Here is a 144,179-nt window from a genome sequence, read left to right as displayed (position 1 = left end):
AGGTTCTGAAAATTGAAAAGAGACTCTTCCATTTTCTAGTCATGTTTCAAATAGTTCTTTTTGAGAGGCGCATGTATTCTATTTTAGAGAATGTATAGGACATTGTGTTTGCCAAATTTACACAAATTCTGTTTTTTACAGTATCATTGAATAAACACAAAGATTTCTAAGGGCTAAAGAACAGGATAGGTATATTACCTGTTCTTACTCTATATATTAAATTTGGTTTCTATTTTTAAAATATTCACTTTATATCTGGGCCTTCTTTTGCAAACAGAGTACTAACATTGTGAATAAGCCCCCATCTTGAATGCTTAACAGTGAGAAAAATGTCTGACTCGCCTACTTGCATTCCACTGAGTGGTAACATTTCACCAAAATTGCTTCGAAAGATTTTTGCACAAAGTACTCAAAGAGGATTTTTAGATAGTTATAGTAGGTCAAGACTGAGGATTAAACTGCACAGCTTCAAAGAATCTATTAAAACCATGCAAAACTTTATGAATAATATGATTAATTCATAAAACCAATATTACCTGTGGAATGGCCAATGAATATAGCTGAGTAGGCACAACCTAAGAAAAAACTTAAATTAAAAAAATTACAATAAAAAGTGTGAGCATCTGTTGATGAAAAGCTAGGCATGTAGGATATCTTTAAGCTGAGTTCACCCATATGGAAAATACATATATTGAATTTAAACAGTGTATAGTATCCCTGGAGTACAGGAGGCAAATGGAGTATGATGAGTTCGTTTATTCAGCTAAGTGCCAGGTGCTGTTCTAGGCACAGGGAATATCGCTGTGAAATTTTCTCTCTTTTACTTCATGGATCTCTAGTGATTCTTTCATATGTGGTTTATTGATGCTATTGCTAGTCATGCGTTCCAGCATGAAGAGAGATAAATGCATAACACTGCAAAGAAATGAAATATGAGATACATCTGAAAAGAAAAAAGGACTTAATTTTCAAACAGTAATGTGGTATTCAAGAAACTTTCTATAAACAATACAGTGTTCCTGGACAAGTATAATTGGGCTGTGATTAAAAGTGTTCATTTGTACTTTTCTTTATTCCCTTGAGTCATGAAGTCTCTTTATGCTCAGATACCCAAGTAATAGATCATTAATTGTAACCACCCATGTTTGTTCCTTTTCAATGCAATTCTATTTTAAGCATGAAAGAGAATCAAATGGCACATTACCAAAGGGTAAAAATTAGTGCAGATGAAGGATTTTAGGACAGTGTGAAAAGCTACTTTGCATCATCAAGATTTCTGCTAAATATTTAGAGAGAGAGATGGGGGTGGAAACATTTCACCATTTTTCTCTAATGAATATAGCGTCACCTCTACATTATGTTAGGGACATGCTTTTAATCAGAAAGAACTCTTTACAAGGTGGAAAGAATATTTACTTAGGTTATTGAGTAGATTTGTGTTTGTATAAACATCAAGAAACATGGCAATCCAGCTCTCAACTTTTGTCAATTGGTGGGAATCTGATAAAATACCGCTGGGAAGTGTCTCTAGTGAACATGGCTTAGAGACCACATAAACAGCATCTTAGGAGTTTCAGCATCTTCAAATATCTCCATTTGACACAGCTCCCCTCTGCATAAGGAATTCAGATTTAGTCCCAGACCAGCAAGTTTAGAACCTAAATTAGACATAACACAATCAGGGCTATATATATACTCTGTAGAAAGGTGAATAATGGGATAGAGGATGAACTCTTGAGATTCAGTGAAGCACTGAATCAATATCAGTAGACTACCAGGAAAAAGAAAATCTTTAGGATGTTTTCTCCTTAATTACATGGGGAAATCTGACTGTTTTATAGATCTGTGACTTGTAAATGGCAGTAACCTCACATTCTGTTTCTTTTTATTCTCACACTTAGTGAAGTACTCTAATTCCTCTGCATACAAATACATGTTGTTGACCAATTATTAGGGAAAAGCATAAAATCAGAAGACATGCGTTTTTTTGCTATAGATCTAGAATATTAAAAGCTGAAATAGACATGAGGTTGAGAGAGACATTATGGTTATAACCAGTAAAATCAGCCTGAATTAAAAAAAATTTGCCATTCAACAGCCTGGGGACCAGATTCTCAAAATATTTCTCCTAAATATTTATAAAACCAAGGCTTCATTGCATAATATATCTATGTTCACTTGGAGTTAAACACATGCACAGTAGGACAAATGGCACAGCCATCCCCGTCTCTACCAGTAGTACCAAGTAACGTGGTTGTGGAAGATGTGATAGTTACTTTTTAAGACAAAAATTTCAAAGAAATTTGGGAACGTATTTCAAATTTCCATACATTTTTCTTGCTAATCTGATAGTGAATAAAAATATCTAAATTAATCTGATTCATTTTTGTTTTAAAACCATATAGCTCTGTGAAATAATTATTCATATATTCAAAATAGAAAAAATACATAATGCTTGGAAAAATACTTTTTGAGAATATACTTAGGATTTTTTAAAAAAAGGAATATGGGACTTCCTGGTGGCACAGTTGTTAAGAGTCCGCCTACCAGTTCAGGGGACATGGGTTTGATCCCTGGTCCGGGAAGATCCCACATGCTGGGGAGCAACTAAGCCCGTGCGCCATAACTAGTGAGCCTGTGCTCCAGAGGCGGCGAGCCACAACTACTGAACCCCGCATGCCCTAGAGCCCGCATGCTGCAACTACTGAGCCCATGCACTGCAATTACTGAAGCCCATGCTCCGTAGTAAGAGAAGCCACCGCAATGAGAAGCCTGCGCACTGCAACTAAGAGTAGCCCCCGCTTGCCACAACTAGAGAAAGCCCATGTGCAGCAACGAAGACCCAACGCAGCCAAAAATTTAAAAAATAAAAAAAATTAAGGAAAGGAATACATGTATACCTTATTGGGAACATATTATTCTCCACTAAGGATTTAACTAAAGACTTTTTATACGAAGTTTTCTGTATTTTAAAATAGCTTTCAAATTTTTTCTTTCAAATATACAAACCAGCCAGCAGTAAACTTAAATCTTAATCTAAGAAAATTGAATCCAGCCAAAAAACCACAAATAGCAATTATTTCAAAACAATGTTAGGTATTTAAAAAGCAGTTGCGCTTTCAAAGTATCTTTGCATATGTAATCTCATTTCATATTCCAGAAACCATATGAGACATTTTAATTTCTGCAAATGAGAAATCTAAGCCCCCTAGAAATCTAAGGCTCACCTTTTTTACATAGTCACTAAGAACTAGAGCCAGAATTTGGATTAAAGTCACCTGATTGGTTATCCAGTGCACTTTGGATGATACCGTATTGCTTTGAATTAGTCATGCAAATATTCAGAAATGAGTAATTTTTATAATTTGGTTAGTCGAGTAATTTTCATTATTTTTATATAAAACTATATATGAATTATAGACTTTTAACAATAGAGAAGCAAAATGAATTTCGTAAAATTCTCCAGTTACATCACACCTCTTAGCAATAAATAACATGTTAACACCTAGGTGAATTTTCTTACAGACTTGGTAACACACTTATACATATATTAAAAAAAACAAGATCAGAATTCACACACCGCTTTATAATCTCCTTATTTTTTCCACTTAGTAATATATCAGGACCTCTTTTCCATATTATCACATATCCCACAGAATCATTTATAGAATCTTTCCTGTATGGTTTTTTTCTCATTGTGTTTAGTAATGTCATATTAAAAAGGGATCTTCTCCATCCTGTGGTGAGAAGTAGTCTATATGAATAACCCTCTCCATTGCCTAAATAAAAATTAGAAGCACAAAAGCCCTTGAATTTTCACTTCTTGCTGAGTTTTCTGGGAGCTTTAAAATGAACATACTGTTTCGTTGTTTCTCACAGGAGGTAGGAAGAGGTGATCAAGATGGAACATTTCAGAAGGCAAAGTCAGTAACGTTTAATGAAGCTCATTCCTCAATCAGATGTGATAAATGGCAGATACATTTGTCTGAATGCTAGCTATTCCACTGATAACTTGTATGGATATTTTCAGGGCAGTGTACGTGCACAGAGATTTTGTGAAGAAAAATTTAAATTTCCTAGGTTACCAAGTGAGGGATTCACTAAATATTTGAGTATTTATATAATTAGATGTTGCAATACACCAAATTACAAAAGGAGATCTCAAAAAAGTAAATAATTTGACTTGAAAAGCATTAGAACAGGTAAGATTGATGAGCACTATTTCATATTCATTACACCTTAAAATATTAGTTATTAATATTTATAGATCTATTTAACGTGTTTTTCCATAGCAGAAACCATAGTTTCTAAAAATACATATCATCCTACTTCAAGGATGATCAGAGCCCCAGTTTTTGTGGGACTGAGGGTTTTGCAAGAGGTGGGACTATGAGGGTTACATCAGGGAGTGTTTGGAACAAACCAGATAGTTGGTCACCTTACCTGCTTTGGTCTCACAGTCCTGCCTGTCCACAGGGAAATAACTGTAATATTGTTGGAAGTGAAAACATAAAGGTCTGTAGGAAAATTAAAACTCTAAACTAACAGAAACTATCAAGATAATAAGACCCACAGGCAAAGGCTGGCTGCTGATCAGTCTAGGAAATAATTTCCTCGAAAGTTTTGTTACCTAGAGTTTCGTGGGGGATCTTAATTGGCCAAGAGATGATAGTCTACTTGGGTCTTAAAGGCACAGTCCTTTATACTTAGCATATGATATTCGTGGCAAATTGAAAACTGTTCAGGGAATCCATTTAATATACATTTTCTGATTTTTGGCATAAAATGCTTCATAATACCCTTTCATTGGTTGGTTTGTTTAATATCTGAAAAACCTGTAGCAATGTTTGCTTTGTCTCTTCTGACTTTGGTCATTTAAACCTTCTCTCACATTCTTACTGTTCACTCCTACCAGAATTATGTCATTTTAATTAGATATTTCAAAATATGAATTTTGTTTATCCTTACCATTGTTTCTTTTTTATTTTATAAGTAAGTGTCATGTCTATGATTTTCTCCCCTCAACATTCTCCAGGTGTATCTGCTATTTTTGTGAATTCTGGCAGCTAAGTTCTTTAATTTCCAAATTTTTTACTTTTTCTAATATGTATATTTTTAATTAATTCCACAATTTTATTGTATATTATTTTTATTAACATTCCATTTAAATTAATTAACTTAAAAATTTGTTACTTTTTTCTTTGCTTTCAGATTGATTGTATATTTTTTACCATTATACCCCACTTCTCCACATATTAATTTAGAAGTATATACTGTTTTTATTCTTTTTTTTTTTTTTTTTTGCGGTACGCAGGCCTCTCACTGTGTGGCCTCTCCCGTTGCGGAGCACAGGCTCCGGACGCACAGGCTCAGCGGCCATGGCTCACAGGCCCAGCCGCTCTGCGGCATGTGGGATCTTCCCGGACCGGGGCATGAACCCGTGTCCTCTGCATCGGCAGGCGGACTCTCAACCACTGTACCACCAGGGAAGCCCTGTTTTTATTCTTTTAAAGTTTACCCCAGTACTTAGAACATGCATAACTTCCTATACACTCCTGCTCATTCTGATCACATCATTAATATGTTTACACACTCTCAGTTGTGCCTAATATGAATCTAGAACCATTTGCTTGATTTTAAACTTCTGATCTGGCTGACTTTTTCAGTCTTATCTACCACAAATTTCTTTAAATTCTCCATCATTCTAGATTGAACTCTTCACTGTTACTCCCTCTTTGCTCTGTTTTCCACTCTTGGTTCCACCTGTAATATTCTTCTTTAATATTAAAAAAATGTAGTAATCTTATAATCTTCAGTCCCCAGTTAACATAATGTCAATTTCTGATAGGTTCCCCTGGCCTCTTCAATCAAAAACTTAGTTTCCCTTCCTTTCAACTTCTTGGCACTACATATGTAACTCAGTTTCAATCTTAAATTACCTTTATTTCAGTACATATACTGGGTGTGCCAAAAGGTTCGTTCAGTTTTTTTCCGTAAGATGGCTCTAGTAGCACTTCGTTGTCTTTAACTTCATATGAAACAATTTTGTTAGATTGTATGTGACAGCTGTCATATCAGCGTGCATTTTAAAAAGACATCAAAATTGGTGAATTTTTGTGTAGTCATTTTAATACTGAAGATGGAAGAAAACAACATTTTTGGCATATTATGCTTCATTATTTCAAGAAAGGTAAAAACGCAACTGAAACACACAAAAAGATTTGTGCGCTGTATGGAGAAGGTGCTGTAACTGATTGAACGTGTCAAAAGTGGTTTGCGAAGTTTTGTTCTGGAGATTTCTTGCTGGACGATGCTCCATGGTCGGGTAGACCAGTTGAAGTTGATAGCAATCAAATCGAAACAATAATTGCAAACAATCAACGTTATACCACGCAGGAGATAGCTGACATACGCAAAGTATCCAAATCAAGCATTGAAAATCATGTGCACCAGCTTGGTTATGTGAATCGCTTTGACATTTGGGTTCCACATAAGTTAAGCGAGAAGAACCTTCTTGAGCACATTTCGGCATGCGATTCTCTACTGAAATGTAATGAAAACATTCTGTTTTTAAAACAAATTGTGATGGGTGATGAAAAGTGGATACTCTACAACAATGTGGAATGGAAGAGATCATGGGGCAAGTGAAATGAACCACCACCAACCACACCAAAGGCTGGTCTTCATCCAAAAAAGGTGATGTGTATATGGTTGGATTGGAGGGGAGACCTCTATTAGGAGCTCCTTCCAGAAAACCAAATGATTAATTCCAACAAGTACTGCTCCCAATTAGACCAACTGAAAGTGGCACTCAATGAAAAGCGTCCAGAATTAGTCAACAGAAAATGCATAATCTTCCATCAGGATAATGCAAGACCGCATGTTTCTTTGATGACCAGGCAAAACCTTACAGCTTGGCTGGGATGTTCTGATTCATCCGCCGTATTCACCAGACATTTCACCTTTGGATTTCCATTAACTTTGGTCTTTCCAAAATTCTCTTAATGGAAAAAATTTCAATTCCCTGGAAGACTGTAAAAGGCACCTGGAATAGTTCTTTGCTCAAAAAAGATAAAAAGTTTTGGGAAGTTGCCTGAAAAATGGCAGAAGGTAGTGGAACAAAAGGGTGAATATGTTGTTCAATAAAGTTCTTGGCGAAAATGAAACATGTGTCTTTTATTTTTACTTACAAAACCAAAGGCACTTTTTGGCCCACCCAATATTTCAACTCTCCTAGAGAATACACATGAGTTTAAATGACAACGCTTTTATCATCTTTGCATTTCCTATCATGCTTGGCCAATTGCTTTGTCTGTAAATGGGTGCAGTAGAAATGTAGAAGGTTGATTGAACAAATGAATAAATGAATGAATGAACCAGTTGGCGTAGGATAATGCCACATTGTCCTAGGCTGATTGGAAATTGGCATCCATTCAGTGAGACTCTCTAAATTGTTTCCACAACATAGTTGCATGCTTCATAGAGTAGATAGTCAGTGATTGATCCTATTAAATTGGAACAGCACCTGTTTCTCTTTTTAATGTATTTTCGGTGCATATCAAGCATGCTTGATAATGCGGGCTTTAATTGTTCTAAATTGGATTGAGTCTACTGAAATAATAAATGAGGCAATTTTGTCTTCAAAGACAATGGACTTTAATGAGAATATTTCTGTATCTGGCAGTTAGCAGTCATAATTTATTTATATCAGGGCTCATGATTCATCATTACAATTTCTTTCAAATTTTATAAGAAAAATCATCTCTATGAGTACAAGTGTCTTATTCTGGCAGCTGTTCTTCACTAGCTGATATTTTCTGCAAGCTCTAAACTTAACATTAGCAGCTTTCAGCATAATTTTTCTTTGTTTACATTTGGAATATGTTCACCATATAAAAACAGTCTCATCATAAGAATGCAAGGAAGATATAACCGTAGTTGTAACAGGGCTTGCTAGCAAACTCTAGTCTTCCTTCATCCCAGGTGAGCATGATGGTAGCAGAAATCATCCCTTCCCCATGGTGAGAATCCATAAAAAGAAACTGGATCAAATTATTTTTTCCAAAAGTCTCATTGTACCCAAAGGTTTCTCTAGAAACATTTGCTTTGTGAAGATTTAGCTACTTCCCAAAGGTTCTAAAGCATGATATTTATTTTTTATTGTTTTTTCAAGCAACTGTAATCTCTGGTTGCTGGGGAAGGAATGGGTTGACACTATTACAGCATTATAGTAGTATTTTTAACCAATTTTAATCTCTATTTATTAATTTCATTCTATTTGTGTTCATTTTGTGACAGATCCATCCAGAATCTGTAAAGCAATTCAGAGGCTGGGGAATACCTAGGTAAAGGCTGACTACCTGAAACTTTATAGCTGCTTTCAAAATCACCAGGGGGATAATAAAAGGTCCTGGAATAAAAGCAGGAGGTGGAAGAAGAGGGTGGCTGCTTAATTTGCTGCTGCTTCTTGCAAAAATATTTGGCTAAACTGATGTCCAGTATATGCAGGTCATATTAATTCCTTTATCAGTTTGTTTTGACATTACTGTAATTATTTACACACACACACACACACACACACTCATTTTTCTCATTTGTATTGAAATTAATTTCTATAAATGTTAAACAGAAAAGTCAGGAACTGATGCTGAGAAGAGGCATTCCAAACCAAAGATTTAGAGGTTGGAGCTTTAACCTCAGATTAAAACAGTCAAACACACAAACATGCAAACATGAGACATGAGGCAATGATGCTTTGCGCGAACGTATGTCTATCTGACCACAAACAAGAAATAAATATACCTTATTCCTTGAGATAACTCCCTCATAGATAGACAAACTAGAGTAGTGGGAATAAAACATACTTTGGAGTTGGACAAAATCACCTGTTGCAGATACGTCACTTACTAGTGTTGACAAATCACTTAACCTCTCTGAACTTCAGCTTCTTATTTTGTTAAATGGAGTTAATATAATCTATATCATAAGCCAATGAGAGAGTTAGTGGAAATGACATGTAGAAAGTGCTTGGCATATAGAAGGCATTCAGGTAATATTAGTTCCATCTCCTGGTTATAATTGTTTAGTTTCCCATTAGAAAATATAGAACTCAATTGCATTGAGAAATGCTTGAATATAGGCTGGTTTCAGCCCTCAATATGGACTGTCTTGAACTAAATTTTAAGACCCACCACCACTGTACTATAGTCCATCCATACAAGAAGCAATCTGAGCTGTTTCTTGTCTACATCCTTGGTTTTAATGATTCACTGCCTCATCAAAACCTGGCTCCATTATTAACTTTCAACTTCCTGGCCCTGTGTTTAAAGTACAAATTTAGACTGGGTTCTACATTTCAATCTGACAATGGTGTGTTCACTTTTTCACTGGCTCCTTGTTGAGATACACCTATTTCTACTTTCCTCACTGCCAGCCCTTAAGGATCCCTGGATTTCTCCAGGTTAAGATATATTTTTATAATCAGATATGGCAAATTTCAGTACCCTTGGTGGTAGACAGTGACCTCAGCTTCAATTTGAAGAGTATAATTCTCCCATATCTTTAAATTCATCATTAGGGTAAACATAATTGAAAGTCAAGGAATTGATGGACGTTGTGAGGGAAATGTCCAGGTAGAACTTTTGAAGACATATGAAATAAAGTGAATGTTCCTGAACATTAATGCATTTTGAGGCCAGTCATTGAGAAAGTAGAGCCTGAGTGGGTCCTAGAAGAAAGGCAAGCATCACCGGTTGTGAATAAGAAGATGAAGGAAGATAGAGTAATTGTGAGCAGATGAAACATCATGATCCTTAGCTTCAAAGTGGAAATGACTATTGCATGTGCTAGGGAGAAGACAACTTGTCTTTGGGTGGCTATCCTACTGAGAGTAGTTCACACAGGTCCTTGATTCTTTAAGATAATAGCCCCCCTTTTTTTTAACGTCTTTATTGGGGTATAATTGCTTTACAATGGTGTGTTAGATTCTGCTATATAGCAAAGTGAATCAGCTATATGTATACATATATCCCCATATCCCCTCCCTCTTGCGTCTCCCTCCCACCCTCCCCATCCCATCCTTCTAGGTGGTCACAAAGCACTGAGTTGATCTCCCTGTGCTCTGCGGCTGCTTCCCACTAGATATCTATTTTATATTTGGTAGTATATATAAGTCCATGCCACACTCTCAGTTCGTCCCAGCTTACCCTTCTCCCTCCGCAGGTCCACAAGTCCATTCTCTATGTCTGCGTCTTTATTCCTGTCCTGCCCCTAGGTTCCTCAGAACAATTTTTTTTCTTTTTTTTTTAGTTTCCATATACATGTGTTACCATATGGTATTTGTTTTTTTTCTTTCTGACTTCACTCTGTATGACGGATGCTAAGTCCATCCACCTCACTACAAATGACTCAATTTCGTTTCTTTTTATGGCTGACTAATATTCCATTGGATATATGTGCCACATCTTCTTTATCCATTCATCTATTGTTGGACACTTAGGTTGCTTCAATATCCTGGCTATGGTAAATAGTGCTGCAATGAATATTGTGGTACATGACTCTTTGAATTATGGTTTTTCTCAGGGTATATGCCCAGTAGTGGGATTGCTGGGTCATATGGTAGTTCTATTTTTAGTTTTTTAAGGAACCTCCATACTGTTCTCCATAGTGGCTGTATCAATTTACATTCCACCAACAGTGCAAGAGGGTTCCCTTTTCTCCATACCCTCTCCAGCATTTATTGTTTGTAGATTTTTTGATGATGACCATTCTGACTGGTGTGAGGTGATACCTCATTGTAGTTTTGATTTGCATTTCGCTAATGTTTAGTGATGTTGATCATTCTTTCATGTGTTTGTTGGCAATCTGTATATCTTCTTTGGAGAAATGTCTGTTTAGGTCTTCTGCCCATTTTTGGATTGGGTTGTTTGTTTTTTGGATATTGAGCTCCATGAGGTGCTTGTATATTTTGGAGATTAATCCTTTGTCAGCTGCTTCCTTTGCAAATACTTTCTTCCATTCTGAGGGTTGTCTTTTCATCTTGTTTATGGTTTCCTTTGCTGTGCAAAAGCTTTAAATTTTCATTCAGTCCCATTTGTTTATTTTTGTGTTTATTTCTCTTTCTCTAGGAGTTGGGTCAAAAAGGATCTTGCTGTGATTTATGTCATAGAGTGTTCTGCCTATGTTTTCCTCTAAGAGTTTGATAATGTCTGGCCTTACATTTAGTTCTTTAATCCATTTTGAGTTAATTTTTGTGTATGGTGTTAGGGAGTGTTCTAATTTCATTCTTTTACATGTAGCTGTCCAGTTTTCCCAGCACCACTTACTGAAGAGGCTGTCTTTTGTCCATTTTATATTCTTGCCTCCATTATCAAAAATAAGGTGACCATATGTGCGTGGGTTTATCTCTGGGCTTTCTATCCTGTTCCATTGATCTATATTTCTGTTTTTGTGCCAGTACCATATTGTCTTGATTACTGTAGCTTTTTAGTATAGTCTGAAGTCTGGGAACATGATTATCCCAGCTCCGTTTTGCTTTCTCAAGATTGCTTTGGCTATTCGGGGTCTTTTGTGTTTCTATACAAATTGTAACATTTTCTGTTGTAGTTCTGTGAAAAATGCCATGGGTATTTTGATAGGGATTGCATTGAATCTATAGATTGCTTTGGGTAGTATAGTCATTTTCACAATATTGAGTCTTCCAATCCAAGAACATGGTATATCTCTCCATCTGTTTGTATCATCTTTAATTTCTTTCATCACTGTCTTATAGTTTTCTGCATACAGGTCTTTTGTCTCCTTAGGTAGGTTTATTACTAGGTACTTTATTCTTTTTGTTGCAATGATAAATGGGAGTGTTCCCTTAATTTCTCTTTCAGATTTTTCATCGTTAGTGTATAGGAATGCAAGAGATTTCTGTGCATTAATTTTGTATCCTGCTACTTTACCAGATTCATTGATTAGCTCTAGTAGTTTTCTGGTAGCATCTTCAGGATTCTCTATGTATAGTACCATGTCATCTGCAAACAGAGGTAAAGACAGCTTTAATTATTCTTTTCTGATTTGGATTCCTTTTATTTCTTTTTCTTCTCTGATTGCTGTAGCTAAAACTTCCAAAACTATGTTGAATAATAGTGATGAGAATGGACAACCTTGTCTTGTTCCTGATCTTAGTGGAAAAGGTTTCAGCTTTTCACCATTGAGAAAGATATTGGCTGTGGGTTTATCATATATGGCATTTATTATGTTATGGTATGTTCCCTCTATGCATACTTTCTGGAGGATTGTATCATAAATCGGTGTTGAATTTTGACAAAAGCTTTTTCTGCATCTTTTGAGATGATCATATGGTTTTTCACCTTCAGTTTGTTAACGTGATTTATCACATTGATTGATTTGCATATATTGAAGAATCCTTGCCTTCCTGGGATAAACCCCACTTGATCATGGTGCATGATTCTTTTAATGTATTGTTGTATTCTGTTTGCTAGTGTTTTGTTGAGGATTTTTGCATCTATGTTCATCGGTGATATTGGCCTATAGTTTTCATTTTTTGTGACATCTTTTTCTGGTTTTGGTATCAGGGTGCTGGTGGCCTCGTAGAATGAGTTTGCAAGTGTTCCTCTCTCTGCTATATTTTGGAAGAGTTTGAGAAGGATAGGTGTTAGTTCTTCTCTAAATATTTGATAGAATTCGCATGTGAAGCCATCTGGACCTGGGCTTTTGTTTGTTGGAAGACTTTTAATCACAGTTTCAATTTCAGTGCTTGTGATTGGTCTGCTTGTATTTTCTGTTTCTTCGTTATTCAGTCTCAGAAAGTTGTCCTTTTCTATGAAATTGTGTATTTCTTCAAGGTTGTCCATTTTATTGTCATATAGTTGCTTGTAGTAATCTCTCTTGATCGTTTGCATTTCTGCAGTGTCAGTTGTTGCTTCTCCTTTTTTATTTCTAATTATATTGATTTGAGTCTTCCCCCTTTTTGTCTTGATGAGTCTGGCTAATGGTTTATCAATTTTGTTTATCTTCTCAAAGAACCAGCTTTTAGTTTTATTGATCTTTGCTATTGTTTTCTTCATTTCTTTTTTATTTATTTCTGATCTGATCTTTATGATATCTTTCCTTCTGCTCTCGTTGGGGTTTTTTTTTTGTTCTTCTTTGTCTAATTGCTTTAGATGTAAGGTTAGGTTGTTTATTTGAGATGTTTCTTATTTCTTGAGGTAGGATGGTATTGGTATAAACTTCCTTCTTAGAACTGCTTTTGCTGAAGCTGATAGGTTTTGGGTTGTCGTGTTTTCATTGTCATTTGTTTCTACATATTTTTTGATTTCCTCTTTGATTTCTTTAGTGATCTCTTGGTTATTATGTAGTGTAGTGTTTAGCCTCCATGTGTTTGAATTTTTTACAGATTTTTTCTTGTAATTGATATCTAGTCTCATAGTGTTGTGGTTTGAAAAGATACTTGATATGATTTCAGTTTTCTTAAATTTACCAAGGCTTGCTTTGTGACCCTAGATATGATCTATCCTGGAGAATGTTCCATGAGCACTTGAGGAGAAAGTGTATTCTGTTATTTTTGGATGGAATGTCCCATAAATATCAATTAACTCCATCTTGTTTAATGTATCATTTAAAACTTGTGTTTCCTTATTTTTTTTATTTTTGATGATCTGTCCATTGTGAAAATGAGGTGTTAAGGTCCCCTACTATGAGTGTGTTACTGTCGATTTCCCCTTTTATGGCTCTTAGCATTTGCCTTATGTATTGAGGTGCTCCTATGTTGGGTGCATAAATATTTACAATTGTTATATCTTCTTCGTAGATTGATCCCTTGATGATTATGTTGTGTCCTTCTTTGTCTCTTGTAATAGTCTTTATTTCAAAGTCTATTTTGTCTGATACGAGAATTCCTACTCCAGCTTTCTTTTGATTTCCATTTACATGGAATTTCTTTTTCCATCCCCTCACATTCAGTCTGTATGTGTTCCTAGGACTGACGTGGGTCTCTTGTAGGCAGCATATATATGGGTCTTGTTTTTGTATCCATTCAGCCAGTCTATGTCTTTCGGTTGAAGCATTTAATCCATTTACATTTAAGGTGATTATCGATATGTGTGTTACTATTACCATTTTCTTAATTGTTTTGGGTTTGTTATTGTAGATCTTTCCCTTCTCTTGTGTTTCCTGCCTAGAGAAGTTCCTTTAGCTTTTTTTTATAAAGCTGGTTTAGTGATGCTGAATTGTTTTAGCTTTTGCTTGTCTGTAAAGGCTTTAATTTCTCCGTCAAATCTGAATGCCATCTTTGCTGATTAGAGCAATTTTTATTGTAGATTCTTCCCTTTCATCACTTTAAATATGTCCTGCCATTCCCTTCTGGCTTGCAGGGTTTCTGCTGAAAGATCAGCTGTTAACCTTATGGGGATTCTCTTGTATGTTATTTGTTGCTTTTTCCTAGCTGCTTTTAATATTTTTTCTTTGTATTTAATTTTTGATAGTTTGATTAATATGTGTCTTGGCATGTTTCTCCTTGGATTTATCCTGTATGGGACTCTCTGTGCTTCCTGGACCTCATTGACTGTTTCCTTTCCCATATTAGGGAATTTTTCAACTATAATCTCTTCAAATATTTTCTCAGACCCTTTCTCTTCTCTTCTCCTTCTGGGACCCCTATAATTCGAATGTTGTTGCGTTTAGTGTTGTCCCAGAGGTCTCTGAGACTGTCCTCAATTCTTTTCATTCTTTTTTCTTTATTCTACTCTGTGGTAGTTAGTTCCACTCTTTTATCTTCCAAGTCACTTATCCGTTCTTCTGCCTCAGTTATTCTGCTATTGATTCCTTCTAGAGAAATTTTAATTTCATTTATTGTGTTGTTCATCATTGTTTGTTTGCTCTTTAGTTCTTCTAGGTCCTTGTTAAACATTTCTTGTATTTTCTCTATTCTACTTACAAGATTTTGTATTATCTTTACTATCAGTACTGCAAAATCCTTTTCAGGTAGACTGCCTATTTCCTCTTCATTTGTTTGGTCTGGTGGGTTTTTGCCTTGCTCCTTCATCTGCTGTGTATTTCTCTGTCTTCTCATTTTGCTTAATTTACCATGTTTGGGGTCTACTTTTTGCAGGCTGTTTTCGATGTCTGCTCCAACTGGCTAAGCTTGGTTCAGTGGGCTGTGTAGGCTTCCAGGTGGAGGGGACTAGTGCCTGTGTTCTAGTGGATGAGGCTGGATCTTGTCTTTCTGGTGGGCAGGTGCACATCCGGTGGTGTGGTTTGGGGTGTCTGTGACCTTTTTATAATTTTAGGCAGCCTCTCTGCTAATGGGTAGGGTTGTGTTCCTGTCTTGCTAGTTGTTTGGGATTGGGTGTCCAGCACTGTTGCTTGCTTGTCGTTGAGTGGAGCTGGGTCTTAGCATTGAGATGCAGATGTCTGCGAGACCTTTTGTCGTTTGATATTACATTTTGCCTGGAGGTCTCTGTTGGACCAATGCCCTGAACTTGGCTCTCCCACCTCAGAGGCACAGGCTTGACACCCGACCAGAGCACCAAGACCCTGTCAGCCACACAGCTCAGAAGAAAAGGGAGAAAAAAATTTAAAAAAATAAATAAAATAAAATATTTAAAATAAAAAAAATTATTAAAAATAAAAAAATTGAAAGTAATAAAAAAAACAAAAAAAGAAAGAACAAAAGAAGAGAGCAACCATACCAAAAAACAAATCGACCAATGATAAGAAGCGCTAAAAACTGTAGTAAAACAACAACAACAACAAATACGGACTCTCAGAATGCTAGGACAAATGGTAAAATCAAAGCTATACAGACAAAGTCACACAAAGAAGCCGACACATACACACTCACAAAAATAGAAAAAGGAAAAAACAAAATATATATCTATAGATAAAAAAAAGGAGCAACCATATCAATAAAGAAATCTACTAATGATAATAAACTCTAAATACTAAACCAAGATAAACATAGAACCAAAAGAAATTAGATGCAGAAAGCAAACCCCAAGTCTACAGTTGCTCCCAAAGTCTACCGCCTCAATTTTGGGATGATTCGTTGTCTATTCAGGTATTCCACAGATGCAGGGTACATCAAGTTGATTGTGGAGATTTAATCTGCTGCTCTTGAGGCTGATGGGAGAAGTTTCCCTTTCTCTTCTTTGTTTGCACATCTCCTGGGGTTCAACTTTGGATTTGGCCCTGCCTCTGCTTGTAGGTTGCCTGAGGACCTCTGTTCCCACCCAGACAGGAGGGAGCAGCTGATTAAGGGAACAGCTGGTTAGGGGGCTCTGGCTCACTCAGGCTGGGGGGAGGGAGGGGTACGGAATGCGGGGCGAGCCTGCATTGGCACAGGCCGGCATGACGTTGCAACAGCCTGAGGTGCGCCATGTGTTCTCCTGGGGAAGTTGTTCCTGGATCATGGGACCCCGGCAGTGGTCCTGGGAGCTGCACAGGCTCCCAGGAGGGGAGGTGTGGATAGTGACCTGTGCTGGCACACAGGCTTCTTGGTGGTTGCAGCAGCAGCCTTAGCGTTTCATGCCCGTATCTGGTGTCTGCGCTGATAGCTGTGACTTGTGCCCATCTCTGGAGCTTGTTTAGGTGGTGCTCTGAATCTCCTCTCCTCGCAAACCCCGAAACAATGGTCTCTTGCTTCTTAGGGAGGTGCATACTTTTCCCTGGACTCCCTCCCAGCTAACTGTGGCACACTAGCCCCCTTCAGGCTGTGTTCACACAGCAAACCCCAGTCCTCTTCCTGAGATCTGAACTCCGAAGCCAGAGCCTTAGCTCCCAGCCCCCAGCCATCCAGACAAGCCTCTCAGGCTGGTGAGTGATGATCAGCACTGATCCTCTGTATGGGAATCTCTCCACTTTGCCCTCTGCACCCCTGTTGCTGCTTTCTCCTCCGTGGTTCCGAAGCTTCTCCCCACCATCCCCGTCTCCGCCAGTGAAGGGCCTTCCTAGTGTGTGGAAATTTTTCCTCCTTCACAGCTCCCTCCCAGTAGTGCATGTCCCATCCTTATTCTTTTTTCTCTGTTTTTCCTTTTTTCTTTTGCCCTACCCAGGTAGTGGGGAGTTTCTTGCCTTTTGGAAAGTCTGAGGAAAGTCTTCTGCCAGCGTTCAGCAGGTGTTTTGTAGGATTTGTTCCTCATGTAGATGTATTTCTGATGTATTTGTGAGGAGGAAGGTGATCTCCACATCTTACTCCTCGGCCATCTGGAATGTCTCCTCTAAGATAGCCCCTTTAACATGTACATTTTCCTGGAATGTTTTGCAATGGATTGACACTCCAAATTATTAAATTTTCAGCTTATGCAAAGCAGACACTGTCATACCACTGTTACTGGGATGGAAATTAAGATGGTATAAAGACAATTTAAGAGGTAAACGTCATTGATGTCTATGCAAATTAAAGGACGTGTACTTTTTGAAATGACCAATGATGCAGCAGGGAACTGGTCGTATTTAAATAATTTTACATGCGGATATCCAGTTTTCTAACATCATTTGTTGAAGAGACTCTCATTTCCCTATTGTGTATTTTTCATACGCTTGCCAAAGATCAGTTGACAGTGTAACCATGGGTTTATTTCTGGGTTCTCTATTCTGTTCCATTGGTGTAGACGTCTGTTTTTCTGCCAGTACAATACTGTTGTAATTACTGTAGGTTTGTAATATATTTTGAAATCAGAAAATATGTCTCCAGCTTTGTTCTTTCTCAATATTGCTTAAGCTATTTCAGGTCTTTTGTGCTTCCACCTAAAGTTTAGGATTTTTAAAAATTTTTGTAAATAATACCATTAGGATTTTGATAGGGATTATATTGAATCTATAAAAAGCTTTGGGTAGAGTGGACATTTTCACAATATTAAGTCTTCTAACCTATGAACACAGATGTCTTTTGAATTATCTGTGTCTTCTTTAATTTCTTTCATCAGTGTTTTGTAGTTTTCAATGTACAAGTTTTTCACCACCTTGGTTAAGTTTATTTTTCAGTATTTTATTCTTTTTGATACAATTGTAAATGGGATTATTTCTTAACTTTTCTTTTTGGATAGTTCACTCTTCGTGTATAGAAACATAACTAATTTTTGTATATTGATTTTGTATGCTGCAACTTTACCAAATTTATTAGTTCTAATAGTTTTTTGGGGGAGTCTTTAGAGTTTTCTATATATAAGAACATGCCATCTGCAGAGATAAGTTTACTTCTTCCTTTCCAATTTGGATGCCTTTTATTTCTTTTTCTTGCCTAATTGCTCTGACTGAGGCTTCCAGTACTATGTTAAATAGAAATGGCAAGAGTGGGCATCCTTGCTTTGTTCCTGATCTTAGAGGAAAGCTTTCAGCTCTTCCAATTGATTATTATGTTAACTGTGGGGGTTTGGTCTTATATGGTCTTTATCATGTCGAGGTAAGTTTTTTCTATTGCTAGCTTTTTAAGGCTCTTTATCATCAAAGAGTTTGTATTTTGTCAGATTCTTTTACTGTATCTATTGAGATGATCATGTGATTTTTATCCTTCATTCTGTTAATATAGTATATCACATTAATTGATTTTCACATGAGTCATCCTTGCATCCCAGGGATATATCTCACAGTCATGATGTAAGATCCTCTCTTCAATAAATGGTGTTGGAAAAACTGGATAGCCACATGAAAAGGGATAAAATTGAAACTTTATCTTATGCCATACACAAAAATCAACTCAAAATTGATTAAATATTTAAATGTAAGACCAGAAACTGTAAAACTCCTTGAAGAAAACGTAGAAGAAAAGCATCCTGACATTCGTTTGGGTGATGATTTCTTGTGTGTAACATCAAAAGCACAAGCAACAAAAGCAAAAATAGAAAAGTGGGAGTACATTGTACTAAAAAGCTTCTCTACAGCAAAGAAAATAATTAACAGAGTTTAAAGGCAACCTGTAGAATGGGAGGAAATAATTTCAAACCCTATATCTGATTAATGGTTTAATATCCAAAATACATAAGGAACTACTACAATTCAACATTTTAAAAATCACATAATTAGATGAAAATAGGCAAAGGACTGAAATAGATATTTTCCAGAGAAAATACATAAATGACCAACAGGTGTTTGATAAGATGCTCAACATTACTAATCATGAGGGAAATGCAAATTAAAAATAGTGAGATATCCCCTCACACCAATTAGGATGTATAAAAAAAAAAAACCCCAGGGCTTCCCTGGTGGCTCAGTGGTTGAGAGTCCGCCTGCGGATGCAGGGGACACGGGTTCATGCCCCGGTCCGGGAGGATCCCACATGCCGCGGAGCGGCTGGGCCCGTGAGCCATGGCTGCTGAGCCTGCGCGTCCGGAGCCTGTGCCCCGCAACGGGAGAGGTCATAGCAGTAAGAGGCCCGCGTACTGCAAAAAAAAAAAAAAAAACCCAAAGATAACAAGAATGCAGAGAAATTGGAATCTGTACACTGTTGGTAGGAATGTAAATTGGTGCAGCCACTGTGGAAAGCAGTATGGAGGTTCCTTAAAAAATTAAAAATAGAACAACTACATGATTCATTAATTCCACTTTGGGGTATTTACCCAAATGAATTGTTATCACTGTAAATATCTCTTTGAGATCCTGACAAGTATAATCAGAACATTTCAGGTTTTAATAATTTTTTCTTTATTAGCACAATTCTCAGAGGCAGGTAATTCCAGTAGTTTTATGGTATTCATTGTCTTTATTGCCAAGTTTACTGTGTTTAGGGGTGGTGGTGGTGAGGATCATATTAAAATACATAATTTGAATCATGGTCCATATGAAGCATCTATGATGTTCAATGACCAACTACTGCTATTGTCACAACTTTATATGAGACACAGATTAAAAAAACATGAATGAACAAAAATGTTAAGATCATCTTGTCATAATAATCGAACTCAAGCTCTCAACACTTCAGTAAATTATTAATTTTGGTCTTCTCTTTTTCATATCTCCCCCCTCCCACCCATTTCTCAGTAGCATTTCTAACAAGGTGAATGGCAAAATACAGATGAGAAGAAGAAATCCCAGTCATTTTTTCAAATAAGATTTTTGGTTAAAACAGTTAAGATGCAGATCTGTAAATTACATGTCATTTAATGTCTTTATCAGCTCTTCTCTATCATATCTGATAACTGAGAGTCGTCAATAAAAAGAGGACTAGAGTTCAGAGGTATAAAGTAGTTGGAATGATTACATGACTTATCAGAAAGGCAATACCCCATGGAAATACACGGGGCTGGGATGAAAGAAAGATGACATTGGGGATTGAATATTACTGAGGTGGACATGAAAAATGAAATGAGAATGACTTGGAAATGAAAAAGGAGAAGAAAGTAATCTTTCCTTTCACCCAGAGAAACAAGGATTTCTTTGGAAAATTTAAGCCTTAGACGAGAACAGGCTAAACATGCATTAATTCATTTGTTATATACTTAGTTCCTGCTGTGTGCTAGACTACAGTATGATAAGGGCTGAGGATGCAGTGATGAACAATACAGGCATGGACCTTCATGGAGCCTTGTAGTTTGAGAACAGATAGTGTTCACTCGGTGTCCACACTAGATCTCTGAAACAGATTCCCTCATCATTCACTTTGTGGTGAGAGTATTTGCACCATACTTCAGGCCATAATAGTAATAGCAAAAAAGGACACTATTTTCTATAATTAATGACATAGAGAGTTCCTTGGGAAAAACCAAACTTATTTAGGTGTCACATCTGTAATATTTTGAAGGGGCTTTTGAAATTTGCTTACAATCATTCATTTTATAAAAGATTTATTAAAAGGAATTTAAAGGAGGATTTCAGAAAAATCTGTAAAATATTATATTTTATTTATATATAAGCTATCGAATTGGTGACCATGTGTATTTATATTTTGTCGAATGAATTCCTCAACCCTGTTTTAGCACAACAATAATGATAAACATTGGTAGAGGAGTTAATGTGGATAATTGCCCACTTCAGCTGCTACTGCTGACAGATAAATCCCTAGTAAGGAAATGATTGCAGTCAAGAGCATAATCACCACACCCCAGGGACCTCCAAAGTCTTAATCAAACTTGCTTTTGTTAAGTCATTTTTAACTATTACCTTTACTATTTGAAAGTAGTGATCATGATCTATTGAAGATATATTTTATTTTTAATCTTTGAGGCTTATTACACCATCTGTATGCCAGCTGCCCTTTCATTCTTTTTCAAGTATTAGCTCCTTGATTCACACAAAATTCCCTCTGATGGGTGGTATTATTTATTTCCCCACTTTGCAGAAGAGTAACCAGTGTGGTTAAGTAATCTGTCCAAAATAATGCAGCTAAATCGCAGATCTGGATTTGCACTAGGGCATTCTGGCTCCTTAGTCTGTATCCCCAAATGCTCTCTGCCTCTAATCCAAGTTAAATTGCATTCTTTGTTTGTTTGTATATTTTTTATTGTTATTATGTTTTAAGAAAACCATTAATTTTGGACATTTTAATGACACAATTTTTGATAATTGGAGGGGTCATGCAATTAGTCTGCTTTAGTATTAGGACAGATGAAATCATTAGCTACAATTTTCGAGCTACTCAGTGATAAAGTGTGTTCCTCCATACTGTGTTCCGCCTTCTAATTCTAAGGCTATAGTAAATTTTACTATGCTTATAGGAAGTTTGTCTTTCTTTAAAAATATAAAGCACGGGTAGACGGTTAAAGATTTTGTGATGATAAAAACCACTGTTTCTTTGTGTCTCTGCTCTTGCTCATAACCCCAGAAGTCCTGTAGCTAAGTCATGGAGTTATGGGGAAATAATTGATACCATGGAATTCTAGAACCATATGCAAGTTGGTGTTAGTAGATATAAAAACTTAAAACTTTCCAGAACAAGCAGATATGCAAAAAGGAAATAGTTACATTTACAAGGAAAACCCTCATCTCTGAGAAAGAGGGAGACTCCTCTCTCCACTGAAATGAGTCAAATACAATCTAGATTTATTTCCTAAATTCTAAGATTAGGTAAATGTGTGATATTTGGCTTCATTCCAAAGCACTAGCATCTACTGATTTATAAATGACCTGGAAATATTTATGCATAAATGAGCATTCGGAGGTGAAGGAGAGAAATCAGCAAAGGGTTATGTCCCAAGAGCCAAAGGAAGAGAACGTTTCAAGCAGGGATAGTCAATAACACACAAACTTCTTCAGGGATAAAGAAAAGACTTAAAGTTGTTTCATACAAGTTTGTTGTGAATTTTTTATTTCTAATACTTTTATTTTTAATATTTTTCTTTCATTAACAACCTTTTTCTGCAACAGTAATAGGTTTTATAATTGGTGCAAATGTAAAAATTCCTACTTATAGGGAAATTGTCTAACATGATTATACTTTAATTTGAATGTTTGCTTGTGAGAATAAGCAGGGGTATTATGACTGCTAGTGGCACTTAGTCTCTACAAAGACTTTGGGGGTAGTGTGGGGAAATAATTTGTGATTATTGCCAATTCCCCTGGGAGGCTGAGTTTGGATTTTGTCAGTTTTGAGCAATAAGTTCTAGAGTAACCATCTAGGAATGCCTCCTAAGGAGCAGGAGAGCTCACCATGAGCCAGGGGAGAGTGAGCAGGAAAGAACTAATAACACCTAATATGGTTTTACTGTAGAGCACTTTGTGCACATGCTGGAAGGAATGTATTGTGCTGCAACATCTTCTAAAGAGCTCAGCATGGACACTATTATGAACACGCACCATAATGTATGTGTCATGCCCTAGTACATTTGTATAGCTGTTTTCTCTGATATGCTGTCTCTTCTCCACCTTTTATGTGTCAAAAATTAACTTAATTGCCTCCACTGGGAAGCTTTTTCTGATCTCATAGACTGGATTAGGAATCTTTATTTTCCCACAGTAGCCTGTGCATGATAAAATCAGACCCATTGGTTTCCAAAATAGATTATGAACTTTTCTAAGACAGGCATTATATTCTTCTTCATTTTATTCTAGTCTACTTCCTGACACGTATTATGCACCTTAGTAACCGTTGTTTAACTGAACTAACTTCCTAAAGTTGTGTTAAGAGAATATCACTGTTGTAGGCATCTTCTGAAATCCTTCCCAGTGACTCCTGCCTTCTCAGACCCATACCCTTGTGTGGACTGGACCAAGTGACTTGCCTCTACAAAATAGCATATGGCAAAATAAGTAGAATGTCACTTCTGATATTAGTTTTAAAAGGACCTTGAATTCTATATTGCTCTTACTTTCTCTCTTGCCTTCTTGTTTGCAAGTTCTGATGAAATAAACTCTGAGCTGCCCTATTGCTCTATGGAAAGGGCCACATGGAGAGGTATTAAGGGTGGTTTCTGGTCACCAGACAGTAAGGAACTGAGACCCGCAGTCTGCTTGCCCATGAGAATATGAATCCTGTCAACAACGTGAAAATAATCTTGGAAAAGTATCCACCCCCACTCACACCTTAAGATGACTGCAGCACAGGCTGACATCTTCATTACAGCCTTGTGAAAAACCCAAAGCCAGAGGACCTATGGAGAATAAATTCTGTCATTTTAAGCCATTAGGTTTTGGAGTATCTGTTATTTAGAAATATATAAGTTACACAATCATAAAGCCAAAAGCCTAAGATAGACCCCCAAATTACTTATGTGAGTAGATAGGAGATATCAATCACCTTAACATGTTATAGGCAAGACCTGGAAAGTGAAACTTTCCAAGAGAGGAGACACCACAGGCATCCAGATACAAAAGTCAACTATTGCAAAAGAGGGCCCATGATCCTGTAGAAACAAAATGTATCCTAGCATTTGCATTTTATGTTCTTGAAAATTGGTCAGAGGATGTGCCACAAGTGTAAAAATCAATAATTTCTTACCAGATATGATCAATATTTTGAATATTTTTTCAATAATATGTTAAGTGAGGTACAGAGTCTGAGCTTTTCTTCTGAGGTTATATGATAAAAGAGTTGAAATTTAACATACCTCTGTATGATTATCAACTAGGTCCTTTCCACTGAACTATGCCATCCAATCCCACATCAATTACCAGTCCTCCAAGAGAGAAAAGAGTAATATATGCTTATAGCCTGAATTTATCTATAAATGATTCAACTAGAATTCCCCGAAGCTAACGAGATTCTATTCATTCTAGAACTGAGCAAGGAAAAACACTGAACAATAAGACTTGATTGTAGAGATGGAAACAAGATTACATGCAGAGGAAATTGCTGTGTGAGTTATGATATAGCAGGAGAGCAACTTTGAGTTTCAGCTGATGGCCTTTTGTATCATACTTCCTTGGTACAGTGTAGAGAAATAAGAGGAACAAAGCTCAAAATAGAACAAATAGACCACTTAAAGATAGGGAACACAAAACGGGGCATGGAAAATGATGGTGACACATTATTGAACACTTTCCATGAAAAACATACCGAAAACACAGCAAATATTCAATGGTCTACATTATATTTGCTGAAGCAGGACATATACTCAAAAGCATAAATGATGATACAAGGTTAATATTATGATAAAAATAACATTGGCATAAAACTTACTATATTTATACACCTATACAAGCTTTTTCCATTTTCACAAGAACCCTCTAAAGTAAGTCTTATTATTTCCATTTTACAGATGAGAAAACTAAAGCTTAGCGAGTCCTCATAAATTAAAAAATAATCTACACAAAACCCAATTAAATGACATAACTGAAAGAAGTATAGTATTTTAAGGCTGGAGTGATAGATACAAATTTATTAGAGGACTTGGGGCATGGCCTGGAAAAGGAAATGCAGGATTTAAAGGAACAAGGATAGGCTCCAGAACTCAGAAAATAAATATCTGTGTCTAATCCACTCCCCCCAAAGTAAAAAATAATAAATAAATAAATAAATAAATAAATAAATAAATAAATGAACAAGGAGGTGTTTGGTTTAGAGAGAAAGCACACCAGTGATTTCTCAGCAGCCAGAACGTATATGGATCATTTAAGGAGCAATGGAGAGCCTGTGTCAAATGAGAAAATGTGTGTGGAATAGCAGATGTAGACATTAGTAGCAGATGTCTACAATAGTAGACATTGATTTTGTTCATTTTGAATTAATAGAAGAGATGAAAATTGGGTGATGAAAGGATTACACAAAATATTGCTTTCCTCATCGAATTCATCCCCTTTCACTTACTATTAATTATAATGCTTTGTATTCTATTTTGTACTTATCATTTTTTCAAAATTATTGTCTGGATTTTTTTCATCTCTTTTTTTCCAAAACAAACAATTTTTATTGAAGCATAGTTGATTTACAATGTTGTATTAGTTTCAGATATACAGCAAAGTGATTCAGTTATATATATACATATATAAATATATATATATGTATGTATATATATATTCTTTTTCAGATTCTTTTCCATTATAGGTTATTACAAGATATTGAATATAGTTCCCTGTGCCATACGATAGGTCCTTGTTGTTTATCTATCTTATATACAGTAGTGTGTATCTGTTAATACCAAACTCCTAATTTATCCCTCCCCCCACTTCCCCTTTGGTAACTGTAAGTTTGATTGCTATGTCTGTGAGTTTATTTCTGTTTTGTAAATAAGTTCATTAGTATCACTTTTTAAAATTCCACATATAAGTGATATCATATGATATTTGTCTTCCTCTGACTTACTTCACTTAGTATGATAATCGCTAGGTCCATCCATGTTGCTGCAAATGGCATTATTTCATTCTTTTTTATGGCTGAGTAATATTCTATATTCTATTGTATATATATACCACATCTTCTTTATCCATTCATCTGTCAATGGACACTTAAGTTGTTTCCATGTCTTGGCTATTGTAAATAATGCTGCTATGAACATTGGGGTTCATGTTATCTTTTGGAATTAGAGTTTTTATCTTCTCTGGATGTATGCCCAGTAGTGAGATTGCTGGGTCGTATGGTAGCTTTAATTTTAGTTTTCTAAGAAACCTCCATACTGTTCTCCATAGTGGCTGCAACAATTGACATTTCCACCAACAGTGTAGGAGAGCTCCCTTTTCTCCACACCTTCTCCAGCATTTATTATTTACAGACTTTTGGGTGAGGACCATTCTGACCAGTGTGAGGTGACAACTTATTGCACTTTTGATTTGCATTTCTCTAATAATTAGCGATGTTGAGCATCTTTTCATGTTTCTGTTGGCCATCTGTATGTTTTCTTTGGAGAAATGTCTATTTAAGTCTTCTGCCTATTCTTTGATTTGGCTGTTCATCTTTCTTATTTTATCAGTACACTTTGCATCACTTGATCCTTCCTACCAAAATTATTTTGAGTTTTTAATACCATCACCTCCAAGTTCTAATTTCTTATAAGCCCATAAACCCTAATTCAGTCTTTAAATGTTTTCATTACAGAGAAGCAGTTTAAAGATAAATGTAATACAGAGGGAAAAAATAAAGGAAAGTTAACGTTCATCTTTTAAAATGATTATTCTTTCTGTAAAATTCCCTAACTGCTTTCATTTCATCAGTTTGTCCCTCCTAAATTATAGTTGGCAATGAATTCATTGTAAGATTAACTAAGCAAAGCCAAGACCATTAATTTATGAGTAACATCTATTCATTCTTCATTTATACTGCTGAGTAAAAGGTCATGTTTTTATGCCAAATTAAATGCAACTGTAAAAAGCAGGAAGACATTTTTAGCAAAACATTCACAAAACTCTTTGACCTGTGTGGTCAGAGACAGTATAATACTAGGAGCAAAGCCACAAATAAACTAAATCTTAAATTATTAAAAATTTCACAAATCAGGATGTTGAAGGAACTGGCAAAGAGTCAAAGTCATTCCTAATTTTTAATTGATATTTTTACCTTGTTACACCCAAGCCTAGAGTAAGTAATATATTTGAAGTTTTCTGCTGAGTTTATTTTCTGTTGCTACCTTTGAAAATATATTAAAGGAAAAGGAAAACAAAGGCTTTTTACAACTAAAAAAATTATATATCCACTCTTTTTATTTTTCAACTTAAAGAACATTCTTTTGTAATGAATGTGGTTTTTTTTTTTTTGCGGTATGCGGGCCTCTCACTGTTGTGGCCTCTCCCGTTGTGGAGCAATAGGCGCTGGACGCGCAGGCTCAGCGGCCCTGGCTCACAGGCCCAGCCGCTCCACAGCATGTGGGATCCTCCCGGACCAGGGCACGAACCCGCGTCCGCCACATCGGCAGGCGGACTCCCAACCACTGCGCCACCAGGGAAGCCCTACACAAAGTATTTTTATTTCACTGACTGTAACATTGGCTGTTTTCACCCTTATTTTTAATTTTGCTTTTAATATAGTGATCAAGGTAAACTGAACTACATTTCATAAAAATGTAGTTAATAAAAATAAACATTATTGCAATTTTATAGCCTAAAACTGTCTATTTCCCAATTTTCAGTATGGAAATGGGATGACATAGTCTTAATATTCTAATATTATGTTTCTATAAAACACTTTAGAAATAAAAAATATTAAAATAATATTATTTTGTTTAAATAATATTTCCTTTTATAGTCACACTTAAATGTAAAATACAGAGAGAAATCCTATAATTTGTACATCCATATTCATATGTATATTTAAAATGAAACTGTGTGATTCTTTTCACTATTAATGCTTAGAAATGATATATATCACATTTCCAGATGTGAGAAAATACAGAAAAACCTATTTTTCATTTTATAAAATGTCCAGAATAATTTATGAACATAGAAATCACAATTATAATGATGATTAAAAACCTATGGGATGCAGCAAAAGCAGTTCTAAGAGGGAAGTTTATAGCAATACAATCCTACCTCAAGAAACAAGAAACATCTCAAATAAACATCCTAACCTTACACCTAAAGCAGTTAGAGAAAGAAGAACAAAAATTCCCTAAAGTTAGCAGAAGGAAAGAAATCATAAAGATCAGGTCAGAAATAAATGAAAAGGAAATGAAGGAAACTATAGCAAAGATCAGTAAAACTAAAAGCTGGTTCTTTGAGAAGATAAACAAAATTGATAAACCATTAGCCAGACTCATCAAGAAAAAAAGAAGACTCAAATCAACAGAATTAGAAATGAAAAAAGAGAAGTAACAACTGACACTGCAGAAATACAAAGAATCATGAGGGATTACTACAAGCAACTATATGACAATAAAATGGACAACCTTGAAGAAATACACAATTTCATAGAAAAGGACAACCTTCTGAGACTGAGTCAGGAAGAAACAGAAAATATAAGCAGACCAATCACAAGCACTGAAATTGAAACTGTGATTAAAAATCTTCCAACAAACAAAAACCCAGGATCAGATGGCTGCACATGCGAATTCTATCAAACATTTAGAGAAGAGCTAACACCTATCCTTCCCAAACTCTTACAAAATATAGCAGAGGGAGTAACACTCCTAAACTCATTCTACAAGGCCACCTTCACCCTGATACTAAAACCAAAGATGTTACAAAAAAAGAAAGCTACAGGCCAATATCACTGATGAACATAGAAGCAAAAATCCTCAACAAAATGCTAGCAAACAGAATCCAGCAGCACATTAAAAGGATCATACACCATGATCAAGTCGGGTTTATCCCAGGAATGCAAGGATTCTTCGGTATATGCAAATCAATCAATGTGATACACCATATTAACAAATTGAAGGAGAAAACCCATATGATTATCTCAATAGATGCAGAAAAAGCTTTCAACAAAATTCAACACCCATTTATAATAAAAACTCTCCAGAAAGGAGGCATAGAGGGAACTTACCTCAACATAATAAAGGCCATATATGACAAACCCACAGCCAACATCGTTCTCAATGGTGAAAAATTGAAACCATTTCCACTAAGATCAGGAGCAAGACTAGGTTGCCCACTCTCACCACTATTATTCAACATGGTTTTAGCTCCCCAAGTTTTAGCTACAGCACTCAGAGAAGGAAAAGAAATAAAAGGAATCCAAACAGGAAAATAAGAAGTAAAGCTGTCACTGTTTGCAGATGACATGATACTATACCTAGAGAATCCTAAAGATACTACCAGAAAACTGCTAGAGCTGATCAATGAATTTGGCAGAGTAGCAGGATGCAAAATTAATGCACAGAAATCTCTTGCATCCCTATATGCTAACGATGAAAAATCTGAAAGAGAAATCAAGGAAACACTCCCATTTATCATTGCAACAAAAAGAATAAAATACCTAGGAATAAACCTACCTAAGGAGAGAAAAACCTGTATGCAGAAAACTGTAAGACACTAATAAAAGAAATTAAAGGTGATACAAACAGATGGAGAGATATACCATGCTCTTGGATTGGAAGAATCAATATTGTGAAAATGACTATACTACCCAAAGCAATCTACAGATTCAATGCAATCCCTATCAAACTACCAATGGCATTTTTCACAGAAGTAGAACAAAAAATTTCACAGTTTGTATGGAAACACAAAAGACCCCGAATAGCCAAATCAGTCTTGAGAAAGAAAAACGGAGCTGGAGGAATCAGGCTCCCTGACCTCAAACTATATTACAAAACTGCAGTAATCAAGACAATATGGTACTGGCACAAAAACAGAAATATAGATCAATGGAACAGGATAGAAAGCCCAGAGATAAACCCATGCACATATGGTGACCTTATCTTTGATAAAGGAGCCAAGAATATACAATGGAGAAAAGACAGTCTCTTCAAAAAGTGGTGCTGGGAAAACTGGACAGGTACATGTGAAAGAATGAAATTAGAACACTCCCTATCACCATACATAAAAATAAACTCTAAATGGATTAAAGACCTAAATATAAGGCCAGACACTATCAAACTCTTAGAGGAAAACATAGAACACTCTATGACATAAATCACAGCAGGATCCTTTTTGACCCACCTCCTAGGGAAATGGAAATAAAAACAAAAATAAACAAATGGGACCTAATGAAACTTCAAAGCTTTTGCACAGCAAAGGAAACTATAAACAAGACGAAAAGACAACCCTATGAATGGGAGAAAATATTTGCAAACGAAGCAACTGACAAAGGATTAATCTCCAAAATATACAAGCAGCTCATGCAGCTCAATATCAAAAAAACAAACCACCCAATCCAAAAATGGGCAGAAGACCTAAATCGACATTTCTCCAGTACAGATTGCCAACACACACATGAAAAGATGCTCAACATCACTAATCACTAGAGAAATGCAAATCAAAACTACAATGAGGTATCACCTCACAGCGGTTTGAATGGCCATTATCAAAAAACCTACAAACAACAAATGCTGGAGAGGGTGTAGAGAAAAGGGAACCCTCTTGCACTGTTAGTGGGAATGTAAATTGATACAGCCACTATGGAGAAGAGTATGGAGGTTCCTTAAAAAACTAAAAATAGAACTACCATATGACCCAGCAATCCCACTACTGGGCATATACCCTGAGAAATCCATAATTCAAAAAGAGTCATGTACCACAATGTTCATTGCAGCACTATTTACCATAGCCAGGATATGGAAGCAACCTAAGTGTCCATCAACAGATGAATGGAAAAAGAAGATGTGGCACATATATACGATGGAATATTACTCAGCCCAAAAAGAAACAAAATTGTGTTATTTGTAGTGAGGTGGATGGACCTAGAGTCTGTCATACAGAGTGAAGTAAGTCAGAAAGAGAAAAACAAATGCCATACGCTAACACATATATATGGAATCTAAAATAAAAAATGGTTCCAGTGATCCTAGGGGCAGGAAAGGAATAAAGACAGACGTAGATAATGGACTTGAGGACACAGGGAGGGGGAAAGGGTAAGCTGGGACGAAGTGAGAGAGTAACATTGACTTATATACACTGCCAAATGTAAAATACATAGCTAGTGGGAAGCAGCCGCATAGTACAGGGAGATCAGCTCGGTGTTTTGTGACCACCTAGAGGGGTGGGATAGGGAGGGTGGGAGGGAGACGCAAGAGGGAGTGGATATGGGGATATAGGTATACGTATAGCTGATTCACTTTGTTATACAGCGGAAACTAACATAACATTGTAAAGCAATTACACTCCAAAAAAGATGTTAAAAAAAAAAGAAATCACAGTTATAACAACCAGTTGATTAAAGTGTGAAACAGTTATCCATGTTGTTTATTTCCTTTCATATATGTAAAAGTAGTTGCTCTTTACTTTTACAGGGTATATAAGCTTATGATACAAAAGAAGATGCTCTCTGCAAGAAGGCAAGAATACTTGCTTTATAATGAAGGAGATTTACATTTTATGGAGAACAGTAGAGGAAAAAGTGTATATCAATAAATAATATCAAATGAAGCAGAAAAATGAAGAGAATTAAGCACATATTTAATGCACCGTCAAAAGAGCTACATATTTCTCTTATTTATTAATTTGCCTCTCATATCACATTAGGAAACTCAATGCCTTTTGTGGATTCAACTCTAAATTTCAAGAAGGACTTTTTCCCATCACTTTGTCGAGGGAAAAATGATGAGCTCAATTGAAAGTCGGTAATAATATGAAATTGTATTTCTGAATGGGAAATAAGCATATGACACACATTTGCATCCTGGTTTCTTTTGTTATAAAATATGAAAACATTAAAATGAGATATAAGATAAATTAGAAACTGGTTTGAAGGAACTAATCCTTCCAGTTTCACTGTGTTGCCCTATAATTAAGCATATCCAATAGTTGTCAGAAACATGTAAAGTAAAATAATTCAAAATATTAAATTTCATTTCATGGGAACTCTCTCTTCAAATTGAAGGGATTATCAGGCTTTCTTCTTGTACACTAACAGAAAAATACTTTTCTCTACTGAACTCAATCTGTGAACTAAATGAGCACAAAGTAAATAAGGAAGGCTTGAATGCTTGAATCGTGGAAATCATCAACTTTTAAAGCTATCCATTCTAACAAGTACGAAGTAATATCTCATTTTGGTTTTGAATTTCTCTATTGATTAGTGATGTTAAGTGTCTTTTTATATACCATTTGGCCATTTGTATGTCTTCTTTGGAGAAATATCTATGCAAGTCCTTACTCATTTTTTAATTGGGGTTTAAAACATTATTGAGTTGTAGGAATTTCTTGTATATTTTGCACATTAACTCTTTATCAGATATAGAGTTTGCAAGTATTTTCTCCCATTCAATAGATTATGTTTTCACTTTGTTGATTGTTTCATCACTATCATGTATTCCACACCCAACCTTTATTTCTCTGTATTAGAGAGTGACTCTGCCTCCCATAATGTCAAGAAAATAGGCATTGTCAGGAAAGATTTCATTCAATCATTTTCTTTTCCAACTGCAGATTCATTTGAATAATAATAATAATAGCCATTTTCTGAAAATTTGTCTTGTGCCATGCACTCTACTAATTCTGAATTTCTTAACCCATGCTTCAGTTTCCTCATCTGTAAAATGGAAATACAGTAGAACCTTGCTCATGGGTTTTTGTGAGTTAAGTAATTTAAAAGCATAAATATTAGTGCATGGCATGTAATAAATATTGAATACATTTAGCTGTTTATTACAAACATCATTATTATCATCAGTCTCCGTGCATTTGCTCTAACCATAAAATTGGGCATCATACTTAATGCTTCCCTTCCTCTCTACGTGCATTCAATTTATTACTGTTTTCTCTTGATTCTAGCTACTAAATTTATCTTGTTATCCCCACTGTGACTTTCCAAGTTTACAATCATCTCTCAGATACTTGTATAATTTAGAATATTATAATTGCCTCTTAATATGTCTCCCTACCTGCAGACCTTTCACTTTCTAATCCAGTCTTCATAAGGCATGAGAAGGACCTTATGAAAAAAAAATCAAAGATTAATTTGATAAGTTACTTTCCTATTTAAACTTATTAATGAGTCTTCATGGGAATAGATGTAAGATTCAAACCCCTGAACTTGATTTAAATCCTTGATGCTCAACGTGGGCCAGCAAATGGACCAGCAGTGTTAGCATTACTTGTAAACTTATTAGATATTAGGGCCCCACTCCAAAACTACTGACTCAGAATTTAGGTTTTAACAAGATCCCAGATGATTTCTATGCACATCAATTTTTAAGTACTGACTTACATAGTCTTTTAATCTAGCTTCTGCCTACCATTCCAACTTCGTCTTTTCCAATTCTATGCTTTGACACACTGTGATGCAGCCCTAATGATTTTTTAAATTATTGTATTTAATATGTATTTAACCAACTCTGTCTTCTTCTAGGCCTCTGCATATACTGTTTGGTTTGTCTGCAGCACTATACTTACCTTCATAACAATGCATCTTTTCCAAAGTCAAACTCTTTTATTCAAGTCTCTTTTTCTCTTGCTGGTCTTTCAAGAGTGCTGTTCTGACCGCTATATGTTATATACCCCACCCTTTTGCTTCCATAACACATTGTACTTCTCCCATCCTAGCTCTAAACATAATCTCATTGTAATTCTTTTGTCCCAATTACAGTAAGATTATAAAATAAATCAGTGCAAATATCCTTACTACTTTCCCCCCATGTTATTTTCAGTGCCTAGCAGAGTGACAATACATGACAGATGATCAATAAATATTTGTTGAACAAATGACAAATGACAATATTGAGACTTAAAGTGTTTGAATAATTTATCCTATTACATAGTTTACAACTAGGGAATATTAAAGTCTAACCACATTCTCAACACATAATTTTCCTCCCTCATGTCTCTAGATGTTTCCTTCTTGAAATAGTAAACTCTTTAGCTTTTTCTTGATTTTAAGCCTATCAAATTTCTCTGGACATGTGTGTAACCAATTATTTGGTCTCTCTTACACTTTTTTTTTTTTTGCGGTACGCGGGCCTCTCACTGCTGTGGCCTCTCCCGTTGCGGAGCACAGGCTCCGGACGCACAGGCTCAGCGGCCATGGCTCACGGGCCCAGCCGCTCCGCGGCATGTGGGATCCTCCTGGACCGGGGCAGGAACCCGTGTCCCCTGCATCGGCAGGCGGACTCTCAACCACTGCGCCACCAGGGAAGCCCTCTTATACTTTTAATGTTTTCAAATCCAGCTGATCCTTCTCCTCGTGCTATAAATACACATATATTTCTCCCATTTAAAAATAAAACAATAAGAACAACAATAATTTTTTTCTTGGATAAAGGTTTCTCAAAGATGTTCAGTGTATGATTGTGGCCAGATGATGTCAAAATTTGGTCTAGAAAACAAATAAGGAAGTTCTACCACCATATACATTACAGATCATTACAACATATATAGCTCTTATGGAGAGTCACAATTATTATTTTTTAAATATCTGGTAGAAGATCTGAGGCCACAGTTGGAAGCAGAAAGAAACCTTTCTAGTATCCTGGAAAAAGATGATTGTGACATTGTTTAGTGCTATCACAATGGAACTAGAAAAGTGGTCAAGTTGTAGACATTTTTGATAATAGAGCTGAGAGAGCTTTCTGATCAGAGGTAGTTACAAGCTGAGTCTTGGGCTTCTTATGACTACTGTGAACAAAGATAAAGATGTGGTTAATTCTGATAATTTTCTATGAAAATTGTTGTCATATTATGTGTTAGTGTAGGGAATACTGGAAAAGAAGTGTGAGACATTAACATCATAAAATATTTGTTTAAATAATTGATTTCTACAGGAAACTTTCAAAAAGGTATATTGAATAATATATTTTATTATTGTTTACATTATAATTGTAAGATATATTGAAAGTCACAGGTATCCAAGTAGCTATTCAATGATCAAACAAAAATAAGCATAAGTATATAGCATTTATAGGGAGGAATAGCTGAATCAGGGATTATAACACAAAAGATATAATCTTAGAAAAATTTTTTAATGTCTCAATATAGTGATTTGCTTCTAGATCATTGCTTGAAAAATATTGCTCATACATTTACTTTTTTTCAAGCATTTGGAGAAATTATACGTGGAAACAATAGATTCTCCAGCTTTCCGAGTGATGGGGAAAAAAAGAATACAAACAGAAGTAAAACAGAGAAAGCGTGTTCGACACATACTCCTACACAGATCTCTTAGGCATATTTGCTTACTTGATATGCAAATGTATATGCTAGAATGAAAAAACTATGTTATTCACTTATTCTTTCATTTATTCAATGAACTTATATCTGGCAGTTACTCTGTGTTGGCAAATATGGCAGCACTGATATTACAGAGGTTAAGATACGAAGGGAGAGCACCATTTAAGCAGATTAGGGAAATGCAACACTGAATATTCTAAAAGTGTTGATGAACATAGCCATGAAAACACAGAAGAGATTGTGTTTGATCTTGCCTGAAGATGCTGGAGAGACTTTACAAAAGGGAGAGTTGTAAGGTGCCTCTTGAAGAAGGAGGGGTTCTGCAGCTCTAAACAGAGAGAAGAACATGTGCAAAATAGGGATTGGTTATTTAATTTATTTTTTGTCATCCTGGGATACTTCTAATTTCACAGTATGTAGGTTTTTTCCTCGGAATTCATTAATTATTTGCTCTGCATATGTGGAAAGATCTTTATTAATAAAATTGATTTTACTTACAAAAGAAAAAAAAAAAGGCCATTGTTGATTTGGGCATGAAAAAAGTCCAGATAAACTATGGCTCAGGGACCAAGATGCCATAGGGCAGGAAAGGCAAACCTGAGTACTTTTGATATGATGAGACAGAAGTCTGTGTTTTAATCTGTAGGTCATTAGGAGTCAAGAAAGTTATTTAGATAAACTATACTTGTGATTTTGAAATAATTCTGTCATCTGTGTGTTCTGGAATGAGTGGGTTAACTGGTGGCCAGAGGGCGTTAGTGAAAGTTATAGAGAGTTTGTTGTTTCATATGGAGTTTAGGAAGTTAAAAAGATAGCATTTACAGTGGGAGGAAGAGAGTGAGTTATCCGTCAGAAAACTGAACAGTCCTTGTTAGGGTAAGGGACCCAGCTCATTCCTCCAGCTACCAATAGTATGAATGATGGTGGCTCATAGCTTTCCATTGACAAGAGGAGCTACTTCACTAGAAGTTATGCACCCTCAGTGGGGGTACACTAAGCAGCCCACATCCAATGACTGGTCTATTTAGGGCTACAAAGACCCAGTTCTCTTGCCTCAATTCAGGACAATTTAGAATGGCCATCCCAGCTCTAGATCTCCTTGTGGATTTGTCTGAAGCCTGTTACAACTTCATTGTAGTCCAACTTCTGTCTCCAACCTACCCTAGTTCCCTCCTTCTCTTACAGGTGTTGATCTTAAGAGCATTCCCCAAAAACCACCTGCATAAAAAATAACTGACTCCTGAAGAACTAAACGTAAGACATATGTTAGATGCCATAAATACAGGAATATGGGGTGGAGATTAGACATATATAGAATCACTCATAGGGACATTACTAAAAATGAGATTGGCTATTGGCAAAGAGGGTCTCATGCTTGTCTCTTCCTTTGAAATATGAAAAATTCTCTTGGTCTGTATTCTTTTTTGTGTGCATCTTTTGTGCACTTTTGTATTCTTTCAGCAAATATTTACTAAGTTTTCTGTATAATTTGCACTTGTGAAAAAATGACTTTGGGAAAAGTAAAAAGAATGTATTGGAGGAGAACAAGATTGGAGGTAGAAAGTCCAAGTAAAAGGCAAATTTAAGATTCCAGGTGACCTACATAGGGCAAAAGCAAGGTGATCAGTACGGGGATTGAGATGGGAGGGCACATTTAAGTTATAATTAGGAGCAAAGAAGTTATAAAACTTTGAGCAATTTATGAAACAAATCGTGGATATAACTGGATTGATTGTGAACCCCAGTACTCTACCCTGGCCCTTAGGTTGCATCTTGTTATCACTGAACAAATAAAGATGAAACTAGAAAATATAGTTTGGTGGAGGAGAGGGAAGGTAAGTAGTTCAAATCTGGACAACCAAAGCCATTAGAATGTATGAGATCCGCAAAGAGGAGAATCGATAGTGAAAGAAAAAACGGCTGATGAGAGAGTAGGGCAGAGTAAGGCAAAAAAGACTTGTGAATGAGATTGCAAAGAAACTAGGGGGAGAACCAGGTGAGGATGGGATGATGATATTCTGGATTCCCAGGGTTGAGATAGATTTAAAAAAAGGATAATAACACTATTGAAAGCTATAGTCAAGTGTGAAGAGGATATAAAAAATGACTTTGGATTTAGAAATCAGAGCATTATTGCAAGGCTTAACGAGTGCAGTTTTATTGGAATAATGAGGTAATAGTAAAAGTTCAAGCATTGTGGACTGACAAATGGGTGGAGGTGATGTAGGAATATGATGAGTTTAGACTATTCTTTTGGTCATCTTAGAAGTGAAAGAAAGAAGAAATAATAGATGGAGAGAAACTCAAAGGTAAAGCTTTAACTTTCTATTTTATTATATTTTAATTTTTAAGTGCAAAAACACTTATGTGTATTTATAAGCAGAGGGGAAGAAACCAGCAGTGGAGAAAAAGACTGTCAATATACAACAAAATAACTTATGGCTGATGGCTGGAGAAAATTCCCAAGGTCAATAAAGGGTAATGAACATAGCATGCAAAGTAGAGGTGTCATACTTTAGTTGTAACTAGTTTGTTTCTTCCGAGACAAGAGGGAAAGAATTATTGGTATACAAAAGTTTGTAGGCTGAATAGGTGGAAGCAGCTGGTGATGGACACACCTGATGGCATCCATCTTTCATGTAAAATAGAAAGGAAGTTTTTATGCTGAAGGAGAAGTGTTAGAAAGCTAGAAGGGGATGTGGAAAATTTTGAATACTGGCTCTGAGTAATGTGAATGATTGTGAATGGCTAAAAATGGATGCAGCAGTAAGAATCACTGAGAAGTCATATGTATTTATGAACCATAATTTTGAAGAGTTACCAAACTGCACAGTTGAATGATTTTGGCCAGTTATTTTGTGAAAAAAATAAATGAAGTATTCAAGCAATGAACAGGATTATTTGGACATCTGAGATGGAAATGCTTGCCTTCATCTTTTAGGCTAGTGCATTGGCCCAGCATTGGTTTTCACATACTCTGACCATTACTTTGGGTGATTCAAGAGAAAATCCAATGAGTGTGTGTGTGTGTGTGTGTGTGTGTGTGTGTGTGTGTGTGTGTGTGTGTGTGTGTGTGTGTGTGTGTGTGTGTGTGTGTGTGTGTGTGTGTGTGTGTTGGCAATATTACCAACCAAGGTTCTTGGCCTCCTTAATCAATAGAACTATAAGAGGCCAGACAAGAAATTCAAGCAAGGCTTTATTGGGGCCCCTGCTGCAGCAGGGGGGAGTGAAAACAAGTAACAGTTTCCGTTGCTCACTAGCTCGCTCGCTGGAGGTGGGGCGGGGGGAGAGCTGTTTCCTTACATGGGGTGAGGGTAGGGGTGTGTCCAGGGATCAGGCTGGAAGGGTGGCTTAGGTGGTTTGCCCACCCCTTTGGTGGTGCTGTGTGCAGGGATCATGCGCAGTACCCTGCTTTTGCTCTCAGATCTTAAGAAGTGGCAGGTTTTTTTGTTTTGTTTTGTTTTTTAATCTGGTATCATAATTTGCCCCAACTGCACATGGACACAGTTATTTTTAGTCCCTTATAGTTTCTTTGTATTTTGTTGCTTGAGGAGAAGTTTGTCCAGGTGCAAGCACAGCAGCAAAGGACCCCAGGTCCCAAAACCCATCTCAGCAATGTGTGTACACAAAACACAATTCCAAATGGTAAATAGTAGTCATGAACATAGAAGTAAGAAAAAACTCACTGAGAAGAAATTTTGCAATCTAATGGTAACTAATAATTCTCAAACTTGATACCAAAACATCTGAACATGAAGTCTTGTGAACATACAGTGAACATAATCCAAATGAAAACTGTGTCTTTAAGATATGCTGATAGAGATCAAAACAAGGTATCATTCTTTAGGAAGCAAGCAGTCTGATATTTGGTAAACAACCTAATGTTACTTTTTTTAAGTTTATGAAAGCCTTTCCCCCAAATCCTTGGAGAGTCATATTCTTGACTGCTTCCGCATGAATGTTTCCATGCTTATAATAAAACTCTGTCAGAAGGTTCAATTCAGTTGTTCCTGTTTCCCTCTCCCTCTCTCTCTCTCTCCCTCTCTCTGTGTGTGTAAGGAAATCTCTTGTGTTTAAAACAATTGGGAATTTTTTTCCAGAAGATGAAGTACCCCTATAAAAAAGTATAAGTGTTATAGACTCAGGTTGATTAAGTGGGAAGCCAGGAGACTTAGCTGGTTAGAGAAGAGTGATTAAAGGCTGTTGTCCACAGTACACACAATTCATTTAGTCTTGTAGATGCATGAGACAGGCATGTGGAAGAGCATCAGTAGCACAGGAGAAACCCTAATTACTCAAGGGTACATGTATGTATTTGTGTGCAAAGCAGAGGCCTCTTAAAACTTGGATCGGGGGCTTCCCTGGTGGCGCAGTGGTTGAGGGTCCACCTGCCGATGCAGGGGACACGGGTTCGTGCCCCGGTCCGGGAAGATCCCACGTGCCACGGAGCGGCTGGGCCCATGAGCCATGGCCGCTGAGCCTGCGCGTCCGGAACCTGTGCTCCACAACGGGAGAGGCCACAACAGTGAGAGGCCCGCGTACCGCAAAAAAAAAAAAAAAAACCTGGATCAGATTTGCTGTTTTTATAGATAAATTGTCAAATCCACATCTATTTGAAAGAACTAGTCATTAGTTTTACATAAAATGTAAAACTAGCTGAATGTCCAGTTGCTTACAGTTATGCTTTTATTTTTCCCCCAATTTGTACCTCAAAAATTAGTCCTGTGTAAAACTGTCATTGGATTTTCAAATGCAGGAAAGAAACCACAGGCATAGGCTTATATAACCAATAAAACTTATAAATGCCGCATCAAAGATCAGCAAGCCTTACTGGTACATGTAGGTTAAGACCACAAAAAAAAAAGTCTAACTATGCTTGAGGAGCTAAACTGTGGTTGCTGTGGAAACAGAGCTTAACTTTAAGGTTTTACACTGTGGTGCATGGAAAATTTCAAACCGACTGTGCAATAATGTCAGCTTTTTCAGTGAATATACAGCATCAGTTATGGGAAATAGCATGAATGGAAGATAATGAGTTCCTAAGACTGACAACAACGTTGAACACACAAACACACATATGCACACACACAGACACACACACATGTCTAACTTTTTAGAAACATAATTAGATATTATGTTTTTTTAAAAAATAATTCCATTTTCCTTGTCTTAGTCCATTTGGGCTGCCATAACCAAACACCCTATACTGAGTAGCTTATAAACAGCGAACATGTATTTCTCACAGTTTTGTAGGCTGGGAAGTCCAAGATCAGGATTCCAGCAGATTTGGCATCTGATGAAAACCTGCTTCTTGGTTCATAAGCTGTCGTTTTTCTGCTGTGTCCTCACATGGCAGGAGGGGTGAGGAAGCTCTTTAAGATCTGTTTTATAAGGGCACTAATCCTATGCATGAGGTTTCACCCTCATGACCTAGTCACCCCCGGAGGTCCCATCTCTTAATAACATCACATTGGGTATTAGGATTTCAACATATGGATTTTGGTTGTGGTGGGGGACTGGGGGGAGCACAAAAATTTAGTCCATTGCATTCCTCCACTCTGTTTTTCTAAATCATTTCCAATGTAAAAATTTCACTCTCATAACGTTTATAATGTTATTCTAAAGGTGTCTTCTTTTTTTTTTTATTTTGACAACAGTGGTAACGGATGATCTCTAACATCTCTGTCATAAATGATTCCACTGGTGCATTGTAAATAAATCACAGAGGCATGAGCATTTTAAAATTATTTTGTCCCATGGACAATACAGAACACGTGTAAATTTAAGTATACATATACGAACAGAAATTTAGCTAAAGAGAAAGTCATCTTTTATAGACAAAAATCTGTAAACAAAGTACAGATACATTTTTATATCCTCAGATAAAAGAGTGCTGCTGTATAGATAGGATGTAATTTATACAAATTATTTACCTAATATCTCTGACATTTCTCTATAATTGCATCATTTATATTTCCTAGTGTGACCCAAACAGGAAAAGGAAAAGCTAGGAGACAAGGGTATATCAAAAGTACCCTAAAAGCAGCCTCTGGCTCAGAAGTCCTCCACCCCCGCGCCCGCACTTTCTTATTGGATTCACACAGTAGTCCAGTTCCATGTCCCCCCTTTCTCTTACTGGCAACCCCAAGTTACTACAACATTCTCATCTCGGCTAATGATGTCTTGCTCTCATTCCACTGATGCCAGCCTTCCCTCCTCACCTTCCTGTAGCCTTGGTGCTGCAGGCTGTGGTCTTTGCAGCTGATGTTGGCTCACCTTTGCGCTAACCTTGAGTGTGGCTATTGTTTTCTTGTCAATCACCATGTTGACACAGGGCTGGCACAGTAACTATTGTGGAAGCCAATTTTTTTTTTTTTTAACAATGTTGTGGCTCCTGTTAACTTTCTAGTGTCTCTTCCAGTTTTTTCAGTCACTGCACTGAAATTGGGTGAAGATTTCATTAATAGAGCTAACAATTCTTTAAACACTCAAACAGGGACCATGATTTTTTTTTTTTTCTGTGAGTAATCCACATTTTTGGTGCTAGTACTTTATTATTTTGATGTAATACTTAATCATCCTTCTCTATTGCTTTTTGAAACTATTCACACATCCCACTAGGACATGAACTAGAAGATAATATAAATAGCAATTCGTAGTGCAGTATTCAAACTTATTCTTTCTTATCATGGGCAATGAACACTTTTATGTCAAGTATTCACCCAAAGCAATGATAGAGGGAGCAGTTCTTATAGCAAGTCACTGCTCTAAGTGCTTTACCTACATTAACATTTAATCTTCATGAGAATATTAATCCCTATTTTACAGATGAGGAAACTGAGGCACAAAGAGCTTAACAATTTGTCCAAATTCTCACAGCTAATTAGGGGCAGAGCTGTGATTTTAAAGCAGGCCAACCTAGCTATGTGAACTTTTATTATTCTGCGTCTTTAAGTCTGGGATAAAGACAATTGAATTTCTCATAAGGTACAACTTCCTGAAAGTTAAGGACAAGCCTTTGCAAATTATTTAATTCAGAGCTCTCCATCAGGGGATTTACCATCAACTCTAACAGTTCCTCTCAAAGTATCCATAATGGCTTTATGCAAAAAAACTTTTTTGATGCCCATGCTGAGAAGCATGTCATTCTAAAGGGGCTATGAAAATGAAATGACTTTTCTCTGGAATCTCAACTACAGCGGAATTTAAATACTATTTTACAGTTCTAATTAAAATGCCACTATTTAATGCAGTGATACATAGAATCCTTTCTAGTGCAAATTTTTTCATCTACCCCAGACATCAGCAAATGTCAAGTAACATCCATGCCATGATTGCCTTTATCTGGCCATTCAAAAGAGTCACCCCACAAACCCAATTTTGAATCATGTCTTTTTGAAATTCATATACAATAAATTATATTCATTGGCCACATTTAAATGGGGGATTAACATGATGAAATCATAAACTAAAATAATTACAGATTTTTAGGAGGTATTTGTCCCTAGAAATTAAAAGCAGAGTTTTTTGAGCAATGCAGTAACTGAGATAAAGAGAAGTCATGACGAATATTCCTTGTTTCCTTAATCAACATGAGTGAACTTTTGAAATCTTCACATTATCTTTGAAAATTCCCTTTCCCTGTTCTCCAAACTCATCTATTTATTCATTTTAATGTTTCAATTTATGGAAATTTCAATTTTCATCTTTATGAAAATACACCCCATATATGGAGTGTATCATATATATTTTATATACAATCAAAGTAATACATATTCACAGTTTAAACACTCACGATGTCTCATTGAAAACATCCTTCTTAGTCCCTTCTGTTCCCAATTCTCACTCCTCAGAGGTACCACTTTCAAGTCTTCCATTTCTAAGTCTTCTAGTTTTCTTTACAAGTTTACCTCCATGTTTATCAACAACATGATTAGCCTGCCTTTTTTTATTTTTCAGCTTAAGGCATCATTCCACATTTCAAGGAAAGATGATTTTTTTTTTTACATTCCCTTCACCCATATCTGCTTACTCTTCCCTCCTCTTTCCATTTTAGTTACATGAGCCTATATGTATTTATATCACCAGTTTCAGTTCACTCAGTACTCAGTGTTGGCATTATTGTGACTATGCAATATTTTTCACAGCAAAGCCATGCAGCATGCTATGATATTACATAATGTTATAAGGATTAAATGACTTACAGCTTTTGAAGTGCTTAGAACATTGTACGTAATAATTCTACATAAGTGTATATAGTTTAATCAAAATCTTTTTGATTTTCTACTTTTCACTTTTCTGATTTTCACTTTTCTACTAATATAGTCAATTTTGTAATGGATAGTTTTTACATATGTCTTTGCACGTTTGTCTAATTGCTCCTTGAGATAAATTCCTAGAAATAGAAAAAAAAATCCTTTCTTTAAAACTTTTTTTTCAATGTGTATTAACTGTCTCATTTTTCCTCTTGATTTTCTACAAATTGTTTATTAATTTAGCTAAGGTTTCTGACAGAATTGTAAAATTATTCTCAGGTTCCTCATATACGTTATGTATTTTATCAAGTTGTTTCATAACTCTTCTGTCTGATTCTGCAAACTTTCTAGGACAGCTGTGCAGAGCTTGCCATGGGATATCTTTTGCCAGCATCTGGAGGGTTTCTTTTACCTCTCTCTTATTGGAAGCCTTATTTCCTCATTCCCATGCTTGTTTGTTTTCTTAGTGTTTTCCTTCTTTCATCTGGAATATGTCCTCCAGTAGTTTTTTGAAAAACAGGATACAGAAAATAAATGATAAGAGACTCATGTGCCTGAAAACATCTTTGCTCCACTTTCACACGCACATTTGATGTGCGTTGGGTATAATTACAAATAATTTTCACTTATAATTCTGGAAGTTTTCCTTGTTCCTTGTTTTCTTCGGGAACACACTTTTCCAGTACATTGACTCTTTGGGACTGAAATCACATTGTGCCTCTGCTCGGGCCATAGGGGTAGCCATGCCATGCAGGCTTGTGATTTAGAGTAGTATACATCCCTGACCCTGGTAACTGACTCAGGAATGGCTGTGCCACTCCAACAGCTTAATTCATAGCTTAAGCTGGGATTTGGTGCATAGGCCATGGGAGAGAGAAGATTTATCCTCCTCTGGGATTGTAAGCTGTTAGGACTATGTAAACCCGGAGCTTCTGACAGCGGCCTCCCCTGGTCACATGAAGAATATGATGTATATCACATACTGCATAATGATGCAAACACAGAGAGGAACGAAAACTTAGGGATAGGAGAGAGAAAGACAAAAAAAGTTTTCACCTCTAGAACCAGTCGTACTTAAACGAATATTTTCTATTTTATAGAACTCTTTCAAACTGCAGATCTATTACTTATGAGAACAAAAGAATATTTAATATAGTTTTTTTATGTCGATGAAACTGAAACTATATAAACCAATTGCCTCTCTCTGGTCACACATGGTGAACGATGGTGGCAGATTTAGAACCCTTGCCTCTTCTCTAATGCACTGTAGTTTCTTGGGTGTCATGTGTCAAAGCCCAAAACCTGAATAGTGGTGAAGTTAAGTGCCGGAGACTTATTGCTATTTATTCTTTGCATACTTATTAAACAAACAACCAAAAAACAAAAACAATAAAAAGTGCAGTTAGCCCCTATTTTGTAGCAGTCTGTGTGTCTGTCACATTTTTTTCTAGTTGTTAGGTTCAAATATTAAATAATTATGAGTATTATATATATTTGTATATACAATGACCTCATAATATGTGCTTCTACATATACATTTCTCATTGGTCCTCGTGAGAATACTGTCCAGAGAGCATATGACAAACTTCAGGCTCCTGTATTCCTTCATATTCCCACTTTACCATCACTGTGTAAGTCATTCTGCAAAGTTCTCATGTGCCTTTAGCTTTCCCGTGACATCCTTTTTAGTGCATATTCGAGAAAAGTAATCCAAAAGTTCATCCTATTTTTATATATGTATCATAAATATAAAAATAAATAATAGCATTTTGCCAGTTAAACTAGACCTATTTCCCTAAGCTAAAATCCCAGTGATTATTTTTTTAGGTTTGTATTAATTTTTTGTAAAATATTTATTTTGTAAGATTATTAAATATTTTGATAAATTTTCTTCAGTGAAAATGACAATAAAAAACTTAAAAAACTGAATAGTAGTACTTACTACTTGCCCACATATTTTATTGTCCATTTAGACATTTTCTACTTTATGATCTTGTCAAAAGAGATAAAACAAGACTGAACAAAGAGAGAAATCTTCTAAAACTTTACAAAAATGGGATAACTTGGTACCAATGATGTCAAAGAATATTTATTCTTATTTTCTTTGGTGGATATTTCATCATCATCATCACCATATTTCAATCTAAAGTTACATTAAGGCTTCTTCAAAATACCTCCCTTTGAATTATTCAGTATATGACCCTAGCTTTCCATTTTCAAATTGGATATATTCTCATTAAATATGTAAGTTTTCCCTGTGGAATATTTTTAATTCAGGAATTGAAAATCCCTTAAGTATCTTTTGTTTTATGGCTTAATATAATGAATACTTATAATATCTGCAAGATCTGGCCTACATTTTAGGCAGTGCTAATAGGGCCATTTTAGACATATGTTTATTTGTAAATGGGACACTTTCAGACTATAATAGATGCATACATTACTAGACTGCAAATTTGTATATTTCTCTACAATCTGCTTCTCAGTTTCAGAAGTAATCTTCTCTATAATACCATGAAGATAGAGAGATAGCTGGGAGTCCATCTTTTTTCCTCCATGTCTCTGGGTTATTTGTAATGTGGTTCACTTACCTTCCAGTCATCAAAGCTCTGGAATGATGAAGCATCAGTAGTTATATGCAACCCATATAATGAAAAAGAGTGTGAGAAAATTTGGAAATTCATACTGGTACATCTGCATTCCCCTACTCTGGGCTACCCTAGAAGATGAGAACTGGTGTTTTTGTTATGAACAGAATATTTATGTGCCCCCAAATACATACGTTGAAACCCCAACCCCCCAGTATGATGGTATTAGGAGGTGGGGCCTTTGGAAAGTAATTAGGTTTAGATGAGGATGGGGTCCTCATGATGGGATTAGTGCCCTGTAAGAAGAGATCAGAGCTTTTGCAATCTGTCTCTCTCTGTCTCTTTCTGTTTCCCCTCCCCGACCCCAAATGAAGACACAGCAGTGAGACAGCCATCTGTAAGCCAGGAAGAGGGTCCTTACCAGACATTGAATCTGATGGCACCTAGATCTTAGACCTCCTACTCTCTAGAAGTGTGAGAAGTAAATGTTTGTTGTTTGAGCCACACTGTCTATGGTATTCTGTTACAGCAGCCTGAACCAAGGCAGTAACTGGGACTGATCTTGAAGAACCTTGTGAACAATTACATATTATCTGTGTGACCTTGGGAATAACCTGAGACTTACTTTCCTTATGCATAAAATGAGTATTATGACAATACAGTTGTGAGAATTAAATAACTTGATATTTGTAAAGTGCTTTAAATGGTACTTGGCACATAGTAAGTGTCAGCTATGTAATTGTTATAGTTGTAAGAACCATTTTCATCTAAAATACTTGTCTTAACACCCCCTTTAGGTAACATTGCTGTTTTAAAATATGAATCCTAGTTTCAAGTTTGGAAAACAGGGGCACCAGGGTAATCAACACACTTTTGGCTGGAAGCAATGGTAATCAACTCAACAGTTTGATCAAATAAATAGTTTATGATCGGACATGACTGAGCACAGCTGAATTCAGGGTCCAAAGATTGACGGGTTTGATGATATCATCAGTTTATATCAGTCTTCACTGGTTCTCTCATTCTCAATTTTTCTTTCTTTTGTGTTGCCTTTATTCCAAATAAGCAGTATGCTCGGCTAACCCCTTCAAGACTGCACTGTCTTTTCAGTTTGAGATCTTAATGAAACAGAGGAAGACCACCCGTTTTCTCCTAGGACCCATCTTGGTTCTTGTGCCTGCCCCAAAACTGTCCCTAGAAAGTAACAAGTATTATTTAGTCATAACATACCTCAGGAGCTAGGCAAGTGTGTCTACTTAATAGTAGCCTTGTCAGAATCCTGTAGACTTTTGTGGAATAGGGGAAGAATATATTCTAAAAAAAAGAAATAGCTTTAAGGAGAAAAATGTATGGATGTGTGCATACTACTGTACCATCCATGCTGTCTCTTCACTTTCCAACTCTTCTCTAACATAGCTTGACAGCTACCCAAAAGGACTGAGCAAATCTCAAAGTCTGTCCAGTTGTTTGGTTTAGGTGTCTGTGTGGCTACTGCTGCCACCCCTGCTTTCCCTCTTGAAATATTCAGAATCTTGTAGCTGCTTCCTCACGAGTCAGTGCAGTTCACCACTTACAGCAGGAGTTCTGGATTCAGGTGTTCAAATTCTTGCTATAGCACCTACTATGTCCCCTGGTCAAACAACTTCACTTTTATCTGTACATCAGGAAAATGGGGATTATTGTATGACTATCTCAAACATAAGTGAGGCTTAAGTAAGGTGATATATATGTAAAATCTAATTATTTGCTAATTTTGATAAAATTATCACTGCTTCCTGGGCGACCTAGAGACCAATATAGATAAGTGCAGTACATGAGATTCCTTACAACAAAGAAAATGTTGAGAGAGAGTAGAATTTGGAGGGTGTTAGTGAGAGCAATTCATTGTGTTCAAGGGAGCAAGAATAACTAAACTCCTTGAGTTTCATTTTATCCCTGGAAAATTCTAATATTTGATGTATTCAGAACATGTAATTCTTGTTTGATTCCAGAGACTGTCAAATGAATAAATAATATGTTTGTACTTCAGGTTTCATCTGGTTTTATTCAGTGTCACTATTTTTGCTCTCTTGCTGTATTTCCCTGTGTCCTGCTTCCTCCTCTATCTTCTTTAGATGAATCTTAGATGATTTCCCTTCATCTTAAAAAGCTTTTTATAATGATAAAAATACATATATAACTCTGCAACTCAGAGGCCAGGTATATTTTTTAGTTCTCAATAGTGACAAAAATGCTTTCCCCAAATGGTTCCATTGCGTCGAGGTCCCTTGGGCAGCCTTGTTCATGCTTTGGCAAACCTGTGGAGAGGTCATTCACTTCATTCAAATTTGATGGCTGTGTGCATTTGCAATGTATGTCTAGAAAAGCTATGAAGGCTGGCTCATCTTTTTCTGGGCATAGAGGTATTTTATCAAAACCTTTCATGGGCTTTTTTTATTTGCTTCCTATCTTTATCAGTGTCTCCATGAATTTTTCATTCTGTCATGAGGTTAAAAAAAAAAAAGGCTTAAAATAGCCATTTAAATAACCCAGAATCAAATATTGTAAACTTCTCTGAAAATACTTCCTTCTTCATTTATATAAACATTTTTTTTTCTTTGAAATTGTGCTTTTAGAGTAGGAGAGAGGGGTATCTACAGCAGCTGGTCATTTATTATCTGTCTTTGCAACAGCTGAGAGACAAGATCAGTTAATTCTCCTTGAGAGGCAACAGAGGAGAAGTTATCAGGCCAATCTGTTTATTTCACATGAGCACTTTGAATAGCCTTCTCTACCGCATGGCATAGAGGTTCACCTTAGATGCAGATGATCGTTGACCAAGAAAATAAATATGGACTCACTGAAATACAAATTATAGGTTTTTCAAGCTTAGAACACTGGCCTTGAAAAGGAAAGATAGGCTCTTGGAGAGTCTATAAAGTTTTCTCTATTCCACTTTTTGCAAAATGAAGAAGGATAAGAGAGCTCAGTCTTAAGCTACAGGACATGAAACCTGTTCCCAGAATGGCTTAGATAATTCTCCAACTTGAGAAAACTGAAATGTTTTGGGGGGAGAAGGTGACATTCTCCCATTATTTAAGATAAGAGTATTATCACCAGATCCTCCTCTGTAGTGTTATAAAGATGAAACACGGATTAGGTATTTTGAAGAGACTGAGTAAATAATATTGCATACCTATATATTTTTATCTTCTATGTTATCTTAACATTTTTCAATTTAATTTATGCTACTTCTGTGTCAGGCCATATGCTTTCTATGCCTTTATCCACCATAAAAACCCTATAGGGTACCCATTTTATAACTTTAAAACTGGAAGGTTCCAGAGAGGTTTCTAATATATTTTCATGAAAATGATCATGTTTCCATTATCTTTAGGGAAGATAACTCAGAAGTTAGAAAAATCACTAGCTTACAGATTTTTTTATGGATGGTGACTAAATAAGGTCCTTTGTCATGTATTCTCATTCATAACCTAGTGTTCTAGCATGGTGCTCTCAAAGTGTGGTCCCTGGACCAGCAGTATCAGCATCACGGGGAACCCATTAGAAATGCAGATTTTGAAAACTTACCCTAAACATATTGAATCAGAAATTCTGTTGGTTGAGCCCGGCAATGCATTTAACAAGTTCCCCTGATATACCGTAAATTTGAGAATTCCCATTCCATTGGACGAGTAGTTCATTAACTTTAGTATCCTGAGGATACTGTGCAGACTGCTTAAAAAAAGACGACTATTTTAGCAACACTCATAATAATTCTTATTCAAGCTACATGATATGGGTCCGAGATAATTGCATGTAAAGGAGCAGCCCAGTAAACCCAGTGTATGTGGTCCTTATAATTATCTGGATTAGACAGAATGGCTTAACACTGAAGTTGTTCAGCTTTCTATAAATGCAAAATGAAGGCCTGTTGTTTATATATTGTGCTTACACTCCATATTAGGTTTGTGCAAACCAATCACCCAGTCCCCAAAAATGGAGTTTTCAAATTATTGAATGAATTTTTAGAGTGTGATTACGGCATCCATACTGAACGTTCAATATTCTTTCTTTATGGTGTTCCTTATGATGCACTTGCACTTGGAATGTAATTTTGCTATATATAATCAACTTCACATTTATATTGTGTTACATTAAATCAGCTTAGCTTTCTTGCATTTGTTAAAGATTCCTTTTCTTTTAAGATTTGGAATCATGTTTTTTTAGCCAAAGACAAAAATCTTTGAGAGTTCTGGTTTAGGTAGCTTTCAAAATTGGTGGTTAGTTTATATAACTATGTTAATACTCTCATTCCATAGACTGATGCTGAAAGAATACAAAGAGTTTGTTGGTTTATTACATAGGACTGCTGCACTGATGGTATCACAACTGTTTCCTTAATATGGTAGCTGCCAGCAGAAATACCAGTTTTAATGAAGCTTTGCACAGGCTCTTATCTCTTGCTGGGACCGACTCTGTTATATATAGTTTGGCCATTGACTCATCATTAGACTCTTATGGGGAATCAGCCCGAGCTCCTCTAGCTTACTCAGAGACCTGCCTTGCTTTATGATTCTTAATTTTGTATTCATATAGAGTGGATAACACTCAATGGTCTTTTTTTCTTCGCTATTTTATATTACCAAATGGAGGTGTGGTCATTTTGTAATTTCTGGTGGCTGAATTTTTCAGATATGCTCTTGCTGTGTGAGCAGCTTGTCAAGGGTAAATGGTGTTATTTCTACTCCCTTACCATCGGGCAAGAATACCTCAGAGAATGAACAGCGCTCTCTCTGTGCGTGTGCGTGTGCGTGTGCATGTGTGTGTGTGTGTTTAGGAAAGGCGGGAGGAAGAGAGGATAACTTGAATTTATCAAATTCTTTTCAGTGAGAAAAAAGGAAATGCCAGTGTCTTATCACTGTAGGTTCTAGAATAAGGTGATTCTATCTTACCTGCCACTTGCTTTGGATAGGTCTAACGCCTTTCCCCTATATGATATTAAGGAGTTGGCATGGTTCAATAACCATGAGCAAAGTAAGCAGGATTTGGGTAAGACATAGATGGGTGTATGAGTCACATATTAGAAGAGTAATACTGCTAGCTGACCTAACAAACCTCCCTCAAATCAAAGTGCTTTAAGTGCTTTAATACCTATTTTCCTCATGTCATAGTCTACTGTGAGTAGCATGGGTCTCCTAGGAGTCTGTTTTTGAAGGGCTTACTTAAGGATTTCAGTTCCTTGTATAGTGTGGTTCCACACTCCTGAAGTCATTTGCCTGTGGCGAGAAAGAGAGACAGAGACAGAGAGAGACAGAGACAGAGACAGGGGGAGAAAGAAAGGAAAATCTGGAATTTAAGGGGTTACCCTTGGAAGTGGGAGTGTCTCGTTTCTTCCTGTATTCTATTGGCCGAAACTGATTCAAAGTCACAATCTGACTGCAAAGAAGGTTGGCATGCATCCTAATGTGTGCTCCAGAACAGTCAATATAATTGGTTAGTGTCCAGTCAGTCTCTTCTGGTCACCAATAACTTTTTCATCATTCCTCTTATATGGAACACGTTCAGCCTTTCCCAGTGCTATCAACACCCAAATTCCATCAGCCAGGCATCCATCTCGACAATCTAGGATCTTTAAGTAATGTTTGGACCAAATAGTACTCATTTTGGTCTAGAGACCTACTGTCAAAAAGATATATTATTTACACACACTCCTCCCAACAACCACTCAGTTATTTAATGGTGAAACAAGGAGGACATAAACACAGAATATTCTTATTCTAGGAGTAGAAGAAAAACACAAAAGTTACTGGTCTCTAATAATAGAAAATCCTGCCAGTCAGACTATGTAAAAGCTGCTCTCCTGGGTTGGGGAACCAAGTCAGCTGTCTGGGAGGGGCTCCTGTGTTAATTTTCCCCATATCCTCCTTGATCAGTTCTTTGCGATGCTTCTCCTTGCTCAATAGCCTCCTTAGCCATATTCGAAGTATGTTTTTGGAGCCTTATTTTTTCTTATACATTAGGGGCCCAATAGTTATTTTAAGTATTTGTCAAAGATCCCCTTGCTACCTTTTAAAGCCAATTTCTCTGATGCTACATTTTCTGCAAAAACTTAATAGGTCTCTGATCTGGTCTCTCTGAGTAAGTTCCATGTGTCAGAAACCATGCCCAATGTTCTCCACTAGACATTACTCTCCAATCTGTTGTTCTATTTCTTTTATCTTTTTGTGGTCTCCATATATTTCTGGACCTATTTCTGGTCAAGCTCTGCCACAGAAAATAATAAAAATAAATCCAGAATATATGGACAATATCACTAAAAATTGGACAGAATATTTTTTTCAGCTATGAATAATTGACCAAAACACCTGCTTTCACTTGCTATTCTCTTCTCATTAAAAAACAAAACAAAAATCCTATAGGAAAATTACTCATTACTTTTGACTCCATATTTTATCCAAGAATTCTGAGTGAGACCCTGAGCATAATTCTTATGCCTAGTGATACTTAGTTTAGCCACCATCCTTTCCTATAGTCACTGCCATTTACTGTCTCTTGGACATATTACTTAATCTTTCTAAATCTCTTCTCTAAAATGTAGATAATAATGATATCCTCTCCCTAATGTCACTTTGCAGATTAAATTAAATAACATTACATTTCTTAGTACACTGTCAAAGCCCTCAGCATATAATTATTATTATTGTTGCTTTTATCACAATTGTCATCCATACTTTGGGTTTTACAGACATATGGTATCTGCTATATATTTTATACAAGCAATATTTATTGACCTGGATAAAAAACAATGATTAAGACATGACTTCAAAAAGCTGAGTTTTGTATTGCTTTATGAATAATCCATAGCAATTTGTGAAAATTCAATTCTTATGTTCAGCACTGCTTTCCTTCACCTGATCAGCTTATAAATGTCCACTTATTTATTCAATGAACAGCATTTGGAATAGCAGATGGCTTTGAGTTGCATGCGTATTATTTCTTTGGGCCTTAGTGATATACTGAGCAATCATTTGCTATGTAATGGTTGCTTCAGGAAACAGAGCAATTTATTCCAAAAGTACAGGGCAGACACATGGTACATGGGCCCAATGGCATAAATAGACATACACAGGTGGCAATGACATTAATACAACCAATGTAAGTACTGGCAACAGATTTTAAGCACCAATCTGCCTTTGGGCTACAACAGGCACTACCCATATTACCATTCCTGATTTGTTTTAGGAAGATATTAACTAACTTTTATTTTTCACTTCTTGTTTTAGACTTAGTATGCTGAATCAAGGTTCTGAATAATGCACTGTGGTTAGCCTAGTTCTTCAAGCTCTATTCAACTTGAGGCCTGATTCAACAAGCAATTCAAGTAAGAAAAATACCTACTAATTTACTTACCACTATGTATACAAACATATTTCTTTCCTAGATGAGACTTGGGGCATTGGATATCAATAACAAAATCTATTTACAATGTATTTCCTGGAATATGTTTTCCTGGCCTCCATATAGAAATAGAAATACAGAAATATAGTGCCCACGATAGTACTCGCAATTGCCAAATTTGCTGAGATTTGGAGTATATGTATTGGCATTGTCTGAATCTGACAGATCCTACAACTGTTATTTAATGGGAACTATAGGTTACCATTTCCTCCCATCCCAATGCTTACTGTTTGCTAAATAAAGCAGGTCACTTTCTCTGACTTTTAAGTGATTCAGGGTTGTACAATTTAGCCACAAATGCTGACAAGATAAGAGTAATATCTTTTCTTCGTCAATCACCACTTTTCTCTCTTTTGGTTTCTTTGATTTTACTAAGTCAAGACACAATCTTTTTTGTGCTCTAGAAAAGAAAAAAAAGCAACTCCAGCTTGAAATGTGTTTATCTGTGGGAGCAGGGTTGGAAATCATACTCTCACATTCATTTTTGTGCTGCCATGCTTATTTAATATTTAATCATCACAACTTGCTATAACCTAGAAAGAAGAATTGAATAAGACCAGCAGTAGTTTTTTTTTTTTTTTTTTTTTAATGTGCTCACAAGCTATTTGTTTTTAAATTAAATCTTTTTATCCAGAGGCCAGTGTGTGTTGGGTGGGAAGAGGGTGCAGCTATAGACTTCTGGAAGGTTAAGGTGAGCTTGTAAACTTACTATATAGATGTGATTAATATTCTGATATTTTCCTAGTTTGTAATTTGATCTCAAGGAACTCCTAGTATAATGACTTCAGCACTATGATTTTATCAGCAAGAAACATACTCTACAATTTCTATTCAGAAATTCCCGACCCGACCCTTTTCATCTCGGAAACTACACTCACATTAGGCAAAACATTCTTGAAAAACGTCTCATCATTGCCTTCTCCACTTTCTACTCCCTCCTTAATGCTTTCCTCCTAGTTTTTCACATACTTCACACCCACCAGAGATTGCTTTTAAGGGGGTCACTTCTCACCCACCTCTATTTTGAAAATCCAGTGGAGGTCTCCCCATTCTCCTCTTTTGCTGCTTTCAGGAATATCTGGCACTTCTTCTGAAAGAATTTTCCTCTCAGTTTCTGAGAAGACATATTCTCTGGTTTTGTTTCTACCTAATTTTCTTCTCTTGATATTTCTCTGCTATTGGAGTAATCCCAGACTCATTCCTGTACACACACACAAATATATATATATATGTTAATTATTATGATAGTTATTATTAAAAATGTTTGGATATTTGTTTCTGTAATTCTATCATTGAGCTTACCACTGAGATCCAGAGTTGGTAACTACCTAACAACTTGATACTTCCACTTGAAAATCTAATAGCAATGTGAAATTTAATATGTCAATCACAATTCTTTCTTTTAAACCACCCCTAACATTTTTCCTGCTTCAGTGTTCAGTGTCCTTAAATGACACCACCGTCCATCCGTTGGCTCAAATCAGAATTTTAGGAATCATCCTTGAGTCCTCTCTCTTATCATCTGACCATGTATTCATTTTTCATTCATCCATTTATTAAAGAAACTGTTATTGAGCAGTAACAATGAACTATTGCTTTGAGCCCTAGAGATCCAGTAGTAAACAACCATTAAATACTCTGCTAGGCTGGAACTTACATTTAAGTAGGGAAAGACAAGTAATAAACAAATGGATACAACACTTGTTTGTAATAAGCACTTTGAGCAGCATGGGAATAGGATCATGTGAAAGGGCGAGGGTGACTCTGAAATTGTGGCATCTGAAGAGTTCCCTTTAAGAGATGACATTTAATCTTGAACCTAAATGACAGAAGAAGAAGAAAGATGAGGAGGAATAACAAATTTAGGATGCAGCTTGACTTGTCTGAAGAAAATAAATTGGCTGGTATGGCTTTATAGTAGATAATGGTGAGAGTCATTTGAAATGAAGTCAAACAAGTAAGCAGGGGTCAGGTCATGTGGATATATATAAACCAGCTTCAGGAGTCTGTAACTCATTCTAAGTGCAATGATAATTCGTGGAACAATTCTAAGCAGGGGGATAATAGAGAGGGACTTATCTTGTAAAAAATATAAGTACTGCCCCATCTAATCCAAATGCTGTTTCTTTTTTGCTTAAAATCTTTAATGAAATTCATAATTAATTGAATAGATGAGTGCTTTGCATATAGCAAATGCACAAAAATATCAAATGATAAAATAAGCAAAAATGTTTTACATAATTTTATGTCTGTTAATTTTTTTTTAATTTCAATATTTTAAAATTGTAATTTGGAGTTTTCCGTTCTATCAAAATTAGTAGATTTGGTGTGAATTTAATTAACTTCAATTCAATAAATTCTCATTGTGTGTTATGTGTCTTCTTTATAAAAAAAAATGTTATGAAGAAGGAAATAAGGCATAGTCTCTGCCCTCAAGGAACTCAAACTCTAATAAGGCATATAATAATCCAACATGAGAGTAGATCACAGCACTTTCCCAGCACAAAGGCAAACATGGGCTTTTTAGTTTTTTCCTTCCTTCTTGCCTTCATTCTCTCTCTTTCTATTGGAAAGTTAATTAGACCAGGCACAGAAACAGAATAGAAATATGGAAAGATTTTTAAACAATCAAGGAGAATGTGAAGGACACTGATAATTTATAGGCATCAGGTAATTTTATATCTATTGGCATCTGAGACTAATACATCTCTAAATTTGGTTGCAAATCATTCTGAGCTTGATTATAGAATGGATTTGTACTAGTCAGTTTGGTTTGCCATAACGAGATAGCACAGACTGGGTCACTTAAACAACAGAAACAACTTATTTTCTCATCATTTTGGAGGTTGGAAGTTCAAGATCGAGTGACAGTAGCATTGGTTTATGCTGAAACCTGTCTCCTTGGCTTGCGGATGGCCGCCTTTTCGCTGTGTTTTCACATGGCCTTTTCCCTCTGCATATGCAGAGAGAGTTAGTTCTGGTGTTTATCCCTCTTCCTAAAAGGACATCAGTCATTCAGATTACCCTATGATCTGACCCTCAGTTACCTCCCTAAAAGTTCTGTCTCCAAAAACAGTCACATTGGGAGTTAAGGCTTCTTAATTTTGGTGGGAACTCAATTCAATCCATAACAGGCTCTATACACTCCTAATGGACTATTGCATTAATTATCTCTTAAATCGTTCATAAATCTAGCTGCTTAAAACAACAAAAGTTTCATTATCTTGACATTTCTGTGGTACAGGAATTGGGAGAGGCTTAGCAAGGTGATTGTAACTCAAGGTCTCTGATGAATTTGCAGCCAAAACATCAGCTGGTGCTGTAGTGTTCTGAATAAACCTGGGCGAGAGGATCCACCTAACCATGGCTCATTCACATGGTTATAATTTAAAACTATCACAGCCACCTAAAATAATTCTTAGTTTTATAAATCTTTATGTTGCTAAATAATTTTAATCCCATTGTAGGTACATGGCATGCCTTAAAACTAGAGAGTTGGAATCTATAAGAAATGGATGAGGTGAACTATTTACTCTGAAATTCAGAAAAGATTTTCTCAGGTGACTCAGCCACTGGAAGTAGAAATAATAGAAAAGGGAGGGACTAGTATTTTTATCAGTATAAGCTACAGGAGTCTGAGTTTTACTAGTTCATAAGAGTTTGTGTGTCAGCAAGGAAAAAAATGTCTGGTAATTGATTATATTTTAATGTCATATATTACGTAATTTATTTTTACCGAGATATTTCTTGAGGTATTGTTTAAAAAAAAGCCACTGTCCCTCACAGAAGATAGCCAGAAATGATTACTTAAAATTGTTTTGTGATGTATGTTTATCGGTCCTACTAGTATAATTTTCTGAGGCTGTGAATATGTGCTTTGATTTTGGTTTTGCACAGTAAGGTACAGCATATTGCGTTCCTTTCACTTTAGAATAGCCTTTTTTTTTTCCTTTTGACCTGCTAAGCTATCTCAAGGACTGAGAATAAAGCAACAACTAAAGATGTGTTTTAGGTGCTATCACTGGAAGTGTTTCTTCAGATGTCAACAGATATTCAAAGGCCGAGAAGACCTTAACCTTGCAATATTGAAGTGAGGATTATAATTACTTTTAAAATGATAGTGTAGTTGGCAATGAATTTTCAGAAAGTGCAACATTTCAGTTTATGGCCTTTTTCAAAATTACAAGGAATTTCTGATCTTGTCAGTAAATTCCAGTGGAAAGTACCCAGGAAGAGAAGACTAGAGATCTGGGTTCCAGAGATGTGAGCAGACCACTTAGCCCTTTTGACTTCTGTCTTCTTCACTACAAAATGAAAAGTTAGGGCTCACTGCTCTCTGAGGCCTCTCGAAGTTCCACAGTTCTATGATTATTATTTTGAAGTAGAAAATATAGATTATTTGATTGCTGATTGCCATGAAAATATCAATGAGAACAATGAGCTGTAAAAGATGCAATTTTATTTCCTATGTGACCAAGCCAATTTAACATTTATAAGAATTTTATAATGAAATGAAGCTTTTCAGGAAACAGTTTACATCAATATTAAAATTCTATGATAATAGCAAGGTTGATATCTAAGAACAGCTTTACAGACCCTATGATGACCAAAGGAGCTATCTATTAGTGATTTATTCCTGCTGAAAAATTCAAGAATTATATAACACAAACTCTTTCTCTATAACATCTAGAATTAGCATATTAGATAAGCCCAGAGATATTATTTCATAATGAATGTTACCACGTAATGGTTTCCAGCGAGGTGATGAAGGATAACACTTTTCTAAACATATTATCACCGAAGAGTTTAGTACTGGGAGGGAACTAAACGTCTTTGAGTAAGCGATGTTTAAGCCATAGTACTCAGATATTTACATATATCATGTCATTTAATAAAATGGATTCATAAAATTACTTAAGCTAAGATTGAATGTCATTATCTTGGGTAAATTTTTGCTGTAGACAGAGGGTCAGAAGAGTTGACAGTAAATACCTGCTATGTGACCTTAAGCTGATCATGTAACCTGGGTTGACCTTAATGCTCTCATCTTTGAAATTAAGGATTTGGAGTGATGGATCTCCTTGTGCAGTTGAAAGTTACAGGATTTAAAGTTAAACCTGTGTTTGATTGTCTGCTCTTTTATTTCCTGATTATATACCATTAAGCAAGTTAGTTAAACATATTAAGACAATTTCTTTAGCTGCAAAATGAGGATAACATGAAGCATCTTTCAGGGTTGTCCTATGGATTAAATGAGACACTGCACATCAGCTATCTCACACTAGTCCAGCACATAGTAGGTGCTTTGAAAAATGGGACCATATCGTTATGTTCTCTTTGGCTTCAAAAATAGACCAATTTATTTTTAAATTTTCATCTAAATTTTTCCTTAATTGGACCAACAAGATTGGAATGGCCATATATATTATGGTTGTTTTACTCAAATTAAACTAGATGGAATCAAATGATTCCTCCATCAGTGTACTTTGTTAACAGTGGTAATGGAATTTTATATTTGTATTTCATAATAGTGTTAAGAGTTCATGAATATGCATGTATAAGTAGAACTGTTTGTATCGTGACTGTCACTTTGAAATTTCAGTACTTGGATAAGATTTGAGATCATAGGCATAGAGTGACATTTAAGATGCAGAATGGATACTTCGGTTGAGTAAATGCCAAATAATTTTCACTAACATTGAAAAGGCCAACTACATTAAGATAATCTATCTGTTTTGTCAGTGGTATCTTCCCTCCTGCCATTCCCTTCTGGTCTAGGGTTTAGGCTTGCTTTTTGGTGACTGATATCATGGAGCTGTGGGACACTAAGGCAAACTCTAAAATCTCCATACAGAGGGAATTTATGCCTGAATATATGCTATACAAGATTTTGCTAGAGAAATCAAATACACAAAGTGAAATGTTATACGTTTCATAGTCTGACTCTCTACTTTGAAATCTCTCTGGTAATGGCAGGTCTAGTACATTTCACACTAAAAGACATTCAATAAGTGATAAAATGCAAAAACAGGTTTATTAATAGCATACACAAAATGTCATGAAAGTTAAGGCAAATTACATATAAACCTGATAGTTCACTTTGGTGTAAGATGCTCCAGTTTCTGAAGGATGCTGAAGTTCTTTCAAGGACCTGAAGTAGAGCCCTTGCCAGTTTATTTTATGGGCTTTAATTGTCAAGATGCCCATCTGGCTCCATGGCTCACCTTCTGCTGGCATAGCTGCCTGGCTGGCCATCCATATCATCTGGAGCCCAGGTGCTTACATCCTGGATCACTGAAGTGTTCACAGGACCACATGCTATGTTCACAGTAGTGGATATAGCATTTTTGTTTTAATATTAAAAACAAACACATGAAGGCTACTGGAAGGCTTTACTCTCAGTATCTTTCTCATGTCCATGTAATACTATTTAGGCACAATTAATCATCTCATGGCAGCTATGATATATCAGTTTAAGTTGTGGGAAGATAAAAAAGTACTAGGGCTTGTCTTGAAGACTCCCCTGTGAAGTGTTGAGTTATTGAGTAACCATATGGCCTAGTTGGCCTTGGACACCCTCTGTGTAGGTCTGTTATCACAGTATAATTACTGAAAACTTTTTTGGTTATCCTCAAAATGTCCTGGTGTGATTCTACTCTTTTCTACTTTTAAGCACTGAATTCAGAACTGGATAAATAAACTTCTCAACTATGTCTAAAAAATAGGTGGGTGATCCTAGAGCAATCTTACGCAATAAGTTAGTAGATGCTGCTGCAGGCAGATGCTGAAAGATATTGGTTGGTGTTTATGATCAATGTGATACGTATTAAGGTAAGTGGAGGCAAGGGATTGAAATGGCAATGTTAGGAGCTCCTATTAGCAGGAAGTAGGACTGTTGCCAAAAGATCCTACTAAGTGACATAAGGAAGAGGGCTGAAACAAATTTAAGAGGCCAGGAGAATATGAACCCCAATGAATAAGGCTGAATGTGTGACAAACCAATAAGAGAATTTGTCAGGTTATTTTGGTGAGGAAAAATTGTGTCAATTCTCGTCAGTAACAGAAGCAGTGAATATGAGTTTTAGGAAGAGACTTTTAGTAATAACCCTAGCTCCTTGTCAAAGGTATCTTGGGCTTCCCATTTAAAAATTATATCTATGTTATAGAGATGAATCATGTTGTAGCTGTCAACTAATCTTCCTTTTCCCAATTCGAAGCTCACTGAGCATCTCTTCTTTTTTCCCTTTGAGGAGAAGCACATCATTTATATTTCTCAGTACTAATTAGTAAATTAGCATCCTGGTACCTGTATATGAAAGATCATACCAATTCAGTTTCATGTAAATTTAATCAATATGAAGACATTCCTAATTTCAAGCCACAGTGAGGCATGAAGCACCACCCAGTAAGCAAAGATCATCACTGTGCTTTGTGATTAAACATTTACTGTCACCCTGGGAAACACTTAACTTCACGATTTCCTTTATCATTAAAAAAAAAAATTTGCTTATCCACTATTGTGAAGTCAATAGATGCGAAGTACAATAAGTATTTCCAAATTTACATATTGCATACTGAAACTTGAAAAATACTACATTACGAATTCAAAGCCATAGAGTGAATCAGTAGTAATGTAAAGAGGGAGTAGAACATAAGTTTTCCAAGTTCTTGTTTTTTGCTCAGTTTATTAGCATACACATTTAAAAGCTGTGGATTAAATCATGGGGGAAAATGCAGGTTTACACCTTTTTTCAGAAAAGATACGAAAGTACTTAAGCATACTAGTCATGATTTCATTTAAAGAAATACTTACCTTGATGCTGTCTTGTTATTTACAAGACAATCAGAGCCATTAACCTAAGATGACATTAAACATCTTAGGCCTAATTTAGATAACATTTAAATCCTAGACTTAGTTTGGCTATATCTTTCCAATGATGAATGCTTTTCCCATCTTTGAGTGCTCTTAAGTGTAACCTGTTTTAATTTTTTTTTGCAAAGGTAGTACAGTCATGAAATAAAATTCAGAAGGAGTGAAAGAAAATAGAATTAAAATTGTCGTCTTCTCTCCTTAGCCCCCACAGAGCCTAGTTTCCTTCCCCAGAAGTAAATACTGTTACCAGTTTCTTGTATATTCCTCCCTCCAATTTATTGTTTGAGAAACACACATATACACATACATAATTTTAGCATTTTTACACAGAAAATTACTATACTATACTTATTACTCTATGCCTTGCTTTTAAAAAATGTTTCCATGTATAGCATAGCATTCATTTTTATATCAGTTTAAATAGAACTGTCATGTTCTTTTTTAATGGCGCTTAAAAAAGTATTCTAGTATTCCACTGAATATAGGAGCACAACTGATTTGAACTAGCCTCAGTTAACAAACTTATATTTTCAATGCAGCTCTGAATTTCCTTGCACATCTGCTTTTTACTCAGATGTGAGGAAGATAATGAGGAGTTGAATATCTGGATAAAAGTACACATGAATTTAAAAATTTTGTAGTTATTGTCTACAGAAATTGCAATAGACGGTATTTCAGTTTATGTTTCCTCCAAGTATGTGTAGGCATAAAGGAGAATGCCTCTTTCTTTCACCCTTGCCCACAATGTGTAGAAACAAAATCTTTAGTTCTTTGTGCATATGCTAGGGGAAAAACAATTTGTAGTTAAAATTTAGAATTTTCTTATTAAAAATTAATTTTGATATTTTACTGTGTTTAAGACTCAGTTTCTATGAAATGTTTTTATCTCTTTCCTTGGAGGAAGAAAATGCTAGTGGCTTCAATATCCATACTTCCCTTTGTCATTTATTAAGGGACCAACCTTCCTCATAGCTAAATGTCTAAATTCTTACTGGAGGGATGTGTGTAATGTGTGAACACAAATACGTGTATAATTTCTGGGTTATATTGTCTCTTTGCCTTTTCTCTTTAGTAATGATGAATATTTGTACAAGATGAGGAGACAGCCATTTTAGATCATGGATAGAAGTTACATTTTTAGGGAAGCTGGACAACAATATGACACCTGGGCTACTTATACACACATTATTATATGAGACAGAATAAAACCCCTAATTTTAAAGCTATCTTGTTTTAGCTATTATTATTTTGGTAATTTTTTACAAAACATCTGTATTTTAACTAATATGAACAAATTATATTGGGTCATTTGTATTTTTCTTATTAATTTGTAGATACTATTATATACAAACAATAAAAAACTCTGAATAATTTATACAAAATTTTCCTCTCCAGTTTAGTATTTGTTATTTGACTTTATGATTTTTTTTACTAAAGTGAATTTTTTATGTTTGTGTTACCAAATTTATCATAAAAATTTCCTTTTATGGAATCTAGATTTTTGAGTAATTTTTAATTAATATAGTGAGTAAATCGGTTTCCTGAGTTCTGTGAGCCATTCTAGCAAATTAATCTAACCCAAGGATTGGGTTGTAGGAACCTCTGATTTATAGCCAGTAGGTCAGAAAGTACAGGTAACAGCTTGGACATGTGACTGGTATCTAAAGCAGAGGGCAGTCTTATGGGACTGGAGATAGTGTCAGAATTCAATTGAATTGTAGGATAGCCAGCTGGTGTCTGAGAATTGCTTGTTGGTGTGGGAAAACCTCTCCCCCACACATTGAAATTGGGTCTCAGAATCCTTTTAACATCTTAAATTTATACAATGGTTCATGTCCATTATATCTCAAGAAAACTGGAAAAAATAAAACAATATAGTACTACAGCCTACCATATTTGACAACCATCACCAAATTTTCTTGGGCAGATTTAAGTGTTCCTTCTATATACTTTGCATAGCATCATTTTGTTGAAAATGCCCCTACTTTCTCCCATATAGACATTGAACTTCATAAGTGCTAGTACTGTTTACTGGTATCATCCCAGTGCCTAGGTTGCTTGATAAGTATTTACATAGAAGTGAATAAATGTGTGGTCCTTAAGACAGACAGTTGATTTAGAATTCTATTTCATTTTCTTATAGAGACAAATAATATATAGAGAGATATTTTAACAGACTTCATTAAAAATAGAACAGCATTGCTAGAAAATAAGTGCATTAGGTATTTTGATAGATACTGATTAGGATCAAAAGTGTACATTTAGCCTATTAGGATGAATATCACTTAATTATGTTAAGAGTAAAACCAAATATCCGAGGTTATTAGCCATTTGAGATCCAGACAAATCATTTCAGAGACAAGGAGAGAAACACTATGCCACTGATTTATAAAAAGTGTCAGACTTCAGTGCAATTATAAAGGAGATATAGCTGAAAAGAAGAAAACGTGTGTCAGTTAACGTATTTTTCATCCTCAGTTCTTTATGTTTATATATATATATTGCTTCAGAATATTTCTAAATATTAGAATTTCTTAGACACTATTAGAAATAATACATTTGTTTAAAATCAATTAAAAATACCCTCCAGTATTTGGAAACTTTGGCAAGAAATCAAATCTATTCAGATGCACTCTGCAAGTAGCCCTAAGACCCTATTGTACTGGTAGACATTCATTGTTGTAGTTGTTGTTTTAGCTATTCAGTGTCTATTCTCACTTCTAGTAACAACCTTCCAAAAGACAATTTCTTCTTGCATTCTTGCAGAGAGTATCATTAATATTCATTGTCTGTCCCTAGACAAGATGTAGACAGGTAAACCCAGCGAAGCCTATTAGACTCTATCAGGACTTTGAATCATAAGCTAAGTGACCCATATGGGGGAGGGGGAGTAGAGCTGATTGATCAAAGCAGCAATAGGAGACTCAATTTGTTCTTGCTCCCTCAGCCTGTGGGGCTATATTAGCTCTTGCTCTGTGCTAGTTAAGGTCTTCAGTTCTTCCTTCAATGAATTCTACTTTCTCACATTAGCCAAGGTAGGGCTCTGTGAATTGCAACTAAAACACCATGAAAAGACTTGTTACAATGATTTGGTTTCAGCATTACTGAAGCACCTTCAGATCATTTTATTAGTTCAGTTTGAAAGACTTGTTACAAAGATTTAGTTTCAGCATTACTCAAGCACCTTCCGATAATTTTATTAGTTCAGTTTGAGTAACATAACTCACAATTGTCAAATTCTTTTCCAATATGAAACAAGCAAACAAGCATGGCAGCTGATCCCATATCTCCAGTGCATGGATTTCAGAACGGTTTTACCTACTACACAGGGCAAATAAAATCATGATCAAGGATGCTTAATGTTTTTAGAAGTTTATAATTTTTCAAGATTTTTCACATTATTACCTTATTTAGTCCTCATAGGAACTCTGTGAAGTAGACAGAAAAGGAAATATTACTCCCATCTTCAAGGGAGGAAATTAAATTTGAAAAAGAAAAAGGAACACCAGAGAGCTATTGAGTTAAAGGAATGTATCACATAAATAAAATCATTTTGCATACCAAGTCTAAAAGTACATTGTAAAACCACATCTAGGGAAATCCTTTATTTTAATGCAATTATTTTATGTATAAGAAGCCATCCTAAAAAAAAAAAAAAGAAGCCATCCTGCTTAAAAAAGAAAAAAAAAAAAAAAAAGACTGGTCTTTCAATTCAGTGTTTGATCCCTGAATCTTCCATTCCTCAGTAAGTGCTGTTCCTACTAGTCTAGATAATAATCTTGACTGTGTAAAATCTGATAGTAACTTTCTATTCAAATAATGTGTAGGGACATATGGTATTATTCTGACTCAAGGTTGAAGCTGATGATGGTATTTTCACCTTCAGTGGGGTCATGAAGTTCTGCACTAAAGAGACTGAGTATGGGAAAGAAGAATCTTTATTTTCTCAAGTCCACAATAGTTACTCAACCAGCAATGATTACAGAGTACAGCCAGGGGCTGACAAATAATCATTCAGGATCTATCTAATTTTAAAATTCTTTATATTAATATGTTACCATACACACACAAACACATATATGTATCTATGTGTATGCAAACATGTTTATATCTTAGAAACAGATCCAGGGAATTCTCTGGTGGTCCAGTGGTTAGGACTTTGAGGTTTCACTGCTGAGGGCACGGGTTCCCCCCTGGTAGGGGGACTCCCGCAAGCCGTGCCACATGGCCAAAATTTAAAAAAGAAAGAAATAGATTCAGTTATTATTACTAAAAAATCTGGAAAATAATATTTTATAACTATTACAGTTTAAAATATTCCCCCTTTTTATGGCTTACAGCAAATTGACTCCATTTCTTTCTGTTGTTTTCTTTTTGGAAAAAGGAAACAACTAGCTATCACCATTTCTAAAATAGACTTCATATCTCTGAAGGCCATTCTTAAATTATTCCTTAATTTCTTTTTCCCCAGGCTAAATTATCCTATTTATTTTTACTTTTTTTCTTAAAGCCCTTGTGTTTCAACCTTTAATTATCTCCTTTGCTCAACCCCTGCCAAACTCACTACACATATTAAATTGCCATTGATTTTTTCATTTGGGTGCCCAGTGGGTACGCAGAACTCTACAAAGGATCTTTCATTCATATCCTTGTGATTTCAGCCAAGTACAGAAATTCTGATGTAAATTTGAACATCATTCCATATACTGTATTAGAGGTTAAAAAATGAGACCTGTGAAGGGTGACTTTTTCAGATAAAATCTGCCCCTACTATGGAGTTTTATGTTAATGTAGGGCTAGAAACTTAAATAGTTTCATTTCGTTATTCAAAAAGGTGTTACCTTCTTGTCAGATTGCCCATTGCATCTAAGATTTTTAGGTTTATATGACAACATTTTGGACATTTACCTTTCATAATCATAAGAATAAAAGAAGGGAAAAATCTACAATTCAGATTGGATCTATATTTACTAATTTGTCTGTTTTCACTGCCAAGCCTAAAAAAAAAAAAGCTAAAAAACTAGCCTGTTTTGACTGACAACTATTTTTTTTCCAACAGACTCAAGCATTTTGATTTAAGTGTTAGTCTAAATAGTCAAGTTTGTGTCAATAGACACACTAGTTTTCCTTTATTTGTTTGAAGCAAGAAATTCAAGGGTTCACATTTCAGCTTTCAAGATCCTCTTTCCTTCCTCCAGTCTGTTTCCTTTTTCCATTCTCAAGCTGAGGTCATCAACTAATGCTACTGGGCAACTAGTTGCTAGTAAAACCACCTTCCATATATATCATAGGAATGGCTATTCAACACCATTATACCTATACCTATTTTTGTGTACCTGTTATAGAACTGTAATTACTCACCCTCTGGAGCCTGGTATAATGAGTCTGCTCCCTACAAACTATGTGATTTATCTAATTCACATGACTACTTTGATCCTCAGTTTTCCCATCATCTATATTTAGTTTCCATATTGGGCTAATGTACAGATTAAAGGTAAAATACTGTATATAAGATTCTTTGCACATTGCCTAGCATACAGTAAGTACTGCCAAAATGAATGCTATTAAAATACATAATATTTATTAATGGTATTAATTCATAAAATGGAGATACCCAAGCATAGTTGGGCAAGGCTAGTTACTATAAATGATAATCCTCAAAAACTCAGTGGATTAAATAACAGTTTTTATCACACTTAGAAAAATTTAAAGCTTATCTGAATAACAAACTAAATTCTTTTTTTCTTTGAAAGTAAAACCATAGTAGAAAACATAGAAATATCAAAGAGCACATGGATCCTTTCTGGGGAAATACATAAAATCTTATTTGACCCTTAGATGTGAAATTTACTCTTGTATATTTAAAGGGAACTGCTTTAGAGAAAGGAACATAAAAGTAAAATAGAATTTAAAATATTCAAATTTCAAAATCTAATAATAAACTTTATCTACCCTGCAGCTGACCTACCATCTTACTACTAATTAGGTTCTTAATACTTTAAAATATTAAACTGAATTTTCAGAGTTTGAGGAAGCACAGAGAGAACAAGTGGAAAACATACCATATTTTGCTTCAGATGTTAGAAAAGTACAGCATGCTTTCTCTAACTGTAATCCCCTCCCTTGTAACAACATTAACTTAAAATCATTTCTAAATTGTTTTTATTTACAAAAATGCACACACAAAGAATGTCTTTGCAAAGCCAGTGTTTTTGTTTTTTGAAGCAATCATGTATTTTTATTTTTAAAAATTATGACATGAAATGTACAAAAAGCAAAAGTATGTGTTAAGAATTGAGAAATCTGTCCATATACTGGTAAGTCAACTAAAATTTAGTGAGTAAATGATGAACATTTGGGTGTAGATTTCATGGAACTGATATAATATAATATTTTGTAATATTTACAAATAATATGCTGCCACTTCTAAGAAAATATCTGTACTTTAGATCTGGCCTTGAACTCTTGCTGTAGTGGAGAGCTTGCTGGGTGGAATACCAGGAGGTCTGGGTTCTAACTCAGGTTTTCCTGGACAGCCTCTGGAAACTCAGACAGGTGTTGATTCTAAGCTTCAGTTATCCCACTAAGAAAGGAATAGCATTTGAATGGTGAAAATAATATTGTGTAGCATTTGGGTGACTGCTAAATGGGAAAATACATATGAAAACACCAAGCAAGGATTTAGGCTCGTGGTAGACATTCAACACGTCCATTCAATAAATTGCCCGTTCCCTACTTTAATTCCCTTCTCTTTTTCCTTCTCTACTCCATCCCTCTTCAAACCTCTAGAAATTCACAGCTCTGTATAGTCTCTACAGACCCCAAGAAACCATAACCTTGAACATGTCTCTGGTTTCCCTTTAAACTGAATCAGTAAGTCAATACATGCAGTTACCTCCTTACATTCTGAACATTTTTGCACATTGCCTTGTTTTATGCTTGTATAACTGCAAAAAAGTGACTTCATTTGGGAGGAGTGGGTATACAAACTGTGTATAGTAAATAATTTTCAATACAAGAACAGGTGCTAATGGCAAGAACAGGTGCCAATGGAACACTTGGTCCTTGACGTAGATAGAAGTAGAGCCAGACAAGGATCAGTTTGAGGAGTCCCTAGAAATTTTAGAAATGTAACTATTCTTTTTCAAAGGAGAAAAATTATAATTTTGTTGACTCTTTGATTTAAAAAGTTAAAATGCAAATCATTTCAAATATTTCTTTTTTATATAAAATATAGGCATTTAAAATATAAAGTGTTCACAATTTTATAAAATGTTTTCATATTTTGCACCTGCAAACGATGTCTAATTAGCAGTTAGTATTGGCTAAGCTTAAAAATTTTAGTAGTGCAATATAACTAAATCCCCATATTAAAAACTGAGTTTTTTTAATAACCTTTAGTACTAATTTTCAAACTCAAAATCAACAATGTCCTAGTTGTAATAAAACATAACACCAATAAAGTAATGGTATAATAACTCTAATACAAGATTGCATTAATTTGAATATTAAAAACATTATGTTTAAAGTCTGATTTATAGTATCAATGTGACATGATTTGTCCTTTTAGAAGGAATGAGTATATATACCATCTCTTCTCTTTACATATCTCACACTGTTCTATGAGAATTTATTTTCTTTATATCTTACATCCTTCTTATAAAATACATCCCTTTGGTATAATTGCACAAAACCACAATTGGTTGTTTATTTTGGCTTACTGAACATTATACACATAATCTGTACATTCTGTTTCTTTCGTTCATTCATTTTTCATTTATTCATATTTATTGATTTTCTACCGTGTACTTGGCTGTGACCTAGTTGTTGGGGAGTCAATATGATGAGATTTGGTTTCAAACCTCAGGAGCTTTCATTGTATTGGGGAAGTAACACAATACACTCTATTCTATACAAGAAATGATACAGGAAAATTTGAAATTATAGTAATCAAAATGGTGTGGTAATGTCACAAAATTAGACTGATTTAAATGAATGCAAGCTAAGATATCAACCCAAGTGCACGTAAGGGCTTAAACATTACAGTGCGCGTTGCGTAGTAGATGGTATTACAAAAATTGTATCGTAATATGAAGAGAAATACAATTAAATCTCTACCTAATTACACATGAAGCTTGAACTTTAGATAGACTAAAGACATAAAAGTGAAAAGAAAAACTGTAAGGTAATTATATTAATACATGAGAGAACATTTTATTGACATAGGGTAAGAGGATATCTTTTATCTTCATTTTACAGATGAGGAAACTAAAGCACAGAGAATTTTAGAAGTTCTCTGGGGTCAGTCAGATAATACATGCATGACCCTAGTTTTGAGCTCAGTCTAACTCTGAACCCACAGTCTTAAACACAACGTTAAATTGTCTCATTTCCAATTACCTAATGCCTGTGCATATCAGGAGAGCTGTTATTTTCAAATTTCAGATGCACAATGATTCAAAATTCATAAATGAGTCATTTTAAATACTACTTTCTTTTTCTTTCTTTGTCAAGAAAATAGTTTCTTTATATAATTTTTGTTAAACAATTGTTTTTCTACCTCCTGTCTGTGATTTCATCCCCCTTATACACTTTCTTAGAAATTAGAATATTTATGTTCAATAGAATGGAATTGCAGTCTTGTAGATATTTGTTTATTGAGGCAAATGTTGTAACTCAATCTTAATTCACCTTAGAAGACATTAGTATGTATTGCCACACTGAAAGAAAGACCAAAAGAAAAAGGGAAAGAAGCAAGGAAGTAAGGAAGGAAGGAAGAGAGGGAGGGAGGGAGGAAGAGAGGAAGAGGAAATTTTGTTGAAAATAAAATTTTCCACAAAGAAAAAAAATTGACAAATTGGACTATATTAAAATTACAAACTCTGTTTCTAAAAGGACATCCTTAAGATAGCATCCTAACTAGGTAAAGATATTTGCTATTTGGTAATATCTCCTACAGTTGAATGTACATTTACCCCATGAATGAGCCAGAAATTTTACTGCTAGGCATATACACAACAGTATCAAACACACATGTGCCAAAAGTCATGCACAAGCAAAATAGTTAATTTTTTGTTTACATTTATTCACATAATGTTGTATTTCCTTCAAATTTAACATGGTAGATTATATTAATTGACTTACTAATTTTAAATAAACTTGAATCCATGAAATAAACCTAACAACATAGATTATATTACCTTTTTTATTCATTGTTGAGTTTGGTTTGTTAATAGCTAGGTTTGCATTTTTGCATTTATGTTCATGGGTAAAATTTGCATGTAAATTTATTTTCATGTACTATCCTTATTTGTTTTTGATACAAGGTTATGTTACTCTTATAAATACTGTTGGTATACATATGTTCTTTTCTATTTCCTAGAACAGTTGGTGTAAGATTAGAATCATATGACCCTAGAAGTTAAAATTTATTAGTGATGCCATGTAGACTAAGAATTTTCTTCAAAGAAAGTTTTTAACTCTTGATTTAATTCAGTTATGGAGTTATTTAGAATTTATAGTTCTTCCTTTGTCAATATACAACTTGTGTTCTAAAATTTGTCTATTTCATATGAAGTTTCAAATGTGTTAGTATATAGTTCATTATATATTAATTTATTAAATCTCATTGAAGATTAGTCTATTTTATTAGATTCCTCTTTCAAAAACCAACTTTGTTGATTCCATTTTGTCTGTTTTTGTAGTATTTCATTATTTTTACTTCTTATCCTTAATATTTCCAGTCATTTACTCTTTGGGTTTATTCATTTTCCTATTTCTAACTTTTGAATTCATTCATTTTTAGCCTTTCTGCCTTTTGATTTTCAATCTTAGGCAAATCCTAGACATTTTCTTGTAATCCCTAAACCAAAGCTTAAATTCACTGCATTTGTCAACTGCTTGCAAAGGCCTAGGGTAATGTTGCCATTCTTAATTCTGGATTTCCACATCAGTTAGATTTTGGCTAGGTCATGGATTATTTCCTTGGTATCTTACTAATGGCTCCATGTTAATTAAGTTATTATTTTTTAATGGTCACTAATAATCTTAATTGTTTTCAGCTGGATTGATGGTCCTGCTGCTTAGCCTAAAATATTCTTGAAGGTACAATGTTGTATTCTTTCCGTAGGTGAAATCATCCCATTATTTTGGATATTTTTCTTAAAACCTGTCTTATTCCTTTACCTGTGTTGCCTCTTTTTTTACACTGTATCCAATTTTTATTTTATTCTCAACATTGAAGCAAACATTAGATAGAGTATGCAACCACTATTTAGCCGATGTAAAAACTTGAAAACTTCTTTTTCTGTGGGATGAATTGGGAGATTGTGATTGACATAAATAAACGAATATGTATAAAATAGATAACTAATTAGAACCTGCTATATAAAAAATAAAATAAAATTCAAATATTAAAATAAAAGAATTGTAAGCAAAAAAAACCCCAAAACTTTTTCTTCATTTTGCCCAGCCAATGATTCATTATATTTGAAATCAGAACTTTTATCATTCAAAATATTATATCTTTTTTCATGGTATCAGAGAATACCAGTGCTGAAACAAACAATACCAAAGTCTCTTTGCCTTAAAATTAAAAGATTTGTTTCTCACTCAGATTTATTTATTTCTTACTCAGTCCAACTGGCAGCCGGATTCCATGTGGTGATTCAGGAATCCATGCCCCTTCCATCTAGTAGATTCTCAAGTCTTCCCACTCAGTCCTCTGCATCTGGCTGTGAAATGATTGGGGATTGGTGGCTGTCACAGGAGATTTGGTGGACCATACCTGGAAGTGTAGAGCATTTCCATCAGCAATCCATTCGCCATAGTCACATGGCTTCATGTAGAGAGAATGTTGGCTGGGAAATGTAGAAGCACTCATTGTTCTTTCCACGGCCAAATTAAACAGTTACCAAAATAATAGTAAATTAATTGAAAATGACAGAAACAAATAACAACTTGGAAAATTGCCTCAATTTGTGTGGCTAGGTTGTCTATCAGCAAGACAAAATGATACAAATGCAAATAATTCAGCCCCCCTTGGGCTATAAAATTGATTATAGACATTTGCATGGTATCATCTTAAAGAATATAGTCACAGCTCTGCATATCCCTTTATGTAACTAGTTATGGAATATTATAAAAAATTGTTTGTTTTAAGCCAAGTACTAGAAGAACTGTTAAGATTTTTCTTTCTGTTTGGGCTTTTTCAGTTCGCAACTACATAAATAATCCAAACTTGGCCTGATTTGATTTTCTAGTGATACTCAAAGGATTAATTAGTGTCTTGCTTCCTTTCAAACTAACTGACCATTGGCCTTTCATCTTTCTTCCTATTTTGCAGATATCTTAAATTAATGATAATAGTAACTCTCATAATAAGCACTCATTTCAGATTTCAAATTGGTAAAATCTGTTCTTCATTATTTAAATTCATTTGTGTATATATATTCACAAATTTGGGGGGAAGTATATACATTCAGCAGTATCTGATAAATTGTTTATTCATCATAGCAATGAAATCAGTTTAAAAATTCTAACATTTTACTCTGCTAAGGTTTGTAGTCTCCTGCAAAAAAAGACTTAGTTTCCAGTCTTACCTGCCATTGATCTTGACTCTATTCTTACATATTGTGTGCTGACCATTTAAAATGAATAGTGAAGGATTATAATTCTTGTTTGGAATATTTGTTTTCATTTTCTCTGTGGTATCCTTAATTTGGTTTTACTAAATTAGAGTAGGAGCTATGTTTTTTTTCTTTTTTTAACTTGTTTTAAAAAAATGTTACACCATCTTTTAGTATTCTTATATCCTCCTTATTAGACTTATTTTTATGACCTTTTCCTTGTTGGATTCTAAACTTTTTTATTCATTTCTAATTTTGATGTATTTGTCTATTCCAGGGTACTAGAGCTATTAAAGTATGCATTTTAGAAGTACAGTTAATGTTTTCTACCCTCTCCTGTGATATTACCTGTCTTTCCAAAACTTTCTTCTTCAAGACTCAACATTCCAACTACGTCACCCTGAAGCCTTTTCCCACCTCCCCATTTGAGTTGACTATACATTCTCTGTTCTCCCAGAGAGATTATTTGTATTTTTATCATTGTACTAAACAAAGACATAAGAAGTAAAAAAAAAAAAAAGGGTATCTATCCTTCTTGAACATACAAGTGATAATCTATAGTGAAACATTAACACATCAACTCAGCAATCTATTAAAAGCTAATATATCATGATCAAGTAAGTTTATCCAAGAAATGCAAGCTTGGTTAAACATTTTTCTTTAATTAAACAATGTAAATAGATAGCTAGTGGGAAGCAGCCATATAGCATAGGGAGATCAGCTTGGTGCTTTGTGACCACCTAGAGGGGTGGGATAGGGAGGGTGGGAGGGAGGGAGACGCAAGAAGGAAGAGATATGGGAACATATGTATATGTATAACTGATTCACTTTGTTATAAAGCAGAAACTAACACACTATTGTGAAGCAATTATATTCCAATAAAGATGTTAAAAAAAATTTAAAATAGGACTACCATATGACCCAGCAATTCCACTCTTGGATATACATAAAAAAACAAAAACAAAACAAAACAAAAAAACAATGTAATTCACCATAAAGAAGAAAAAAACAATGTAATTCACGCTAAAGAAGAAAAAAAAATATTACCACCTTGTAGATGCAGAAAAAGCATTTGATGATTTTTTCCTAAGATTGAGAACAAATAAAGGGTATCTGTTATTGTCATTCCAATTCAACAGGGCCCAGTCCATCCGGTAAAACAGGAAAAATAAATAAAATGCATGGGTATTGGGAAGAAGGAGATACAGTTTTCTCTATTTGTTCACAACATGATTATCTACATAGAAGATGCTAAAGAATCTAAAAAAGAGCTACTAAACAAATAAGTATAAAGCAACATCACCATATACAAAGTTAATTTTAAAAAATCATTTGTATTTTTAAACACTAGCAAAGGAAAACTGAAAATTAAAATTTTAAAAGGTATTATTTATAATAACAAGTAACATGGAATATCTAAGTATATAGCTAAAAATATCTGTAAGATTTATATGCTGAAAACTACAAACATCAATGACAAAAATAAATGAAGTCTAAATAAGTGAAAAGAAAAACTATGTTCACAAATGGAAAGACTGAATATTGTTAAGATGTATTCTCCCCTAACTGACATGTAGATTCGATGCAATACCCATCAATATCCCAGCGGGGTCTTTTTCTTTTCTTTTTTTTTGGTAAAAGCTAATTCTAAAATTAAGACAGAGATAAAAAGAATTAAAAATACCCTTTCCTGCCAAAAAAAACACCTTTCAAAATCAAGAACAAACTTCAAAAACTTACGTTACTTGATTTCAAGACATAACGAGACAATGTAGTATTGGTATAACAATAGAAAAACCAATAAAACAGAATACAGAATGCAGGAATAGACCCAATATATATGATCAAATAATTTGTTTTTTACTAAGTTGGAAGACTCAAAAAGCTGCACATTACATGATTTCATTTATGTGACATTCTGGGAAAGGTAAATTTAGGAACTTAAAACTGATCAGTGGTTGCCAGAGGTTGAACAATAAAGAAAGGGATTGATTTTAAAGAGTCAGACATGTGAAATTTTTGGTGTGAGTAGAGTATTCCATATTTTGTTTTCTTCATTGAATTGTAATGATTTAAGAATGGTGAACAATTGAATATTAGATGGTATTAACAAATGAATTACTTTTGATTTGGGGTTGAGGATGTGATGTGAAATTGTGGTAATGTATATAAAGAGATAAACTCGGTGATAAATATATGAGGAATCATTGCACTATTTTAACTGTATTGTATTTTATTGAAAATCACCTAACCCCAGCATAAGGTATAGTCATTTATTGAAAACTATTGGCCTTTCTTCCTAAATTTGAAAAAAGAATTAATATCTGACTTTCATGTCCCAATAAAATTTATTAAAATACTACCTGAGAATTAAGTTTGGTATGGGAAGAAGGAACCCACAATAACTTATTTACTTCATGAAGACAGTAGGAAGTTTCCATTATTTAGGATGTGGGTATGAACGATCCTTCACTGAGAGATAGTGACTTTCCATCACAATGTACTGTGATTTACCATCTGAATAAAAACAATAATGCAAGGAGACAAAATAAGGTAACAGAACAAAGCAACAGAGTCATTCTGTCAGTGGATTAAATAGATATTTTGTACAACCCTACAGAAGGTGTTAAAGGTCCCTGCTGAGCTATGTAATAGCAATTCAAGGCACCCTATAGATAGTTCCAATTCAAAGTCAATCATTATAAAGAAGAAAAAAAAAAGATACCCAGACTTTAAAGAAAAAAAAGAAATAAAAACCAGAAGGAAAAGTCAATGACTTTCTGCATGTTCAACATTAATCTTTTCTACTTTATTAAAAACAAATATATTAACGTGGCAATCATATCAGTCATATTCTCAGTTTGTGATTATGCTGATATCCATTAAATCTATGCATTGTACTTGTAGGCTGCCAAAAAACTGAGCTGACAAGATTTACCATTAGTTTTTCAAATAAGAGCCTCAGAAAACATTATGAATAAATATTATTATCCATTAAAAGAGACTGTTTTGTTTTTATAGGAGAAAAAGATTTTAAATATTTAATGAAATCAATAGGAAAACATTCCTTATTATTTTGTAATTCACTACTCTACATTAGATCAGATTTACTAGTCAAAAGGGAGCACCGTTTACATGCAACAATATAGTAGATGAATGTTACCCTACATATCATTAATAATTATGTGGCATGGACCCTGAGGATATCTAAATCTCTAGGATATTAGTGGTTATAATTTTGAAATTATTTTATTTCTTGCAAAAAAAATCGTTAAAGTCAATTGAATTTCACTATTTTTAAAAGGATTAATATTTAAATGATGGAGCAGTTATAGAAAAGTCTATTACCTGTGGCCATGCATGGAGCTCCTTCTCGATGAGTAATATTTTGTAAGTGGCTGCCTGGAAGTGATTTTTTAAGTCTTAATTTTCCATAAATCTAACTGTTTATTTTTATAAATAGCTAAATTAGACTGATTTATATAGATTTAACTGCATGCTTCCAGTTTGCACAAAGAAACATAATTGAAATGATTTGCTGGCTTCAGACTGTCTCCAGCAAAGCGAGAAACCAGCCAACATGCAAACATAACCAACATCACAGCAGAGTCATCATAAGAGTAGATAAAATGTACTGAGAGCTTGTTATGTACTGGACACAGTTCTAAGCATCTAACAAATACCTCAAATAATCCTCACAACCATCCTGTGAGAAAGGTGCTATTATTGTCTCCACTCTTCAGATGAGGAGTATAGATTCAGGGAGTTTAAGTAGCTTGTCCTGGGAACACAGCTGCCAAGTGAGATTTTAGCCCAAGAATTTTGGCTCTAGGGCCTGTGCTTTTAACCAGCTCATTAATTTTTACCGAGATTCCTGAGCTAACACATAGAAAGTATTTTAACAGTGTTTTTGTCACATAATAATGGCTCAAAAGTTTTAACCAAAATATATTTTTTTAAAGAAATAAAGTATATGACATTTATTTCAAGTGAAAATTGTAGTGCAGAAGAGGGAGAGTATACCAGAGCAAATAAGGACTGTATAACGTCCCTCACTCCTATGACTTGTTGCTGTCTCATAGGGAACCTGAAATTTGAATATGAAAATCAAAGCCAAAGTCAACGGAGGCTACTCTCAACAAATCTTAACAAATCTTAGCGCTGGGGTCTCAGCTAACTCATATTAAGAATGTAGGTCAGCCGGAAAATCAGATTCTTCCCTGAGTTTACAGACATTCAAAGTTATAGGCCAGTTGTGAAAAGAAAACCAAAACAACAACACAAAAGCAAAAGCCTTTCCCTTAGGCAAACTGGAGTAGTCTCAGCTGATTCCAGAACTTTAAGGTTAAAATATTCCGCTCAAGGGTGAAGTGTGACTTAAATACTCAAGACATAAGCAATAATAAACAGCTACAGATTTCTAAACTTCTTTGTGAAAGAAATGATTCTACCACTTTTTTTTCTCTCTCCTTATCAAGAAGCAAAATTCACCCTCTGCTCTTGTGTTTTCCTTTTGGAATTTAAGCCCACTTACAGAAACACAAGTAGTAATAGTTCTGATCAATAAAATGTTTATTCTTAACTGTTACTACAATCTAGGAAGATAAATGACATAGATTAAGCAGATCTGCCTTTAGAATTTGTTAGGCCTATAGCAGGAGTACAAATAGAGCTCATATACCTTGTGTCTACATATATTACCTTATATATCAAAATTATTTGATTTAGTTGAAATTCTGAAAATCTATTTATTTTTGAAAATTTAATTAAATTTTATATACGCTCAAGAAAATATTTTTTAATTAACTTTTATTGGAGTATAGCTGCTTTACAATGTTGTGTTAGTTTCTACTGTACAGCAAATTGAATCAGTTATATGTATACATATATCTGCTCTTTTTTGGATCTCCTTCCCATTTAGGTCACCAGAGAAGTGAGCAGAGTTCCCTGAGCTATACAGTAGGTTCTCATTAGTTATCTTTTTTATACATAGTATATATAGTGTATATATGTCAACCCCATCTCCCAATTCATCCCATGCCCCCTTCCCGCCTTGGTGTCCATACATTTGTTCTCTACATCTGTGTCTCTATTTCTGCTTTGCAAATAAGATCATCTCTACCATTTTTCTAGATTCCACATATATGTGTTAATATATAATATTCATTTTTCTCTTCCTGAAGTACTTCACTCTGTATGACACTCTCTAGTTCTATCCATGTCCCTACAAATGACCCAGTTTCGTTCCTTTTTATGTCCAAGTCATATTCCATTGTATATATATACCACATCCTCTTTATCCATTCCTCTGTTGATGGACATTTAGGTTGCTTCCATGTCTTGGCTATTGTAAATAGTGCTGCAATGAACATTGCGGTGCATGTGCCTCTTTGAATTATGCTTTTCTCTGGGTGTATGCTCAGTAGTGGGATTGCTGGGTAATATGTAGTTCTATTTTTATTTTTTAAGGAACTTCCATACTGTTCTCTATAGCGGCTGTATCAATTTACATTCCCAAAACAGTATAAGAGGGTTCTCTTTTCTCCACACCCTCTCCAGCATTTATCGTTTGTAGATTTTTTTGATGATGGCCATTCTGACTGCTGTGAGGTGATATACCTCACTGTAGTTTTGACTTGCATATCTCTAATAATTAGTGATGTTGAACATCTTTTCTTCATGTGTTTGTTGGATAGCCATATGTCTTTGGGGAAATGTCTATTTAGGTCTTCCACCCATTTTTTGATTGGGTTGTTTGTTTTTTTATATTGAGCTGCATGAGCTACTTGTATATTTTGGAGATTAATCCTTTGTCAGTTGCTTCATTTGCAAACATTTTCTCCCATTCTGAGGGTTGCCTTTACATCTTGTTTATGGTTTCCTTTGCTATACAAAAGCTTTTAAGTTTAATTAGGTCCCATTTGTTTATTTTTGTTTTTATTTTATTTTATTTTATTCATTACTCTAGCAGGTGGGTCAAAAAAATCTTGCTGCGATATGTCAAAGAATGTTCTGCCTATGTTTTCCTCTAAGATTTTTATAGCGTCTGGCCTTACATTCAGACCTTTAATCAATTTTGAGTTTATTTTTGTGGATGGTGTTAGGGAATTTGATTCTTTTACATGTAACTGTCTAGTTTTCTGAGCACCACTTATTGAAGAAGCTGTCTTTTCTCCACTGTATATTCTTGCCTCCCTTGTCATAGATTAGGTGACCATAGGTATGTGGGTTTTTCTCTGGGCTTTCTATCCTGTTCCATTGGTCTATATTTCTGTTTTTGTGCCAGTACCATACTGTCTTGACTACTGTAGCTTTGTAATATAATCTGAAGTCAGGGAGCCTGATTTCTCCAGCTCCATTTTTCTTTCTCAAGATTGCATTGGCTATTCAGGGTCTTTTGTGTTTCTATACAAATTGTAACATTTTCTGTTCTAGTTCTGTGAAAAATGCCATTGGTAACTTGATAAGGATTGCAATGAATCTATAGATTGCCTTGGGTAGTGTAGTCATTTTCACAATATTGATTCTTCCAATCCAAGAACATGGTATATCTCTCCATCTGTTTGTGTCATCTTTGATTTCTTTTATCAGTGTCTTACAGTTTTCTGCATGCAGGTCTTTTGCCTCCTTATGTAAGTTTATTCCTAGGTATTTTATTCCTACTGTTGCAATGGTAAATAGGATTGTTTCCTTAATTTCTCTTTCTGATATTTCATTGTTAGTGTATAGGAATGCAAGAGATTTCTATGTATTAATTTTGTATCCTGTGACTTTACTAAATTCACTGACTAGCTCTAATAGTTTTCTGGTGGCATCTTTAGGATTTTCTATGTATAGTATCATGTCATCTGCACACAGTGACAGTTTTACTTCTTCTTTTCCTGTTTGGATTCCTTTTATTTCTTTTTCCTCTCTGATTGCCGTGTCTAGGACTTCCAAGACTATGTTGAGAAATAGTGGTGAGAGTAGACCTTGTTTTGTTCCTGATCTTAAAGGAAATGTTTTCAGTTTTTCACCATTGTGAATAATGTTTGCTATGGGTTTGTCATATATGGCCTTCATTATGTAGAGGTAGGTTCCCTCTGTGCTCACTTTCTGCAGAGTTTTGATCATAAATGGGTGTTGAATTTTGTCAAAAGCTTTTTCTGAATCTATTGAGATGATCATGGGGTTTTTATTCTTCAGTTTGTTAATATGGTATATCACATTGATTGAGTTGCATATTTTGAAGAATCCTTGCATCCCTGAGATAAATCCCACTTGATCAATGGTATATGATCCTTTTAATGTGTTGTTGGATTCATTTTGTTAGTATTTTGTTGAGGATTTTTGCTTCTATGTTCATCAGTGATATTGGCCTGTAATTCTCTTTTCTTGTGATATCTTTGTCTGGTTTTGGTTAAGAAAATAAATTGATGCACAATTTTAGTATTCAGTACCCATCTAGTTGCCCATTTAAATAATCAGTATTATGCTTTGCACATGTTATGTCTATACATACATGTACACAAATGTAGGGGGATTTTTGAAGTGAAAAATATTCTTCAACTGTCAAACAACTGTTGGGAATACCTTACTCATACATGAGTAATACCAGAACCACAAATTGCAATACAAAGATAAGGCAAAAATTTGATATTAGACAATACTGAGAAATGGTACTTTGGTATGCAAGAATATATTCCATTCATGCCATCTGAAAGGAAAGATTGACAAGTCTATTTATCTGTCTTTTACTTACATAAGGACTTCTACTGCTGAAATTCTGACTGCAGCTATAAACAGTGTTTGTCTCTGACCTATAAAACTTCATGGCATTTGAATGCAGTGCCTTTTGTTTTTACAACATAGGTGAAGGAAGGATGTGTGTAAGCGATTTGCTTGGGTCTGAACAGTGTTAATCATGAGAGCCTAAGTTAAGATTACTCCTTTAGGGCTTCCCTGGTGGCGCAGTGGTTGAGAGTCCGCCTGCCGATGCAGGAGACACAGGTTCGTGCCCCGGTCCGGGAAGATCCCACATGCCGCAGAGCGGCTGTGCCCGTGAGCCATGGCCGCTGAGCCTGCACATCTGGAGCCTGTTGCTCCGCAAGGGGAGAGGCCACAACAGTGAGAGGCCTGCGTATCGCAAAAAAAAAAAAAAAAAAGGAGTCATTAAAACTTTTAAATCAAAAAGGAAATAATAAATAATCTTTCCCCTACTAGATACTCCTTAAAACACATGTCAAGGATGGTAAATACTAACAACTGAACTGAGCCACTTAACTGTTCATGGCATTTACCTAGATTTCATCAAGTTAGCCAAAGTACCTCCAAAACTAATAAAAGTCAACTGTTGTCAACAATTTTTTTCTGTCAGAGAATATAGGGAGAATATGTGAACTTTGCAAAATAAAGTATATAAAATGCTGTAAGAGAGGTCTTCCTTTTCATTAGAATTAAGACTATTAAAATGCCTGTTGTTTATTTTCCTTTCTGGTTTTGAAAGATCAGTGATTTTCATAATTGATTTTGGAATTCTAATCCTTTTATACTGCCTATTTCAACTTGTGGCCAACATACTGAGACACAAATTGCTATTAAGTTGTCATGGTGCTGGGTATCAATATTACTTATTATATAGATTGTCCAATATATGGTGGTAATTATTCTAAAATGCTAAAAGCCTGAAAATATGTAGTGATTTCAATCATTTTTATGAGTGGTTCATTATAAAATCAAAAGCAAAAATCTAACCCAAGCACATTTGAATCCATTCCTGTATGTTTGGGGTCGATTGTTTTAAGCATCTTCCCAACTTAAAAAAACAAAAATAAAAATTGATCATTAAACAAAGCAAATAATAGTAAAAATACATCCTGTTTGTTAGAATGTGTTGTATCCATTACATTTTGAACTGAATTTCAATTTGCTAAATGCCTTATCTCCTCTAATCTCAGTTGAAAAAAATCAAATCTCACTTTTCTTCCTGGGAGGTAAACCAGAAAATACATTTTTAGTTTATATCAGAGATAGAAAAAACTCCTCATTTAAAACATTCTTGTGGAAAAAGACCAATTCCTTGGCAATGTTTGCTAATATAAACTAAGGTGTGTCTGTGAGATTCTATGTCTTTAAATTAATCAAACTGTAAGTTTCAGGAAAATACTAGACATGCCCCACTATATTTCCATTGTCTAGCATGGCTGAATGAATAAATAAGGAAACCCTCTGCTTTTAAACATTTAAACTCTCCTGTTTCTCAAACTACTGTCATAATTTTGCTTTTAACTCTTTCCTCAAAATTTTAAATGCTTCTCAAAAATCTATAAAATAAAGTGAAAATAAAATTGTGAGGCCTATACACATTAGAGAATACAGGTAAGGAGGCTGGCCCTTGGATTAGACTGCCTACATTTGATCCTAATCCGGACTCTTAGATGTTTATTTTTAGGTGAGTCACTAAAATCTTCCAGATCCAGTATTCTCTTTGATTCTTTCTGGATCTATAAATAGTACATCATCTCTTTGGGTCATCATGAGTGCATGGCATGCAGTAATCACCCAATTAATGTTATACACTATTATTTTTATTCTGTTCCACCTTAGAATCCAAATACTGCCTTGAGCTGGCATCAAACTGCTTTCCTAGCTTCAGCTCACAGTAGATTCTCACTATTCTTTAGAAAGAACACTTGGTTACCGACCATTTTTAAAAAGTTATTCTGCAAACTTTACATCTCTAGAAAATTTTACATCTCTTAGGCCTGTTTATCCTGCTGCCAAAAAAAAAAAAAAAAATCAGTTCAAGTTAAATCTCTTTTATGAAAGCTTTTCATAACCATCCAGATCTTTGCAAGTACTTTCTTCTTAATTATACCATAATGTTGATTTTAAATACCTTTAGAGACAAAAAACATGTATCTCCTTTTTTATCCCCAGGTTTAAATCGCCAGTGTCCTAACTAAAGCTGAACTTAAATATGATAAAAGTCTCCTCTCTCACTCTCGCCTCTTGCTCTGTTACAATTTTAAAAAATTTTTTTTGTTTTTATAAGATTATTATTATCAAGCTGGTCTTCTCTTGCTCAAAATATATCCAAATACACATTGAAATGTGTTAGCAGAATAGACTTTGTACTCTATTATCTCATGAAAAAAAATGATTGTCATTAAAATGAAAATATTGGCCTATCTATATGAATTACTGTGTTCATCATCAGTTCAGAACAACAGTTTGATCTATTAATGGTAGTCTATAAACAAAAATGAAATAAATTATACTAATGCAAAATTGATTCAAGAAGAAGACAAGAGTGTGATGTACTAATTTCAAATAAATTCTTTTCAGGTAAATAGTGCCTAGTACATTAGAGCTCTAATTCATGCAATAAACACCAATCATGTCTAGGAAAGGTTAATTCTCTTTATAATGGATGCAATTTCCTTTGTTCTTATTGATTGAAGGTATGCCTGTGAAAGACCAATGTGATTTAAGTCGTTCTTTTTATTAGTCTGACACTGCAAAATTTGCTTTTTATTTTACTTCACTAAAAACTTATGATATTACTATGCATGGCTGATATGAATTCATCCAATCTATTTTGTATCAGTTATGTATTAGAGAATAAATTGTAATGCTGAATACAGTCCTGATTTGTAAATGAAAGAACTATGTTCTGACCATGTATCTGTCTATTCCTAAGCAAATTTAGATAATATGAACAGAATTATGGGTCCCAGATAGGTCAGACAATTCATTAAGAGTTTTGGAGGCACCTGAACAAGTATAAACACAGGAATATCAGACTGTTATGCAAAATAGTAAAAGTACTTTGTGTAATATATTTGAAATATTATATAGGCAATTGGATTTAAAACAAGTTAAAGGAAGTGAAGATGCTAACTTTAACAGGCAGATATTTCTTGGTTTTCTTAATAAAGGTAGTAATATTTTACTGGCATAGCTATAATTGAATTATTTATCATTTTTACATTTATTTTAAATTATTCATTATACAGATGCCAATTTTTACATGGAACTTTAAAATTTTTCTGTAATATACTTCATTTATAAAATTTTAATTTATTCAATGGTGAACAACTTCATGTAGTGCACTGTTAAACTTTAATCAACTTTTCCTTTCTGCCTGTTCTCATTTCAGCTATTTCTTATTTCTGCCTGTCAGACTTCATAATCCCTCCCTCTCAATGTTTGCTATGTTCTTGATTCAATAACGTGTTGCTTTTACTGTATCTTTGCAATGACATTTAACTCCTCATGCTTTCATGTTTATTTCTCCTTTACACTTACCCTTCTACCTGTTTACAGATATATTTATAAAAATCATTAAAAATGAAGCTAGAACAAAATGTGTCTTTGTTTAATATTAGATATATAGATACAGATATAGAAATAGCTATAGATATATTATATACATACCCATTACCATCACAGCAAATGTGAAATGTCCACATACATCATCTTATTCATACATTATGCCATAGACGTATAATTGGAGATCAGCTCCTAGAAATGTCACATTCTAGGCATATATTCAACATTTGATTATATCAAGATTAGTTCCTAGTGTGTTTGCTTGCCCTGCTTGGCCCTTCAACCAAGAGTCACTAGTTATGAGTTAGCACTGGGTTCTAGAAATGGCATTGTATATTAGTGTATATGATCACCTCTGTGTGTGAATTTTCATCCATCTACTTCTGAACCCTGGCTTTAACATGTTATACATTCTCCTGTATTGACTATAAATTTTATCTAACCCTGCATTCCAAAGTATTACGTCTTTCTTTTTAGTTTTTCTCCTGCTCTAGTTTTCTGAAATACTTTACACAGTTAATTTTACTCTTGCTGTGGTTTGAATGTTTGTGTCCTCTTAAAATCGATATTTTGAAATCCTAACCCCCATAGTTGATGGTGTGAGGAGATGGGGTTTTGGGGAGATGAGTAAGTCATGAAGGAAGAGCCCGCATAAATAGGATTAGTGCCTTTATTAAAGAGGCTCCAGAGAGATCCCTTGCCCCTCCTACCATGTGGAGGCACAGCAAGAAGTCAGCCGTCTGCAGCCCAGAAGAGGGCCTTCACCAGAATCCCATTATGCTGGCACCCTGACCTAGGACTTCAGCCTCCAAAACTGTGAAAAATACATTTCTATTGTTTATAAGCCCCCCATTTATGGTATTTTGTTATAGCAGCTTAAATAGCCTAAGACACCTCTGCTTGAAACTTTTCTTATTTAGATTTTATTTCACTGGAATATGTTGGTCCTTGTGTTAGGGCATTAATTTCTTTCTTTTCATATGTATACTTTGCTGGAGATTCAAGCTTTTCAGGCTTTTCCACCCTCTTACCACTCTCTACTTAATATTTGTATATCCTCATTCACTGCTATTGCTTCAACTGAGAAGGAAAAAAAAATAGCTATCGAATTGAGAATCAGGAGACCTGAGAACTAATCTTGCTTTGGCACAAACTAGTCTGTGACTATGGAATTGCCATTCCATTCTTCCATGCTTTGTAGTGCATAATAATTCTCCACATTAGAGATTCACAGTGTTCATTAGTGAATTAAGGCTTTGAGAAGTCCTGTGAGGTAAAGAAAAAACAAAGGAAGAGAAAAAGGAAAACTCTTGAGTTTAACTCAGAAACTCCAAAAGCTATATTATTATATAACACTGAACTATCAATAATAAATCACTCAATTCCATTCATTTTTCTTGTCCACAACAAAAATTTCGTTCAAACTCTCACAATATTAAAGTCATATTTGATTCCATCCATAATTTTAGTAACCACATAGAATTGATAACCAGACTTTTTTGTTTGCTCTAGTAACTGTTTTTGGAACCCATCTTGACTTCTCATTGTCATCACCATTATTCAGGTTCTTATGCCCTCATAGATTTCAATGGAGGATGCTTAACTGACTCCCTTACACCCTTAAATCCTTGTATTCCATTAATTTTAGTGAAACACTGTTTTGATAGAACCTCTTCAATGTTTCCCTATTGCTCAAAGTACAAACCTAACAGGTGAATTGAGTATCTCTCACACTCTTTCTTTAATATCTTTTCTGGCTTCTACATATAGGTAAATATACATCCAACTTTCTGACCATAGGTCTGGTTTACACCTGTTTTCCTCAGCATAATTAATTTCCCTTCTCATTCTCAAAAGTGCCCCATTTTGGACAATACATTATGTAATTATCTTATCTGTATGCCTTCTATTTTCTGGTAAGTTTAATCAGTTATCCCAAATCAAACTTCATTATTTCCTGTTTCCCTTTACCAGCTTTGAATTTATTTCTACCTGTCAAACTTCTACCAGTATCCAAAGCCTAAATCGAATACCTCCTACTCTAGAAAATCTCATATTACATGATTTCTAGTTCTTCACTTTTCTATTTGCATAAGCTGTATGATACACATCTTATTAATGTATTTCCCAAAATATATTTCCTAAAATTTAATTTGGCTTCCAGCTGTTGACTGATTAAAATAAATTTATCAGACATTCAGTATTTTCAAAGTGAAAAACTGTTCATATTACTTTCATGCTTAACAGCTTTCAGGAGAATTTCCACCAAAAAAAAAAAAAGTTCAAATTTTAAAGAAGGAAGAGAAAGCCTTGCTTAACTTTCTAGCTGTATCTCTCAGCATTTCCCAGCATATCCTCTGATTTCTAGTCATTCCAAACTATTTACTTGGGATACATCATGCTCTTTTATACCTGTGTTTTTGCACACGTAAACCATCTGTTTTTGGAGCAATATCAATTATCTGGGAATATGAATATGAAAATTTTATATTTCTTCCAATCATTGCCCTGAACTAAAATAGGTCAAATTGCACTTTTTCTTCCCAGCTAGGCAGCTTACATAAATGCACAATCACTTTCTGCCTTTGAAATTAGTTCATTCCACTTTAAACTCCAATCTCTTATTCTGTTCTAAACTGGTCCCGAAACCCAGTGCAAACTAGACCTGTGCTTGCGGAAGAGGGCTATTCAGCTTTTACTGCCTCCTCGTCTTCCTCCTCCAAATTCTGCATCCTCCATGTTTGAGGACAGAAAAGAAAGATGTGGCATAGGGGTGGGGGCATTTCCCTTTACTTAATTAGGTTGGAGTTTGCAACTCTCCCATAGGCATCAAACTCCTTTTCCTATCTGGAGCATGTTGGTGGATTCTTTCTACAGCATTTACTCTATCCCTGAGAATCATTCACATCCTTGCCTCTACAAGAGGAGAATATAAGCTGCTTCACTGCCACCCATATAAAAACCCAGTGACTTTCACCACCATAGTCACCCCCAGCATGATCTTCTCCAAATATAATTGGAAGCGGGCAAGAGGAAGCAGATTCTGGCAGGCTTCTTTTTCTGGCTCTCAGTGAGCCTTGGCAATGGAGAAAGGACGTACTATTCACTAATTCTGGAGCATCAGGAAAATGTCTCATCCAATATATCATCAATTATTTGCTATCCCCTTTCTGGGCATGCACCTTTTCCTTCTGTAGCCAGTGAATTCCTACTCATTTCTTAAGTTTGAACTCTCACATATTATTTTCCCTGTGAAATTTTTTTCTCGTTCTTCTAGACAGATTTAACTCCTGTGTCAGAACTTTTCTTCATGTCCTTTCCATAGTTCCACTACAGTTTGCATCATATTTGTCTATATTGTTTGTAGTTCCTTGCTCCTTAATGCAAATTTGGCACCATCAAAAAGCCCAACCCTGGACCACATTAAATAACCAGACAAAAATCCAATTGCAGATATCCAGATTCCATTTCCAAAATGATATTTTTCCATCTTCATATTCTCTGATCTGAAACTCTTTGGCTTCTACTCTTTGGATTTTTTCCTACCACACACCAAAAAAAATTTTGAAGACTAGAAATTTACCATTAGTAAAATAAATATCTATCCTCATGTAGCTTACACTCTAATAGACAGTTTCCATTCATTATTCAAAGTACTAATATTTTCATTAAACATATTACAAGTCACCCTCAAATTTGATCAGCATGATGCTAAACTTAACTGAGCATGGAAAACAGTTCAAAAAGGTCCAAGGGCAGAGGCTGCATCGGAAGGCAGGGGGTTTTCCCTCAGATAAAGCAGGAAATATTTACAAAAATGAATGAAAAAGAAATGAGCATAAAAAAATGAAGAATGAAGAAATAAGGAGAGTGTAAAAAGTTTAAGAAAGGATAGAGGATAAATAGAGGTTAGAGATGTAAAAAAAGCAGAATGGCTGAAGACTCGGTTCTGTCTATCCCTCCTACCTGTCTATTCCTCACAATAATCAGGTATGTCAAGGGATAAAACTTTATATTAGTACTAGCCTAAAATGTGATTAGACAGTATACCTGCTAGGAGGAGAATGAAATCTGTAATGAATTCCAAAACCAATGATTTAGATTATCTAGGTCAAAAATTTTCTTCATGTTCTTAGGCAATGGCAAGTTTCCTTTGCTGCACTTCCTTGAAGTATTCCTACGTGGAGTACACATTTGATAGCTATAAGTCAAACTTTAATTCATTTTTATAAATTTAGGATGTGGTTTTGGTTGTGATATTTTAAAGATTTTTAAATCAGCTCATTGAGCCATTGTAGGACCATGTTACAAAAATAGCAGTAATTTATCTCTTCAGAATGGCATGGTGGAGAATGGAGAATGGATTTTGGAACTGTGGCCTGTTTGTGATTGATGAAGCAACATTTGTCAATTATGAGACTTAACAGATCCCAGATCTCCTAGCTACTGAGCCTTTCTTACTCTAAAAAAAAATCAGATCTTCTGGTTGCCAGCATATAGACTTGCTGAGATTCAGAATAAAAATGTGAGGGGAATAAAACTTTTATGAATGCAGTACTTGTAAATCAACTATATATAGGGTTAATAAGCCACATCTTTTGGTAACAATATCTCAAGTTTTAGAGGAAAGGGAAGTATTTAAGGGGTTTTATTTATCTAACAAGCTTTGTGTTATAGTCCAGATTTTCTCTAAATTTGGTAAAATCCAACTCACAACCTAGTCAGAAAGTCTAGGCTAGAATAGTGAAGTCAGAACTTACTATGGAATGTCCTTAGTAAATCTTAGTGCTAGCTGACAGTCTGTAAAATCTTGCTACTCCAAATAATGAAATAATACATGGAAGAACTTTTGTTACATTATAATTAGTAAGTTTCTCCATGAATTAAAAGCCAATCCTATCAGACTGTTTTCAAGAACATTATATTTCTGAAAGATCAAAACTGACCAGAAGTTGAAGGTACATATTCCTTTTCTACTCTTTGCAATTTCCATTCGAGGTTCTGAACTCCTTCTTACTTGCTTTGTGAACTCCCTGCTCTGGGTTCATTGTCATTCTTTATGCTTCTCACTCCCTTGAAGCTTAATCAAGCCCTTCATATATATATGAATGTATGTATCTGTATGTTCATATAGATAGATATACAATTTCTTTACCACTAATCTCTTTAAATATGACATGCTTTAATTTATGCAAAACATATTCAGAAGGCCTGCATAATTTGGATTTTTTAGAATGGATTATATTTTTATATATTATATTAAAACTACTATGTTTTTTATAATTGATTTCCTTTTTAAATGGTTAATTTCTCAATTTGTCTTCCAAATTATTTAATGATATTAACACCAAAAACTAAATGTCTACAGGATGTTTTCTTCATATAAGAAAACAAAACTGAAGTTTTTTCTTAAATAGTAATTTTTTTCCTAATTTTAAAAATACATTTGTCAGAAAAATGAAGAAAACAGAGAAATTTATAAGAAAAGAATCCTCATTTATAATAGTATTATATCTCAGTGTTTTTAACAATTTCTTTACTATTGAAGTAAACAAAGCAACATAAATAAGACAATATTAGTTATTTAAGTACAATAGTTATTAAAGACTAAAATTAAAATATTATAATTAATATACATGCTAAATATCAAACATAACTAGTAATTGAGATCATGTAAAGTGCTAAAGTTTGAATGTTTGTGTCCCCACAAAAGTTACATGTTGGAATCCTAATGCCCAATGTGATGATGTCAGAAGGTGGAATTTGGGGAGCTGACTTGGTTATGAGGGTAGAGACTTCATAAGTAGGATTAGTTCTCTTAAAAAAGAGATCCTTGGGAATTCCCTGACTGTCCAGTGGTTAGGACTCAGCGTTTTTACCGCTGGGGCCCGGATTCAATACCCGGTCGGGGAACTAAGATCCTGCAAGCCATGCTTCGAGGCCAAAAAAAAAAGAAAGAGAGACATCCTATAGAGCTACCTAGCCCCTTTCACCATGTGAGGATACAATGAGAAGTCTGTAGCCCGGAAGAGAGCCCTAACCTAACCATGCTGGTACCCTGATCTCAGATTTCCAGCCTCCAGAACTATGAGAAATTAAATTTCTATTGTGTATAAACCACCCAGCCTGTGGCAGTTTGTTATAGCAGCCCAAGTGAACTAAGACATAAAGTAACTTGAGATAACAGCATTTGAAAAAGTCAGTAAGTTAGAAAGTCATCACAAAATAATATAGGAACTCTCATTCATCTCTAGGAAATAGAATGAAACTTTGAAATACATATAAGAAGCCTTAAATTTTTTATATTCTTTGTCACATCTTTTCACTTTCAAGGATTTTTGCTAAAGCAATACGAAGAGATACATGATTATTCATTATACCCATTTTATAACATTGGCATCAAAATATATGAATGAGATAATAGATTTGTTAGTTGCTTTATAGTGCCCCATAGATCCATATACTGGAATTTATTAACTTACGTAAATGTTCATAATACATTGCTAGTTGCAAAACGGGCTAAGTAACAGTATCTCCTGTTGAATGATTATTTATTGTGAGTGATAATGAATATGAGCTCCAGCCACCCTAATATGTGTTATTTTCTCTAGCAATGTTCAGCTGCTCAGCTGAAGACATGTAACTGGTTAGATTTTCTAAGGTTATGGCTGTGCCAAGGAATTAAAGTGAGAAGAAGAAAAGAGCTAGAGAACTGGGGATACTTGTGAGGTAATAACTGTAATAATGTCTCTTAGCTGGATAAGGTGTATAAGCAATGACCAGATCAATAGTAGAAAGGCACTATTAAAGGGAAAAACCTGTTACGGGGGGATTGAACAAGTTGGATGGTATTTCTATAATTAGGGGTGTAACATTTACATTTCATTATAAATATTTCAGATATTTTTACAAATTTGACATTTGCCTCTTACTTTTTAATATTTTTGATTTACAAAAGTTTTAAACTTTTCTGTGCCGATTAGTTCTTTGACTATTGTCTTTCTGCTTAGAAACTCTCTCTGCAGTCTCAAATTAGTTATTAATGCATCCCTATTTCCTTTGGCGTTTTTTATAATTTACGTTGTATAGTTTAATCTTTAATCCATCTGTAACTTGGTTTGGTTAAAGTTTCATCCTCTCTCAAGGTAGAGAATATCTCAAGATCTCAATCTCATATTTTTTGACTAAATAATTTTTTCCTATTAGTTTGTTATTTTCTATGACAAACATCTTCAAAATATGTAGGAATATGCCTACCTCTCAAAAATCTCTACAGCCATCACCCACTTCCAAGCCACTGTCATCTTTTGTCTGGAAACTGTAACTGCCTCCCTATGAGCTCCCAGTTTCTCCCTGCAACTCAGCAAAATATACTCTGGACCATGGCAAAGCGATCATTGAAAACAGATATCAGATCTAGACACTGCTCTGCTCAAAATACTTGAGTGCATTTAAGTTATGTCACAGAACTGGGAGGAAATGCAGAAAAAGAATTTTGGAGAACACACAGCCAGCAGAAATGATGACCCACACTAAGGAGTTGTTCCTACAGATTCTGTTCTGCTAATCAATGAAACTAGAAATCAACAGTACTTACTTCCCAACTGCCATGAAAGGACCAATACCCCTGCCACTTGGATTTTGAAGATAACTATGTCAATTTCACCTGCAAGCTTTGTGTGGAGTCTTGCACAAACATCCACTTGAAGCAAGCTAGGGAACATGTGAAATTCTGGCTACAAAGGAATCTTAGAAATGTATTTATCTTTTCTGGGGTTGAAGCATTATTGAGCCAATTTTCAGCCTATTCCAGAGTCTACACTTTTGAATATACACAATTTTCTGAGCCTAACTTTAGACAATAAACTAACAAAAGCATTGTGCCCCAGCCTCACAAACTGCATCTTTACATATGCAAAATATAAAACATGGTAACTCTCTCTTCAGAAGAAAAGGTCATGTCTTATCAAGTCATTGCTTTCATCTTTAGTTGTTCTTTATCCTTCCCCTAGTTCATTCACAATCCTGACTTAAAAGCATAAAATCTGTGGACTACGTTAACCTAACTATCAATAATAACACAGTTTATATTCCAGAGAAAGAGAAATTGAGAGAGGGGAAGAGTTAGGTATATATAAGTAGAACGATTATGTATGTGATAAACTGCAGTAGTTCTTGGTTCTGCAACTCTTTACTTGGCTACTCTTTGCATTTATAACTTTCTCTCTCCACTACAAGTTTCTCAGCTTTTGAGCCATTTTACGAGTGGAATTCTAGATATGTTTTAAATGCAGAGCTGAAATAGTTTGTAGTTAGCTGGATATGGGGTTATGAGAAAGAACCATCATAAGATGACTCCTAGGTTTTTGGCCTCATCAGTGGGGAGAATGAAACAGTTTTAGCTGAGCTATACAAGAATCAGATGAAAGGGAACTTCAGAACCTCATGCTTATTGCATTTTGTTTCATTTTCATCCAAGACATAGCTTTTATTATATTATTTTTTCTTACCTTTAATTTGTTTTGAGTTTTATATTGTTTTATACATATATGTTATAAACTCCAACTATATTTCAAGCTACGTTAGTTAGGGTATTTACGCAGATAGATAAACAGAGAGAGACAGACGGAATGAGAGATGTATCTCCGTTAGCAACTAAGACTGGCCCATAGTAGTTATTCAGTAAATATTCGTTGAATGGATTAAACAGTGAATAGATTGGCTTAACAATATAATAGATTATGCATAGAATATTTTATAAGCATGAGTAATTACTTCCAGTCTTTTTTAAATTAAACTTGACTGTTGCCTACTACCAAGAAAGTGAGTTTAAAGCAAGAACATTTATTTACCTTAAATGTTTTTACTATGTCCTTGGTTAAAATAGTAACAAGTGAACTGATGTAAGAACATTAGTAAATCATGGTGAAAATAATCAAAAGAATTATTGGAAGTGCCTTGGCTGTGTGAGTTTAAAAAATCACATGGTTTTGAAGAACCTAAACATTATAAGTAAATTCATGATGATGTTTAAGTTGGGCTATACTAAACTTCTTCTTAAAATGAAACACAAAGCCATTTTGAGGAAGGAATCTCAACATTTTGTTTGGAAAATGAAGACGCTCTAAGGTTGTTTTTATTTGATTGTCATTAATAGTAGTAATATACAAAAAAACTAATGTTATCTAAATAAGCAAATGACAGTGCAAACAAATGCATTGCTCTATCTGCTTTACATTCCAGAAATGTCAAAGAGGACAAATGTTTTCCCCTTTCCCACCTACTGGTGGTTTCTTCCCAGTCTCTACTAATAGTGCCCATAGTTACAAAGACTTGTTTATAGTGGCCCTCAGCCCTCATTAATGTCTTCACTCTCACTGTGTCTCCTTCCTCTCCTCTTTGCTACTTATTCTCCATTTGCTTCTCCAGATCTTCTCCCTGCCCTTCTCTGCCCTGATTCATGCTTCGGAAGGTTGAGCTCTGCAGACTGGTCAGCCAGGCTCTCTTTTTCTTGATTTCTGGATAGATTTTGCCAGTGGGAGGCATGGGCAGGAGATTAGTGTGTGGAAAGTAAAAGAGACTGAATTTGTGCTCCACTACCCAGCTCCCTCCACGTGGCACGACTGGCTGCATTCCAGAGGTCCAGCTTCTGTCTATAGCCCTTGTCCCAAGACTCTGCTCCCTGTGGGCTCTGGGAACACCATGCCCTCTATTTGCACCTTCAGGTCTAGAGCTGGTAACTGCTTTCTTTCGTTGATTTTTATTCCCTTAACCTCTTAATTCCTATCCCCTTCATTAAATTATTTTCAGTTACACTCTTTTGAGTGTGTCTTTTTTTTTTTTTTTTATTTCCCTATCAAGTCAGTGACTGATACATTTTCCCCAGCCTTAGATGTGTGTACATTTCCTGTTGCCTGGAGCTGGTATACCTTACCTGAATGTGACTACGGAGTCCTCCCCCATTGCTTTTCTAGGTAACATTAAATGTTGTGTATTTATTTCTTTTCACTGAAAACAATATCTTCTATGCTTTATTCATGCAAGTCTGTTTTATTTCAGCTATTCTGGTTTACTAATTAATGTCATTAACTGTGGGTAAGTTAATAAGTTGTTTTTCCTGCAAGTCCTTAAGGTTTTAATTCAAAGAAGTGAAGTAAATTTCGGGTAGTTTAATAGGAGTCACTGATATGGAAAAATGTTTTTCTAATACTCGTATGATTTTTTAAGACACACAGCTATTCAGTAATGACTGCTATGATTAAAAACTTTGAAAGACATAGACAAAGCCTATATTTAAAACCTCTGTGGACTCTCCATTTATTTTTTCTTTTTTAAAACTGAGATATAATTGACATATAACATATACTTCAAGTGTACAACATAATAACTTGATATTCTTTGGACTCTCCATTACCTGCTGGATAATGCATACTCAGCATAGGATTTAATGTGCTTTATTCTCAAAAGTCCATGATTTTATCTGTTTTTTCCTAATTTGATTTTTGTTACCTAGTTTTTAGTATTGTTTTCTTCTAATTCCTTTTTACATTTCTTTACCTGATGAATCTTATGTCTCAATTCAAAGTGCAGGTGGTTCCTTTTCTATGAAGCTTTCCCTGATTCTGGCAAGAAAAACAAAATGAAACTAATAATTTCATCCACTCTAATTCAAAAACATTTGACACATATAGTTATCATAAAACATAAGATGTCCTACAGTGGTAATTTTGACAAGCTTATATTTGAATACTCTTGACTTTTTAAGAGATAGGCACTGCATATTCATTCTCACAATAATCTCAACAAATAATTGAACAATTAAAATTTGAATTCAATTAATGTATGCCAAATCAATTAGGTAAACAAAAATTAGTTTATAAAAGGAGTGAGAACTTCTAGATTGTTACTAGAAATCCATTATTGATGTGTTTGCCTATATTTTTACTTTACTCAGATTATATTTGTATGGTTTTCTGCATTTGTCTTCTTCCTTATATTATAAATGTAACACTCCTTATTATGCACATTATGTGTCAAGATAATGTTTTGCTTTGAATCTACTACAGTTTTCATTGCAAACCATTGATGGATTTTGACTCAGCTTGGCCTAATTTTAAATTTTAGCTTGGGAATTATGAGATTATAATTTAGAAATATTAGTAAAGCACGTATTAAAACAAGTGTATAAGGTAGGATGAAACATCTTAGCCATTTTTCATTGCAATGGAAATAATACTTTCTACTAAAAATCTCAAAGTGCCATGAGGATTAAATTAATGAACACACATAAAGCATTTGTAACAATGTCTGACACATAATAATCCTTGAATAAATGTTAGTGGATTCTTTTTCTTACTGTCAATGTCATTTGAATGAGGAATCAAAGAGATTTCTAGGAGAAAAGTTATCCTAAGGGAAGGAATGGTTTTTCTGAGTAAACCTTGTTGTTTTTTGGACAGTTTTTCCCAGTTCATCACTCACATGGGCTCATGTTTGAAATACAGAGACAGAAAAGGCTACAGTTTTGTCTTTGTAAAACATTAGAAAATAAAGGTTTAGTTCCCATTCTAGAAGAATGTAACATAAAAGAGAAAATAAGCATTTTCCTCACTTACAACTCAGAACATAGCATAAAGATAGCACTAAGGACTCCAGATATCCGAGCACCACCTTGGGGAGACCAGCAGTTTTCTAGGATCACGGAAGGGAGTGGTGGTGCCTTACGTCAGGGCCAGGGGATGGCCTTGGCAGCCTAAGGGGCAGCAGAAGGCCATGGTGGCAGATCAGGGAACATGTCTAACATTCTTAGAGTGAACAGCGGCAGTTATCTCAAAATAGATCCAGCATAGAGCCTTAGGAGAAAAGCGTGTCAATAGTGCAGGGTGGGGGTTGGGGGAGTAATGAATAGGCAGATACAGAGGAATTTTAGGGCCATGAAAAGACTCTATAATATTATAATGATGGATATATGTCATTCTAGTTTCCCCAAACCCACAGACTATATGAATTTTTCCAAACCCATACAACACCAGGAGTGAATCCTAAGGTAAACTATGGAGTTTGGGTGATTATGATGTGCCAGTGCAGGTTCACTGATTGCAAGAAACTTACCATTCTGGTGAATGATGTTGATAATGGGGAAGGCTACACACATGTAGGCAAGGTGTATGTGGGAAATCTTTGTACCTTCCTTTCAGTTTTGTTATAAAGTTAAAACTGCTCTAAAAAATAAAGTCTTTAATTAGAAAAAAAAATACTTCCCTCACATAAAATCTACTATTAGCTGCTAGTCTAGAGCCCTTCGAGTCTGATGATAAACTAGTGAGAGTGAGAGTATTTCAAATTATGGTACTACGGTTCTTTTTCTGGGTAACAAAACTAACAGAGTACCCCATACAAGTTAAAGAAGTGCAGAAACAACGTTGAACAGTAGTACGTAGCGATCAGATTGTAGAACTGTTTAAAAAAAAAAGAAAATTTAGTACTTATTTACAGAGTGATGAAGATATTATTTGATATTTCTTAGAAAAGTTATTTATACAGCATTCAAAAAAATTTTTAATTGAAGTATAGTTGATTTACAGTGTTGTGTTAGTTTCATGTGTACAGCACAGTGATTCAGTTATACATACATATATTTTTTTTCTTTCAGATTCTTTTCCTTTACATGTTATTACAAAATATTGAGTGTAGTTCCCTGACAACATTCAAAACTTTAAATTAAAGCCTCTACGGTATTCTTATTAATATTTTATGATAATAAAGATACTAGGAAAGTAAAGAATCAAAGGAAGGTGACAAAATTGTCTTTGGCAGTTCACACAAGGTTGGATTTGTATATATCCCACAAGATAAGTTCAGTCTCTTGATATGCTTGATTAACATTCCCTATAAACAGAAAGAACTTTCCATTGTGAAAGTATCACGTGCATTTTTCTTCTGTCCGTCCTGTGCCTCACACTGAAGGGAGAACACGAACCTTACCAAAATATCTAAATTCAATAAAATATTATTCTAAGCCTAAAATAAATATCTCCACAAAATAAGTTGTCTCCCACCTACAGAAGCTTATGCCCTTGTTATAATTACTTCAGAACTAAAAACTCCTCCTCTTAACACTCAAAGTGTGTGGGTTCTGAGAAGGCAGCACACAAACCTGATAATTTTAAAAGGAGTCTAATAATAGCAACATAATATTTTTCTTCTTCCAGATGCCCACATATAATCATTTACTTTTATTTTTCCTTCCTTTACTGACTTTTCCCTTTAAAATTCAGTTGGTCTATATCACTTATTCTGAACTAAATCTACATGTGTGAAATTTCTCCGTCTGCTTTTGCCATTTATTCAAATTCCTAAGAAAAAAATTGTAAAACATATAAGACCCAGATGACTGCACGTAGATTTAAAAATGCGTCGTAGACTTGATTCTTATGAAATCAACAAAAGTCTTCTCAAGTATTATGAATTTTTGCATTTCTGTGAAATACAGGAATATTAATAGTGATAACCATGATTTATTGAGTGTTTACTATTTAGTGCCATGTACAGTTCAAAAGCATAGCATTTGTAACTCTTCTAAAGATGGGTGTGGTATCTGCCCCATTTTACGGATGAAAATTGTGGTATAAAATGCTTTAATAACTTGATGATAGAAGTTTAAATGAATCTTGACATATTAATTTTCTTAAAAGCGTAAGAACTTCAGTTATATGTCTACTGCTCCATTTAGGCAAAATGAGAGGTCCTGGAAAGATAGAAAAGTCTCCTATACAGAAAAAGCAGAAGGTAAACAAAATACTTTTAGAAGAGATTTTGAATGCTGGAATCCATTTTTGGACTTCTGTTATTCACAGATCTCTTCTATTGAAGGCAAACTATGGTGTTATCCGATGTCACGTGGCTGACCGTCTGTCAAGCAAGGATTTGAATCTAGGCTGTCTGATTATATAACTTATGACACTACACTTTATGCATTGGAATTACAGTTTCTTTTTTTAAATTTTTATTTTATATTGGAGTATAGTTGATTTACAGTGTTGTTAGTTTCAGGTGTATAGCAAAGCGATTTAGTTATACATATATATATATCTATTCTTTTTCAGATTCTTTTCCCACATAGGTTATTACAGAGTATTGAGTAGAATTCCCTGTGCTATACAGTAGGTCCTTCTTGATTATCTCTTTTATATATAGTAGTGTGTATATGTTTATCCCAGCCTCCTAATTTATCCCTCCCCTTCACCCTTCCCCTTTGGTGACCATAGGTTAGTTTTCTAAGTGTGAGTGTGTTTCTGTTTTGTAAATAAGTCCATTTGTATCATTTTTTATATTCCACATATAAGTGATATCATATGATATTTGTCTTTCTCTGTCTGACTTACTTCACTTAGTATGTTAATCTCTAGGTCCATCCATGTTGCTGCAAATGGCATTATTTCATGTTTTTTTATGGCTGAGTAATATTTCATTGTGTGTATATATATATACACACACAATCTTTATCCATTCATCTGTAGATGGACATCTTCTTTATCCATTCATCTGTAGATAGACATTTAGGTTGTTTCCATGTGTTGGCTATTGTAAACAGTGGTGCAATGAACATTGGGGTGCATGTATGTTTTCAAAGTATGGTTTTCTCCAGATAAATGTCCAGGAGTGGGATTGCAGGATCATATGCTAGCTCTATTTTTAGTTTATTAGGGAACCTCCATACTGTTCTCCATAGTGGCTGTACCAATTTACATACCCACCAACAGTGTAGGAGAGCTCCCTTTTCTCCACACCCTCTCCAGCATTTATTTTTTGTAGACTTTTTGATGATGGCCATCTGACCAGTGTGAGGTGATACCTCTCTAAATAGACATTTCTCCAAAGAAGACATACAGATGGCCAAAAAGCACATGAAAAGATGCTCAATATCTCTAATTATTAGAGAAATGAAAATCATAATGACATTTATTTGATAGCATTACAATAGTGAAAATCACAAATTGCTTGGAGGTAATTCTGATTAGTAAATTATCATTCACAGAAACAATGGAATGGATTCTGTCATTTTGCTCTCTTAAGAGGAAATATATTTGTATCCTGGCATTGAAAATAGAGAAACAAATTCCCTTTGAAATAAAGAAAATTCTAGCCATTTCATGTTGCTGACACATAATCTTTGAGATTATGCACATTTTTCAGTGAGAGTTTATTTAAAAAACACAGTGGCAGCACACTTGTAAAAATAATTGTAAATACTGGCTTTCACAGTTTGTTTTCTTCTCATGGAACTTACTATTAGTTCAAATGGATAAGGTTAAAAGGATTATACCTGAATCAAATTTTAAAGAAAACAGGAGGTTAGCAAGTAGCAAATATAATGATCGGGACTTTTACCTAAAATAGAACTTCTGTATTTTACTAAGCTTTTATTCTCATTGCTTTGTGAAAAAAGTGAATTTAAGAAAAGTATATTCAGGCCAACCTTATACAGGTCATGTAAGTTGTGTCCTGCCAGTGCACCTCAGTCAAGATAGCCAGCTGAGGCTAAAAACCCTCTCAACATGCTACTTGATGCAAGGCTGTGTTAGCCCTGAGGAAAACTGTGCCTTTTTCTAATTCATCTTCCCAGAAGTGGAGCCTTTTTCTAATTCGGCAAATGAGCCTTATGTAAAATCAGCAGACCTGAATATGTGGACTGGCCAAAATATTTTTCAGGGAACTTTTTTCTCCAAAGTTACTATTGCATAAGTATTTTGCAGGAAGAAACAAACATTGCTGGACCCAGGAGCCAAAGGCACAAAACTAAGTCTAAGCTTTGGCCATAACTCTATGATTCTGGCAAAGGGCCTAATTTATATTTACTTGGAGAGATGTTTGTTCAAAATTATTTCTGCATTATTATTTTGTTCTTTAAATTCTGAGATTTATGAATTGCTTATTAATGTTGACATTCAAATTATCTTGGGATGTATAGAATCAAGTGTGTTTCCCATATTCTTTGATATCCCTGATGCATTTTGACATTAACATAGCACTTAACTTCATTGTTGAATCATCTAACACACAGGATTTACCAACCAAAAGAAAACTGTACTCTAAAGACATATTGAAGAACTGACAAGACAATGAGTACTATAGCTATCAAAAATTATAGAAAGATAGATGCACTTTCAATAAAATACTTTAAATAATTCAGGAGTCAAGAGGAGGAATAATGTTTCTAATTTGGGGTAAGCATCTTTGAACCACCAGGGGCATCACTAGAGGCAAAGCAATGCCACATTATGATATTTCATTTATTATAATTTTTGTTGGTGATATAATAATGAGTACATTAAAAAAGTGAATTAGAAAATTCTAACACTGGTCATTCCCAACTTCAGTCCTCCTCACAAGATGACCAGCTAGCAACTATCCATAGATAAGATATGTTTGCACTTGTATACACTAATAATAAACTATCTGAAAAGGAAATAAAACATTTACAATAACATCCTAAAAAAATAAAAATACTTAGAATAAAAATCTGTTCACTGGAAACTATTAGGCATTGATGCATGATATTGAGGAAGACATAAATAAGTGAAAAGATAGTCTGTGTTCATGGATGGGAGAATTAATATTGTTAAAATGTCCATACTACCCATAGCCACCTATAGATTCAATGCAATCTCCATCAATATTCCACAGGCACTTTTTATAGAAATAGAAAAAAATATTCTAAGATTCATATGGATCCACAGAAGAATCTGAATAACCAAAGCAATCTTGAAAAAGAAGAACAAAGCTGGAAGCATCACACTTTTTTATCTCAAACTATACTACAAAGCTATAGTAACCAAAACAGTATGGTAGTGCCATTAAAACAGACACATAGACCAACTGAACAGATTTAAGATCTCATAAATAAACCCATACATGTACAGTCAACTAATATTTGAGAAGACAGTCAAGAATACTCAATAAAAGAAAAGATAGTCTCTTTGGTAAATTGTGTTATGAAAACTAGATATCCACATGCCAAAGAATGAAACTTTCTCCATCCATTTAATTTTAATGTGTATGTGATTTTATATTTAATTTTTTTTTGTAAACAACATAGACTTGGGTCTTGTTTTTTGATCCACCCTGACAATATCTGTTCTTAATTGGTGCAGTTAGACCATTCAAAGTGAATATGGATATAATTGGATTAATATCTACCATATTTGTTACTGTTTTCTGTTTTTTACTGTTTACTGTTTTCTGTTTACTGCCCTTATTCTTCTTTCTATTTTGTCTTCCATTCTTTCTCTGTCTTTTGTGATTTTAATTGAGCATTTTATATCATTCCATTTTTTCCTCCTTTCTTAGCATATCAGTTATACTTTTTTTACTCTTTTAGTGGTTGCCCTACATTTTGTAATATTCATTTACAACTAATCCAAGTCCACTTTCAAATAGCACTCTGCTGCTTTGTTTCTGTTGCACATACCGTATAATAACAAAATAATCCTAATTCTTCCTTCCCATCCCTTGTATCATTGCTGAAATTCATTTCACTCATACATAAGCATACAAAAGCACATATTGTATAAAATCATAAAATCAAGTACATTGTTGCTATTATTTTGAATAAACTGTTACCTAATTAGACAAATTAAGTGAGAAAAATACATTTTTATTTTATCTTATTCCTTCTTCAATGCTCTTTCCTTTTTTTAAATGTAAATCCAAGTTTCTTAGCAGTACTATTTTTCTTCTTTCTAAAGATCTTCTTTTAACATTTCTAGAAAGACAGGTCTACTGGCAACAAAGTTCCTCAATTTGTTTGTCTGAGAAAGTCTTTATTTTTTCTTCACATTTGAAGGATAATTTCACAAGGTACAGAAGTTCAGGTTGGTGTTTTTTTCCTTTGAACCCTTTAAATTTCTCACTCCACTCTCTCTTTATTTGCATGGTTTCTTGGGAGAAGTTGTATGTAATTCTTATCTTTGCTCTTCTGTAGGTAAAATATTTTCCCCACCTCCCCCTGATTTTTCTCAGGATTTTTTTTCTTAGATTTTCTTAGTTTGAAAATCATATGCCTATGTATATTTGGAGGGGAGCAAGGGGAGGCATTTATCTTTGGTATTCTCTGAGTTTCCCGGATGTGTGGTTTGGTATCATATTAATTTGGGGAACTTCTCAGTCATTATTATTTTAAATATTTATTCTGTATATTTCTCTATCTTCTCCTTCCAGTATTCCCATTATGTGCATATTAAACCTTTTGTAGTTGACTTGCTGTTTTTGGATATTCTGCTCTGGAGTTTGTTTTCTTGTCAGTCTTCTTTCCTTTTGCTTTGCAGTTTGGGAGTTTTCTATTGAGATATCCTTGAGCTCAGGGATATTTTTCCTCAGCTGTGTCCAGTCTACTAGTGAGCCCATCAAAGTCATTCTTCATTTCTGTTAACAGTGTTTTTGACTCCTAGAATCTCATTCTGGCTCTTTAAAGAATTTCCTTCTCTCTGCTTATTGTCCATCTGTTCTTGAATGTTGTCTACTGTACCCATGAGAGCCCTTAGCATTGCAATCATAGTTGTTTTAAATTCCTGGTCGGATAATTCCAAAACCCCTGTCATGTCTGAGTCTGGTTCTGATGCTTGCTCTGCCTCTTTAAACTTTTTTTTGCCATTTGGTATACTTTGTAATTTTTTCTTTGATAGCTAGGAGTGATGTACTGGCCAAAAGGAACTGTTATAAATAGGCCTTTAGTAATATTGTGGTGAGGTGTGGGGAGAGAGGAAGTGTTCTATAGTCCTATGATTAGGTCTCAGTCTTTCAGTGATCCCGACTCTGGATTGTGAACCGCTCATATGCCTCCTGTTCCCCCTTCATTCCCCTATACATACTTAGGTGGAACAGGATGGCTAGAATCGGCTGGAGTCGGGTATTTCCATTCTCTCAGTTAGGCTGTGATAAAATCCTAGCAGGTAAGACTCTGATTAAATAGTTTCTCCTGAGGACACACTTTGTTAAGAAGAGCAGAATGTTTTGGTGTTATTTCAAAATGGTTCTTTTCCCCCTCTCCCTACCAGAAGCATGAGGGGATATTTCACTAATACTCAAAGTGAGAACCTGGTAGAACTTCCGGAGGTAAAATTCACAAAAGTGTGTAGCCTACTGATAACTAGTCTTGGAGTTTTTAATTCTCAGAGTTGTTCACATTAAGCCTCTAGCAATTTGTCAATGACAGTTCAGGTTTTCCTACCCCAGCACTGATTAATGCAGAAGTTGCTATTCATAAGTTTCTACTTTGGTAAATTGTAATTGTCTGTATTGCCTTGTTGGTCTCTCCAATTTGGGGGAATTGTGCTCATACACAATAAAGAAAGGAACACATAGCCAAAGAAGCAGAGGGTAAGACATTGCCAAAAAATATCTTTTCCTAGGAAATAAGAGAATATTTCTGAAAAATTATTGACATCAAAATTTAATAAATGCAGATTTTATAAAATGACATACAAGATGAGATGATAAGAAAACCAGATTTAGATGGATTAGGAATTCCTTGATAGACATTCAAAATATAAAAGATGAATGAGATAAGAGAAGAGCTTATGAGAATTAAGACTACAATGAAACAATAAAAAAAGCATTAGAACCAGTGTATCTACTCTGAATAGGAATCTAAGGTCTCTGACCTTTTTTATGTTCTTACTTTTCTCTTTATTCTCTTCAGTGAAAAAGGAATTGCTACTGCAAAGTTGAGAACATTCGTGGGACCATCTCTCTAGTGGTGAGTCACTGAAGATTTTGATCTTCTCTTTCATTTTATTCATTTGATGTCATCAGACTTGTAATAGAAAGGAATGGTTCCTGAAAAATCTCAGCCTGTCCATCTTTTCCTCTCTTCTTCATTTCTTCTCCCACCTGACATTCACTGCTACACTAAAGTAGGTTAGCTCTATTCTAGGTTTGAAAGAGAAAGACCAACTGTCTATCGTCTTTATGATCATGATGGGTAAGTTAATCATTTCCCTCTAACTTCTAAAAAGATCTTAAATTTTGTTTTGGGTATTGTAGGGTAGGGACAATGAAATGGTGTAGCTCTCAGAACCTGTTTTTGCCTTATTGTATTTGTTTAACTCACATAGAATGAAGAAATGCTATATTTCTCTATCCTTACGTGTATTTTCCCATATATATCCTTATGTATATCATGTAGATGTGTAGTAGATAGATAGATAGATAATGTTGGAAACCATTTAAATAAGACAACTTGATCCTACCTGGTACAAGAATTAAGAAATCCTCAGCTTCCTAGACTAAGAATTATATAATTTCATTTCTATAGAGCAAGAGTGAAAAGATGAAAAGGATGTGCTGGAAATGAGAACCTTGGAAAACTCTCCAAATGTGCAGGGGAATCAGACAAAGACATTTAAAAATGTGGAGAGAGATGACAGCTATAGAAGATAGAGGATAGCATACCGAGAAATTGCCTACATACTAGAAACAGATGAAAGAACAAATAAAATTTAAAAATCAATAGTACAGTTGAAAAATGTTCTAGAGTTGAAGACTTAAATTTATAAGTAAAATAATGCTCACAATATACCATAGAAAAAGAATAAAGGGATTCAAACCCAGAGATCCAAAAATTTAGAACGTCAGCAGTATTTTTTAAACTTTATAGATATCTTGGCAGGGAAAAAATGGTAACCGCACATGACTTAAAGGAAAATTAGGGTGTCCTTAGACTTCCCTTCACAACAATAAATTCAGAGGACAATAGAACAATACTTCATATAGAAGTCATTAGTGGGCCCGTGGCTCTACCCAGGACCTAGACAGGCTTTGTTTGGCTTATACAACACTCTTCAAATGTGAATTTCATTTTAAAATGTAGCTCTGTTTTCTCCTCAATAATAGTAAGATTTGGCACTGCTGGTCCCATATTTCCTCAAGGTAACAATGAGCTGGGACTGAGTAGTGCCTGCATCACATTCCTGCTTCTTCCAACTTTTCTCCCAACACTGAGGGAAATTATCAGTTGCTGTTTGCCATAGGGTTTGCCCTGTTGCTTTTAAATAAAGAGATATTTCTATACACTTATGGTTCTATCAGCAGTGCAAAAATGAAAGATAAACAGAAAGACTACATGCTTTAAGAAAAATAAAAGAGAAAATACTTCTATGTGGAGTCTTGTTTTTAAGAGGCAAATATTCCTTTTTACCCATGATAAAAAATTTTTAAAAAGTACCTAAAACTTGTTTCATGGATTTGCTTAATCTTATCCTTTCTAGGCATTTGAAGTTTTAAACTCATTTGGTGATTTGAAGTGAAAGTTTGGTGCTTAATTGTTCTACATTTTGAATAGTTTTTCTTTTTTTTTTCTCAGAGAAACGGAGAGATTTATCTCAGATAAGCCATAGTTCATAGGCTATCAAACTCAAGGGCTGTTTCTTGAGGAAACAGACAAGCAGGCACACAAACTAGTGGGAGTCTTATGCTCACCAAAAAGTAAACCTAAATAAAATTTTCTTTTTTATAGTTGAATTTGCCCCCCAAAACAATTTTAGGATATAAAATATATTTTGTAGAAAAATAGCAAAATATATAACAAAGTTGCATACAAATAGAAACAAGGAGCAAGATGATTGGTCATAAACAAGTATAGTATTTGTTTTTGTAATTGCTTCTTGAAGCATATTTATGATGCTTGCTGAAGTCTAACTACCTGCCTTCCTCTTTCCACCTTCTTGAGTTCTCCTTTAATTAATTGCCTCTCATGCTTTTGCCGGGGTTTCTAATTGTATCTAGCTGGGAAGAACAAGGAGAAACAAGACTATATGTACCATCTTCTCTGGACTCTTAGTCTCACAGGATACTCTTTGAAAATGCATTTATTTAAAATTTTCCAAGGAGAAAGTAGTAAAGACCCAAGTGCTTTAATAAGTAATAAATTCTGTAATACAATGAGTGCTTGCATTTGCTGGGAAAATATTTTAGGGTAAATTGGATGACACTTCTTGGTAAAAGCCCACTACGCTAAGGCCAACCTCAGGGTATCTGGTGTGTATACAACCAGGCAATAATTATGGCATTGCTCTCAAGAATAACAAATGTGGGGCCTTTAAAATGGATGTACCTGTGCACATTTTTCTTTAAAATTCATGATTCCAAAATGTTCTTGATCTTTGTTCATACAAAAATAAAATTTGGAACAGAGGTTGGAAGATTGGAACTTATGGAGGATCAAAAACAATTAATAATTTGACTTTAACTCCATTTGTAAGTAATAATAAAAATTATTTTTATTATTATAGAGTCACTTTCTTGATGAAAAATCTCCAATGGGCTGATATTGCCTAGAGAATTCTATACTCTTTCGTTATCCATCTATTTATACTACAGGTTTATTCCATAAAGAATCACTATACAAGATGATAGATAGATAGAATTTATGGTCTCGGATCAAAGGCAATATAGAGATGTGAAAGTAATAAACCAGAAGTTAAAATTGATAAGGTAATGCAAGGCAAATGGTGGCACAGTTTCTACACTTGGAATTCTCATTGTTAGAGCCTCATGAACAAGACTTTCTGCATAATATAACAGAAAATGGATTTGACAATGTTCTCAAAATTAAATACAATAACGCATTTTATACAATGCTTCTTATAATGTTACTCAGAATACTATAAAGTGAATGGCATAACAACAAAATACAAGTGAGTTAAAGTATTTCACCTGAGCCCAACCATTTTGATTCAGCTTCATAACCCTCTGATGTCATGGCTTCATCCAAGTACAAAATTTAGATTATTTATAAGACTGCATATGTTGTAAGTTAAGAACTGTAAGTAGTACTTCTTATAACAAGGATTTTCCTAAGGATTAGTTGAGAGAGTTCTAGGTTATATTCTTTATCAAGATCGCATTTTAGTCATATTCTGTATTCAGGGACAAACTTTCATTTTAGCATTTAATAAAGTGAAACGAGTAGGAATTGGGTAGGGTACCCTTTGGAGGCTTAAAAAACCTGCCTGCCTGAATAAAATTTTATCCTCCACTGCTTACAGAATATAAAGAAGGCCCTTCCCCAAATGGTTCCTGATTAGACTTGATTTCCAAATCATTGGAATTAAAACTTCTGCAGGAGGAATATCAGTTTATTTGGTACCATAATAATTCAGTCAGCAAATATGTATTGCATGTCTATTATGTGCTCATTATTCTATGCTCTGAGCATACAGTAATGAGCAATAGTAAGCCCTGGTTTGGACAAAGCCCTTTTGTCATGAAGGACCAAAAGCAAACAAACAGCCAGTACTTAAGCACAGAGAGAAAAAGGGAATAAGAAGCAGTGAGATTAAGAAGAGTGGACAGTTCTTTCATGAGTATTTCGCCAAAGAGAGTGAAGCTAGTAAAATATTGTTTGGCAAATGTGTGAGTTCCATGTGGTGGGAGGTCCATGGAGTATGTGGGACAAAATGAGATCATAAATTGATCTTAGATGACATAAATTAGATGACAGAGAGAAACTGGAGCAAGTTGAGGAGAATAGCATTACATGAACCAGTTTAGATGGTTCTAGCTTTAAACTTTTGTGTGAGGGGATGAACTTCGGGATATGATTTATGAGCTGTCAGCTGCATAGTGTAGGGGAGGACTTGGTGGGGCCAGAAAATTCCAGCTATCCCTTCCAATATAATATTTCAATATAAACCCTCAATCTCTGCACTTGCTGCAATAGAGAAATTAACATTAATGAACCTGACTTAAAGCTTTGCTATTACCATTCCCTGTGCTTCTCCTCAGATGTCCTTGACATATTACTTATATTTCAATGCCCTGCCTCAATTTTGCTTGAGAGAGGCTAATCTGCTCTCACTCTGTTCAACCAATAAACTTTTCTTACATGTATCTCATCATATATTCATATTATAAATTTTGTTTGAATTTATCTCAACCCACAGAATGATGGGATTTTGTCTTACGTTTCCGCGAACCCTCTAGTACCAAACAAATAGACTTATATACATATTATCAGTCCTCTTTTTTCCTTATGAATTGTCATTTAAAAAAATTCAGAGCTTAGAGGGAAAATATAATGTGGTGCTAACAGGTAAAATAAACTTTATTGAGGTCTCCAATTACATAAGACAGAATTCACATTGGTCAGTCTCCTGTTGAAGGTATTCCCTTCTCTAGTTTTCCTTAAATCAATTACTTTATTTTCATGCAAATTGAAAATTATACATATACAGTAGTTCTTCAAACCTGTAAAACAATTTTCCAAATGTAAATTTCATAGAAGACTTACCATTTAAGAAAGGTACACCTATAAATATTCCCATTCATAATAAACAAGCTGAAAGAGTGCTTTTCTGTTGAAATAATGCATTCTGATGGAATGTTAGCAAGCAGCCAGAAAAAGTAGGCGTTTGGAAAGGGGGTAATAAAAATATGTATAATTCTTGAATTGTGTTCTCCTTTGATATGAAATGACCTAGATTTTTGGAATTCTAGATATAAGAGATGACTTTTGAAAACAGATAATTAAAATATTGCACAATTATTCCAAAGAAGAACTATTGCAGATATTTTTAAACCTTTTAAATTTCAAAGCATAAGACAGAAAAAATAATCAAATTGTTTCCTAACTTAACTACTTATTCCACATTTCTATTGCCTTATAGTTCTGTTTTGATGCAACATTTTTCTGTGATTTACATACGATATTCTGAAACCATGTAATTCTATAGTGGCTGTTGTGCAATGTGTTTAACTTCTAGCTCTTCTCTTGATATAACATCTTTTCTCTTTGCTTTTCTGACACTTTGTTCTCCAATATAGAATAATTTAATACAGAGGTCCCCGACCTTTTTAGCACCAGGGACCGGTTTTGTGGAAGACAGTTTTTCTGCAGTCGTAGGGTGGGGGGCTGGAGTAGGGGGGTGGGAGATGACTCAGGCAATAACACGAGCAGTGGGGAGCCATGGGGAGTGGCAGATGAAGCTTTGCTCGCTTGCCCGTGATCACCTGCTGTGTGGCCCAGATCCTAACAGGCCGCGGACCGATAATGGTCTGCCGCCCGGAGCATTGGGGACCCCTGATTTAATAGACACAAGTTACACTTTGAGCCAAAGTAATTTATTTTTTCTTTAGAATAAAACAGTAGGCATTATTGAATTTGATCTGTCTTTTCTTTGTCAAATTTCTACGGCTGTGTAATTGCTTTGTACTGTGTGAACTTGAACTGCGTGACATGTGTGAAAACTACTAAGTAGTGCTGAAGATTTAACTAATTAACTCCTACCAGTCAATGAGCAATGCAATTTTATTGTTCCCATGTACACAAATATCAATGGACCTTTTGAAGGCTGTGTCTTTACCGTACTAACTGATATGTGCTTCCAACAGAAATTTAAAGCATCTCTCGTGTATTTAAAAGAGAAAATTGTCAGTTTGAATAAAACAATTTTTATTAGAGTTTGTACTCTACTACATTCTCCTGTGTCCAATGTCAAATGAAGAGTTATTTGAAAATGTAACCTTTGCTTGACAAGATGAACTTCTAAAAATCCTTCATAATCTGTAATGTGACCATCTGGATTCTAAAAGACATTGTTTTCACCTGGATATATCAGTGTAGGATTTCTGTTTTGTTGGTTATGGTGGCTGTTTGTTGGTTGGTTGATTGATCTGTTTTAGTTTTGCTTTCTTTGATTTTGCTCAGGTTTTTTTTTTTTTTTTTTTTTAATAGTAATGGTGACACCTTCCCTCTAAAAGGTTGACATTGCCTCTTACCTGATTTCATGTGGCTGAAACAAGTTCCTGTGTCTGTGTAACTAGAGAAGGGAAGATGAGGAAAGAAAAAGGAAGTATGAGAGAATCATTCTGTAATTTTTAAAGACATGAGTACCTAATATTTTAATAAAGGAAGTGTTGCTGAGATGAATGGAATATGCACTATTTCTGAGGCCATTGATTCATTCACTCATGTATTAACTTGATAAAGCAATAAATATTTATTCAGGACTCAGAGTGTTCTAGATACTCTATAACAGAGACTCCAAGGATGGAAACAGTTCCATCCTTGTCCTTTAAACGTTGGATTATAATAAGAGGAAGACAGATATCTAAACCAATATTTACCATTGAATGTCATAATTCCTCTGGGAAACAAATGTAGATATTTCAGTGGGGACAAAGGATTCCAGTTCTGCCTTGCAAGTGGGTAAAGATTACAGAAGACATCTACTTAATAGATGTAGGTATTTGGTGTTTGTTAGCCATGTGTTAGGGTAAGCTGAAAATCCTTAACGAATAGCACTCCCTTCCATTTCAGTGATAACACAGCAAGAAGTTTATTATTTTTTTATATGCAAACATCAAGGGTGGGTTTTCAGATAGCAGAACAATAGCTGCACACAATTATTCTGGCCAGGCTGATGGTTACTTGGCATTTTTAACTCATGCCTTCCAAGACCCCCTGGGCAAAATCCTTCCCTCAGCTAAAGGAGAAGACATGGAAAGGTGCTTATAGGTTTTGGGGGCCAGGCCTAGTAGCCATACACATCTCTTCAGCTCACAGAGGTTGGAGAGCCACACCTAACTGTAGTGGACACTGAAAGAACCGGAGAAAGGGAGAAGAGATTTTGATGGACAGCTGAGAAATATTTCCAAAAAAAGGGAAAGATAGCATATTCAAAGTTTCCTGAGTTTGAGCATCCTTGATGTATCTTTAGAAAGAAACAAGTTGTAGTTTGATAGAAGTCATGCAAAAGTCTTTCGATTTTGTTCTTTGGACAGTGGAGGAGAACTAGTCAATTATTTTGGATAATGAGCAGATTTGATCATCTTTTATTAGAGGCTATAAAGCTGATAAAAACACACTTTAACCTTAGTGTGAATATGTTCTTTAAGCCAACTGAACAGTTCAGATTTATGATTTTTCAGTTATAGTAGGCAATCAGATACCTGCTAGTGTAAATACCAGCTTAAATATCAGCAGACTCATCTGATTTACATAATCCATTAGCATTAATATTTTAGGGAAATTGGGAGACAGGTTATATTGAGATCTAAAATAATTATTTTTGTCATAAAATCATTCAAGTGAGAAAGTAACACTATTTCTCTACTAAAAGTTATTCCAAAACTTTGGCACTATTCTGCTCCAAGTACACTATACTATGAATCAGTTTCCATTTACTGAATACCTACTATGCTTTATTAGATATACCTACACACAAATAAATATAAAATTGATAATTCTCACCAAGATTAATTTTGAACTTCTAACTTTGGTGTGTTAGGTTTTTTTAAAAGACTATTATCGCACAGCACTGAAAACAGACTGCAGCACATATACATACCATAAAAATAATCAAAGGTAATGTTTATCATTTATATATTTATTTGACCAAAAATTTTTTCAGCACCTATTATATGCAAAGAATTGTTCTACGTGCCTGAGCTGCATCAGGGATTTTAAAAAGTCTTTTCCCTTTGGTACTTACATTTTAGAAGGAAGACAAAATATAATGAATAAGAAAACTATATAGTATATTAAAAGGTAATATGAACTATATGAAAAACAGTAGAGTATGGTAGGAGAGGTCAAAAAAACAGAGGGAAATGGATTGCGATTTTATATGGGTTGCTCAAGGGCTACCTCACTGAGAGATGATATTTTAGTAAAGAACAAAGGAATTAATGGAGTTAGATATTTGGGAGAAAGGCTTTCCAGACAAAGGAAATAACAGAGCAAAGGCCCTAAATACCAGAGTAAAGGCCTTGCAGCTAGGGAGGGAGAGTAGCCCCCAATATGGTCAGAGAGATAACTGGGAAGAAGGTGAGAAATCATACAGGGTCTAACAGGCTATTAGAAAGATGTTGGCTTAATTCTCAGTAACATGAGGAATGATTACAAGATTTTGAAGAAAGGAATGATATAATATGCCTTTTGTTTTAAAAAGATTATTATTTCTGCTGTGTTGAGGATAGAATAGGGAAGTGGTTAACAAAGGAAAAGGCCAGGATATTATTTAGGCAGCTCTTGCAGTTATCCAAATGAGCAGTGAGATGGGGGATAGCATAAGGATGTTGAGAAGTGGTTGATTCTGAAAATATTTTGAGAGAATAACCAAAAGAACTATGTGATGGGTTACACCTGAGATTTGAGAGAAAGAGGTAAGTCAAGGTGACTCCAAGACTTCTAGCATGTAAAACTATGAGGATGATGTTGCCCTCAACAGGGATGTGGAAAGACTATGGAGAGACAGGTTTGCAGAAAGGGGAGATTATTTTTGGATCGGGTGGGATGTCTATTGGGCATCTGAGGAGAAATACTGAATAGATATCAAAGTCTGGAGTTCAGGAAAAAGAGTTAGGCTAGGCACAGAAATCTAGGATAATGATAACACTTGGAGGTAGTTCATGTTTAAAATCCAAGACTGAATTTAATGAATTTATATGCAGTGAAGTTATCAAATTTATTTTTCTTTATGTTTCATTCCTATAAGACATAGTCTACAAATTATATCTTCTATTACATACTTACACTAATTCCCTTGAAAAAATAGACCTTTTAGTTTTAAAACCCCTCCACTGAGCAACAGAAGTAAAAGTATATAACTTAGGAAATCTCCAGAGAATACACTGTGAGCTCCCTCTGCTGTTACTGGAGACTCAGATATTAAGAAAATTGGCAAATACTTGTGATACCTAAACTAAATAACTGCCAGATATTTAAAGAAAAAGAAAACAATACAAATGAAATATGAACATGGAGTTTAAACAATATTAAATGGTTCAACACTTTCCTCTGTTTAAAGCAGATAATACATTAAGAATGTTAGTAAAACACTGCAGTTGAACTAATTGATTCCTCTTTTAAAATTTAAAAATACTACATAGTTTTCATTTTTTAAGTAAAATCACTTACATATTCACCAATTAAGACCATGGAGAAATGATCAGATCAAAAGAGAATGCCTCTATTTTCTTTAAGAAGAATTATGTTCATATTGCCTTCTCAATAGAACAGAATATGTTTTGTTTAAAATTTAATTATTTAATGGATATAATTTTGTGAGATTCATAACCAGCAACTAAAATCTAGAATGGCTAGTCAGTAGTTTCCAGTTGGCAAAGTGACCATGGATTTAAAATTGATTAGAATCATCAAGAAAAATATATATTAAAATTTCCTTTGAGGTGGCAAAGCACGAAGTATTTTGAGAAAGTTTATATCACATGGTTAAATGTGGTAAAGCTCAGGAATTACAATTTAAACAAAAACGTAGATAAGAATGCAAAAGTAATGGCTTAAAAGGCCCCCACCTGTCTCTCTAGGTACCATTTTACGACTTTACTCATTTTAGAACCTTAATAAAATAGTTGTAGTTCTCCAGTTGCATCATAAACCTCACTTTGTCTTATATGAGTATTTATTTGACTTTTCTCAATAGTTAGCTGATGACCTCATTAGTTAGGTAAGGTGTCTCTCCTCTGTACATACAAAACCTACAGGCTCTGAAATCAAATATGACTGGCATTTTATCCTGGCTCTGCTACCTCATGCTTGTGAAACTTTGGGCAAAATATTTAACCTTTCTCAGCCTTAATTTTTCCTCTGGACATTGGAAATAACATAGGTAATACGGTTGTCAAAAAAATCAGTGAAATAATATATGTAAAGCACCTAGTATAGTTTGGAACACAAAAGATACACTCTGTGTACTGTAGCTATTAATATTCTATAATTAATATCTTTCACAAAACATCACAATGTATGGTAACTGTTAATATTTGTATGTCTCTATTATAAGAGTTCAGTTTCTTTAAGAGTAAAGAGCTTCATGTTTTTTATATTATCTTTAGAACCAAGCTGAATATATGGTATAATGGAAACAAGCGATAAAACATTTTGAATTAGTGAATGCAGATGGATTAATGACATTCTCAAGTCCTTATTTAAAATTAACTTAAAGGGGGCTTCCCTGGTGGCGCAGTGGTTGAGAGTCCGCCTGCTGATGCAGGGGACGTGGGTTCGTGCCCCGGTGTGGGAAGATCCCACATGCCGTGGAGCCGCTGGCCCTGTGAGCCATGGCCGCGAAGCCTGCGTGTCCAGAGCCTGTGCTCCGCAGCGGTAGAGGCCACAACAGTGAGGGGCCCACGTACCGCAAAAAAAAAAAAAAAAAAAATTAAAGGAAAAAATATGTTAGAGAGTAATATACCATTAACGTATAAGTCTGTGAATTAATATTTTTATGGAGTTAATTAGACATAATAATAGTAAAAAAATTGAAAAGTAAGTCATTTGCATTGGATAATATTATACACTCTTTGTTGCTTCTTTCCTCAATGCCCTCAAGTTATTAAATGTAGCAGCAGACAGGAGGGACAGGTAATCATATAAAATGATAGTTGTAACTAAGGCAACCATGTCATTTCTTTCTGTTTTTCTTTCTTTCCATTTTCCTTTAATCAATAAAAGCTCTCAAATGAAATGGAACATTGTGTTTATGCTAATTTACCTTTTTGCTTGATTTTTCTCAGGTGTTTTCCTGCTGTGTACACTGTAATTATTCTCATTTTTAAACAAAAAAGTACTCTTTTCAAAGAAATATTTAGGGCATCGCTTTATTAGAGTTTCTTAAAATTTGACACATTAAAGTAAATGGAAGTCACTCTTAACAGTGAAATTCCTAATATTTCAACAACACCAAAGTCTATTTTGTGAACTTTTGATACTTTGAAATTAGTTTGCCAGAATATGAAAGCATTTATTAGTAGACAATTTTATATAGAGATATGAATTCCTCATAAAAATCCAGTTTAAAAGAGCAAGCACATAATGTAAAAACTGACATTTTCTATATAATTAATGGAAAATAGTGTACTACTGGATGTTAATGATTTATTCTTGTTTAACAGGTAAAGGAAATAACATTTCAAACCATTAAATTTCCCTGAGTTACTTAATTAAAATTCTACTGTAAAGCATTATAGAACTTAAAGAACCTTTCATTCAATAAGAAATTTAAAAGACAAATTTTAAAAAGGGCTCACATGAAAAAAATTCTGCTGCTAACTCTATTATCATGTGAAGTAGTTTTATCTCTCTTGGACTTAAAAAAAAGTGACATTTGAGTTCAAAAGCCTTGAAATATGATTGGTTATATCTAGCTGTATATAGTGTGACAAGATGGGTAAGTAAAGGCATTCTTGGCAGCGTCAAGTACATAGAAAATTCCAGAGGTGTGAAAAACCATAATGCATTAGAAAAACTTCAGGTGGGATTATAGAATATGGGGAGAGATAGAAGAACTTTGTGTTTTTTCCTGTCTTACACGTATATCTGTTAAGTGCAAACCATGGCCCAAGAAATAGGCAATTTTTGTCTACTTGAGATATTCAGAAATAACATATATTGCAAAGTAGAAATCACAAACTTTTAGCTAGATTGACAATGAATAAAAGAAAGAGGACATAAATAACTAAAATCAGAAATAAAGGTAAAGACATTATTAACTTTATAGAAATAAAAATGGTTATAAAATAAAAATGTTATAAGCAATGGCCCAGTAACAAATTAGATAATCTAGATGAATTGGAAAAATTCCTAGAAATACACAAATTGCCTAAACTGACTCAAGAAGAAACAGAAAATCTCAACAGATCTATAATAAAGAAAAGAGATTAAATCAGCAATCAAAAACCTCACAACAAAGAAAGTTTAGAACAGACAGATTCACTGGTGAATTCTACCAAACATTTAAATAAGAATTAATACCTATCCTTCTCAAACTAGTTTAAAATATAGAAGAGGAAAAAACACTTCCTAATTCATTCTATGCAACCAGCATTACCCTGATACAAAAGTCAGATAAAAACATCACAAAAAAAGGACATTACAAATATCCCTTAGGAATACAGATGCAAAAATCCTTAACAAAATACTAGCAAACTGAATCTAACAGCATATTAAAAGGATTATACACCATGACCAAGAGGGATTTATCCCAGGAATCCAAGAATGGTTCAAAAAAGAAAATAAATCAATGTAATACACCACATTAATAAAATGAAGAAAAAATCAATAATCATTTCAATCTATGCATAAAAGGCCTTTGACATAATAATATTGTATAATATATTAATAGTTGAAAGTTGCTAAGAGAGTAGATATTAAATGTTCTCACCACAAAAAATGATGTTGTGGAAGTGTTAACTAATATTATTTTGTAATATACAAATATAACAAATCAACATGCTGTACACTTTAAATTTACACAATGCTATATGTCAGTTATAGCTCAATAATGTGGGGAAAAGGCCTTTGAAAAAATTTAAAACCTTTTCATGATAAAAAAAATATACTCAGAAAAATAGGAATAGAAAGAAACCTACTCAACATGATAACTGGCATTTATGAAAAACCCACAGGTAAAATCATACTCAGTGATGAAGATTGAAAGATTTCCCCAAAGATTGGAACAAAAAAAGCCACAAAAAATCACAAAAGTCATAAAGATCAGGAATAAAAAAAAAATCACAAAAAATTAGAAACAAAAATTACAAAAGCCACAAGGATCAAGAGCAAGACAACCCGGGGCTTCCCTGGTGGCACAGTGGTTAAGAATGCAATGCAGGAGACACGGGTTCGAGCCCTGGTCCGGGAAGATCCCACATGCCATGGAGCAACTAAGCCCCTGTACCACAGCTACTGAGCCTGAGCTCTAGAGCTCGGAAGCCACAACTGCTGAGCCCGTGTGCCACAACTACTGAAGCCCGCGCGCCTAGAGCCTGTGCTCCACAACAAGAGAAGCCACCACAATGAGAAGGCTGCGCACCTCAGCGAAGAGTAGCACCCTCTCGCCGCAACTAGAGAAAGCCCGTGCACAGCAACAAAGACCCAATGCAGCCAAAAATAAATAAATTAATTAAAAAAGAAAAAGAAAGAACAAGACAAATCGCTACTGCTATTCAAATTGTACCAGACATTCTAGCCAGAGTACATAGATAAGAAATAGAAAGTATCCAAACTAGAAAGGAAGAAGTAAAACTCTATTCAAAGAGGATGTGATCCTATATATGGAAAATGCCAGAGTCCAGAAAAAAGATACTAGGGCTAATGAATGGATTCAGCAAATTTGCAGTATACATTATCAAAGAAATTGACTTTTTATGTTTAATAATTATTTTTCAAAACATGCAACATATTTTTGTTATTTGGGTCTCTATTAGTAACAACTGGAATGATAACCTAGTTTTTTTAACATTTAGAACCTCATGGTTATAAAAAATTCTTTAAAATTTTTTAAATTAATATATTTTGTTGCAGAAAATTATGATACAATTCTGAGGGGAATTTGGTATAGAAAAAGATAAATGTAAGGTCTATGGCTGTTAGAGAAGGACCTATTTATAGGATTTGAAATAAGTGATTTTGTGTATCAAACTGCTATTTGATTAGATCCTCGTGGAATTATTTAGACATATGGTGTAACAATTTTCCTTAAAACTATAAATAGTTATGTTTTATATCATTTTCAGCTATTTAAACTTAAAGCTTTTAGATGTGAATTTTAAAATGTAAAAATGGCTACATAGTTTTTCTAGATAATTTTATGTCGAATAAGAGAAAAATAATTTCAGTTATTTATGATCTTTGCTAAGCTCCAGGAATGAAAGGATGAATAATCAAATGGCTGCCCTATGGGTGTCTTCAGGGATTTTTAAGGCTCCTCAGAAGGTCTGACATAGTTTAATAATCCTGGCTGAAAATAACTAGGGAATCTGCTCCTGCCTCAACTACAAGAAAAATACATTTTATATATGGAAATAGCAGAGCTTAAGAAAGTCATATAGGGACATTAAACCACAAAGGTCAAATCTCGGTTACCACAAGGCACCTTTATCTTTATATAACAGATTGACAATTAACATAGTGGATAATTTGGGGAATAGATACATCTACATATTTATGAGATTTCAGTGACAGGGTAGATTTTTCAAATCAGTGGAGAAACAGAGTTCTTTTCAATAACTGTAACTGAATATTCATACTAAAAATATATGAAAAGCCCCAAACAAAAATAACTATGAAATATTAAGATAAAATATAAGCTTTTGAAAAAAATCTTATGAGAAAGGAATCATTAATCAAAACAAAAATATATTAAATATTTTACACATTAAAAATCGATTGATGGTTTTTAATAAACTTAAAAAAATCTGTTTAATAAGATACTCCTTAAACAAAGTTTAAAAGATAAGAAATAGGAGAAATACAAGAAAAAGTAAACCATAAAATAAATTTATATCACTTACACTGATAATTTTGACGTTAATTGAGCAGATTACTTTGATTTGGATCAAAATAATATGGCAACACCATATCAGATAAATTTGAGAAGACAAAGAGAAGGTCATGACTCTGTTTCATTCCAATATCTTTCAATTATGGTACGTGTTACAAACAAGAAGGGAACAGAAGAGAACAGAATAACACAGTAGGTCCTCTTTTAAGTTCTCTTCTGCTCTTGGAGAGAGAGCAACATTCTGTCAAAGAGTTTATGGCGAGGAGTTCCAGACTGTGGAGGGCAACCAAGGAAGCAATGGCTCCCAATGGAACTTGGCAGCAGAAAGGCACAGATATTCTGTGGACACCTTGCTGAGTAGAGAACTCGGATGAAACATACAATTTCTCCTCCCACACATTCTCAGTATATGCCAGAGAAAACCAAACCTTGAAGGGTATGAGTCTGAGGTCACTAATATTTAGAAGATTTTAAATAACTAGTAGGAATATAGTAGATTTTTAATAAGTATGTGGATGGATGAATGAAACAATGGCTACTGAGGTTGAAAAAATTCAAAGATGCTTCCTAACTAGAGATATGCTTTTCAGTATTTATCATAGCCTTTCCACAAGTAATATTTGTGTGCCATATAAGTACATTTTAAATAGCTTCTTACAGATTTCTGCTTTTTATCTGTTACAGTGGGGTGTGTTAGTTGAATAAATAATAACAAAGCATAATTCCTTGTTTGCATTAAAGTAGCTCTTGCTCAAACAGATAAAATCATATTTCATTTATTTATTCTTGCCATTAAATTTTTCAAATTTCTTTACAATATTCTCACATAGTTGGTTTACTCACATAGTTAATGCCTACATTAAATGTTGGAGTTAATGTGCAGTATATTCAATTTTCTATTTCATGATCTTTCTCGGTGTTTTCCAAGAATTAGTTACCATTTTTATCCGACAAAATAGCTAAGTGATTTTTGATATATTTAAGTACAGCTAGTTCTTGCATTTTCTTCAACACTTGTTTCTTTTTACTTTTAAACAGTTCTGATAATTACAACATTAATGATGATGCTTTTCCATTTTATAGCTTTTTACATTCTCTAAAGCCCATTCATTATTGAGGTTTTTTTTTTTGCCGTACGCGGGCCTCTCACTGTTGTGGCCTCTCCCGTTGAGGAGCACAGGCTCCGGACGCGCAGGCTCAGCGGCCATGGCTCACGGGCCCATGCGCTCCGCGGCATGTGGGATCTTCCCGGACCGGGGCACGAACCCGTGTCCCCTGCATCGGCAGGCGGACTCTCAACCACTGCGCCACCAGGGAAGCCCATTATTGAGCTTTTGAAAGTTTTGAAGGGTGGTGTGTTTTGGTTGCTGTGATAGGAAATATATGTTATATATTAACAACAGTGATATTTACCAAATTGTTGGTCAATGCTTTAGGTTTCTTTTTTGTTTGTTTTTCATTGGGTGGATGTTTTCTTTAATCAATCATAGGCAATTACACATTCTTTAAATATGTTCCTATGGAAATAAAACTAAATGTCATCCTACTGTGTTATTGAAGGTCATTTGAACATAAAGCACCTTTATTATTTTTGAATGGATACAATACCATTGTTTTCTATCAGGAGGTCAAAAATAATACTGAGTTTAAAAGATTTTAAATTTATTTTATAGCAGTTACTTTATTGTGCAGAATAAAATGATTTTGCATTGTACTTTAAAATTAATATATTTGAATTAGTTAATTTTTATTTACACAAATAAATGGTTTCAAATAATATTTTTAATAATCTTATTGTGGCATAATTTACACAGCATAAAATTCATTCATTTTAAGTGTACAATTCAATGATATTGGTAGATTTCAAAAGTTGTACAACCATCACCACAAACTTACTTTAAAACATTTCCATTATAAAGACGCAGACCTACTAGAGAATGGACTTGAGGATATGGGGAGGGGGAAAGGTAAGTTGGGACAAAGTGAGAGAGTGGCATGGACATATATACACTACCAAATGTAAAATAGATAGCTAGTGGGAAGCAGCTGCATTGCACAGGGAGATCAGCTCAGTGCTTTGTAACCACCTAGGGGGGTGGGATACGGAGGGTGGGAGGGAGACGCAAGAGGGAAGAGATATGGGGATATATGTATATGTATAACTGATTCACTTTGTTATAAAGCAGAAACAACACACCATTGTAAAGCAATTTTACTCCAATAAAGATTTTTTATTTCCAATAAAAATTTTTTCCAATTAAAAAAAAACATTTCCATTACTCCCAAGTGATCCCTTGTGTCCGTTTTCAGAGTCACTCACTGTTCCCACAGTTAGCCCAAGCAGTCACAAAGTTACTTTCTGAATCTATATATATTTGCTTTTTCTAGACATTTAATCTAAATGATTCATACAATATAATGTGTGTTCTTTTACATCTGGCTTCTGTCACTTAGCATAATCAGAGGTTCACCCACTTTGCAGCATATACCAATACTCCATTCTTTTTTATTGGCAGATAATATTCCATTGTTTAGATATCCTATATTTTTTCTTATCTAATTCACCAGTTAATGGACATTTGAGTTGTTTCCAATATTTCGTCTGTAATGAATTATGCTGCTGTGAGCATTCACGTACAAGTATTCATGTACAAGTCTGTGTGTGAATATACATTTGCATTCCTCTTGGATGTATACCTAGGGGTGGAATTACTGGGTTATATGGTACATTTATGTTTAATAACTTTTTAAGAAGCTACCAAACTATTTTCCACAGTAGTTGCACTATATTACATTCCCACCAGCAATGTATGAGGGGGTCCAATTTCTCCACTACGAACACTTGTTATTGCCTGTCTTTTTTATTTTTGCCACCCATCTGAGCTAAAAGTGATGTCTCATTGTGATTTTAGATGCATTATATATACTATATTTTTATTGTAATAGAATTGTGAAGCCAAAGAGGATTAATTATTTAAGGTACTGTAGAAAATTCAACCACCTAGTACAAACATATTTTACATCTGTAGGATGCAAACTTGATTTTCTCTAAACTAACACTTAACAAATGTAGATTCTTATAGTATACAGGCACAGTCTCAGTGTTATAAGCAAACAGTCCTGATTTTTAAAAAATCTAATATTAGAGAAAGGCTCTGGTTTAAGCAGCATAGCATAGCATTAAGAGCCTAGATGCTAGAGACAGATGGCCTGAGTTCAAGTCCTGGCTTTACAGCTTATCTGTGTGACCTCTGGAAAGCTACTCTCTCTTTCTGTGCTTCTATTCCCTCCTCTGTAAAATGAGATTAGTAATAATAACTGTCCTAGAAGTTTGTGTGTGGAGATTAGATGAGTTGATATGGGTGTATCATCCTGGTTCAGTGAAGAAAATAGAAACTGTTCTAGGTACTAAAAATAAAGAGAGAAGCAGTACAAGGAATGGATTGGAAATATATTGGAAGAGGTGGAGGAACAACAGGAACATCACCCAGAGATAGTAACCTCAGGAAGTTGCTACTGCCCTAAGGAGATCCACAATTGTCCATGATGCTACCCGTGTGCCTTTGCTGCAACTGTTACTGCTAGAACTACCACTGTTGCCACTGAGAAGTAACACTGGTGCTCTGGGAACCCAAGATCTTTACTCCTATTGCTCCAGTGGCTGAAACCACAGTGGATATTGCTGGAGTGTGGGCTTGCCTACCAGTGCTGGAGCCAGAAGTATCATCATTCTCCCATCTTTCCGTTTCTAATCTCAGACAAGAGCCTCTCATTAGTAACTGAGCTGGCAGAGTCTGGGAAATGTTGTTCTCTAAGCTTGTAGTACAGAAGACAACAAAAAAGAATGAGAATAGAGCCAGGAACTAACAAACAATATCTGAAACAACAGATGAAGCCCAAAGAACAAGTCCTGGCACATAAGAACTGTTGCTAGTATTAGACTTATTTTTCACTTTTTAAATAAATAGTCTTAGATGAAGACTCAATAATGACTGAATTTAGAATAAGTATTGATTTAACTTAAATTTTGTGGTAACATGTGTACCCTCTTCCTTATTCTTTTTAATAGACTGTAATCTTTAACCCAACCTCTGTTCAAAGCACTGCTGTCAATGGATATCTTGTATTTTCAAAAATTCTAATCTGCTGCTACCAAAATGTTTTATCCCAGTTCCAATTTGAATTTCAACTGATGTTGAATTTTAGAAACATGGGGCTTATGATACTTTATTGCCATAATCCAAGTCTTTTTACCTTTCAGTTTTAGAGCCCAATTTTTCATAGTCACATTATTTTTTTGCTTGGTAACAACTTCCAATGTAAGTCAAGGTTGAGATATTAAATATAAGAACTGTCTAGCTAGTCTTTTCCAGATCCTAGATTAAGGAAGTGCTTTTGTGATAATTGGTCACATCTGGCAGTGGCGCTTACATCACTTTACATGTGTAGAATAATAAGTAGATTGAAATACCAGCAAAAGAATTTTGCCTTCTGGTCACATTTCAAGTGAGTACATTTCTAAATAAGTAACACACATTTTAGAACTATGTTTGTAATGTCTAATTTCCCATAAAATATAATTTTAACATCTCCATCTGCTTTTGCAATCAAGAATTAGAAAAATATATACAAATGAGCAAGATAGAAATACCATCTAAATATATTCTGTAACAGTATTAGGATCACCTTGAACTGTGTTATGTCAGAAAAGTTTATTTATTGTATTTAAATTGCTCTACTTTTGACATTCAGAAGACAACCTGAAATTAACAATACTAACATTTTTAGTAATACTATTTTCTTCTTTCCTGTATCTCTCCATATAGAAGTGGATATCTTCAGTAATTCATAAATTCTTATGCTATGACCCTGAAGATGAATACATATGCCAGAAATGCTAATAAAATTGAGAAAAGTTGTCAATTAAATATCACATATTTTATTTTGTACTTTTATTGAATGATTTAAAATACTTCCAGTGTATCCTTTTGGAATTTTGAACTTGAAAATGTAAGAAAGTACCGTTATACTCTAGACACTTAAAGAAGATATGGAATACATTATGAAAAACAATGTCATTTTCTTAAATCTTGTTAGTATTTTTTTGTATAAGCAGATATTCATTTTAAATTATTTATTTATTTATTTTTGGCTGTATTGGGTCTTCGTTTCTGTGCAAGGGCTTTCTCTAGTTGCGGCGAGCAGGGGCCACCCTTCATCGCGGTGCACGGGCTTCTCACCATTGCGGCCTCTCTTGTTGCGGAGCACAGGCTCCAGACGCGCAGGCTCAGTAGTTGTGGCTCACGGGCCTAGTTGCTCCACGGCATGTGGGATCTTCCCAGACCAGGGCTCGAACCCGTGTCCCCTGCATCGGCAGGCAGATTCTCAACCACTGCGCCACAAGGGAAGCCCAACAATGTCATTTTGACTCAAGAAAAAGTAAGGAAAAGAAAGAGTGTGCCAACATTTTTAAAAGCTTTATTTATTCATTCAGCAACTATTTATGAAGTACTTATGATGTGCCAGGCACTGTAAAAGGTAGTAGAAACACATTACAAAAGAAGAAGAGACATTTGCCCACTGTGATGGTTAATTTTATATGTCAACTTGACTGGACTAAGAGATGCCCCCAAAGCTGGTAAAATGTTATTTCTATAGATGTCTGTGAGGGTGTCTCTGGAAGAGATTAACATCTGAATTGGTAGACTGAGGGAAGAAGGTCATCCTTACCAGTGCAGTGGGCATTATTCAATCCACTAAGGGCCTGGATAGAACAAAACGGTGAAGGGCAAATTTGCTTTCTTTTGCTTAAACTTGGACATCCATTTTCTCCTGCTTTGGACATCAGCACTCCTGGTTCTCAGGCTTTGGATTCAGAATGGGACTTACACAATCAGCTCTTATTATTCTCAATCAGGCCTTTGAACCCATACTGAATTACACCACAAGCTTTCTTGGTTCTGCAGCTTGGAGACAGCTGATCATGGAATTTCTCAGCCTCCATAATGCCATGAGCAAATTCCTGTAATAAATCTGCTCTTATATACATATATCTACATATATCCTACTGGTTCAATTTCTCTGTAGAACCTGACTAATATCAATTTTGGTATTCGGGCAGCTCTAGATAAACAGAATGTTATGGATGAGTTTTCTGAATTGGTGCTGGGGTTTCTGGAATTGCCTCTCCAACCTGATTAGATTTGAAGATGTCATGATTCTATGCACTGATAGTCCTAGCTGAAATGTGTAGAGAGATATGCAAAAATATCTGCATTGAAGACCCTTAATCAATACCTTACAAGAAACAAGGAACTAAGTGACTCTGTATGTGATACTTTTGAATATTTTTGGAAAACTAAGGAACATAATGATGTTGGTTGGTTGCTCCTAATATCACTGAACAAAGTGGTGAAAGAAAACAATGAGCTCAGGGATTCAGATTCTTAGGTCAAGGACTACATAAATGACCTAAGAGCATTTGTACCTGCCCTGGAGGAAAGCCTTATCTCTTGTAGCCAGAGGACTGAAATTGCTGAAAATCAAACATAGGACCTCATACTGCTATTGGCTGAATTAAGTTGAACTTTTGACATCACAGTGTGTCTACTGTGATTTAAAGTGAGGGTATTGATTGGGAAAGAATGGGGTCTTGTAAGTTGGGATGGGGGATATGTGGGAAAACCCGATGAAGTGGGGGACTTTGAGCCCCTTAATTCTGAGTCTTCTGTGCCAGTTCAAAAGGTCTTCCCACATCAGGGGAAGTGGTCTAGTAATCATGGATTTTTAGTTCTGTTTTAAATTTCTGGAGTAAGAAACCACTATCTACATAACTCTTTCACATAATAATTAACTAGAATGCTGAGCATTTAGTGTTTAGTCAGTAGATAGTTGTTTATCCTTTGATTAAAGATAGAAAAAGAAAAGGCTCAGTATTGGAACTGATTAACATCTAACAATACTGAATAGGTGAATGAGTGACTAACACATAACAATACAGAATTATGTACTTCATTCTGCTGGAAAATCTGAATAAATTTGCATTTAATTAAGAAATGACAAATAATTAGGACATTTGACTATCATAATATTTAACTACCTTTTATGAGCATAGAGGAAATTATGGCTGAATAAATATTTAGGTTCTTATTTTAGAATTTCATTTCTTGACATTAGGATTCATGTCATTCTCTACGTAAGATTCAGCAAGAGAAAATGTAAAAGCAGAAAGAGTTCCAATTAATTACCATATTGGTAAATCAAGTGGACAGAAGGAAAAAAAAAGCCTGTTATATAATTTGTTCTTTTGAGGCAGGGTAGAAAAGATAAAGAAATGCATTGAGGAGTTCTATTTATAGCTGAAATTTCGGAATAGAAAACATTTCTATTAATCTTCCATTCATGACAAATTAAATACATTTTTATTTCAACAGCTTCTTTTGTAACATTTCTTTTTTCCTTGCCTTTAGCTAAAATGTCTGTCAAGTACAATCTTTCTAATAGTGAGATACCAAACAATAAACAAGCTGGTTAACAAGCTTCCTTATAAGCTTACAGAATCCATATGACAGTCTACCAATGGTAAGGAGTACACTCCTTCATCAAAATAAGATGAGGGAAAAAAAAAATGCAGAGGTCATAATATTTAAGAAAAGTGTTGAAAGCTCTCCTTCTGTTGGTAAGCTGTTAGGTCAAATTCTCCTAGACAGCAGCCATTGTTCTTTCCTCTCACTAGTTCAGGGTAAATTGGGGGTGACTGTCTTCACTGGCCATGCGTTTATACCTGATTTTTTTTCTCTAGTAAATAGAGGACGGGAAAGAAAAACTTGTGAGGGAATGAAGCTTATCTTTAGAGCCCAGGCTCTGTCCTTTCTTAATTTTTCAGAGACCCAGAGCCTTTCTGCCTTGTCTCATTTCCCTTTTCTCTCAGCCACAAATCAGATGTCTAGAAGCTCTACTTGTGGATGCAGTTTATTCCAGGAATAGTTTCATATGAAGTTTACATCTAAAGAAAGCGATCAGTCAAATCATTTGTTACACTTCACCAGGATCTCTTTAAGGGTAGGAAGCATTACAGAATTATTTTATCACTGGAGTCTCACAAAATGTCTGTAAAAATTTCAGACTAAATATAAGCACTCTTTGAGTTTCCTCAAATTCTCTCATTCTCATTAACTTTACTGTAAGCTGCTGTAAACATTGAGCTCTTATTATAAGCAGGAGAGACACAGCAGCCTGTGTACCTTTCTCATCCATAGTGATCCTTTGGGGGAGGAAACATGGTTGATTCACTCTGTTTAATTGTGGTGAATTTAAATACACTGTGGGGATTTCCATTATGTTTTTCCCAAAAATGTATATAAAGTCAGTGTTTTGTTTTCTTGAAATGAAAAAACAGTCACTCACATTTTGTGACTAATGTGATAAAGTTTATTTTGATCATCATTGCTGTCTATTTTCATCATTCTGAAAAAAAAATGCTTAGTCTCTGTTAAAAGAGCATTCACAGCAGGATCTTGTTGCAGAAACTTCTAATGAGAAATTTAAGTGATTTGCAGAGTTACACCTTTAGAACTATATTTATATCTAGCATGAAGTGTCCCTTCTCAGTTATGAGCCATGGAAACTTGTTTATAGAGCTGGGGACAAAGTGAACAAAAAAAAGGAAGAAAGGCTATTTTTCTGAAACACAAACAAAATCAACACAGATAACAAAAGTGCAAGCTCCATGAGATCAGCAAAACTGTTTGATTGTTTACAGGAGCTCCTACACTCAGCTCCTATCTTATGTCTGGCACATAGTGAGCCCTTGATAGATGCTTGTGAATGAATGAATGAGTCTAGTCATCTGCAGTAATAAAATATTCAGAGTGTTAGTGAACAGAAAACTCTCTATTCCATTTTCAATCAAGAAAACTAATGTATAGTATTAGTAACAGAGGACTTAACTATAATTAATACAAAGGACAACTCTGACATAATTGTGTGGTGACTTGCCTGGCACTTGTCGTGACATAAAATATCAAGTTGAGAGTAAGAATCTGTAAATGTTTAATCAGCTCTGGCCAAGAAAGGGAGTGCTCTCATTCTTTCAAAAGAAATATCTCTAGATAGGGAAAGACAAACCATCTGAATGTAATAGCTTGAAGAATTTATCTCTTGGGAACATTCCATACTCCAAAGTGCAAGACATTTTTTGAGCTGAAGACCTAAAACGGGTTCTCTTCTCCTTGCAGATCTCATGGCTATTATAAGAATCAGTCAGCGGAAGAGTAAGAAACCGTGAGCCAAAATCCTGGCTCCGTTTTTGTTTACTCAAAAAAATGTAGGCCAGGGGGCTTCCCTGGTGGCGCAGTGGTTGAGAGTCCGCCTGCCGATGCAGGGGACGCGGGTTCGTGCCCCGGTCCGGGAAGATCCCACATGCCGCGGAGCGGCTGGGCCCGTGAGCCATGGTCGCTGAGCCTGCGCGTCCGGAGCCTGTGCTCCTCAACGGGAGAGGCCACAGCAGTGAGAGGCCCGCGTACCGCAAAAAAAAAAAAAAAAAAAAAAGAATGTAGGCCAAGCCCTTATTCACTCTGATTCCTTGTCCACAGAGTTGATTGAGTAACCAGATCCTTCAGCTCTCAGCTACTTGTCCCCTGATACCCAATTAACCGTTAACTTCCCCAGTCAGTCTTCATTAGAGCTAATCCTTCATGGCATGCATCACCCTAAAATGATCTCGTTTACTTACTTGTCTTCCTTTCCCTTTCCCCCAGCTAACTAATGGAATTACAGTAAGTGAACCTGTGAATTTAACTTTCTGAATCTAAAGATCCAACAAATAGGCCCTGAGCAGCTATGACTTTATCAAGCTTAGTCAAATAAGTTAGCCTCTATCTTTGACTTCTGGCATCTTATAAAGGAAAACTTTTCTAGCCCATTAATTACCTGTAAGATAATCAAGTTTGATAGAAATTATTTGACCGAACTATTTTTGTTTTGGTAAATAGGGCTTCTTGCTCTGGTTAGTGGTGATGGTTGTTGTTGGTAGTGGTAGTTAGTGGTGGTTAGTGGTGTGACTTGCAGGGAGAAGAAAGGAGAGAAAACAAATGTGAGTTGTGATGTGGAATGAACATGACACTTTCCATTCTCACTTATGGATAAAAATCTCTGTATCTCAGAGAGAAATGCCCTTTCCTGGGAAATCATTTGAGTTAAACACATATTAATGGACACTTGCTGTGTGTTCAGTATGAATAATCTGCAGCTCTTTCCTTAAATAGCTAGCAATAGCGAGAGAAAATTAGTGGGAGACCGCAGTCCTGAGCTGGATGGGAAGGAAGTTTTGAATTTAGAGAGTATAGATTTCTGTAATTACGACACTGGACTGGCATCTGTTATTGAAGTGAGACATTTCTTGGTACTAAAAGCACCTAAAGGACATTATATAATCTAAGAATGAAAAATAAATAAATAAATAACTTTTTTTGTGGCCTGCCTGAGATTTCATCAAAAGAAGAGGATAATAAACAGTCCATACTGTAGGTCAAAGGATAAAGGTGTTGGGCTTCCCTGGTGGCACAGTGGTTAAGAACCTGCCTGCCAGTGCAGGGGACACTGGTTCAATCCCCAGTCCACGAAGATCCCACATGCCACAGAGCAACTAAGCCCGTGCCCCACAACTACTGAAGCCCACGTGCCTGGAGCCCGTGCTCCACAGCAAGAGAAGCCATGGCAATGCCCGTGCACCGCTGCGAAGAGTAGCCCCCACTCGCAGCAACTAGAGAAAGCCTGCACACAGCAACGAAGACCCAACACAGCCAAAAATAAAAAATAAAAAACAAACAAACATAAAACACCTATTTAAAAAAAAAAGAATAAAGGTGTTGTGTTGTTTTGTTGTTGATTTTTACTTGCACCCAAATAAGTTGAGCTCATTCAAAGTACAGGTTATAGTGAGATAATGCACGTGGAAGAAGGAAGGGCAAGGGACCATTTGATCCCAGAGAGATACAGAAGCTAGGATGGTAGAAGGAAGTCCTTTTATTCCACAAGATTAAGATCAGTAATTGAAACTTTGGTTAAGGTAAGGAATACTTTAGAAGGAATATATACTTCCTCTAAAGATTCTAATCTTTCTTAATGTGAATGCATATTCATTTCCCATATCTTTTCATGGAGCGCTAAAGCCTTTTCTGTAAGTGTAGGTCTACCGATTGGAGTCTGTGGTAATATTTTTTGCATAAACAAAATACGTAATACATCATTTGTAATTTCTAGTTTTAATTTTTTTTAATAGAGTGAGAACTTGAATACACTTGTGAGGCATACTGAGTGAAGATTTTTTTTACTTTTTTAAAAATAATTTTCTCCCATCTTTGTAGTTTCACACTCTTATTTAATGGTAAGATTGTAATGTATTTTTGTCAAGCATTTCCAAAGCATTGAAAGTAAATTTCATAGAAAAAGCCTTTCTTACTATATGCTATTTTACTTCATTAATTTACATAATAATTGCATTATGTACTTGCAAAAGTTAAGGACAACAAGCATAAGAAGGTTACAGAAGGGACATAAACCACTTTAAGCATACTGATGAACGTAAATGGGCAGACTTTGGGGGGCAAGGTAGGCAAGAGGTTATTAAACAGAGGCATTTCAAATGCCATGAGAATTAATCAGTATGTTTTAGACAGGCCGTGGGAATTACTGGTTAAGGCAATAAGTCTGTAAACTGGACATCAATTAAGGGAGTTTTTATTCTAGTTCTTGATGGTTGTTCAGTTCCAGGTGTCTCCAGACAACCAAGCTGCACTTCCTGCCTTACAGTTCAAAAAAATAAAATAAAATAACCGTATCCTCTTAAAAAACATTCCTTTCCTTGCTCGTGCTAATTCAAGTAGTATCTGTCAAATGTATCCTAAAACACATTGATGAGCCCTAGACTGGGTCCCAAGTTAGATTAGCATAGAAGTTCTCAAAGCTTTGGTGAAATTCTTATATCATTTTTCTGTTCAAAATATTTTAAGATCAATATTGTCTTTTTATTTATATCTGAATATTCATTCTAATATATAAAGCATGCTTCATGTTTTGTATAATAATCACTACTGAGACACTATCTGATTTAAAAATGTAGCTTTTTTTCAGGCCAAGCAACAGAACAATTTCTGAGATAAACTATTTAAATAATTTTGACAGTCAACCTAATAAATAAGAAAAATTTTCCACAGTTGACATAGACATATATTATTTCCTCCAACAGGTTCTCAATTTCAAAATTGGTATTTTTGGTTTTCATAAATTAGTGCATCCGTTCAGCACACAACTTTAATTTTCTTTCTTTGCTGCTAAAACTTGTTCTTCTATCCTCTAGAGGTCTTTATTCTGTGCCTGAATGCAAAAGATAAACCTAAATGTGTAGGGCTTCCCTGGTGGCGCAGTGGTTGAGCGTCCGCCTGCCGATGCAGGGGACACGGGTTCGTGCCCCGGTCCGGGAAGATCCCACATGCTGCGGAGCGGCTAGACCCGTGAGCCATGGCCGCTGAACCTGCGCGTCCAGAGCCTGTGCTCCGCAACGGGAGAGGCCACAACAGTGAGAGGCCCATGTACTGCAAAAAAAAAAAAAAAAAAAAAAATCTAAATGTGTAGATCACCTTTGTTTCTCCATAAGTAATTATTTCTTTTGTAATATTTTTTTTCAAAGTAAGTAAAACTGAAACCCATGTAAATGATCAACTCATGACACTGAAATCAATCACCTGTATTTTTATGATTCACTAAAGAATACTTGCATCCCTTATTATCCCAAAGAAAAGAATCTATTTCTTGATAAGAAGTTTTTGGCACTCATCCAATTATATAAGGCATGCATTGCCTTTCTTTTAATTGGTTCTCTTTTTATGGAGTTAAATTTGGGAGTCTTCCAGGGTTTCTGGGTTTGTCCTATAGTCACTCCAAGAATAAGTTCTTTTCATTCTGAAATGAACAAGAATCACATTAAAGAAAATACCCACAAATAAAAATTTTTTATTGAGTAAGATTGAAATTGTTTGGATTGACATTTTTTGAATGAATAACAAGATAGATACTTTTATCCATTTATTGATTTAAGGATGCCTAACTATAATAAAGGGTATGGACACAGTCGGCATTATCCCATAGTCTCTGGATTTTCAGTAGAATCTTCCCACAATTATTTCCTAACTGAAGAAACTGGGCTGAAAATGTAGACACATCCTTTCAAAACAATTAAAAATTCCAAAATCACTAAATATTTTCAAATGAAAATATCTGTTCTTTATGAGTAAACGTGACCAATTATAGCTACTTCCTCACTTGTGTTTTATAAACTTTCTCACAGATTTGTAGACCCTTAGATTTGGCAGTGATCTTAGAGAACCTCAATCAAAATTCCCTCCCTCAATGCAAGAATCCTTTTTCAGTCAAGGGATCACCCTTGGTTGAAACTTCTAGACGGTAAAATATTAGTTATCTGTAAAGCCATTCTAAACCAGAATGTTTACTTTTATATATAATTTTTTTATTGTTGAAACAGAAATACACTTCTTGATAGGGTTAATTGTGTTTTTGAGAGTTACACACAAAAAGAAATCTATTTCTCCTTGCAACTAAAACAAATTCAAATTTATGGCATGTTCTTGAGAGTATTTTCTTTTCCAAAAACATTCTAATTGTTCCTTCAACCAGTTTTTATCTGACATGATTTACAGATTCACCACTGTTCTGACACTTCTACTCAATTCGGGCTTTGCTGTTATTGTTTTTAAAATATAATGAACATAATTTAATAAGACATTGTACTTAGAATAATCCTAGCATAACGTAATGCCTATTTCTATCAGGATGGTTTCTGAATAAAATACTAAAGAAATCTACTTGCATATATCTTCTGTAATATGGAACATTTTCCCTAGGTTTCTGTCATTTATTCTGAATGAAAGACAACACCAGAAGGGATAATTCTTCATTGGTTAACATGTTGTACATAGTTTTACAGTCTTGTAGTAGTTTTTCAGATTAGATAACACTTTCATTCAGAATAACTCTCAGAGTCAATAATCTCCCTGATAACTTTTTTTAAACAAGTTACTTTGCTTATGAGTATTTCCAAAGAAGTATTTCAGGAATATTATATTTCCTGAAAATGTAATATTCTCATATCAGTCATTTTAATTGGGTAGTCTATAAAGTCTTTTTTAACATTTTAGAAACTGCAATGTGGGATTGGACTTCTTGGCATAATCTGAATGGGCTAGATGTGAATTCTCATGTGTCTCTCTCCCTGCCTCCCCTTCATATACACTCTTGTCCATTTTAAATGGAGGTCACTCTTTGTAATTTATTCATTTGTCACCATTTGGACAGGTGACAATCCTCTGTCAGGATTTAAAAACAAAATGAAAATGAACTCTTTAGTTTTAGGTTTCAGATGCAATATATGAATCTGATTACTTCTGTTAAGAAAATTAATTAATATGTGATGCTAGAATATCAGTAATAAAAAAGGGGAAATAATAGTACCAGAAGATAATGTATTGGTGTCATTTACCACATAACTCTAACAATAAGCTATCATAAACATGTATTTTGTTTTTTCATTCATTGAACCCATTTATTGATAATTTACTACATGCCTGCACTTGCTAGGTTTCAGGGATCCAACAGAGACCATGCCTTCATGAGGTTTTTTTGTGTAAGGTGTTGTCATGTAGTGAACTGTCCTCTAATTTAATTTTCTAATATTTAAGCCTCTCTCAGCATGATCATTTGCCTCTAGGTTTATCAAATAAAAAGTGCATAAAATTGACATTCTTATGACTGGGTGCTTATTATCTGCTTTTCTCAGTCAGATGCTAGGAAACATGAATTTCTTGATGTTTCCCTTTTAAAATTGAGTTTGGGCTAGGTTAGCTGTATATTTGCTTTTTAATTTTAACTTCAATTATTATCAGTGATGGAGATGCTTTATTTTGTAAATCAATTTATTGTCTTACCTTTTGAAAGTTGCCTTCCTATGACAACTATCCATTGGTCTTTTACACCTAAAAATAAATCAGTATATTTCTCTCTTCATATTATATATCTCCAAATATTTGAAAAAAATAGGAGTTCTCTGGTTAGAATAATACATCTGGTATTCCATGAGGCAGTCTTTTACAACTTATACTAAGTGTAAAATATGTATGTGATAAAAGGATAAGAAAGATGAAAACACAAAACAACACTGAAAATTAGAAGTTAAACTCTTGCAAATAAGTGAGAGAACTTTTGCTGATAAAAATGATGACCAATGGCTTACGTTAGTTTTGCTTCCTAAAACATAAAGTTACCTGAAACTTAAAAGAAGTGAAATATGTGATACTCTTTCATTGTCTGTTGCTTACTACAGAGACGAAGGATCGATTAATGATGAACTGAGTACAATCCACAAACACTGATTATCCATCAGTGCCTGATTTTTATGAGATAGAGAATGTGTCTTTCAGAAACTCACAAGGCAATCATAGCATGGTTCTGGAACAGAAGTATTGCATCCTGGAAGTCACGGAACCCACAAATAAAACTGCTCTGAGAAGGGACAAATACAAGAATATTTTGGTAAAGGTTCATGTTGAGAATTGTATTTTATTTTTGGTAACTAATTGGGACAGAGTCAGAGAACCAACCAAATTACCTACAAATGAATGCCTATTAGACAATAGGAATTTGGCTTAGAGTAATACACAGTAATGTAATATCCAGTTGTAGATATAAAACAGGTATTTGACTTAGACCCAAAGAGATGATAAGTGGGCTCAGAATGAATTTTGTACCCTTTGTTGGTAAACATGAGGACTGAACATACTATCATATCTTATAGAATGAATCAACAGCTCTCCTAGGCTGGTATTTAGAGAAGAAGCCTATGTAGCGATATGCATTTAAAAGTAGCAGTTCTGGTTGGTATTAAAGACATAAGACTGAATGATATTCAAAAGGGCATCAGTGTAGACCAAAGAAAGAATATATTCCAGCACGGAGTTCTAGGGCTCTGAAAATTCTGTATGTCACATGGGTGAAAAGAAAAAGGAAATGCCTTCTCAACTCAGAAACCACATGCAAAGTATTTATTAATTATTCTGTAAATATTTATTAGGTAACTACTAAATGTTAGACACAGTTCTAGTGTGTGGGGTACATGAAGTGAACCAGTTAAGCAAAGCTCCTTGGCCCATAGAGTTTACATCATTGCTTCTTTACCCAACATGCTTTTCCGATTCAGAAGTGTATCAAACCTTCTCCACTTTCCACAAAACCCATCCACCTCCACCATATCCCCTCAGAAGATATACTGGACACCAATTTCACAGAGGAACCAGAAGCCATCAGATGAGAAATTTTCATCATCATACCTTCAAAAACACTTCCATCTGCTCTCCGTTCTACCTTCTTCTTTTAAAAAAAAAAAAAAAAAAACTTTATTTATTTATTTACTTTTTAACATCTATATTGGAGTATAACTGCTTTACAATGGTGTGTTAGTTTCTGCTTTATAACTAAGTGAATCAGCTATACATATACATATATCCCCATATCTCCTCCCTCTTGCATCTACCGCCTTCCCACCCTCCCTATCCCACCCATCTAGGTGGTCACAAAGCACCGAGCTGATCTCCCTGTGCTATGCAGCTGCTTCCCACTAGCTATCTATTTTACGTTTGGTAGTGTATATATGTCCATGCCACTTTCTCACTACGTCCCAGCTTACCCTTCCCACTCCCCGTGTCCTCAAGTACATACACTACGTCTGCGTCTTTATACCTGTCCTACCCCTAGGTTCTTCAGAACTATTTTGTTTTGTTTTGTTTTTTATAGATTGCGTATATATGTATTAGCATATGATATTTGTTTTTCTCTTTCTGACTTACTTCACTCTGTATGACAGACTCTAGGTCCATCCACCTCACTACAAATTACTCAATTTCGTTCCTTTTTATGGCTGAGTAGTATTCCATTGAATATATGTGCCACATCTTCTTTATCCATTCATCTGTTGATGGACACTTAGGTGCTTCCATGTCCTGGCTATTGTAAATAGAGCTGCAATGAACATTGTGGTACATGACTCTTTTTGAATTATGGTTTTCTCAGGGTATATGCCCAGTAGTGGGATTGCTGGGTCATATGGTAGTTCTATTTTTAGTTTTTTAAGGAACCTCCATACTGTTCTCCACAGTGGTTTATCAATTTACCTTCCCACCAACAGTGCAAGAGGGTTCCCTTTTCTCCACACCCTCTCCAGCATTTATTGTTTGTAGATTTTTTGATGATGGCCATTCTGAGGTATGGGGTGGTACCTCATTGTAGTTTTGATTTGCATTTCTCTAATGATTAGTGATGTTGAGCATCCTTTCATGTGTTTGTTTGCAATCTGTATATCTTCTTTGGAGAACTTCTGCACATTTTTGGATTGGGTTGTTTGTTTTTTTTTGATATTGACCTGCATGAGCTGCTTGTAAATTTTGGAGATTAATTCTTTGTCAGTTGCTTCATTTGCAAATATTTTCTCCCATTCTGAGGGTTGTCTTTTCATCTTTTTTATGGTTTCCTTTGCTGTGCGAAAGCTTTTAAGTTTCATTAGGTCCCATTTTGTTTATTTTTGTTTTTATTTCCATTTCTCTAGGAGGTGGGTCTAAAAGGATCTTGCTGTCATTTATGTCATAGAGTGTTCTTCCTATATTTCCCTCTAAGAGTTTTATAGTGTCTGGTCTTACATTTAGGTCTCAAATCAATTTTGAGTTTATTTTTGTGTATGGCATTAGGGAGTGTTCTAATTTCATTCTTTTACATGTAGCTGCCCAGTTTTCCCAGCATGACTTATTGAAGAGACTGTCTTTTCTCCATTGTATATCCTTGCCTCCTTTGTCATAGATTAGTTGACCATAGGTGTGTGGATTTATCTCTAGGATTTCTCTCCTGTTCCACTGAGCTCTATTTCAGGTTTGGGGCCAATACCACACTGTCTTGATTACTGTAGCTTTAGTATAGTCTGAAGACCAGGAGCCTGATTCCTCCTGTTCCATTTTTCTCTCTCAAGATTGCTTTGGCCTTTCGGGGTCTTTTGTGTTTCCATACAAATTGTCAAATTTTTTGGTCTAGTTCTGTGAAAAATGCCATTGGCAGTTTGATAGGAATTGTGCTGAATCTGTAGATTGCTTTGGGTAGTATAGTCTTTCCACAATGTTAATTCTTCCAATCCAAGAACATGGTATATCTCTCCATCTGTTTGTATCATCTTTAACTTCTTTCATCAGTGTCTTATAGTTTCTGCATACAAGTATTTTGTGTCCTTAGGTAAGTTTATTACTAGGTATTTTATTCTTTTTGTTGCAATGGTAAATGGAAATGTTTCCTTAATTTCTACTTCAGATTTTTCATCGTTGGTGTATAGGAATGCAAGAGATTTCTGTGCATTAATTTTGTATCCTGCTACTTTACCAAATTCATTGATTAGCTCTAGTAGTATCTTTAGGATTCTCTATGTATAGTATCATGTCATCTGCAAACAGTAACAGTTTTACTTCTTCTTTTCTGATTTGCATCCCTTGCATTTCTTTTTTCTTCTCTGACTGCTGTGGCTAAAATTTCCAGATCTATGTTGGATAGAAGTGGTGAGAGTGTAAAATCTTGTCCTGATCTTAGAGGAAATGGTTTCAGTTTTTCACCATTGAGAACGATGTTGGCTGTGGGTTTGCCGTATATGGCCTTTATTATGTTGAGGCAAGTTCCCTCTATGCCCACCTTCTGGAGGGTTTTTATCATAAATAGGTGCTGAATTTTGTCAAAAGCTTTTTCTGAATCTATTGATATGATCGTATGGTTTTTATCCTTCAGTTTCTTAATATGGTTTATCACACTGATTGATTTGCATATATTGAAGAATCCTTGCATTCCTGGGATAACCTCCACTTGATCTTGATGTGTGATCCTTTTAATGCGCTGCTGGATTCTGTTTGCTAGTATTTTGTTCAGGATTTTAGTATCTATGTTCATCAGTGATATTGGCCTGGAGTATTCTTTCCTTGAGACATCTTTGTCTGGTTTTGGTATCAGAGTGATGGTGGCCTCATACAATGATTTTGGGAGTGTTCCTCCCTCTGCTATATTTTAGAAGAATTTGAGAAGGATAGGTGTTAGCTCTTCTCTAAATGTTTGATAGAATTCGCCTGTGAAGCCATCTGGACCTGGGCTTTTGTTTGTTGGAAGAATTTTAATCACAGTTTCAATTTCAGTGTTTGTGATTGGTCTGTTTATATGTTGTATTTCTTCCTGGTTCAGTCTTGGAAGTTTGTGCTCTTCTAAGAATTTGTCCATTTCTTCCAGGTTGTCCATTTTATTGGTATATAGTTGCTTGTAGTAATCTCTCTTGATCCTTTGTATTTCTGCAGTGTCAGTTGTTACTTCTCCCTTTTCATTTCTAATTCTATTGATTTGAGTCTTCTCCCTTTTTGTCTCGATGAGTCTGGCTAATGGTTTATCAATTTTGTTTATCTTCCAGCTTTTAGTTTTATTGATCTTTTCTATTGTTCTCTTCATTTCTTTTTCATTTATTTCTGATATGATCCTTATGATTTATTTCTTTCTGCTAACTTAGGTTTTTTTTTTGTTGTTCTTCTTCTTTCTCTAATTGCTTTAGGTGTAAGGTTAGGTTGTTTATTTGAGATGTTTCTTGTTTCTTGAGGTGGGATTGTATTGCTATAAACTTCCCTCCTAGAACTGCTTTTGCTGCATCCCATAGATTTTGCGTTGTTTTTTTTTCATTCTCATTTGTTTCTAGGTATTTTTTGATTTCCTCTTTGATTTTTTTTTTTTTTTTTTGTGGTACGCAGGCCTCTCACTGCTGTGGCCTCTCCCGTTGTGGAGCACAGGCTCTGGACGCGCAGGCTCAGCGGCCATGGCTCACGGGCCTAGCTGCTCCGCGGCATGTGGGATCTTCCCAGACCGGGGCACGAACCTGTGTCCCCTGCATTGGCAGGCGGACTCTTAACCACTGCACCACCAGGGAAGCCCTCCTCTTTGATTTTTTCAGTGATCTCTTGGTTATTTAGTAGTGTGTTGTTAGGCCTCCATGTGTTCATATTTTTTACAGATTTTTTCATGTAATTGATATCTAGTCTCATAACATTGTGGTCAGAAAAGATACTTGACATGATTTCAATTTTCTTAAATTTACCAAATCTTGATTTGTGACCCTAGATATGATCTGATCTGGAGAATGTTCCATGAGCACTTGAGAAGAAAGTGTATTCTGTTGTTTTTGGATGGAATGTCCTATGAGTATCAATTAAGTCCATCTTGTTTAATGTATCATTTAAAGCTTGTGTTTCTTTATTTATTTTCATTTTGGATGATCTGTCCATTGGTGAAAGTGCGGGTTAAACTCTCCTACTATGATTGTGTTACCGTCTATTTCCCCTTTATGGCTGGTAGCATTTCCCTTATATATTGAGGTGCTCCTATGTTGGGTGCATAAATATTTACAATTGTTATATTTTCTTTTTGGATTGATCCCTTCATCATTATGTAGTGTCCTTCTTTGCCTCTTGTAATAGTCTTTATTTTAAAGTCTATTTTATCTGATATGAGAATTGCTACTCCAGCTTTCTTTTGATTTCCATTTGCATGGAATATCTTTTTCTATCCCCTCACTTTCAGTCTGTAGGTGTCCCTAGGTCTGAAGTGGGCCTCTGGTAGACAGCATATATATGGGTCTTGTTTTTGTATCCGTTCAGCCAGTCTATGTCTTTTGGTTGGAGCATTTAATCCATTTACATTTAAGGTAATTATCGATATGTATGTTCCTATTACCATTTTCTGTATTGTTTTGGGTTTGTAATTGTAGGTCTTTTCCTTCTCTTGTGTTTCCTGCCTAGAGAATTTCCTTTAGCATTTGTTGTAAAGCTGGTTTGGTGGTGCTGAATTCTGTTAGCTTTCGTTTGTCTGTAAAGGTTTTAATTTCTCCGTCAAATCTGAATGAGATCCTTCCTATGTATAGGAATCTTGGTTGTAGGTTTTTCCCTTTTATCACTTTAAATATGTCCTGCCACTCCCTTCTCGCTTACAGAGTTTCTGCTGAAAGGTCAGCTGTTAACCATATGGGGATTCCCTTGTATATTATTTGTTGTTTCTTCCTTCCTGCTTTTAATATTTTTTCTTTGTATTTAATTTTTGATAGTTTAATTAATATGTGTCTTGGCATGTTTCTCCTTTGATTTATCCTGTATGGGACTCTCTGCACTTCCTGGACTTGATTGACTATTTCCTTTCCTATATTAGGGAAGTTTTCAATTATTATCTCTTCAAATATTTTCTCAGTCCCTTTCTTTTACTCTTCTTCTTCTGGGACCCCTATAATTTGAATGTTGGTGCGTTTAGTGTTGTCCCAGATGTCTCTGAGACTGTCCTCAATTCTTTTCATTCTTTTTTCTTTATTCTGCTCTGCAGTAGTTATTTCCACTATTTTACCTTCCAGGTCACTTATCTGTTCTTCTGCCTCAGTTATTCTGCTATTGATCCTTTCTAGAGAATTTTTAATTTCATTTATTGTGTTGTTCATCTCTGTTTGTTTGCTCTTAATTCTTCTAGGTCCTTGTTAAACATTTCTTGTATTTTCTCCATTCTATTTCCAAGATTTTGGATCATCTTTAGTATCATTATTCTGAATTCTTTTTCAGGTAGACTGCCTATTTCCTCTTCATTTGTTAGGTCTGGTGGCTTTTTGCCTTGCTGCTGCATCTGCTGTGTGTTTCTCTGTCTTCTCATTTTGCTTAACTTACTGTGTTTGGGGTCTCCTTTTTACAGGCTGCAGGTTCATAGTTTCTGTTGTTTTTGGTGTCTGCTCTCAGTGGCTAAGTTTGGTTCAGTAGGTTGTGTAGGCTTCCTGGTGGAGGGGACTGGTGCCTGTGTTCTGTTGGATGAGGCTGGATGTTGTCTTTCTGGTGGGCAGCATCACGTCCGGAGGTGTGTTATGGGCTGTCTGTGACCTTATTATGATTTAAGGCAGCCCTCTGCTAATGGGTGGGGTTGTGTTCCTGTCTACCTAGTTGTTTGGCATAGTATGTCTAGCACTGTAGCTTGCTGGTCGTTGAGTGGAGCTGGGTCTTGGCGTTGTGCTGGAGATCTCTGGGAGGTTTCCTCCGTTTGATAGTACGTTGAGCTGGGAAGTCTCTGGTGGACCAATGTCCTGAACTTGGCTCTCCTACCTCAGAGGCACAGGCCTGACACCCAGCTGGAGCACCAAGACCCTGTCAGCCACACGGCTCAGAAGAAAAGGGAGAAAGAAAGAAAGAAAGAGGGAGAGAGAGAGAAAGAAAGAAAGGAAGGAAAGGTATTAAAATAAAAAATCAAAACAGTTATTAAAAATTAAGAAAATTAAAAATAATTTTAAAAAAGGAAAAAAAAGAAAGAAAGAAGAGAGCAACCAAACCAAAAAAGAAATCCACCAATGATAACAAGCACTAAAAACTATACTTAAAAAAAAAAAAAACAGAAACAGACAGACAGGACCCTTGGACAAATGGTAAAAGCAAAGCTATACAAAATCACACAAGGAAGCATACACATACATACTCTCAAAAAGAGAAAAAGGAAGAAAAAAATATATATATATTAAAAAAAAGGAAGAGAGCCACCAAATCAGTAAACAAATCTACCAATGATAATAAACTCTAAATACTAAGCTATGATAAACATAAAACCAGAAACAAATTAGATGCAGAAAGCAAACCCCAAGTCCACAGTTGCTCCCAAAGACCACCATCTCAATTTTGGGATGATTCGTTGTCTATTCAGGTATTCCACAGGTGCAAGGTACATCATGTTGCTTGTGGAGGTTTAATCTGGTGCTCCTGAGGCCGCTGGGAGAAATTTCCCTTTCTCTTCTTTGTTCGCACAGCTCTTGGCGTTCAGCTTTGGATTTGGCCCCATCTCTGCGTGTTGGTTGCCTGAGGGTATCTCTTCGTCACCCAGAAGGACGGGGTTAAAGGAACAGCTGATTAGGGAGCTCTGGCTCACTCAGGTCGGGGTGAGGCAAGGGTAGAGAATGCGGGGCAAGCCTGCAGCGGCAGAGGCCAGTGTGACGTTGCACCAGGCTGAGGCGCACCGTGTGTTCTCCTGGGGAAGTTGTCCCTGGATCACAGGACCCTGTAAGTGCCGGGCTGCACAGGCTTCCGGGAGGGGAGGTGTGGATAGTGACCTGTGCTCGCACACAGGTTTCTTGCTGGCTGCAGTAGCAGCCTTAGCTTCTCATGCCCGTCTCTGGGGTACGCACTGATAGCCGCAGTTCGTGCCCGTCTCTGGAGCTCATTTAGGTGGTGCTTTGAATCCCCTCTCCTCGTGCACCTAGAAACAATGGTCTCTTGCCTCTTAGGCAGGTCCAGACTTTTTCCTGGACTCTCTCCTGGCTAGCTGTGGTGCACTAGCCCCCTTCAGGCTGTGTTCATTGCAGCCAACCTCAGTCCTCTCCCAGGGATCCGACCTCCGAAGCCTGAGCCTCAGCTCCCAGCCCCCACCCACCCCGGCAGGTGAGCAGACAAGCCTCTCAGGCTGGTGAGTGCTGGTTGGCACCGATCCTCCATGCAAGAATCTCTCTGCTTTGCCCTCTGCAGCCCTGTTGCTGTGCTCTCCTCCGCGGCCCCGAAGCTTCCCCCCTCTGCCACCCACGGTCTCCGCCCGCGAAGGGGCTTCCTAGTGTGTGGAAACCTTTCCTCCTTCACAGCTCCCTCCCTCTGGTGCAGGTCCTGTCCCTATTCTTTTGTTTTTGTTTATTCTTTTTTCTTTTGCCCTACCCAGGTACGTGGGGGGGGAGGTTTCTTGCCTTTTGGGAGGTCTGAGGTCTTCTACCAGCGTTCAGTAGGTGTTCTGTAGGAGTTGTTCCACATGTAGATGTATTTCTGTGTATTTGTGGGGAGGAAGGTGATCTCCACGTCTTACTGCTCCGCCATGTTAAATGTCTCCTCTCTACCTTCTTCTGGTAGTAAAAAAGGTGCTCCTTGGTGATCTCCCTAGCTCTCTCAAACTAGCATAGCTGCAATGACCTCCCATCACACCACGTATCTCGCTGCATTGTAACTTTGACTTAATTATTTTACCCGAAGCAAAGGTCTATGTCTATCTTGCTCACTGTCCTATCCCAGCGTCTAATGCTTAGCATCTATTTGGTGCACCTGAACCTTTAAGGGCAATGAAACAGTGACTGGAGGGACCTCTGGGGGAGAGGCCTCTCACAATGCATTATGGGAGAGGAGCCATGTCGAGAGTGGGGTGTAAGGAATACTTTCAAGCTTCCTAGTGCTGGCCGGACCAGGCTTCACTTCAGCATCATTGAATGCTGTCTTCCACAAAACACAAGTTGGAGATTTATCATTGCAGATGAGCTACTGCAGAGCTGCCTGGATGTCTGAGGGACCTTTCAGCCTGCCCTGCTTGAGAGGCTCTTCCCATGATTCTCCCTCAGACTTTTAGGGCTGACCTCAAAGTGTGTTCCTTCTCCCTGGAGTATCCTTGGAGCAGAAGGGGCTCAGAGACCTGATCACAGAGCTGTGCCTTCAGAAGGTGTGGCCCACAGTTTTGACAGGAACTCTATAGAGATGATAATTATGTTGATCTCTGTTTACTGAGGTTACACCACGAATTGGCTTCCTGGCTTTGGGAAAGTAACTTAACCAAAGACCCAGATTTCAATCCATTACAAGGGAATATATTAACACTTAGTGAATACAGTTGTCCTGAAGAATGGGCTAAACAACTGAATTGCTTTTTATAGTTCCAGAGTTAAGAGATTGGCCATGGAACTTGCTGTAGTCACTCATGTGGGCTTACCAAGTAGTCTGTCCAGTACCTTCTTACCTCCTTGACAGCCCAGTTCCCTGGAAATGTCAGGACTTCAGGGTGTCAGCTCAGCCACTAAGTTCAGGGGTGAATATCAAACTTGCAATGCTAGCTGATGATCACTTGCTGTTTATTTGACACTTGTTACAGAAACATGAAGCCTTTTCAGCTGCCTGGACTCTGTTTGATTCTAGTTTAGGTGCTATCAGAATGCCTCAAAAATTTAATGACAAGGTATCTTATTTGTTTTTTTGCAGGAGGTGGGAGGAAAATGGGGGATTAAAGTTGTCATTGGTAAAGAAGTAGTCCTCACTCATGTTAGCCTGGAGAGTGGGTGCTTGATTCTTCTTCTGGTGTAGTATCCTTGTCTTTGTTTTATGTTCAGACATGATTCAAAGTAGTCAGTTTTCTCTCCTTCCACCACAGTCATGGAATATTTTCCAATTATTGTTGATATTTTTTAGATTTTTAAAAATACTCAGTAGTACCATTATAGCCCAGCTCTTAGCCAGAAGCTTTCAAAACCAGATTTCTTTTTTTCTCATTTCTTTTATTAGCTTTAACGTTTAAACTTATTCCAATCTATCATTTTCCTTCCAATGTTTTTGATTGATTTCCTTGAGGCAGTGAAGCAGTTGTAGTTAATATAGCTTACATATAGCAGATTCTTAATATTTTATCAACAACAATAACAAAAAATAAATGGAGAGGTGTTGTTCTTGATATATGGTTTATGTGCCACTGTATTTTATTTTCCTTTAGGGAAATTCCTAGTTGGATATCTTGGTTAATTGTTTTCTCTTTATCTATTATTTGTCCTCATTCTTTTTTCCCAATAGTTGGAA

This window comes from Grampus griseus (genome assembly GCF_964374135.1).
Source record: "Grampus griseus genome assembly, chromosome: 11".
NCBI lineage: Eukaryota > Metazoa > Chordata > Mammalia > Artiodactyla > Delphinidae > Grampus > Grampus griseus.
Note: the sequence above shows the minus strand (reverse complement) of the source record.